The following is a 144,179-nucleotide window of genomic DNA, read 5'->3' on the forward strand; positions in this document are numbered from 1 at the left end:
GTTCCTTCCTCTTCCTTCCTTCCTTCCTTCTCCTTCATAATCTTCCAATCCACCGAGTCAACGTTCATTTCTGCTTGAATTCACTCCCTCATCATTCTTCTCCCCTTGTTCTTCCTCCTCCTAATCCCTAATCCTTCTCTTTAATCTTTCCTCCAATCCCTAATCTTACCCTCCATTTCCTAGTCATTCCCTCCTTCCCACCTAACCTTTGCACTTCTTTCCTCGAACTTTAAGCCTCCCTCCACGACCTTACCTCCTCCCCTCCCGACCCACGTCCTCCCTCCACGACCATCCCTCCCTCCCACGACACGTCCTCCCTCCACGACCCCATCTCTCCTCCACGACCCATCCCTCCTCCCACGACCACATCCCTCCCTCCCGACCCATCCCTCCCTCACGACCCTCTCTCCCTCCACGACCATCCCTCCCCTCCCGACCACATCTCTCCCTCCGACCCCATCTCTCTCCCTCCACATTGCCCTCCTCCTCCGACCCCATCTCTCCTCCGACCCCATCTCTCCCTCCACGACCCACGTCCCTCCCCTCCCACGACCCACGTCCCTCCTTCCTCCAGCCCCCTCCCCCTCCCTCCAGCCCCATCTCTCCCTCCCCGACCCATCCCTCCTCCCGACCCATCCCTCCTCCGACCTCCCTCCCTCCGACTTACATCTCTCCCTCCACGACCACATCCTCCCTCCCACGACTCCCCATCCCTCCCTCCCGACCACATCCCTCCCTCCCGACCCCATCCCTCCCTCCACGACCCCACGTCTCTCCCTCCCGACCACATCCCTCCCTCCGACCCCACGTCCCTCCTTCCCACGACCACATCCCCTCCCTCCCACGAACACGTCCTCCCTCCCACGACCCCATCCCCTCCCTCCCACATCCTCCTCCCTCCCTCCAGCTTTCACGTACAACTTTTTTTCTCCTCCCTCCCCTCCATTCCCCCCCTCCTCCCCCTCCCTCCTTTTACGAACCAACTCTAAACTAATCTCACTCATTTTCTCCTCTGCCTCTCACGATTCGTAACACTAATCTTTCTCATACGATAAATTCCCATCCTTTACTTTCTCTCTCTCTCTCTCTCTTTCGTCTATTCTCCACAAGGTTCATTTTTATTTCAATTCTCAATTTTATTCAACTTTCCTTAATTATTCATTTGGTTATTTTACTAATTTGTTTATCCATAATTTTTTATTATACAATGTTAGTAAATAGTAAATGATATGAAGAATAAAATATATAATTATACAACAAAATACACACTTAAAATCGTTTAGTTATGCAAGTAAACTCTTCCAATATATACATTGTAACAAATACAAGAGTTAAATTATATTAGAGTCTTCAAATTAACTCCAGGTGTAAAATATAACTCCAGGTGTATAATATAACTCTAGGTATATAATATAACTCAAGGTATATAACTCCAGGTGTATAACTCCAGGTGTATAATATAACTCCGGGTATAAAATATAACTCCAGGTATATAATATAACTCAGGTGTATAACTCCAGGTATATAACATAACTCAGGTATATAATATAATAAGTTAGTGTGCCGGCTACGCCCTGGTTGGTGAAGCTTAATGATGGGATTATTAAAGCTCTCGACACTTGGTGAGGTGAAGTCGTCCACACTCATTGTCTCCTGTGACGGGCTGTGATGGGGTGGAGAGGAGGGTGATGGGTGATGGGAAAGAGTGATGGGATGGGATGGGATGATGGGGAGGAAGGAGGAATGGTAGGATAGGCAGGGGATGATGGAGTAGAGAATGGGAAGGGGGATAGTAGGATGGGAAGGGGTGGAGATGGGTTGATGGGATGGAATGATGGGGAGGAATTGGAAGGATTGTAAGGGGGAGGAGGAGATGAGGGCATGGAGAACTGGAGAATGATGGGACGCTGAAGGGTAGAGTCGGTATGGAAGGAGGAGGAGGAAGAGGGCGGCAGGTAGAGGAGTTGGCGGCGGCGTGGTGAGTGTAGTTGCAGACAATATCCTGTAACTACCGCTAAACCACACACACACACACACACACACCGCCATCCCATTGACACCCCCTCCCCCTCCCTAACCCCACCTCACTTCCACCTCTTGCCCTCGGTCGCCTGAACTTCCTCACCCACACCTGAGTCACATCCGTATCAGGTAGACAGACAGACCGACACACACACCTGCGGCACCTGTATTAAACACCTGGATCATACTGAAGAACATGCTAGTCGAACATAGTGTGAGAGAACTGTTATAGGAACACGTGGAGATTAGACACGCTATTTCACGTGATAATTAAACACTCTCACGCTAACCTCACCTAGTCTACCTGTATAACCTAACCTAACTAACTTAACCTAACCTTACAAACTAATTTATTCACGTGACCCACTAACTAAAACAGAAACAATAGGAACAGCATAAAGCCTACAAAAGCCTTCCGTCACTTACAGCATAACAGCATACTCTACTAACAGCATCAATAGCAACAGCACCCCCACTCATCCTCCGGCCAATTACAATGCATTGGACCGTGGTGCCAACCAATCACGTCCAGTCATAGATGAGTGACCTTGTGACCTTGACATATTGACCTCCGGCTCCATAGCATTTCATATTATTGAGAGTATAAACTAACGCAAACAATAATGAAATAAACAGTAGAAACACAGACATGAACTCAAAACGTCAACATCAAAAATCCAGTTTTTACAAGTCCAATCAAATGATAGCTATAAAATATCCTTCAGTTTTGATTGGCCCATGGCTGTCATACCTTGTTTATAAACCGATATTCCTAAACAAATCTTTTGAATTTCTCCTCTACACACACATATATAGTTTGGTAAATAAAATAAATATTACTTTTCACCTGGTTGCCATAGTGCTGTGATAATTAATCTGACTATCTAATGGACGAGTTTCAGGTAGGTTGTTATTGTTTGACTATCTTATATAAAGAACTGGTAACCCCATCTCACTATCCCAACCCCTTACCCTCCACCAGCCCACCCTACCAAGCATCTCACCACCTACACCCGTCTCACAAAACCCACCCACAAACTCACTCTACCTCCACACCTACCAACCACCCAAACCCACCTCTAACCCCACCCACCCTCCACACCGCACCCATAAGATTCTCTCCTCCTCCCGTTAATTAGACACGAGATATTGCAAAAGGTAGTCCCTGTCCTCCCTTCCTCCCCTCATCCCTCCCCACTCTACCCCCCCTCTTACAACCCTCGACCACATCAAAGTAATAATTACAGGTGAGGGGCGACCAGGTAAAGGTAACTGGCTGGAAAATCTTTCTCGTGGTGAATCTTGATCTTACGTTAATGTAATGTAAATATTATATCTTTTCTCTTTTACATAACTGAGTCAGTGGATCTGGTTGGGTGGAATGGAGGAAGAAAGAGGAAGAAGAGGAGGAAGAAAGGAGAAAGGAGGAAAGGAGGAAAGGAGGAAGAAAGGAGAAAGAAAGGCAGGAAAGAAGGGAGGAAAGCAGGAAAAGGAAGAAGGAAGAAAGAAAGAAAGAAAAGAAAAGAAAGAAAGAAGAAAGAAAGAAGAAAGAAAAGTTAATAAGGAATAAAAGATGATTAATGGAAAGACGAGAAGATCAGGAGAATAAGGAGGGATAATGAACAGATAAAAATAAGGAATAAGATAGAGATAACAGAGAGATAATGAAGATACAAAAACACAAGAGGAGAAGAAGGTATTAAAGGGAGTCGAGCGTGGACAGGTGAGAAGCCTACCTAATACCTACACACAGGTAATAACGTATCTTTCTCTCTATCTATCTAAATTTCTTTCTTTTTTCTTTCTTTCTTTCTCTATCTATCTCCTTTCTATATCTTTATTTGCTTCTTTCTCTATCTTAATCACCCTCTCTCTCTCTCTCTAAGAATATATTGTTGATATTATTTTCCATTTCATATATTCATTTAATCACCACACCTGGACGCCAACCACTCACTAAAACACCTGAAATTAATTAACTATCTCACCTTGCTTTCTTACCTTTAAAAATACAACAAAAGAATTTCACTCTTGTCTTTAATATTTTGTTATGTTATAATAGATGACCTGAAGATTAGACACCCTAACTCACAGCTTATATTACGACACATATATAAGATTCATCAGTGTAAAATTCATTATCGTGGTTCATCGTTTTCCTCAGTTGCCTTTTTAACTCAGGGCATTTTAATTCCTTTTCGGAACATTGCTGTATTTGTCTTCTCCGCGTATTCTATAATCGGGCCATTTAAAAATTCCTTCTTGTGAGTATTTTCCCTAGGGTATTTAATTTCCTCTGTGGAGAATTTCACCTACAGGTATTTATTTCCTTCTTATGAGCATTAATTTCCCTCCCATGAGATTCACATTATAAAATTCCTCCCAGGAGTATTTCATCTCGGGCATTAATTAGTAGTTGCTAGACGGGGAGGACTCAACCCCTCCTCCCCCCCAACCCTCCCCTCCCACACTAACCCCCCCTCCTCCTTCCATTCTCCCTTTTCTCCCCACCCCTCCTCCCCCCCAGCAACCCCTCCTCCCCCACCAACTCCCTCCTCCCCCATCAACCCCCTTCACCCCCAACCAACTCCCCTCCTCCCCACCAACCCCTCCTCCCCACCAACTCCTCCTCCCCCCATCCCCCTTCTACCTCCCAACCAAACCCCCTCTCCCCCCACCAACCCCCCCTCCTCCCCACACATTCATTTAGCCTTAATGAAACACTCTTATGCATGGAAAGTTACATTCTCGGTAATTGAGAAAATAAGCAGCCAAGAAAAGAACCTCCCTTCTTTTCTCTCCAACAGTCTATATGAATCATCTTGGGGAGAATTACCGCCTGAAGACTAAGACCAGGAAGACTTTAAGACTCTCAGTGGCTGGTGTCAGGAAGTCTTTGTGTCTGGTGAGGTTTCCGGGTTCACAAAGATTCGTTCGTTTTTTCCTGCGTAAATTTTGGAAGAACGAATCAAGTAATTAATTTCAAATAGTACATAGAGTTGGGGTCGGTATTCTCTCTCTCTCTCTCTCTCTCTCTCTCTCTCTCTCTCTCTAGCAACGAGTAAAAATTAACCTAAAAATTGTCTGTGAATTTGGACGACGATTTATTATTATTATTATTATTATTATTATTTTTATTATTATATTATTATTATTATTTTTTTTTTTTTTTTGGGGGGGTTTTAAGGCAATTCTTTATTACTTTATTTGGTTGATTTCTCAGGTGTGCTGTCCTGTCTCTCTGTCTGTCTCTGTCAAATTTTCTCTTGTGTTTGTGGATTATCTTGGTCAAATCTTACAAGACACACTCACTTACAAGACACACTCAGTTACAAGACACACTCAGCTACAAAACACTCAGCTACAAAACACACCCAGGAACCTATCTTGAAGCACCCTCAAAGCCGCCGCCACCACCACCACCACACGTCGTCACAATAGAGTGGACACACGTGAACGCCAATTGAGTTGACTCCCAATATCGTGTTCCAGTTACTGACCCCACAGCCTTTACGACTACACATATTGACGCTCAGTAAACACGACCAACCAACACTCAGACGTGCATGAGGTGGTGTAATAAAAAAATGGTGATAATAAATAATAATACTGTTGGTGAAAATAAATTACTGCATCATTTATTTTAATTTTTGAACTTTGTTGATATTGATTTTAAACGGCTCAAAAGTCATAACTGAGACAAATATGTACTCAAGGATGACATTATATAGGAGATATAGAGTCCAGGTACTATTATGTACTCTAAAGCTACTTGAGTATTAATATAGAGTCGGTTTGGCCTTTAAGAGATCCGATCAACACACGAGAGGATATTCAGCACACAACACATCCACTCAGCTGACTCATTACACAAGACTAAATGAATGTAATTTCCCTTCCTTCCTTCCTTCCTACGGAAATTCATAATCTCCAGCTGCTTAATTAATCAGTTGTTTCATTAGGTAATATAACTCCAACAAACACTAATTACCTACAGTGCTCAACTAACTGGATGCATTAATAACATAATTTACTTCAACTGAGAAATTATACAAAATAAGTAATTAAGTCTTTTAAGTCTTTGTCCAAACACGGTTTCACCAGGACGAGGTTCATGAACTAAGGGAGGCAACAGGGAGCATACCAAGCAAGTCCAGCTGAAGGAAGGAAGGAAGGAAGGAAGGAAGGAAGGAAGGCTAAATAAGAAAGAAGAAACGAAAACAGAGAAAGAAAGAAAGAAAGAAAGAAAGAGGAATAAGAAGTCATGACCACATCTCTCGACATGAGGAGGACTCCCATATATTACCTAGGATAAGAGTAGAAGGACCCCCACGTACCACAAGGGCAAGAGGACTACATATATCTATACAAGTAACAGAAGGCAACCAATATATACGAGAGTATTATCAAGTAACAACAAAACGTATTAACATGGACACAGTAACAAGGCCAAAATAACAAGGCCACACTAACTAGGCCACATCTAACTGGGCACTAAGGGTACCGAGCCACCAACACCCCAGTGGTCTCTCATAACTCACAAACTCTGACCCATAAGTGCTGGGCCTGAGAGCTACTGTGTTACTTAAACCGGGAAGATTAGGAGGAGGAGGAGAGGAGATTGAGGAGGAGGAGAAACGGAATAGAAGGCGGGAGAATATAGGAAGAAAGAAGAGATGGGAGTTTGATGAGTGGAAGGTAGGAGGAGGAGGAGGGCAGTGAGAAGGAGGAGATGGGAAGGAGATATGCAGTTCTGGCACATATCTCAGCTTAAGAGGGAGGAGGCAAAAGGGGTAGGGATAGGGGTAGAGGAAGGGGTGGGAAATACAAGAAAGGGAAAGGGTAGGGAAAGAGATGATGAAGGGAAGGGGTAGACCGGGAAAGAAGGTGAAAAGATCTCGCCAAATATCTCAGCTTCAGATACACAAAAAAAACTAATCATCTAATTTATAAGTGGGGAAAAATTTTCGTTGTTTTCCTTTCCTTTTGTCTCGTATCTCGTAATTGTGTCCTCGCCTGGTCTCGTGAGGCGCCGAGACTCTTATCACGCCTAGTTATGGTGTGTATGGTGGTATATGGTGATAGTTATGGGGGTGGTGGATAATGTTAATGGTGAGTGTTGTGGTGTATGGTCATGGTACAGTATATATGCTGGGTATGGTGATGTTGTGATGGTGAATGGTGAGTGTGGTGATGTATGGTGATGAGTGTGGTAATGTATGATAATAAATGTGTTAATATATAAATAAATGCCACCCATTTTTAAGCGCCGTACGGAATTTTTTTTAGCAACAACTGTACATTATTATTTACAGTACTGTACACTTGTGTGAGTCAAGAGTGTGTGAGTCAAGGTGTGTGAGTCAAGTGTGTGTGAGTCAAGTGTGTGTGAGTCAAGTGTGTGAGTCAAGGTGTGTGAGTCAAGTGTGTAGTCAAGTGTGTGTGTGAGTCAAGTGTGTGTGAGTCAAGAGTGTGAGTAGGTGTGTTAGTCAAGTGTGTAGTCAAGGTGTGAGTCATGATTGTGTGAGTCAAGGTGTGTGAGTCAAGTGTGTGTGAGTCAAGTGTGTGTTAGTCAAGTGTGTTAGTCAAGTGTGAGTCATGATTGTGTGAGTCAAAGTGTGTGAGTCAAGAGTGTGAGAGTCAAGAGTGTGAGAGTCAAGGTGTGAGTCAGTGTGTGTGAGTCAAGAGTGTAGTCATGATTGTGTGAGTCAAGAGGTGTGGTCAAGTGTGTGCGTCAAGGTGTGTGAGTCAAGAGTGTGAGTCATGATTGTGTGAGTCAAGGTGTGTGAGTCAAGGTGTGAGTCAAGAGTGTGAGTCATGATTGTGTGAGTCAAGGTGTGTGAGAGTCAGGTGTGTGAGTCAAGGTGTGTGAGTCAAGTGTGAGTCATGATTGTGTGAGTCAAGAGTGTGTGTGAGTCAAGAGTGTGTGAGTCAAGTGTGAGTCATGAGGGTGTGTGCTTCACCATTAAGATGCAGACGACCTTCACCACGTTACAACGCCCTCCACCACTCCCTTGTTTTGATAGCCAGACCAGCCTCACTATACCCACTACTCCTCACTACTACCCGCACTGTTCATCACTTTCCAACACAGGAAAATGCAACACAACACAACACCATCAAGCACAACACCAACACCAACAAAGCACAACTTTAACACACCATCAAGCACAACACAACACCATCAAGCACAACACAACACACCAATCACAACACAACACAACCAAGCACAACACAACACCATCAAGCACAACACAACACCATCAAGCACAACAAACACAACCAAGCACAACACAACACCTCAAGCACAACACAACACAACCAAGCACAACACAACACCATCAAGCACAACACAACCACCAAGCACAACACAACACCATCATGCTCCCAGTTCTGGTGCATTGTAAATTCTAACTTTTACTATGGTCACTTTGCGTCGATTATCACTGTGAATAAATTGCAATTTTTTTACAAGGATAGAAGAAGCAGCAGAACCCGGATGAAAGTGATACAGTCAACAGTTAAAATGAATGAACACTGGACAGAGTAATGAATACACTGTCCCTCTACATCCCCGACGAGTCAACTGTATAATGAATGATGAAGATAGTGAAGATACGTAAATATTTAAGCCACCGGAACTACACTGACTTGTACCAACACCTTACGGGAATACGACTCTATTAATCATCAGTAAAACAATTAAAGATAAACAATAACAAAATGGTAACAACATTTCACAATATCACAGCAAACTTAACGGTTATTAAGTTATTCAATTACAGTGTGACTTCAATTCCAGGATTCCAGTTCAACCCTAAGCAAGGTACCCATGGAAACCTGAGACACTGCTGACGATCTTCCAGTATCTACGCCCCCCCTCGGCACCTCCAGCGTTCATCACACGCCCACATCACCTCGTCCAAGCCTCAGTAAAACCCTTACTAGTGACACTTGTTAACTTCCCCAGTGTCCAGTAAAGCCTCCAGAACAAACACGCCGCTCCTACACGCTCAGGTTACAGAGATTTCCTGGAGCTGCGGCGGTGTTCCTGTAGGTGAGGTCTTCGTACGGATATGGATCAAGGTCTCATCTTAACATGTTCGACGTGGTGTCTGTTGAGCTAGAAGAATTTAATTTAGTTTATACAGGTTCCAGGAAGGTTCTATGTGAGTACTACTTTGTTAGGTCGTCATCGTCCTCTATGGCTCACGAGATTGTCAATACTTCCTCACGTTAAGTTTATAATAAGATTGTAAGGAAAAGGTTGTGTTTTCCTGGTCGTACAAGTTCATGTACGGCTGTCTGTTAACCTTCTCCCAACATCTGGACGGGTCTTTAGTCCATCATGTTTACGTCCACAGTAAGACTCTGGAAAGGTCTTTACCCCATCATGTTTACGTCCACAGTAAGACTCTGGAAAGGTCTTTACCCCATCATGTTTACGTCCACAGTAAGACTCTGGACGGGTCTTTACCCATCATGCCCAGGCCCACAGTAAGACTCTGGACGGGTCTTTTTACATCATGCCCAGGTCCACAGTAAGACTCTGGAAGGTCTTTACCCCATCATGCCCAGGTCACAGTAAGACTCTGGACGGGTCTTTACCCCATCATGCCCAGGTCCACAGTAAGACTCTGGAAAGGTCTTCCCATCATGCCCAGGTCACAGTAAGATTCTGGACGGGTCTTTACTCCATCATGCCCAGGTTCAGTAGACAGGTAAGGCTCTAGACGGGTGCCGTTATGACCATGGAGTCCAGAGGTGCAATGAAGGAGCCTGTTCTGCCACCGCCCACCACCTCCAGGCCTGCCGTCTAACCATCAATATGGCTCGGGGATTTCCTACACGTAACTGCCAACCTGATGCTAACGATACCTACATCTTAAAAGAAAAAAATTATCGGCACCATTTATTGCACTGGTCACTTGTTTATTTTGTAAACATAAAAAACATTGATAAAAAACATGGGCGTGCTCGTCCCTGTGCTAGCAGGTTCCTTATATGTGTGGGCTGCTTCTTGATGGCCCACCATACCATCAACCTTGGTGGACGACTAGTGACTGCTGCCATAAAGGTTCACCCAGCGGTAACTTATGTGAGGTCGTCAACATTTCCTCCACACTCACCATAAACATTCTATTGAGTTTTACATGTCTTGTTTTTTTCTCTCACAGCTTCGATTTGTTAACGATATTATCATCATGTTAGATCGTTCAACATTGGTTTTGACTACAGATCTACTTAATTTTCATTGACTAGAGTAATTTATAATTCTCTCTGCATGAGAATATTGCTTACGTATGAATCTATGTTTAAAACAATTACATTAACCCTTTTCTTTATTATAATGCTCTCATAAAATCTGCCTTCGAATTTATTGTATATTTCCCCACATATAAACAACACATACGCTACTTGTATGTGTGCTTTGTAACAAAAACTAAACCTATAGACCCGGTAATAATAATAATAATAATATATAGAAGGTAATCAATAGCAGTTTTAAAATAGTTGATGACCCTTACCCGACACACCTGAGGCTGGTTGGGCAGGTAAACACGGCTCCTTCACACTGACCAACTAATTTTAAGGTTGAGTATTTATTGTATGACCTTCTCCCCCCACCTGTATCACCTCTATTACTACCACAACTACCACCATCTTCCCACCTTACACCACACCATCCCATTACCACCAACACAACCACTATCATCACCAGTCACTAACCTGCACCAGCTACCACCTCTCGATCATCACTACCACCACCAACACCTCTCTACACCCTCACCTGTCTCCATGGTCCCCGCCCTCTCATTATCTCACAGCCGAAAATGGAAGCTTTGGGCCGTTGTCTTCAGTGTGTAATATACATGTAGCTTGAAGTATGAGTCCTGCAGAGATGTATTATATATGATGATGATGAAAGGTCGAGAGGGTGAGTCGCTAAGGTGCTCTTTGGGTCAACAGTTGTCCCTCTGACCTCCTCAAAAACAAACACTTCTCTGGATCTAATTAAGTGCCCATTATGATGTCTAATTTCTATCATACACTTCACAAACAATGATATGTATAATGATGATGATGATGATTATGATGATGATGATGATGATGATGACAAGATGATGATGATGATGATGATGATGACAACGATGATGATGATGATGGCGATGATGATGGCGATGATGATGGCGATGATGATGATGATGACGATAATGATGATGATGACGATGGTGATAATACACTCATTTTCTATCACATTCACCGTTAAAACTTAAACTATGTGACCCTTTTGTTTTAATCATTTTACTGTAAAATATAAATAGAAATGATTACATTGCGACGGCTTAATTTTTAGCAAGTAATGGTAGGTAAGTGCAAGGGCCCTGGAATGACAGCTAGTTTACTAATACACGCACTAAACACTATCATTAGGAATATCTAAAGTGTTTTAATAGGATACAATGAGGTAGTTTAATGAGATCATCTAAAGGACTAAATATACACACAAGTGAGAATATAAAGACTATACAAACTATTTTATACGATATTATAACCACTTTCTTATATAAATCAAACGTTTGTAATATATATATTTTCATGTTATTTTATACACACACACACACAAACTACACCCCAACCACACACCCCAAACACACTACACCCCAAACACACACCCCAAACACACACACTACACCCCAAACACACACACTACCCCAAACACACACCCCACTACACCCCACACTACACACACTACACCCCACTACACCCCACACTACACACCCCACACACTACACCCACACTACACCCCTACACCCCACACACACACACCCCACACTACACACCCACACACACCCCCACTACACACACACGTCACTGAAACAATCCCTGTGTTGTCCTATTAAGCAGAACAATACCTGCACCCCCGTCTCACACAAAAGGTAAGCGAAAGTTCAAACGCTAAACTATTTATCCAACACAGTCGATCCTTCGCCCCTGACACACGGCGCTCGACTAATGATACGTGTTTGCCTCTGTTCCTATCATAAGGATCGCATCGCCTATTTTGTTTTCCCAGTAACACCTTCATTCCTCTTTAGTTTCAAGATAATTAATGGCTTTCAAAGATGTGTGTGTGTGTGTGTGTGTGTGTGTGTGTGTGTAAATCCTCTCTCCTGTATGTTGACCTAAATGTTCCTTCCTTTTCTAAGTGTTTCTTCACCTTGTTGAAACACATACAATAGGTGGATCCTCTAAAGATGGGGGGCAGGGTGATCATACATACATACATACATACATACATACATACATACATACATACATACATACATACATACATACACATTCACCAGTTAAAATGACTTAGTGACCGACCAACCACATAAAAGAAGTCGGAGGCAGAGGTCGGGCGAGGTCGATCTGTACTAACAAGAGTCTAGTGAAAATTATTAAAGGTTCACTCTGGGTACAAGACTGGGATCACCTGAAGATTAGACATCCCAACTCATTTCACTATTGATTAACCACCGTAATCCTACCTGGGGGGTGAGGGGTTAGGTTAGGGGTGGCTAGACTTTCGTGTGAATGGATCTACTTTTTCCATGGTTATCCAAACGTGATCTGCTAGAGAGAGAGAGACTGCTTTGGCATATAATTAAGTCGAGATGATAACACAAATACCAAGTGCTGGTCAACCTCCGGGGTCTAGCTAACACTCGGTCCTCAAAATCAAGTTCAAAATCAATTTATATCAGGGACACATTATCAAATTCAAAATACTAATAATACTACTGAAGAATACAATAAACAAATGTAATTATTTCAACTAGAATTCAAATATTTCTTCATCTACAAGTAAAAGAATTTCCAAGCAAAAAAGTTAATAAATAAATAAAATAAATAAATAAATCTTCCTCTGTCGATATTCATTCCTATTCAGATTTACTTCCAATTTATTCGTCACAAATATTGCGATTTATTCAGCCATGACATCAGGCGCATAAGCCCTATGGTCACCTTTCTGGAATATTCATGGTGATATAAAACAGGTAATAATTATTCTTTTATTTTGCAATACCTGTATATGTCACCTGGGTGCGTCATAATCCTAACTGTTCAGGGTGTGGTGGTGGTGGTGTGGTTTAGGGTGAGGGGTGGTGTGTGGTTTAGGGTGAGGGGTGGTGTGGTTTAGGGTGAGGGGGGTGGTGTGGTTTAGGGTGAGGTGGTGTGTTTTAGGGTGAGGGTGGGTGTGGTTTAGGGTGAGGGGTGGTGGTGTGGTTTAGGGTGGGGGGGTGGTGTGGTTTAGGTTGAGGGGTGAGGGTGATGGTGTGGTTTAGAGGTAAATTACTGTTGGTTTATGTAGGTGTGATTTGTGATTGATGGTGTTAAATGGTAATACTTGTAGTGGTGAAACTATCTGTGTGAGGAGGTGAGAGAGACGGAAGGACAGGCACAGACAGAATGACAAACGGGAAATAAAGAGAAACGATAAAAAGAATAGGAATAGAAAAACAGAGAAAAATAAAATAAAATAAAACAGAAAGAAAAGAAAGGAGAAAAAGAATGAAAATTATAAACAGAAGAGAGAGAGAGAGAGAGAGAGAGAGAGAGAGAATAGGCGTGAGCTAGGTAGGTTGTTAGGTACAGTACACCAGAGATCGACCACACTAATGTAACAATTATACCCCTTAATCCACTCTTCCTGCTCTGCCCCTCACGCCACACAGGGCCACACTACCTTCTGCTGCCCCTCACGCCACACAGGGCCACACTACCTTCTGCTGCCCCTCACGCCACACAGGGCCACACTACCTTCTGCTGCCCCTCGCCACACAGGGCCACACTACCTTCTGCTGCCCCTCACACACAGGGCCACACTACCTTCTGCTGCCCCTCACGCCACACAGGGCCACACTACCTTCTGCTGCCCCTCACACTACACAGGGCCACACCTTCTGCTGCCCCTCACGCCACACAGGGCCACACTACCTTCTGCTGCCCCTCACGCCACACAGGGCCACACTACCTTCTGCTGCCCCTCACGCCACACAGGGCCACACTCTCTGCCCCTCACCACACAGGGCCACACCCTTCTGCTGCCCCTCACACCACACAGGGCCACACACCTTCTGCTGCCCCTCACGCCACACAGGGCCACACTACCTTCTGCTGCCCCTCACGCCACACAGGGCCCTCACACCACACAGGCCACATACCTTCTGCTGCCCCTCACACCACACAGGGCCACACTACCTTCTGCTGCCCCTCACGCCACACAGGGCCCCTCACACCACACAGGGCCACACTACCTTCTGCTGCCCCTCACGCCACACAGGGCCACACTACCTTCTGCTGCCCCTCACGCACACAGGGCCACACTACCTTCTGCTGCCTCACGCCACACAGGGCCACACTACCTTCTGCTGCCTCACACTACACAGGGCCACACTACCTTCTGCCCCTCACGCCACACAGGGCCCCTCACCACACAGGCCACACCACCTCTGCTGCCTCACACACAGGGCCACACTACCTTCTGCTGCCCCTCACACTACACAGGGCCACACTACCTTCTGCTGCCCCTCACACCACACAGGGCCACACTACCTTCTGCTGCCCCTCACACTACACAGGGCCACACTACCTTCTGCTGCCCCTCACACTACACAAGGGCCACTATACCTTCTGTCTCAACACAGTGCCAGTGCCAATTATTTTAAGCTCTGGCAACGATTATTTCAACTGTTATTTTTGATGGTATTGTTAATTTTGTTATTATTCATAGTGTTGTTAATTTTGTTATTATTCATAGTGTTGTTATGGTTGTTATTGTTGGTGTTATTGCTGCTACTGTTGTTGTTGTTGATGGTAGTTATTTTCAATTTATTTTTTTTATTACTAAATGTTATTGTTGTTGTTATTAGTGTTGTTGCTGATGCTGTTTTTGTTCTTCAATCTAATAATGTTTTTTCGTTATTACCGTTAATGTTTTGTTTTTTATTCACACACTATTCCATACAATAATGGATATATATATAATAATTAAATAAACAGACTTCAGAGACGACCGAACGAGTATTGGGCAGATCAAGATGTCACTTCCTCCCAAGACACAATTATTAGTTCACAATACATATATACTCCCTCCCTCCTTCCCCCCGTGGCTGCCATACAGTTAGAAGATTTAACAAGATACGCAGAGGTCTAGAAACTCCTTCAAAATTACAGTGAACATAAGTAATAAACGATAATAATAAGATAAAAAAAATATACAATTGCGATAATCAACTTAGTGTTTTATTGAGAGAGTAACAGTGGCAGCAGGGGGAGGCTGAGGTAACCATTACTACTATTATGTAATTACTGAGAGCTGTTAGTGGTCATTGGTCAGGGCTCTTAATCACAAGTTGAATCTAAAGTCCCCCAAAGAAGGCAAGGCAGCCCGATTAGACAGTTGTGCCGCCTGGCTAATCCCTGTGATTGAACGACTAATCCTACCGTCTGGCATGTCATAATTGACAACCACGGAGCCAACCAGCCATCTAGGTCGTTTGGCACAGGTATTTATTATACCCGGGTGATCACCTGAAGACTAGTTCCACAGGATATTTTACCTGAAGATTAACCACCCTAATGATAAGCTAACCTAACCAAGCCTAATCCTTAATCTTAATAATCTAACCAAGCCTAACCCTAATAACCTAACCTAACTTTAATCTAACCTAACCTAATGCTAACCTCCCCTAACCAAACCTAACCCCCACGGTAGTATTACGGCGTTTAACCATCACAGGAGATAAGCTGAAGGGGTGAGAGGGTGGAGGGGTGATAGGGTGGAGGGGTGATAGGGTGGAGGGGTGAGAGGGGAGAGTGGGTGAGAGGGGGGACAGACTACCCAGGGTGATCAGTCTCCACTAATCACCAGTATAAGCTCTCGGCCGCCTCAAGTGACAGTATCTGATTGTTCTAGTCATCCCTTTTACGGCTCCTTCAATAAGAAAATAATACTAGAGAGAGAGAGAGAGAGAGAGAGAGAGAGACACCTTGGGGCGGGGGCGACGTTCGTGTTTAAAACCCAACATGATTTACGGTTAAGTCCCTCACCGCACCTTCCTTGACCACACACCCAGGTACAGTGGAACCAAAATGTCCTGGAGACAGACAGGAGCAAACACCCACGTAGACTAACTGGCCAACAGACCAAGTATACGAGTGATATAAACTGAGAAAAACATTAATCTCTCACTTGTGCTGTCAGCCAATAAACTGTTTTTTGTCAGCCATGAACCGGTACTGTCAGCCCAACCATGAAGTCGTGCTGTCAGTCCAGCCATGAACTCGCTTATTATACATTTACAAATAAGAGCCATTGAAAAATATCTATATATACAGTATCTCTCTCTCTCTCTCTCTCTCTCTCTCTCTCTCTCTCTCTCTCTCCCCGGCAGCTGATCCACCAAGACAGCATCGTGTGAGTACCAAGATATCAACACAGATTAAAACCATGATATCAAGACGTATTCCGGCTCCCGTGTTCACCGCCCTCCCTGACCACCTGCATCGTCTCTCGTGCCCTAACAGGTGAGTTATCGGTGCCCTTTAATACCTGTCCGCCTTGATGCAGGTGCAGGAGCTGACCTTACGCCTACGCCCACAGGTAGATACCCACCCAAGTCGTTTTGTTGACTCTAAGAAATATGAGGGATTTTTTTATCTTATTTATTTGTAAGTGTGTGTGAGTGAATAATAATAATAATAATAATAATAATAATAATAATAATAATAATAATAATAATAAATTACCTCCAAATTCGACTTTTATATCATTTCATTACAAATTAAAAACAATAACAATAATTACCTCCAAAAACTATAACACACGATCAATATATTACATTCACTAACTCAAATCAGAGACACCATTCAATACCTCCTACAACACTGAACAAAGAGCAACTACAACATACAACAGGTAGGAAGTTACATCTACATAACGACCTCACAACACATTAGCATACATGGTAAGTCTCCTCATAATCACAGAAAAAAAAAAAAAAAAAAACATTTGAGTCTGTGTTTTGTTTATGTCTCAATGTTAAATAGACTCCTGAAGATGTTTGGGAAAAATAGGAGGAAGAATCGATGTTTACGTTTGTTTTATTGATGTTGTTTTTTGCGATTATTTTCCCGAGTCAATCTACATTATTTTATCGATCATACAGTGTGATAATATGTTTGATATATATCATGCTTAAACTAACTAAACTTAACCTAACCTTAACCTAACCTAACCTTGGTGTATGGGAATCACGTTGGAGAGTGATTTACTTCAAGGAACTCTGGGAGGAGGATATACTGATGGTCTTCTAATAGTGTTGGGGAGGTGTTGGGGTAGGTGTTGGGGAGGTGTTGGGGAGGTGTTGGGGAGGTGTTGAGATAGGTGTTGGGGAGGTGTTGGGGTAGGTGTTGGTCAGGTGTTGGGGAGGTGTTGGGGTAGGTGTTGGGGCAGGTGTTGGTCAGAGTGTTGGGGTAGTTGTTGGGGAGGTGTTGGGAGATAGGTGTTGGGGTAGAGGGAGGTGTTGGGGTAGGTGTTGGGGTAGGTGTTGGAGGTGTTGGGGTAGGTGTTGGGGGAGGTGTTGGGGAGGTGTTGGGATAGGTGTTGGGAGGTAGGTGTTGGGGAGGTGTTGGGGTAGGTGTTGGTCAGGTGTAGGGGAGGTGTTGGGGTAGGTGTTGGTCAGGTGTTAGGGTGTTGGGGTAGGTGTTGGTCAGGTGTTGGGGAGGTGTTGGGGTGTGTAGGTGTTAGTCAGGTGTTGGGGTAGGTGTTGGTCAGGTGTTGGGGAGGTGTTGGGGGAGGTGTTGGTCAGGTGTTGGGGAGGTGTTGGGGAGGTGTTGGGGGTAGGTGTTGGTGAGGCGTTGGGCAAGAGGGCAAAAATATCACTGGTTCAGCCACAGTTTTTGCCACACGCTGCCATGACTCACCTGTTGTAATACTACACCTAGAATCCTGAATCATTTCCTGGTATGCTTATATTATTATACCTGTATATACTGAAGAGAGAGAGAGAGAGACCAGTACCCCAAGAGCAGCAACACAAGAGTAACAACACCAGAAGCTGAAGGTGTGGCAGCAGGAGTAGCAGTAGTGTCAGGACCCACACGGATGGCCGGGCAGGTAGGCTCAAACAAGAAAGGCAAACACGAGTGACAGAGAAATAGAGGGATGGGGGAAGGGTAGGAGGGGAGAGGGAGGGGGCGAATTACGGTAGGACGGCTCTGTCAACCCTGTCAGCTCCTGGGCCGTGTGAGAGGAGAGGGAGGAGGTGGTTGGGGGGATTTCTCAGAATTAGGAGGAGGAGGAGGAGGAGGGCGAAAAGACAGACGGCTGGAAAGTGGACGAGAAGATTTGAACTGTATCTGGAGTTACGTGTGGTGGCGCGCGGGGGACTTAGAACTGTGTAAGAGGAATGCAAAAGAAGTCTTAGGCGTGTACGGGAAAACAAAAGAAAAAGAAGGTACACGACTCGGGATTAGACAAGAGCTACGACTACTGTGAGGAGAGAGAAGATGAGAGAACAAAGAGACCCAGCAGGAGGAGGGAGAAAGATAATATTCCAACACACAACAAAGGCTAAAACAGTATCAATAAATAAACAAAGAAACGCCGATAAATATGGGAAGAGAGAACAAAGGATAATTAACAACACGCCTTGAATGATGAGTTAACAAGGCACCGCCAACATGTTTCCTCAGGGTGTTAAGATGGTGTGGGGCCTTGGCTGTAACTATCCATCAGTGACTGGCCACCGCGGCGCCCCTCACACCTGGAGCCGCGGAAATGCACCCACGGGATAAAACACGGGCCATTTAGGGAGCGCCCCACGGGATTTGCAATCTTGACGTGCCGACTAAATTAATTTGCATACCGTCTTCCATAATTGGATAGGGTGGTCGTGGCGGCGTCTGGCTGGACCTTCTGCTGCAGCCTCCACAATTACCTCAAGGTCACTGCAGGTCTACCTCAAGGATGGGTGACCTAGCCCCTTCGTTACGGCCTCTATCCCTGTTTCCAGATCAAATAAAATCGATGACAGACGAACAAACACAACCCCCTCCCCCCAAAAAAAATAAAATAAAGGATAATCAGATATCCTTTCAAAACACTTCGGGTGAGAGGGTGGAGGGGTGATAGGGTGGAGGGGTGATAGGGTGGAGGGGTGAGAGGGGAGAGTGGGTGAGAGGGGGGACAGACTACCCAGGGTGATCAGTCTCCACTAATCACCAGTATAAGCTCTCGGCCGCCTCAAGTGACAGTATCTGATTGTTCTAGTCATCCCTTTTACGGCTCCTTCAATAAGAAAATAATACTAGAGAGAGAGAGAGAGAGAGAGAGAGAGAGACACCTTGGGGCGGGGGCGACGTTCGTGTTTAAAACCCAACATGATTTACGGTTAAGTCCCTCACCGCACCTTCCTTGACCACACACCCAGGTACAGTGGAACCAAAATGTCCTGGAGACAGACAGGAGCAAACACCCACGTAGACTAACTGGCCAACAGACCAAGTATACGAGTGATATAAACTGAGAAAAACATTAATCTCTCACTTGTGCTGTCAGCCAATAAACTGTTTTTTGTCAGCCATGAACCGGTACTGTCAGCCCAACCATGAAGTCGTGCTGTCAGTCCAGCCATGAACTCGCTTATTATACATTTACAAATAAGAGCCATTGAAAAATATCTATATATACAGTATCTCTCTCTCTCTCTCTCTCTCTCTCTCTCTCTCTCTCTCTCTCTCCCCGGCAGCTGATCCACCAAGACAGCATCGTGTGAGTACCAAGATATCAACACAGATTAAAACCATGATATCAAGACGTATTCCGGCTCCCGTGTTCACCGCCCTCCCTGACCACCTGCATCGTCTCTCGTGCCCTAACAGGTGAGTTATCGGTGCCCTTTAATACCTGTCCGCCTTGATGCAGGTGCAGGAGCTGACCTTACGCCTACGCCCACAGGTAGATACCCACCCAAGTCGTTTTGTTGACTCTAAGAAATATGAGGGATTTTTTTATCTTATTTATTTGTAAGTGTGTGTGAGTGAATAATAATAATAATAATAATAATAATAATAATAATAATAATAATAATAATAATAAATTACCTCCAAATTCGACTTTTATATCATTTCATTACAAATTAAAAACAATAACAATAATTACCTCCAAAAACTATAACACACGATCAATATATTACATTCACTAACTCAAATCAGAGACACCATTCAATACCTCCTACAACACTGAACAAAGAGCAACTACAACATACAACAGGTAGGAAGTTACATCTACATAACGACCTCACAACACATTAGCATACATGGTAAGTCTCCTCATAATCACAGAAAAAAAAAAAAAAAAAAACATTTGAGTCTGTGTTTTGTTTATGTCTCAATGTTAAATAGACTCCTGAAGATGTTTGGGAAAAATAGGAGGAAGAATCGATGTTTACGTTTGTTTTATTGATGTTGTTTTTTGCGATTATTTTCCCGAGTCAATCTACATTATTTTATCGATCATACAGTGTGATAATATGTTTGATATATATCATGCTTAAACTAACTAAACTTAACCTAACCTTAACCTAACCTAACCTTGGTGTATGGGAATCACGTTGGAGAGTGATTTACTTCAAGGAACTCTGGGAGGAGGATATACTGATGGTCTTCTAATAGTGTTGGGGAGGTGTTGGGGTAGGTGTTGGGGAGGTGTTGGGGAGGTGTTGGGGAGGTGTTGAGATAGGTGTTGGGGAGGTGTTGGGGTAGGTGTTGGTCAGGTGTTGGGGAGGTGTTGGGGTAGGTGTTGGGGCAGGTGTTGGTCAGAGTGTTGGGGTAGTTGTTGGGGAGGTGTTGGGAGATAGGTGTTGGGGTAGAGGGAGGTGTTGGGGTAGGTGTTGGGGTAGGTGTTGGAGGTGTTGGGGTAGGTGTTGGGGGAGGTGTTGGGGAGGTGTTGGGATAGGTGTTGGGAGGTAGGTGTTGGGGAGGTGTTGGGGTAGGTGTTGGTCAGGTGTAGGGGAGGTGTTGGGGTAGGTGTTGGTCAGGTGTTAGGGTGTTGGGGTAGGTGTTGGTCAGGTGTTGGGGAGGTGTTGGGGTGTGTAGGTGTTAGTCAGGTGTTGGGGTAGGTGTTGGTCAGGTGTTGGGGAGGTGTTGGGGGAGGTGTTGGTCAGGTGTTGGGGAGGTGTTGGGGAGGTGTTGGGGGTAGGTGTTGGTGAGGCGTTGGGCAAGAGGGCAAAAATATCACTGGTTCAGCCACAGTTTTTGCCACACGCTGCCATGACTCACCTGTTGTAATACTACACCTAGAATCCTGAATCATTTCCTGGTATGCTTATATTATTATACCTGTATATACTGAAGAGAGAGAGAGAGAGACCAGTACCCCAAGAGCAGCAACACAAGAGTAACAACACCAGAAGCTGAAGGTGTGGCAGCAGGAGTAGCAGTAGTGTCAGGACCCACACGGATGGCCGGGCAGGTAGGCTCAAACAAGAAAGGCAAACACGAGTGACAGAGAAATAGAGGGATGGGGGAAGGGTAGGAGGGGAGAGGGAGGGGGCGAATTACGGTAGGACGGCTCTGTCAACCCTGTCAGCTCCTGGGCCGTGTGAGAGGAGAGGGAGGAGGTGGTTGGGGGGATTTCTCAGAATTAGGAGGAGGAGGAGGAGGAGGGCGAAAAGACAGACGGCTGGAAAGTGGACGAGAAGATTTGAACTGTATCTGGAGTTACGTGTGGTGGCGCGCGGGGGACTTAGAACTGTGTAAGAGGAATGCAAAAGAAGTCTTAGGCGTGTACGGGAAAACAAAAGAAAAAGAAGGTACACGACTCGGGATTAGACAAGAGCTACGACTACTGTGAGGAGAGAGAAGATGAGAGAACAAAGAGACCCAGCAGGAGGAGGGAGAAAGATAATATTCCAACACACAACAAAGGCTAAAACAGTATCAATAAATAAACAAAGAAACGCCGATAAATATGGGAAGAGAGAACAAAGGATAATTAACAACACGCCTTGAATGATGAGTTAACAAGGCACCGCCAACATGTTTCCTCAGGGTGTTAAGATGGTGTGGGGCCTTGGCTGTAACTATCCATCAGTGACTGGCCACCGCGGCGCCCCTCACACCTGGAGCCGCGGAAATGCACCCACGGGATAAAACACGGGCCATTTAGGGAGCGCCCCACGGGATTTGCAATCTTGACGTGCCGACTAAATTAATTTGCATACCGTCTTCCATAATTGGATAGGGTGGTCGTGGCGGCGTCTGGCTGGACCTTCTGCTGCAGCCTCCACAATTACCTCAAGGTCACTGCAGGTCTACCTCAAGGATGGGTGACCTAGCCCCTTCGTTACGGCCTCTATCCCTGTTTCCAGATCAAATAAAATCGATGACAGACGAACAAACACAACCCCCTCCCCCCAAAAAAAATAAAATAAAGGATAATCAGATATCCTTTCAAAACACTTCAGATTATCTCTGGAATAACAATAGCATCATCTTGGCCTTACTGTACAAAATTCAAAACCTTTTCAATAATATACAAACATTCAGTGCGTCAGCAAAAGCTCCTTATCATTAAAGCTTCATCTTAGGAGCTGTTACACACACACACACACACACCACACACACATACACACACATATACACACACACACACACACACACGCACAAAAGCTCAGTGAACGCTCCTAAATTTCACCAGAAGATTATCCTCCACGGGTGCTGGAAGTTGAGAGGCGACCATCAAAACTTTGGTCCTCCCTGAAGGTCCCTGGAGCGGCCCTGAGCCAGTGTCAGTCTCAGGGCGACCAGGACGGACCCTGACCTGTAACTGTACTCACCTGTAACTTTACTCATCTGTAACTGCATCTATACTTGTAACCACCTATAAGTGAATCTACCTGTGACCACCCGCAGCTGTCTCTCTTTTACCTGTAATTACCTGTACCCTCACGTAACTGTAACTGTCTGTACCTGTACCCAACTGTACCTACTGTGTACTGATATACACCTGTAGACCAACACCTGTAAGAACTCACAGATGTGCCGACCAACACTTAGTCCCTCCTACACCTGCACCCACCTACACCATCCACCCACCAACATCTACACCCACCATCACCCTCCACCCACCTACACCTCCATTGACCAACACCATCCACCAACGTCATCCACCAGCACCTCCACCCACTAACACCTACACGCCTCCACTCACCAACACAATCCACCAATACCTCCACCTCCACCCACCAACACCATCCACCCACCAACATCTACACCCACCAGCACCTCCACCCACTAACACCTACACGCCTCCACTCACCAACACAATCCACCAATACCTCCACTTCCACCCACCAACACCTCCACCCACCCATTCCATGGATATCCATGTCCTCTTCTGATTAACTACCTGTTGGACTGTCTGACGTTTGATTGGCTCCTGAACGACTGATCACTGGCAGGTTGAGTTCTGATTGGTTAACTGTTGACACGAACTGAATTTCTACTGGCTGACTTATATAAATTGACTACTGAATTAACAAGTTCATGATATAATTCCAAATAAGTGAAGTTCTAATTGGCTGACTAACAATTGTCTGTCAACAAGTTGATTTCTGACTGGCTAACGACCCGAAATAACATCTATGACGACCAATAACAAATAACTTTATACCAACTTCTTCTTCTTTCTTCTACTTTATCTTCTTATCTCATTATTTTTCTTCTATTCTCTATTATCTTCGCATTTTTCTTCAGTCGTAGTCGAAAAAAAAATGAAACTTGCTCATTAAAAATACCTCTACCCCCACCCCACCCCACCCCACCCCACCCCACCCCACCCCCCAAAAAAATCTTACGTAGAAACTGTCAAGGAATGAGAAAAAAAAGATGAAAAATGAAAGAAAAATTAATGAGGGATGAAAAAAATAAATAAAAACAGGAGAGACAGCTGACAAGTCTAGCAGGATTTTCATTAGTGTGCAAGTTTATAGTGTTAAAAAATGAGGAAAGGGTAAAGGGGGTAGGGGGAAAGGGATAGGGAGTGAAAGGGGGGCGGCGGGGAGGAAATGGGATTGACAAGGGTAGGGGAGGAAAGGGATAAGGGGGGCTGGGGATGGGTAGGAGGTGGTGGAAAAGTGTGAGGAGCGGGTGCAAAAGGGTGAGGGGGTGGAAAGGGGTGAGGGGGAGATGGAGAAGAAGAGGTGGAGGTGGAAAAGGGTGAGAGGGAAGTGGAGTAGGGAAAGGGGGGTGGGAGAAGGGGGTAAGAAGTGTGTCTATTTTTCATTTTTAATTATTTATGGTCGCGTTCCAGACAGACAAGAACACACACACACACACACACACACACATACACACACACACACACACACACACACACACACAGGCAAGTCAATAAGATCTCCATAATTCATCTTGAAACGAGGGATGATATGCAAATTTAATTCGATTTCGTGTCGACTCGGACAAGACAAAAATACCACCTGAGGGCGGCGGCGGCGGCGGCGGCGGCGGCCCCTCCCAGGAGCCTACGCAAGACTCAGTAACTGCCTCTTAGCCTCAGAGATTCGTGGAAATTAAATTTATCTCTTAAGAACTTGAGAGAAGAGAGAACGTATAAGTAGATCCGTATCGTAATTGTCTCCAAATAACTCGATATTACAATTAGTCTCAGTGTAAAATTGACGCCATTTTAGTTACATGCACTCTCATGTCTAACAACGGGGCACCATAAAAGAAAACGTAACTACTAACGGTATAGTCTCAGTACAACTTCGAGGACATACTGTAGCTTAAAACGAGACAGTTAAACAAGGTCTTACACACAAACACACCTTGAAGAATAAGAGACCTGCATAAGACACTTTGCATACTCCGGCCTTGATGCACCCAGCACACATTATGGTAATGGCGTGAATAATGTGGTCCAGCACCTTACTGAGAAGCTGTGTTGGTCCACGTCAATATTGGGGGTCCATCAACATTCTCCGGTAGGTGAAGAGTGTGTGTGTGTGTGTGTGAGTAGGTACAGCAAGTGATTGGGTAAAGTGAACCTTTATCCACATCGAAAACAATGTACCAATTCTCTCACAATATACCATCACAACTGGATCTAACCAATACAAATAATGAAATAATAAAACAATAAAAAATATGTAAACAAAACTCCAGAAATCTGTTTATTGAAAAAGATTAAAACAAAATATCGAAAAGAACCATTCTAATATCGCTTTAGTTAGTCCCATCATAAGTATTACTAGTTACCCCAAAAATCTCAAATAGTGGTAAAAGAAAACGGATCCGATAGTCGGCCATAGAGAACGGACAAAATTAAGGATATACTCTTCCTTTTTAGACTTGACCCAAGGCGCCATTATCTACCGTGTAAACCCTACCACTAACAGAACCACCTACCAAGACTCGATTGATGCAAATAGGCATACGTGATAGAGAGATAAATAAGAGTAATTTAACATACGACAATCACCATTATTTTCTTCTCGATGTTGTAAAGGAAGACAAAACAAACATCACAGGGGTACTTACTTTGACGCAGCAGTCGTCACCATCTCGCTCTCTTGTTTCTTCTCTCTTAATTTCTCAAGTTCTTTCCTCTCTTGCTGTGCTTGCTTCTGCTGTTGTTTATATCTGCAAAACATGTACAGCTAAAATCTTTCTCACCCAAATTCTTACTGTATCATAGAAAAAATATAGACAAATTATTATTTATCAATACGAAGTCAGTGATATGGTGAAGATTAACCACCTTGTGCTACCTGAAGGAGGTTTGAGTTGAGTTAGGTTAGGTTAGCCTACGTTAGGTCAGAACAAGTCAGGTTAGGTTAGGTTTGATTAAGTTAGGTTTGGTTTGATGAAGTTAGGGTAGCTAACCTTCAGGTGAAATAAACTGAAATATCTAATCCACATATAATAACTCCCTGCAAAGTGACACCATAACAAACCGAGAAAACTATCACATGACCTAAAAACTGTACAGTAAGGTATCACTAAACTTCGCTGTAAGAATACGGAGAGAAGAGAGCATTAGCTCTGAGGGTGCAAGAAGGGTACAGTACAAGGTAAAGTTTGACAACACAACATACATACTGTAATATCGTTTCTCAGTTTTGATCTTTTCTTAATTTTTGTATTTCTTTATGGTCCTTTATTATTATTATTTATTAATTCGTGTTATTATTATTATCATTATTTTAATATTATATTTTTAATTTTGTATTTTTATTATAAATTTATTTATATTTTATTTTTATTTTTTATTATAAATTTATTTACTATGTATTATTATGATCATCATCATCATCATTATTATTATTATTATTATTATTATTATTATTATTATTATTATTATTATTATTATTATTATTACTACATTTTCGCCTCCCAGACCCCGATGTGGGTCAGTGACCTGTGCCCGGGTGGGATAATCCCAGTAAAAATAAAACAAATTCTAAACCTTCACTCATCATAAAGTGACGAGAGGAAGAGGAAGCATCAGTGAACAAAATATATTATCAATGACGTAATAAAATATATGGATCACCTTAACGCTCTCTGTGGTTAGGTTAAGTTAAGTTGGTTTGGTTTGGTTTGGGTTAGGGTTTCGTACTCTTCTCTCCTTCAAATTTCCTAAATAATGTAATGAGTTACGACTTACCTGGAGAGAGCAAAGAAGAGGGAGAGGATGGCCTTGAGGTTACCGTCTTTAATGTCCTTGGCCGTGAGACCGTCCAGGGCCACCCCGACGCCCGACAAGTAGGCCAGGGACGACCCGATGTTCTCCAACTGTAACAGAAAATGGATATGTCAGTTTTTAGGTGTCGGGGGTAACTGCATCAAAATGGACACACATACCCACCCAAAGTTTCTATCAGGGAGGAAATTATATTTTTTTTTTTTACCTGTTTAAAATGATCGACAAAAATCAGAACTTGCGGGTTGTTTAGGTACCAGATGTAGCGCCATGGTGTGTGTGTGTGTATAGTGTGCAGTGCAAAGTTGGCTCCCGTACGTCTGGGGAGTCGTAATACAGGAGGAACAGGTTGTGTTCTTTTGTGACGACTCCCCAGACGTGATGTGACGTGAGGAGACGAAGGGAAGGGGAGGTCTCTACAAGAGCTGGACACAGGGCAGGGGACAGTTGCACCAACATAAAGTTGTGTGAAATTAGAAATATTAATCTCTGAATTCTGTTACTTTGCATTTCTTTACATTAAGTTGACATGTCATTGAGATAAACAAATAAAACATTATTACATCCTGTCTACTATAGTGTGTAGACATAAGTCATGTTCATCATGTCAACTTTGGGCCAAACCTGGACCATGACGAAATATGCCTTTGCATGAGGGTAAATGGTATTTATATGCGGTTTTTATATGCTACTACAATATACTACTGCATACTATATTATGGTGTAAGTATGTGTGTAATGATCAGGGTACTAAACTCGGTGACTGGACAGATATGTGGCTGGTCAAACTTGTCTTAGAATCCGAGGCACCACGCCAACACCATAGCAGCACACTCCATAAAGCTTAACACTATACTGACGTCTCTTACACTTTGCTTGACGATGACTAAAGTGTTAAGAGTTATGCTGTGTAACCTTCCAAGGTACAGTAGCGTTTCAGCCTTACATTGTACACTGCAAGACGATAAATGACTGAAAAGCGTCCATACTACATCAATTAATCTATATACAGTAAACGAAAAGAATGGATTCACAACGCTGAGTGTACCAGTCGGAAATGTCCCCAACTGTACCTTAGTAAGACTATACCAACACAACTGCTCATTACCGGGCGAGATAACTATCCCAACCGGACCACCTGAGGTTAGACACCCCCAGCTTATTTAACATAAAGATTAACCACCCTAATGATAACGTAATATAATATATTCTAAGCTAACCCAACTCCCCCAAGCAGCGTGAGGATAGTTAATCTTCAAGTGAAATATGTTAGGTGTCTAATATTAAGGTGATTACCCCCCCTCCCCCACCCCACCCAAAAAAAAGATTGGGGATGCAGTAAAAATGGAAAGAACTCCTTTTTACCGAAGATGAACCACATTAGCACAGTCATCCATCATCACTACAGACGTGGCTACCGTCAACATGTTCACCACCTCCGTTATTAGTCTACAAAATCCACTACAGGACGTTCATGTATTAGCTAATAACGCCATAAAGATTCAACCACGGATGCCTCGCCTAAAAAAAAAAAGCCTCTCGCAGCCATAAAATTAATTGGAACTCTGCCGAAGAATATTAATGAACAGGGAGGGAGCCGCCGTCATTGTGCCTCCTTACGGAACAACACCAGAGTCAAGTTTTGCTTACGAGGGGACTATTATGTAAGAGGGGGGGGGGGTGTAGGGTCGTGTGGCCATTTCCTATACTTATAGCTGACCTAGATGGAGCCTACGAGTATAAAGGTCGACATATAAGAGAATAAGATACACTATATAACCTGGGATATATCTTTTTTTATCCCTGTTTCTTGGCCACAACCTTAAGGAGTCACTGTTGGTGGTGTCGACACTAGGGAGCCGTCCGCTATGAGTCACTGCTGTTGTTTTTGTGCTTGTAGTCTGTCTGTCTGTCTGTCTGTCTATCTGTTTATCTAGTTTCAGGTTGGGTTTCAGGCTTGATTTAACAAGTATAAATAACATTATATCAACACTTGTTTTGTATCTCTGAGACTTTAAAACTGTCTCAGAGTGTTTCAGTGCTAGAGGCGCCCGCCATCTATCCCTGTCGCTATTATCATGTTACCAGGTCAAAGTTTCCCACTCATCATGTTGATGTAAAACTTCCAAGATCACTTAAGATGACTCTCTCTCTCTCTCTCTCTCTCTCTCTCTCTGTCTCTCTCTCTCTCTCTCTCTCTCTGTGTGTCAACGTAGCAAAGATGACTATCATCCGTCTCCTTGACTGCCTCCTGTTTACCAAAATAAACAAACAAACAAACAAACAGGGCGCGAGTGACTGCCGGGAGATGATGCCGTGGAGAACATAATTATGTTAATTGATCATCTGGCGTGTAAACTACCCCAGAATATATTAATAATAATGTCTACGGAGGGTAATGTATACTATAGCAAACATACACTCCGGGAAATTCACAAAATATTAATTAAAAATACAAGTTTCAGAGAGGGAAGCTTTTAACTGGCAGTGAACAGTATAAGTGGCTGTACCCGCGTGTGGGAGAGGTCTTGGCCGAGGCGAGAGGGAGGGGGGAGAGGGGTGAAGGTCGTATGCTAATTTCATATTCAGCACGATAAAACTTTCTCTACGACTCCTCAGGGGTTAGCTGATACTCTACCAGGCACTCTTACGTTTATCTCTCCCTCGACTCTTCATTAACGACAGAAGCCCGTGATAAGATGGCGTATTTATACTAGAGGGGTCATCAACTCGTGCCAGTGTCGGTCTGTTTCACTGAACCTTTGTTGAGGCGAGATGAGGCCACCAAACACTTAAAGACATCTAAAGTAAATGTTGTGAGGGAAGGGAAAAATATCACCACCTGGGCACCTGCTGTAAGAGGGTTCAACTGTTCACCTGGCAGAGTCATAACCTGTGCTACTGGGAGACTGGGACCTCTAGTGCTTGATGGGTCTTTAATAAGGAACTAAACTAACTCAAAGTATACATGAAAGAACTCCTTCAGATACATTTTGTTCTTCATTCTCAAACTAAAAAAAATGATCTGATTCCTGGCTTGAAAGTTACACCTTAGATCATCACACACAACCAACTCTTGTAGAACGACACCCTCCAACAGCAGGGAATTAGTCCATTGTTATTTACTCACTCTCTCGACGACCACAATTTCACCTCCTGAAAAAATAAATACTAACACGAGAATCACAGTGTAAATGTATACTGAGTCTTATTACTGTTTGCAAGGCGACTCATCATCCTTGTTAATAAAAGAGACGATCATTTAACTCAATACTGGGGAGGAGGGTTGGGGAAGAGTGTTGGGGAGGAATGTTGGGGAGGAGTCTTGGGGAGGAGTCTTGGGGAGAGGTCTTGGGGAGGGGTCTTGGAGAGGAGTCTTGGGGAAGAGTCTTGGGGAGGGGTCTTGGGGAGGGGTCTTGGGGAGGTGGCTTATTAAGGCTAACCAATGGGCAGCATCTTGTTGTGAGTGACAAAAATGTACCTAGCTATACTTTTAAATTGGGATTATGTAAAGATTAGTGACCTCCAGGTTAGGTTAAGCTAGGTTAGGTTAAATTAGATTAGGTTAGGTTAGATTAAGTTAGGTTGGGTTAGGTTAGGTTAGGTTAGGTTAAATTAGATTAGGTTAGGTTAGATTAGGTTAGGTTAAAGTAGGTAAGGATCGGGTGAAATAAGCTGGGAGTACTAATCTTCAAATGATTTTTTACTCGACAAAAATGTTTCGGTAATAAGAAGTAATCAACTATATGAATCAGTGAACCAAATGAATCAGTAAACCATATGAGTTAGTGAATCAGATGAATGAAACAGCATCTGGTAGTAGTGCGCTGGAAGTGACTGGACCACCCGAGTGAGCCAACCCACTATACATATGACTACAAATCCGACTTTAATAGCTCACCCACAGTGCGATTAAGACTTGGGACGGTGACCAGGCCAGCTAAATCCTCTCTCATATCAAAGCCCCGAGACCCGTCAACATAACCCGGGCCAGGACCAGATGTTTAATTACAGGTGAGTTATAGGGGTTGAAAGTCCTCACGCAGATGTTCCGAAGCACCTCTCAGTGTCCCTACATTACCCATACATACATACAGTACACCTTCATGAGGCAGCTTGGCTATTTCCACATAGGGGTGACTATCTACTCCACATACAGTAGACTGGGTATTCCACATACAGCAAACTGACCTCTCCACATACAACAAACTGACCACTCCACATACAGCAAACTGACCACTCCACATACAGCAAACTGACCACTCCACATACAGCAAACTGACCACTCCACATACAAGACTGACCACTCTCCACATACAGCAAACTGACCACTCCACATACAGCAAACTGACCACTCCACATACGGCTGACTGCCACCTCACATTCACCCACCCTTCCCCCCAGTAGACTAATAGTGTCATTAAGAAGTGAGCAACAAGTGAGGCAAGAGTGTGTTGTGATGGACCTAACTAACCGATGGTTCTTAAGCTGGTCGTTAAGTGATCGTTAAAGTGGTAGTTATGACGAGGTGATGGAGTGATTTGAATACACAAAACACCGACCGGCTGATGTTCTTTTGTGTGTGTGTGTGTGTGTGTGTGTGTGTGTTCGTTCAGGTGTGGATGTGTGTATAGACAGAGGCGCATTAGGTTAGATACAGTTATAAGACACCACCTTGTGTATGTATGATATTCTAATGTAAGATTGACCAACTGACTAACTAGCTGTAAGAGAGAGAGAGAGAGAGAGAGAGAGAGAGAGAGAGAGAGAGAGAGAGAGAGAGAGAGATTCAGTAAGTGAGTGACTCTATTATGTGCGTAGTGTGTGCATCGAGTATAATACACTTATACATGTACATTATGTACTGTAGGTGTATAACTTGAGTTCTATGGCAGAGTGCGAGAAAGCTGGCCAGTGCGACAGTAAACGAGGAGGGACTCAGTGTAAAGTGCGACAGTAGGCGACAAGTGTAAGGTGTATCTGTTGTTAATATGAGGGACCGGAAGGAGACAGTATCCGGTATATAAGACGGGAAGGAGGAGAGAGGGGGGGGGTCACTATACGGTAGCCAGCTCGAGGTAACTAGTGTGAAGAGAGGCAGTACCAATACCCAATTCAAGAGGGTCAATTTGAATACCCAATTTGAGAGCTCCAATACCAATGCCCAATTCACGAGGGTCCAGTATGAAAGAGTGGCCACGATCAACGTCAAACTTAAGAGCCTGACAATAGCAAATGGACCCCAGTTAGTTGACACCTGTGGACATCATCACTCATTTATAGTGACACCTGTTATTGTGTCGTGAGTGAGGGACCCCACAAGGCACTACCAGCATCACCACTACCACTAGCACCACTACCACCAGCATTATACCAGCACCACTATACCAGCACCACCACTACCATCAACATCATCCTTTCTACACCACCACCACTATCATTCTCTTCAATTACCACCACCAACAACTATTCAGCACTAACAACATCACCACCACCAAGACCATCAGCACCAACATCCTCCTCACCACCACCATCAGCACTCGTTCAGCACCACTAGCACCATCATAGTCTCCCTGTTAGTGGGACAATGTAGCGTCAATCTCCGCTGTTTGGTGCCACAAGTCCCTCTCAGAGCGACAGTGTGACAGGTGCATTGTGTGTCTCAAGGTACAGCCGTGTCAATGTTATCCTCTTGTTGTGGCGATGATGACGTGCGACTGATATCCTGTTTGTTGATTCAGGTTCCGTCGGTTACTTTAGGGTCCGTATGTAACTTCAGGGTCCGTTGTCTGTTGATTCAGGGTCCGTTTGTCTGTTATTTCATGGTCCGTTCGTCTGTTACTTCAGGGTCCGTTCGTCTGTTACTTCAGGGTCCGTTTGTCTGTTATTTCACGGTCCGTTCGTCTGTTACTTCAGGGTCTGTCCGTCTGTTACTTCAGTCAGCAAGCCAACCAGCCATTCACCCAGCCAGCGAATCAGCCAATTAACCAACTAGCCAATCAGCCAGCCAGTCAACCAGTCAAGTACAGAGCAATTTATAATACGTTGTGGTGATAAATGGCTCGCTGTATGTCACCGGGTTCAAGATTCTTAAATGAACTGACTTTTACTTTTTAGGCGATGGTGGTGGCAGTTGTAGCAGCTGTAGTAGTAGTAATGATTTTTGGAGTAGTAGTAGTGATAGGAGTAATGTTAGTAGTGATAGTAGTAGTGGTAGCAGTTATAGTAGTAGTAGTAGTAGTGATAATAGTAATGGTAGTCGTGATAGTAGTAGTGGTAGTAGTGATAATAGTAATGGTAGTCGTGATAGTAGTAGTGGTGGTGTTGATAGCAGCGGTAGTAGTAATAGTAGTAGTGGTAGTAGTGATAGTAGTTATAGTAGTCGTGGTAGCAGTGATAGTAATAGCAATGGTATTGGCACTACTATCGTTATCACCATTCTCATTATCAACCTACCATAATTATCCAACCAGGAGCAAACTCGGAGCAACTGTTTTAAATTAGACAAATTTAGATTTAAGCGGCGCGAGATAGGTAAACAATGGTTCGGAAAGAGAGCAGTGGATGAGTGGAACAAGTTACCAAACATCATCATTAACTTGGACACGCTTGATAGCTTCATATATAGATTGGATGGATATATGAGAGATAGGAGTTGGGTGTAAACGGGACTGCCCTGCATGGGCCAATGGGCCCGCTGCAGTTTCCTCCATTCTTATGTTCTTATCCCCAAGTTCATTATCATCAGTATAAATCATATTAATCATCATCATCATCAATATTTAACTTTCATATTTTGATTCCCACGATAAGAGTGACATGACAGTAATAACATGACTCGTCTCTGGCGGAAGTGATGTGACCTTTGTAACAGTAAGACCTGAACGAGTTTGTGAGAGTCGATACAGACACAACTGGGGGACTTGTACTCATGTTACAAACTTGTATGTCTGTTTATACCTTCTCCCACTACACACAAGAATGACAACTGGTTGGGTCATTGTCAGGGCATGTCTACCATTAAACAGTTCCCTCAATAACCTCCATCGCCCCTCACTCCCTCCTTTCCCTCTCCTCACTTCTCTCACTAGACTAAACACACCTCAGTACCCTCCTACCTTCCAACCCACACACTCCTTCAGTATAACCTTTAATCTTTTTCTCCTCCTTCTCATGCACAATCCCTCCTCCCTCTCACACCACTCATGTACAATCCCCCTTCCCTCTCACTCCATTCTCTCCCCCCCCCCTCACCCTTACTTACATCAAAATAAGTTAAAATAAATACCAAAATACGTCAAAGCTCTCAGGTGTCAGGGAGGCGTGGCCACATCCCTGTGTTCTCTTGTACACAATTATTACTTCAAAGTGTTTACGTCGCCTCTCAACCGTGGTGGAAAAAATGACTACAACAGGGAATATTACGCGAACTCCCCCTCTACCTTTCTCTACTCCTCTCCCCCTTCACCTCCCACCTTTCCCATCCTTTACCTCCCCCTCCCTGCACCCCCCACCCTCCCGTAATAAGACACGCCAACACTCTTGATAAGTGAACAATAAACAAAACACATCAAGGTCTCTGAACACCAACAAACACCTTCACTTAATTCTCCCTAAAAATATAAAACATTTCCATCTAAAACCCAAAAATGTATCAGAGTAAAAAAAAAAAATGTGTATGCCAAGGAAAATAAATACGAAGGTCAATTATCATCCACTTTCTAAACACTTTGCAGCCGTTTTCCTAGTCGTTCGGCAGTTAGCGCCCCATACATGAATGGGTTTCTTAAACGCCTTTCTGAGGACTCTTACACACCAGTCGTACGCATCATTGATCCGTACGACTGGTGTGAGAGGCCTCAGAAGACACCTCTCAAAAACAAGCACCTCTAAATAAACTACTAAAAAACCTCCAACAGATCTCAAATCTATCTTAACATGGGACCTCCTTGGAGACCTCCCAGGACATCTCCCAGCAGACCTCCTAGCAAATCTCCCAGCAGACCTCACAGCAGACCCCCAAGAGTAAATAATCTCCCAGCAGACCTCCCGCCATACCCCAAGACATCTCCCAGCAATACACAGGAAGCAGACTGTCAGAGAGCACCAACGAGGATCGCTAATTGCCCGCCCGCCCAAAGGCTCCGCTGCGACACAGGAAATTAGGATATAATTAATGAAGTTTGTGCCTGTAGGAGTGAGTCACGGGACCTGGGGGTAACTTGCTCCCTCCCTCCCTCCCTTCCCTCCTTACCTCGTTCCCTGTCTCCTTCCCTTCTTCCCTCCCTTCCTCCGGCACTTCCCTCCTTACCTCGTTCTCTGTCTCCTTCCCTTCCTCCCTCCCTCACTCCCTTCCTCTGTGTGGTGTTAGTGGTGGGTGGTGGAGATACAAGGTTGTGGGAGAGCTGGGGTGATGGGAAGGATGGGGTGGTAAGGGTATGAGTGGGGATGGGGGGTGATGGGAGACTACGAGTTAGAGGGGGGGAGCAATTAGGACATAAAATTAGAGGAATGGGGGAAAATGATGATGAATGAATGGGGATACGTGAAGGGCTAGCTGGGTGAGTGATAGTCGTGGTTATGAGAGAGGGGGGATGTAATGGGTGATAATGGGTGATGGTGGAGAGAGCACGGGGATAGTGGCAAGGTAATAGGGTGGTGGAACTAAGTGGTGGAGAGGGGATAGTGGACGTATAGAGGAGGAGAGCAAAGGAGTCAATGTTTGGTGGAATAAGAACAAGTAATAGACACAAGAAAGAAAGAAAGAGAAAGGTGTAAGAAAGAAGAGGGGAAGGATGAGGAAGGCGAGAAAAAACGAAGATAAATAAAAAAAAGAAATGTGTAAGAGAGAGAGAGAGAGAGAGAGAGAGAGAGAGAGAGAGAGAATGGGCTCAATGGTCTGTGCAGTTAACAGGATAGACAAGATCTCAGTGCCACACCCATCATGCCAGCGGTCAATGTGTCACTCACACGACAGTAACAGTGCCATCTTCCCACGCTTCCTTCCCCTAATGACTTTATTGTTGTTTTTTTTTAGAAACCAACAATCTCAACCAATTTACACCTTTAAAAACTATGATAATTTCAACAACTTTACTTTATTCGACACAAAAAACAATTTCCTCTGATTTACTCTTTTATAAACCAACATTCTACACAAGTTTGCTTTAAGAGAGGAAGACAGAGGGACACACACACACACACACACACACACACACACACACACACACACACACACACACACACACACACACACACACACACACACACACACACACACACACACACACACACACACACACACACTACCCTAAGACCCTCGTAAATAACAACCTTGATCACAGTTACTCGCCAAGATGAAACACAAGGAGACGGGTCAGACATGAGGGGAAATAAGAACTGCACTACTACATGCTGATGAACTGATAAGGAGATAACAATGTAGAGTTAATGAGATAAGGACAGGGGTGATAAGACCAGGAAAGACGAGAGATAGAGAGAGATAAACAAGGAAATGTCACACAGATGGTTGGAGATAATTACAAGGCCAGGAGATAATTCCCTCAGGGTATAATCTCCCTCACCCTGCCTGTCACTCTCTCAATTAGTCCCATAAACTGTGGAACAAAAGAACAGCTGCCAATGGTAAGTATATGTTATCATGAACACGGGGAAAAAATTACTTAGAGAGAGAGAGAGAGAGAGAGAGAGAGAGAGAGAGAGAGAGAGAGATGAGAGAGATGAGAGAGAATGTAGATAAAAAAGCTAAAATGATACTTTCTTTCTTTTTTGCTTTAATTACCCGTATTATTAAGAACCGTTTAGTATATATTAACGTCTATGAGAGAGAGAGAGAGAGAGAGAGAGAGAGAGAGAGATCTTTAATAATCACTGATATATTAATGTTCACAAAAAGTAATACCCTAAAATACATCAATAAACCAGAAATATAGTCACCAACTCTCCCCTCCTCTCACTAATACAGCCATGACCACCACTCCAACCCTTCACATAATCTTACAATAGGCGCATCATATGTCTCCCCCCCAACACGTGAAGACATTTAGACATTCTTATACCATCAGTGAGGAGACGAGACACACACACTTCAAGACATGACCCCTCCAAAAAGTTTCTCTCACATGACAAAAAAATAAAGAGGAGGGGGAAGGATAAGAAAAGAAGAATCACAAATTACAAGGGACGGCACAGCAACTTCTGTCACCACCATGGTCGGTCAAGAGTCTGGGCTATATATTGTGTGTGTGGATGTTGACACCGCTGGGAGGGATAGGTTACGACCCCACCATCTATCTATCTATCTATCCATTTATCTATCTATCTCACCACCACCACGACAACCACCCATACTACCCGTGCGCCGACACAAACCACACACAAGTTAGCCATCATTACCCACCACTCAACTCCTGGACTATCATGACTACTACCACCACAACAACACGAACGGTAACGACGTCTCAACAACCACAACAACCACACGAACGGTAACGACGTCTCAACAACCACAACAACCACAAAAACCACACGAACGGTAACGACGTCTCAACAACCACAAACAAACTACTATTTCGCCACATGACCGGTAACGACGTTCCACCACAACAACGACGACGATTACGAGGCTTAACAACTACAGAGGCCGTCATGCTAAGTTTCCCTTGAGGAAAAACACACATGTCATCAACACACAACGACGCTCATTAAGGCGGGAAATGGTGAGAAAATACGAAATGCAAGAAGACGGGAAGTTGGTCATGAGGAATGTAATGAGACGTAGTTGGTCATGAGGAATGTAATGAGACGTAGTTGGTCATGAGGAATGTAATGAGGCGTAGTTGGTCATGAGGAATGTAATAAGACGTAGTTGGTCATGAGGAATGTAATAAGACGTAGTTAGTCACGATAGAAAGGATTATCTGGTTATATGAATAATATATAGTGCTGGTGGCGACCTGTTAAGAGGATGCAACGATGAATGACGACAAACAATTTAAGTGGACACTCACACGTACACCCACATACACACCCACCCACATACACACCCACCCACATACACACCCACCCACATACACACCCACCCACATACACACCCACCCACATACACCCACCCACCAATGTCCCACACCCACACAAAAGGTTCCGCCTTGTGCATATATTAATTACTTTCAATAAATTCTTACACGTGACCTCGCAGTTAGTGGAGGGTCGGGTAACAGACTGGGGGGGGGTGAGGGGGGTGGAGAGGGGGCTGAGTACCACAGTGACCTAATGAGTGTGTAAAGGATAAGAGAGAAAGAGGAGGAGGGTATAGAAAGGAGAGGAGGGACGGATAGACGAAGAGTGGGAAGATAGAAGGGTTGATAAAGTGTGGAAAGAGAGGGATGGAGGAAGAGTGGGGATAATGAAAACGGATAGGGAGACGTGAGAAAAACAAGCGCTTGAGAGAGAGAGAGAGAGAGAGAGAGAGAGAGAGAGAGAGAGAGAGAGAGAGAGAGAGAGAGAGAGAGGCAAACCCACCCTAACCATCAATCTTTCTCACCAAGTCACTTCATTCTACACCAGGACGCCTCACCAACTTGGGGGTCATCATCATCATCATCATCATCATCATCATCATCATCATCATCATCATCCAGGACAAAAACAAATCAACATAACCCACCACGCTTGTTGAACTTTCCACCATTACTGAGCCACTTACAAGCAAAAACATTATATTTATCTTTATCTCTCTATTTAAATAATTGTCAGTCATAAGAAGGTAATGGTAGTGATTATTATTATTGTTATTATTTGGTGCTCAAGTTTGGCCTAGTTCTTCAAAGTAATGGACAGACATAAAATAATCCCGATGTAATAATAATAATAATAATTTCAAGAATGTAAAATAAAAATAGTAATAATAACAATAATAACGATAATAATAACTAAACAAAAACATTACCGCCAGAAAGCTAAAAGCAAATACAAAAGCTAAAATACCTAACATATACGTCACCAGCACACCAGCACCTCAACACACACACACAGGTAAACAAGACTCCCTCCAGGTGTGGCATTAAGATAAACACTCAGGTGTGACATACCCACACAGGGGCAGACGGTAAAGGTGGACAAGTGCCCGCCGCCCTCCTCCGCCGCCGTGCCACACTGAAGGCCGAAGAACCGTAATGAGAGAAAGTGGATGGTTATTGAACTCAAGTCAGGTGTATGATACCTGGATAATATGTGTCGGAAGGGTGGATGGACAGAGGGGGGAGTGGGGTGGGGGAGGGGTGGAGGAAGAAGGAAGGGAAGGGGAAGGAAAGAAGGAACGAGGAGGGAGTGAGGAAGGGAAGAGACAAGAGGAGGAGGGGGGAGGGGGGTACAATTAATCAACGTTCTACACAGGTCATCTAAAAATTCGCATCAGGTAATGTTTACGTGGCCTTGACAACATGTGAAAGCGTCGTATTGATGAAGCCTTACGGGGCTGTCGATACACCACGCGCCAAAGTCTTATAACCTCTTTACTACTCTCAACAAACTGTTCAAGAGAAGTATTAGTAGTTAAAACACCACAAGAGCGATCGTTCCTCACACTCAAGAGGCTCCTTCGTGTCTCTTATACCCAAGACGGATCTCACCTGAAGAAGACCTCCCAGTTTATTTCACCTGATTATTAAACACCCTAACGCTACCTTGGAGGGGGGTTAGAGTTAGCGATACGGTTTTAATTATCAGGTGAAATAAACTAGGTATCTAATGTTCAGGTGATCTCTAAGACTCAAAAAGAGATGGACACTCGTGTCACCTCACAGCTGCGAGTTAGATTCGAGTTAATTTTATTGACCTTGACGCATCAACACTTTATCGAGGGCGAGTCTCGTCAGCCACCAGTATAGCACCCTGGAGTACTGGGGTCGAGGGGCAGGGAGGGCTGGGCTGTGCTCACTCCACCATCTTGGATCAACTCGGTCGTGTTCACTCAAGCGACTCACTGGGTCATGGCCGGAGCAGAGAAAATGGGAAACAGGTACACTGAGAGGGGAGGGAGGAAGGGGGAGGAAGGGAGAAATGGAGAGGGGAGGGAAACGAAAGTCACCCGAGTTGCCTAATTCTAACTCTTAAAATATATATCCCAATAAAAACCTCTTCTTCCAAACACCTCAAACACGCGTCTCATCTCAGTAAACAAAACCACCAAACACAAAACCATCCTCAAATTACTGACAAAAGGCGCGTTAGAGGTGACCAGGTGTGTGTGTAGTGTAGTACGCAGGTGGCACGTGAGGCAAGAGGTAGCTGGGAGCGGACAGGAGAACCAAGTACTGCTAACTCCGCCGCGGTGGGACTGACCACCTCCTTTACCATGGGTCCAGATGAGGGGTGAGGGGGGGGGGAGGGATGAGGGGTGGGGGAGTAAGGATATATAATGCATGTATCGTGGTAGATCCCCCCCCCCATCAGTGGTAGACAGGACAAAGTGTGTGAGGCCAGGAGGAGGAGAGATGTGTTGGGTGCAGAGGACCGACACACACACACATCAGAGTGAGAAGAGGTGGAGAAGATAGAAAACAGAGAGAGAGAGAGAGAGAGAGAGAGAGAGAGAGAGAGAGAGAGAGAGACTACCAACAGAGATAAGACTCACACCAGTAGCCTCAAGAGCCTGTCATGTTGCAAAAAGCCACCCACCCCTTATCAACTTTCCCTTCCTTGCAAAATATAAAGGAAATACCTGAGTGGGACGCACCTACTGTACACACCTGTTGAAGAGAAGACCAACACACAGACCGAGAGACCAAACAAAGCTGATCAAGAGATATTAGAAAGTGGAGAATAATACAACATACTGTAGACTTAGAATCAAGATGGTGAGACGAATCAATTTCCACTCAGCGCAACTGAACATAATCGTAAATAGTGGTTCAGATGGTGTGGTACAGTGGTTCAGATGGTGTGGTACAGTGGTTCAGATGGTGTGGTACAGTGGTTCAGTTGGTGTGGTACAGAATAATTCAGATGGCCTAATAAACATACAACACACAAGGACTCACAGGTATATATACAGGTAAATTCCTTCTCAATCCCCACACACACACACTTTAAAAGGCATGAAGAAATAACTCACAAATCTACAGTATTCAGCATCTTGACCCCAACTGTCTGAGGAGGCGCGTTCAGAATGACACTTCCACATCAGTCATACCATCAAAGTTCTTCAAAAGGTTCAAACGGGTGCATCTATTTTTACAGTACAATCCTCTAAGAATCGATTTTATTTTAGCGTCAAATTTTTTCTGTTTTATGGGTCGGTTCAGGTTGGGTTGGGGTCGGGTTGGGTTAGGTCAGGTCAGGCAAGGTTAGGTTAGGTTGTTGGTAATCTGGTTAACATTTAAGACTCTCTCTAATTAATCCCTATTCAGCGAGCTGGAGCAGAACTAACGTAGGCTGACAAGGGGGTGAGGGACGTGGCTCTTTATATAAACTCACAGGCTGGAAATTTACACAACGTATTGTACATGGTGAATGGGTTACTTATACTAATTCCTTCACTACAGCCTGTAGCTTACAGTTTTATAATAATAATAATAATAATAATAATAATAATAATAATAATAATAATAATAATAGTCACAATCACAATAATAACATTAATAATTATAATAATAATAATAATAATAATAATAATAATAATAATAAAAATAATAACACTAATAATAATAATAACACTAATAATAATAATAACAATAATAATACTAATAATAATAATAACACTAATAATAAATGATAAATAATAATAATAACAGCAGCTCACAGAATCACCTCATACCACCCTCACCTCACTTTCACCAGGTAGAGTAATAGGGAGGCTGGGTGTCCTATGCCTGCCTGGCCTGGTGAAAGGGACAAGCGGCAGGAATGTGAGGGATTAATATGACGTACACACAATATCACAGGTTGAAGCTGAGTGATGGAAAGTGACAGTCTCATATAAGGTGGGGAGGGGAGAGGTGGTGGTGCAGGGAGTGTTGTTGGTGCATGACTCATACTGGTTAATGTATTTATAATAACAATAAAAACTAGCAAATGAAAACAACATTACTAATAATATGTGTAAGTTATTTGTTTTTATAACGAAAAAAATGATGCTACTACATAAAAAACTACTACTAATAATAATGATTATAATAAAAATAATAACAACAATAATAATAATAACAATATATAAATAATTCTCACCAAAATCCGCTGCGTTAATACCAACACAACCAACAGACGTCTGTCTTCTCATCCCATATGAGCTGTTTGTGGCCGAGTGGTGGGTGAGTGTTAAATGGACCTAATGTTATCATCCGAACTGACTGACTCACTAACTCACAGACCGAGTAACTCATTGACTGACCGACCGACCAACCTACTGACGGAGACCATTACACTAAAAATTAGCATCCAAAGTGTATTACAAAATATAGTTCAGATATACACGACACACCATAATATAACCTATCCTAACTGTCTCCTTTACACAAATTCACTAAACAATAAAACAAAACTAATTCATTAAAAACACCAAACACTTAGAAAAACAAAACACCAAACGAGAATACTACAGGAGGGGGATAGTGAAGGGGGTGACAGTGAGGGAGTGAGCAGTGTCCTGGGCTAGGGTCGTCATCATCGTCATTATCACCACCACTAACTCATTATCCCTGAACATGACACCTCTGCTTGGGTGGTAATGAGGTCCCTAAAGAGAGATTACTGACACAATTAATGAAGTGTGAAATACGGGTGTAGGTGAGGGAGGAGTGGTGGGGGGGTGGTGGAGAGAGAGGGAGGAGGGGTGGTGGAGAGAGAGGGAGGGTGGAATAGGGGAAGGTAAGAGGGGTTGAGATGGAGGAGGAGAGGGAGGTGTGGGGCTGGTGGAGAGGGAGAGAGGGAGTGGTGGAAAAAGGAGGGAGGGGGGGTGTGGGGGGTAGAAAAAGGGGGAGAAGGAGGAAGGGTATAATAAAAACCAAATAAAACCCACTGATAGTATAAACCACCAATGAATTAAAACCAGATCGAATACACCCCCTAACAGCTTAAAACATCGATTATATTAAACCCATTAAAACCCTAAACCACAACATCTCACTCAAGTTCATCATTTACCTTATAAACCGACTCATCAACACAGGTGACTCGGTGTCTCATTAAGTTAACATCCTACCTTTATGTTCAAGCAAGAATTTCAATTAAGACACACACCTGTGCTATTAACTCACCCAAAAAGATGAACAAAATAAAAAACTTGTACTCGTTGACCTGTGAAGCGTGTTGTTGTGAACCGGTTCCTTGGGAGGTTTGAATGTTAATCAGTCGGGGTTCGCTTCGTTTATGATGATGATTCGCCGGGGTTCGGTTCGTTTGAGATAATGATTCCTCGGGGTTCGGTTCGTTTGAGATGATGATGATTCGCCGGGGTTCGGTTCGTTTGAGATAATGATTCCTCGGGGTTCGGTTCGTTTGAGATGATGATGATTCGCCGGGGTTCGGTTCGTTTGAGATAATGATTCCTCGGGGTTCGGTTCGTTTGAGATGATGATGATTCGCCGGGGTTCGGTTCGTTTGAGATAATGATTCCTCGGGGTTCGGTTCGTTTGAGATGATGATGATTCGCCGGGGTTCGGTTTGCTTGAGATAATGATTCCTCGGGGTTCGGTTCGTTTGAGATGATGATGATTCGCCGGGGTTTGGTTTCGTTGAAAAAGCCGAGTCGAGTCGTTGAACACCGCTGAGTCAAGGCTGGGTTGCTCGGGCGTTGAACACTCACTGGGGAATGTTGCGTTTAACTACAGTAGGTGGGCAGAGAATTGGTGAATGGGTGGATCAAAGAGTGGGAGGTGGAATGGGTTATTGCGTGGGTGGATGGACAGAGTAAGTGGGCGGTTAAATGGGTGGCTGGGCGGTTAATTAAGTGGGTGGGCGGGCGGTCAAAACTAATCAAAATAAAAACATAGTCACAATATTCAATAAGAGTCAGAAAAAAAGACTTTAGAAAAAGACCACATACAAAGACTCTCAATTACCACTTCCTGAGAGAGAGAGAGAGAGAGAGAGAGAGAGAGAGAGAGAGCGGAAAACTGTCCCTAAACGAAGGCTCTTTATGATGCACCGCTTCTTCTTCCTCTTCATCTTCTTACTCTTCATATTCTTTATCTTCCTCTTTCACCTCTTCTTTCTATTTAATTTATTCTTAATACACCTTCATCTCCCCTAACCTTCCCTCACTACCCCAACATCCCTCTCACTTTATCCCTCATTCCCCCAACACATCCCTCATCCCCGCAACACATCCCTCACAACACAAAGTTTACACAAGAAGAAGGTTAAGTGGAGGACCTCGCCTGGTGGACGTAATAAGAGGAAATGACGCACTTCTGTCAGCTGCTGTATCACTTGGTAACACCCCCCCCCCCACCTCACACACACACACACACTTATTCTTAATATTTTCGAAAAGTAGAGTGAGGTACACATTCACAGCTGGGTGGACTGGGGGTGCTCCGAGCAAGAACAAGCCCTTGGAATTAGAAGCTTCGACTTCCTTATAATAATAATAAAATATAATAATAAAATAAAATAATAATAATAATAATAATAATAGTAATAATAATACCAATAAATAGTAATAATAATAATAATAATAATAATAATAATAATAATGATAATAATAATAATAATAATGATAATAATAATAATAATGATAATAATAATAATAATGATAATAATAATAATAATGATAATAATAATAATAATAATAATAATATATAATACTAATACTACAATTAATAATAATAAATACAATAATAATAATAATAATAATATATAATACTACTACCATTAATAAAATACAATAATTATAATAATATTAACAATAAAAATAATAATAATAAATAACGTCAGTGCTAATGACCTCGTTAACGATGTGACTAAACGCTGGTTGTTATCACTCCTGGCCGTGACGGACTCGGGTTGTCACAGTGCAAAAATTACCCTCGATCTACCCTTGTTAAGACCCTTATTTAGGGGCCTGGAAGACGCCCCATAATACCGCCCCGCTACATAACCTCCCCATTACCAGCTTCTCCCCTCTCCCCCTCCACACCAAGTCTCTCTTAATGGAGGTGAATTATATAACGAGAGTAAATTGGCACGACCCACGACGACGAGGATGATGATGCCGCTGGTTGAAGGGGGTGACTCCTCCATTTGTGTTTGCTGCGGCAAGCTGTCGGCTCCTCGATTATATTGACTCCCCCACACCACTTCAATCATTAGGAGCACCTCACGACCCGCCACTTGGGCCGTTAAATAAACCCCCTGAAGACGATGGCGAGATGATAAGTAAAGAAGGTAATGTATACACAGATGAGAGAAGAATAAATAGATTAAAAGAGTAGGGTGACAGCACGCGCGTGTGTGGTGAAGCAATCTGCGTGCAACAGGTCGCCAAGTGGAGGAGGCCGGGAAGTGGCTCGTGGTGCTGCTATGGCCTTGACAAGTATGTAGGGGAGACACAACACTCGGGGGTGGAAAACATGATGTGAGGAGCCCTTGTGATGGTGTGTGGCGGTGACGAGGTAATAAGCCAGGATTATAGTGGGTATCAAAGTGTGGAGACGGTTTACAGGAGAAGACAATCCGTGAGAGTTAGGGAAGGAGATAGTGAGAGATAGGGAAGGAGATGCATAATGAGAGATAGGGAGGGAGATGGAAAGTCAAGGATAGGGAGGGAGATGGAAAGTCAAGAATAGGGAGGGAGATGCATAGTGAGAGACCAAGAGGGAAATTAAAAGTGAGAGATAAGGAGAGGGATGCATAGAGAGAGAACAGGAGGGAGATGTACAGAGCAGGAGAAGTATGCTGCAATGTTTACCGAGGAAGCATCGTGTGGTTGAGATGGTTATCAGATGTTTAGCGAGAAAGACAATAGTGTGAGGGAGGTGTAATGTTCTATTAGCAAAGCAAATATATCTGAAAGCTGTGAGGTTCTTAGTGGACGAGTGAGTGTGTGTGTGGGGCTGATGAGGTGTAAACAGACTGGCTGTCATCGCTAGTTGATAAGGTTAAGAGGCCTCATGAACATCTCTCTAGTTAAAAAAAAAAAACGAACGTACGACGATGCAGCTGAACACAAACTAAGCGGCAATGAAGGCAGTGAAATATATCTAATAAGACAAAGGAGACGTCGGTTGGGACAATACGTAGAAGACTTATCTCCCAAACTACGGTCTCGCTGAAACACTACAAGAGCCGCGTGCCGCCCCATCCTTGTTCAACATGGCGGCAGTGACCCCTCTGTCCTGTACCAACGTTTTCATTCGGATTCTCGCCAGTGTAGTCGACAGAACAAACACAACCCTCTCCTCCTCCTCCTCCCCGCGGCTGTCGTGGTGAGGTGCGGTCGGCCACGGTATTATCACAGTAAAGGAAGTTAATAAACAAATCACGGGGCCTTCTCCACGTTGTTTGTCTGACTGATCCCCGCAGCTCGGCTTTTATGTGTCACGACCAGGTTATGGCTGAGCGGTGGGGTCGTCGACGGTGTTGGGGGAGGATGGAGGGTGCTAGACGGTGTTCGAGGAGAGATGGAGGGTGCTAGGCGGTGTTGGAGGAGAGTTGGAGGGTGCTAGACGGTGTTGGAGGAGAGTTGGAGGGTGCTAGGCGGTGTTGAAGGAGAGTTGGAGGGTGCTAGGCGGTGTGGTGTAAAGAAGTAGGTTGCCGACATGGTTCTGGAAGGTCAAGGAAGGGAGGGGAGGGGGGACTGGCAGGGGGCTTGACTTCAGTGGGTCAAGATGTGGGGTTGTCGACGTGTTTCTGAAGGGGTCGAGGAAGATGTTAAGGACGGGGCTGCAGGGAGGAGGTCTTCGCTAGTGTTGTGTTGACATGTGAGATTGTTGACGTGTTCTGGGAGGGCGCGGATGTTGTGTTGTGTAGAGACATGTGTGTGTGTGGGGGGGGGGGGATTGTCGGAACGTGTCTGGAGTCTAAAGGTGGTGGTGTTGATGACGGTATTGGTCGGTTGTTGAATATATTAATAGTCCTGTGTTGCAAGTTTTATTTTAGTCTAACCTTACAGTATTAATACTTTCATTGTTCATTAACAAAAATAATAAATTAATATCACATAAACTTCATATTCTCAATTACCAAAACTACAAAAAAATATATATAATTTCTCAAGATGTACACCCAAATTAACCCCAACATATAATAAAAAAAAATTGTAAATATATGAATATGAAAAGTTTAGAAAATATTTACACATGAAATGCATCAACAGTCGAATGGTTTTATATTATTTGTAAACATATGAGTGCCATCCTTGTCAGGCCCAGTGCCACCTTCTCCCGCCCACTAGTGCCATCTGTCATTTCCCCTACCACCTATCCTCCCCACAACCATCTGTCACTCCCCTGTAGCGCGTGTCATCCTCTGTGTTATGTGTCACGGGCGGCTCTGGTATCACTACACATTAAAATAAAGTAAACTACAAGAACACCTCAGTCACCCCTACCACTCACCCTACCTCCCTACCACTCACCCTACCTCCCTACCACTCACCCTACCTCCCTACCACTCACCCTATCTCTCTCCCTCCTCCTTTCCTGAGAGAGAGAGAGAGAGAGATTGTCAATAGTTATAAGTGTGTAAATATTCACCTGGATGACCTCGCGCTCCATTTTCACCTGTTACCTGTCGTGATGAGGGAGGGAGGAGAGAAAACGGAGGGAAGGAGGAAAGAGGGAAATAGAATAGAGAGAGAGAGAGAGGAGAGGGACAAGTAGAAATTGAAGAATGGAAAGAAATGATGAGAGAGTTGGAGGAAGAGAAGAGGTGGAGGAGGTGGAAAAGATGAGGAGAGGGAAACGAGAAGTTAAGGCAAGCGAAGGATAATGAAAAGGGAGGAAGAGGAGTATGAGGACGAAGAAGGGTGAGAAATTGGGGATAAAGAGAAGGGAGAAGGAGAAAGAGGGAAGGCGAAGGAAGAAGAGCACAAGAAAAGAGACACGAAAAGGAACCAGAAGACGGACGAGATAAAGAAAGAGAGAGAAGAAGAGATAAAAGAAGGAGAAACAGCAGCAGGAGACAAGAACATAAACACAGAACTAAACAAGGCTTCAGGTTTCTCATAAGACCCTGAACCTAACTGATGAACATACATACATACATACATACATACATACATACATACATACATACCAGTTCAACAGCCATACAACTCTAGTAATAACCAACTAGAAAGACCAAGAACTGGTTATATTTACGTTAACACTGGCCAGATGAAAGTTCTGTGAGTGAGTGAGTGAGCGAGCGAGTGAGTGAATGAGTGAGTAACTGAGAGAATGAGTGAGTAAATGAATGAGTAAGTACGTAAATAAGTGAGTAAATGAGTGAAAACTGACATTCACCAAGTTGCTAAAAAACACAATATTTTTCTCTTTAACCTCTGAGACACACGGGTAGGTGAGTGAGCGGGAGGCCCTGTAAATCACCTCAACTTTCTTACCTGGCAAACCAATTACGTCTAAACCTAATTACCTCAACTACTAATTACGGCAATTAACTTTTCTCACTGTCACCCCCCACACACACACACACACTTTTAAGTTCTCGTCTAGATTTTCTAATTCTATACCTGCATTAATTATTTAGTTACCTTAATAAATATAATAATCTCGTCCAGGTTGAGTTGATTTCATTATAATTCTGACACTTTAATGACTACCATAATTTCCAATTTAACTTGATGCATTATGACACTGCCCCAAATGACATGACACCTGACACGCACGTACACGACACAGCTCCAGAGTTCAATGTTAAGTAGGTGTCATACAGGCAATGTGGAAACGGTGCACTGAAAACTAAGCCTCGGGTACAAGAGGAGTCTGTGTGTGTGTGTGTGTGTGTGTAGAAGTGAACCAGTGAAGCCTTATGACAGGAGAGGAGCGTTGTATCCACTCGACCACAGCAATAAGCGACGTGTTAAGGTAGATTCTGGATAATGATGGCGGCAACAGGATTATATTTAAGATAAAATGTGAGGCACAGATTGCAGCTGGCTTATAAATTCAGGTTATTTGTCTATCTGTTTCTTTATCTGTGTGTGTCTGTGTTTGTATGTCTGTATCTGTCTTTTTCTGTATTTAAATTTCTGTCTGCCTGGCTGTCTGTTTGTTTGTCTGTCTATGCATGTTTGTGTCTGTATGTCTATGTGTCTATGTTATGCGTCTGTCTATCTACTTAGGTGTCTGTCTCTCTGTCTATCTGTCCGTCTGTCTCACTAATCTTTAAATAATCTCATGACCTAGCCCAGCTTTACAAGTGACCTTAATAAAGACAGCGGTGTTTAACAGCTTCATAACCACCCTCAACCAATAGTATAAACGACCCCATGACGACCCTACCACCTCCTGACCTTATTCCTCACGACCCCATGAATACTTCCTCCTGGCCTTGTAATCTACCCCATGACGACGCTGCTCCCCTGACCTTGTTCCCCACGACCCCATAACTACCCCCTCCTGACCTTATTCCCAACGACCCCACGACCCCATAACTACCCCCTCCTGACCTTATTCCCAACGACCCCACGACCCCATAACTACCCCCTCCTGACCTTCTAGCCTACGATCCCATGACAACGCTGGCCCCCTGACCTTGTTTCACACGACCTCGCCACACTGTATAAACAAGACATAGATGGGGCGGCCACTTGGTTCCCTGAGTGGACTGATTTAATTAACCGCACGAGTTTATAGTCTCTTATTAATCATTGTTGAGGAACGTTTAAGGCTACTTGTGGAACGTTTGAAGCTACTTGTGGAACGTTTTAATTGTTGTAGCTACTTGTGAAACGTTTTAAATGTTTGTTATTGTTGAGGAACGTTTAAGGCTACTTGTGGAACGTTTGAAGCTACTTGTGGAACGTTTTAATTGTTGTAGCTACTTGTGGAACGTTTTAATTGTCGTAGCTACTTGTGGAACGTTTTAAATGTTTGTTATTGTTGAGGAACGTTTAAGGCTACTTGTGGAACGTTTGAAGCTACTTGTGGAACGTTTTAATTGTTGTAGCTACTTGTGAAACGTTTTAATTGTTGTAGCTACTTGTGGAACGTTTTAAATGTTTGTTAGTGTTGAGGAACGTTTAAATATTTTGTAGTTATTAATGCGGAACGTTTAAATAAAACATAAGCACCAACAATACAACACCAACCTCATCAAAAACAACTCCAATAACAACAACAACAACAATACAATAACACCACCAACAACAACAACAATGCAACAGCAACAAGACGGCCGCCGGGGTGGTGACCTGACCAATGTCTCATCATCTCCCACACGGAGTCATTATATAGTGATAAGATCATTATTACTCACCATCAAGATCACTATCAACCACTATGACCATCACTCCCCCCCCCCTCTCTCTCTCTGTCTCTCTCTCTCTCGTTCACTATCATCCGTCACTACCAGCAAGGCCATCATCATCATCGTCGTCACCATTGCAAGTACTAACACCACCACCATCATCACCTGTCACCATCACAATCATCACTATCACCCCCATCACTATAACACTACACACTATCACCATCCACCATCACCGACCATCATTATCACCACAGCCACCATCCCCCATCACTATAACCCTTCACACTATCACCATCCACCATCACCAACCATCATTATCACCACAGCCACCATCCCCCATCACCATAACCCTTCACACTATCACCATAACCCTTCACACTATCACCATCCACCATCACCAACCATCATTATCACCACAGCCACCATCCCCCCATCACCATAACCCTTCACACTATCACCATCCACCATCACCAACCATCATTATCACCACAGCCACCATCCCCCCATCACCATAATCCCTCGACTAGAAAACCACTCACCCTACCTTTATTATCTCCCTCATCACATTAACACCTAGTCGTCTGTCTGTCTGTGTCTGTCTGTCTGTCTGTTGGTCAATGGTAGAGCTCTTTTACCCAGTTGCCAGTTAGAGTTTATGTCCTATTTAGTGAAGACATAAACATCTACAACACTAAAACATCGTGGTAGCTGTATAGTACGCGGGTCGACACTAAACATCGCCTTAATGACCACTAAACATCCCGATGATGACAGACAATAAGCTATAATAACCCATAAACATAGGTGATAATGACCCCTTAATCAGGTGTTAATGAACGTTCAACAGGTATCACGCACATGGCCATTAAACACAGCAGTAAAAAAATTATGGGTCTTTTAAAAACTTTATGTTGACTTATTGTTAACATCCAGGGATTAACTATAGAACATTGTGTCTTCATTGTATGGTTAGGTTAGGTTAGGTTAGGTAGGGGGTCTATTAGACCTAGGGCCTACTGAGACTGAGGCCTATTTAAACTGACATTAAAAAACCCAGGTGAACCCATTTTTACACCATAGTTATACCCTAAATACCTCGCGTTTTCTTTGACCTCCAGGTGGGTCAGATAATCAGGGGATCTCTGGCTGTGTTCTCATCAAAGGAACGATCAGGGCCTAGAACAGAGTTGGTGACTGGCAACTCTCTACCATGTGTGTGTGTGTGTGTGTGTGCTTTCTTCCTTATTATATGTACAATACAAATCACTGTTAACGAATAACCTAAAAAAATAACAATTATAAAAAAATAAAAACTTCCACTAAGACTCTACACCAACTTGCTGCCAACCAGTCAAAAATTTCACTAAACAAGGAATCAAGACGTTTATAGGAGACGTGTTTTTTCATTTGTTTTGCCTTTTTACCTGCGAGCTTAACTTGATTATTCTGTAGTCAGCCAAGACCCTGGGCCTACGTGCGTGCACTAAGACTCAGGACGCGAAGGGGTCCAGGCCCAGATGACCTCACGTCTTGAGGTCAAAGACTGCCTGTCATCTGAGATAAACATAATCTTGAGCGACCAGAGGGAAGGAGGGAGAAGGGCAGGAAGGGGGGACGAGCATAATAAGAGGGGGGAGTGAGGGAAGGGGATGTGGGAATCAGTGGTGAAGGGGAACGGGGGAGGGGGGTGATATTGCAGAGTAACGGCATGTGTAACGAAGGAATGGTGACCGAAGGAATGGTGACCGAAGGAATGGTGACCGAAGGGATGGTGACCAAAGGGATGGTTACCGAAGGAATGGTGACCGAAGGAATGGTGACCGAAGGAATGGTGACCGAAGGGATGGTGACCAAAGGGATGGTTACCGAAGGAATGGTGACCGAAGGAATGGTGACCGAAGGAATGGTTAACGAAGGGATGGTTAACACAAGTACAGACAATAAATGACAGGTGAAGGAGACCAGCAGAGAAAAGGTAAACATGAAAAAATGCGGCAAAAACGTAAGACGCCAAAAAATGAGGGAGAGAGAGAGAGAGAGAGAGAGAGAGAGAGAGAGAGAGAGAGAGAGAGAGAGAGAGAGAGAGAGAGAGAGAGGTATAAAAAGAAGAGAGGGAGAGAGAGAGTCAATGATCATCACGTGGGGTGGTAGTTGGGCAACACTTGTCTTGGTGGAGGAGGCGCTGTTGGAGGCCTCTCGGTAGACACCTGATGGATGGGGGGTGGGGGTGAGGAGGTAGGTGAAGGTGCTGGAGGTCCCTGGGTAGACACACCTGGTGAATGAAACAGGAGGAAGTGACGAGAAAAAAGAGAAGGAGGAGGAAGAGATGAAGAGGAATAAGATGTGATAAGGAGAAATAGGTTGAGATTGAGAAGGAGAAGAAAAAGGAGGAGGAGGAAGAGAAGGGAGGGAGGGGAGGGAGGTGAGGTGAGGTGGGGGGGCAGCCGTGTATGGGAGACGAGGCATAAGAAGTGAGGGACCAACGTAACCATCCACCACCATCACCACCACCAGGTCAGAGAGGACAAAACAAAACACTATCAGCATCCTCAAGTCGTCCCTGCTATTGAACGTCTGGATACCAGGTCCCGTTCACCGTTCGGATACTACTTCCCACTCGGATACCCACGCCCCCAATCCCGATCGGATACCATGCACCAACCCTCCCCTTCGGATACCACACCCAATTACCCCGTTCGCACCCCCCTCTCTTCGGATACACACCCCCCTCTCTTCGGATACCACACCCCTCTCCCGGATACCACGACGATCGCTATTGTGAGAACGAGAATCAATATGCAACATACACTTACCATTAACTCTCACTGTGTCTCTCAACTTGGACCATCGTCGTCCGTGCTGACATTCTTGCACGGCTCTGGGAATTACCCTCAAGAACTCGTTTCTGGAATTGCCACTCAACCTTTACATCCAATTCCAAACTTCTGGAATTACTTGGACGCAGATGTTAAGTGTTTCCAAGTTTACTTTTAACAGATAAAACAGAGAAAAATACTTCGAGGGCCCATAACGATAAACAACGATAACAATCAATATTCAACCCTATTAAAGTATAACATCCAGGTGGCCACAGTGGAGTATCTTCCAGGTGGCCACAGTGGAGTAACATCCAGGTGGCCACAGTAGAATAACTTCCAGGTGGCCACAGTGGAGTAACTTCCAGGTGGCCACACGAACAAAGCACGTACACCCTCCCTCACACAGGTGTCTGATAAAGAACGGTAAACCTGCCAGTCGAGGGTCACTGCTGGTCCTCTGGTCTACCTCTCCACACCACGATGATGGCACTCCCACGACCACCTCCACCACGACCACCTCCACCACCACCACTACTACTACCAGCAACCCCCCCTCCACCATCTCCACCACTACCACCAGCAACCCCTCCACCACCACCACTAGTACCAGCAACCCCCATCCACCACCACCACCCACTACCAGCAACTCCACCACCACTACTACTACTAATACCATCACTACCCCCCTTCCACCAACACCCCCACCACTCTCACCAACACACCCACCAGCATCACCATTACTCTCACCACCATCAACACCATCACACCCACCATCACCAAGGCCTCCTCTCTAGCCTAACTTTCCAGACGAGCTGGTTTATAGCATCTAGTGTCCCGCCTGGAATGTGGTGTACAGCGTAGCACTAACCTCCTGGAACGACACTCCCACACTACCTCCTGGAACGACACCCCACACTACCCCTGGAACGACACCCCCACACTACCCCCTGGAACGACATCCCCACACTACCCCCTGGAACGAGAAAACCCCCAGACTTCTTGTAGTTATGGGACAGTGACTTGAGTAAGGGACATCCACCAGATTCTCTTCTATAAAAAAGATGGTATTTGGGTAATAATGATCTGAGTGAGATTACCTGACGTTAATAGCATTGTTTTAACGAGTTTGGTGAGTGGTTTTGGGAAGCTACCTTACACCTGTATTTTTTTCTCAATTTAATCCATTGACATTTAAGACACTGTAATAAGTACATTTGCTGCATTAAGATTTACACATTAACGTATTCTATGGCAAGAGAGACTGGGTGATACGTAGCCTTATATCTGTAATGACTTCCACAACTTGACACCAAAATACCTGAAGCATCCAGCAGGTAAAAGACAGGTAAAACAACACACCTTAAGCCTCGAGAGATCTTTTGACATTTACGAATCATCAAAGTCAACATCTAAGATCCTAAGCATAAAATACCAACCATTGACTCTGTGCTTTAAACAATTACCTAAGTCAAGAGATGAGATATAAACGTAATTGGATCCTACTGCCTGGATATATAAGGACTTCAACCCTATGACTCGATCCTTTATCAAATAAGTAAAGACACTCAAGAAACAAGTGGCTGGAAGGTCTCTACAAGGTTCCTTCATCAAGAACCTCAACAAGTATTTTGATAAGTAAGATTACATGGAGCCTATGTAAGAGCCCTGGCATCATGGAGCCTATGTTGGAACCCTGGCATCATGGAGCCTATATTGGAACCCTGGCATCATGGAGCCTATATTGGAACCCTGGCATCATGGAGCCTATATTGGAACCCTGGCATCATGGAGCCTATGTTGGAACCCTGGCATCATGGAGTCTATGTTGCAACCCTGGCATCATGGAGCTTATGCTGAAATCCAATTACCATGAAGCCTCTGAGCCTGAAACCAAACCACCATGAAGCCTCTGTACCTGGAACCCAAACATTATGAAACCTCTCTGAAGCCTAAGAAGCCCAGGCAGTTCACACACAGCAGGTGACCTCAACTTATCCCTCTCATTGTTATGCGCGTCAGAGGCCCACCATGTCTCAAGGGGTGGTGGGTGGAGGGTGGGAGAGGGTGGGAAGGGGTGTGTAGGGGTGGAAGGGGGTAAGAAGGGGCTAGAAAAGGTAGGGTGAGGGGGTGTGAGGAGGTGATGGGGGGCGATATAACTCGTATATATACATGTGCCTCTGTGGTATGTTGGAGAGAGGAGGAGGAGGAAGAGAACGGGGTATGTGGTGGGGCAGATGAATGGAGGGGAGGGGTGGAAGAGGGGGAGGATGGGGAGGGTGAAGGGGATGAGGGGGAATGAATATGAGAGAGAGAGAGAGAGATTCAACTATGCACCACATGTCCACAGGTTTAACTCGACACAAGACATTAAATGAACAACCGTGTAACAACATGACCAGACACGGGAACACACCGAGGCAGGAGACCCCCATCTCTCCCTCCCTCACTCACTCAATCTCTCTCATTTACTCACCTTCCCTCCCTCGTCCTCCCTCACTCGCCCTCCTTCCCTCCCTCCCTCCCTCACTCGCCAGGGTTGTCTAATCAAGAGAAACAAGCAAGGGTGTCTAAGCGTCAGGTAACCCCATTCAATTTAATCTAAAGGGCAGCTGACTCTCTAATAAATATACCCAAAATAGAGCTCTGAATTTCTCATTACAATTTCAATGATATATTGTGACACAAGGACGTAAATATATAACCCATAAGCCTCCGACGACTACTATCACTACTACAACTATTACTACTACTACTACTATAATTATTACCACAACAAATACTATTACTACTGCAGCTATTTTTCTATAGCTCTACCACCAACCACAACACTCTTACTCTTTCTTCCTATTAGTGTCTCCTGCATCCCCTACCTCATCATCATCTTCCTCCTCGTCTTCCTCCTCCTTCTTTCACAACTCACGAAGGACCCAAGTTCCCAACGACCTCATTAGACCCATAACTGCACCTCCCAACTGCTGCCAAACTTAAGGCTCGAGGTCTTATTATGGTAAGTCTCTACCGTAAAGGAGATTATTGTCTTGGTCTTGCTCCTCCACCACGAGTCTGGGTGGAGGAGGGATGGGCTGACTGGAGGCTCACTTGACGAAATCTGACCAATGGAAACTATCTTGATTAATTCTAGCCAATGACTCTCTCTCTGGACAAAATGTGGCCCTAAAATAAGTTAGTCCCACACATAAAGCAATATATTAGTTTACATTGTAGTAATTCGCTGTAAAGAACCGATTCACATCTCATCGAGTTTACTGAACACTATGCGCTCTCTCTCTCCCACGAAAATTCTCACAGGAAGAGAGAAAAAAACACGGCAACAATGACTTAATATACGACAACACGCGAGGGTGAGTGAGGAAATTCCTAAGAGGTTAAGAGTCTGTGGAGAAAGGTGGAACACAGAGACTAGTGTAGATTCAGCACATAAGTTGTGACCCAAGATGAAAGTAAGGTCACTTTATACCCTGACCTGAAACTACCTCGTACTCGGAACTCGTGAGCAATACATAGAGTCAAGACATAAAGGTTCAAGAAACAAAAACACATCCAAACACTAGGGTGTATGGTGTCAGTTCTGTCAGAAGATTCAACTACTGCTTGTTTATGGGAGGGGGTTCACGCTCACACACGGAGACACAGACAGCCGTGTATAATGTTGTCAAGTATGGTGTAATATTTTCTTTTACGGTGTGAAGGGGTAACTTATATCTAACACAAATATACCCATTATCATCTGCTGTTGTTGTGTGTGTGGTGTAGTGATGGTGACTTTATTCCTTGGGAGATAAAGCTAGTCTCTCTCTCTCTCTCTCTCTCTCTCGAGTGACCGTCTGCTACCATTGTGTAGAGACGTGTGTCCTGGCTGTGTACTGCGCTCCCTGGGGGTCAACGTGTGGACCTCTTCCCACCTCCCTCCTTCCCCTCAATTCGCTACTGCTATGAAAGTGTCAATTTCAATTCGAAAAAAATGGAAAATACAGTATGAACAGTGTATACATCTGGCGAGTTAATGTTCAGTGGTGGTGGTGATTAGCACGTCACGCCTGTGGGGACCCCGCCACGGCCAACACACAGAAACTGTCCTGGGTCGCCTTCCTCCTACAGTGAGCTATACACCGTGACACGGGACCTCTGGCCGACAGTGCTACTACAAACCACCCACCTAGAGGCACTCACTACACTGGCCATCAGCTCCCTCTAATCTTCAACTGTTGTACCAGTTTGGGGACCGGTCGCCACATCATCTCAGAACGGATTCTGTCCACGTGCAGCTGTCCGACACCACAGCTGCATCAAGCGGCGTTCAAGACCACCCGCCCTGCTGTAGTGTCTGTAACTTGTATGTTCACTCTATGTTACCTCCTCTTGTTGTAATGAAAGCTAAATGACCCACCGCCAGTCACCATGTGTGATCTATAGTGTACGTCCACCCTTTGGCTGCTATTTTTTCCCAATAAACTATTAACTAATATTTATTATTATTATTATTATTATTATCACACACACACACACACACACACACACACACACACACACACACACACACACACACACACACACACACACACACACACACACACACACACACACACACACACACACACACACATACCAACCCCCTCCCCTGAACCCTCCTCCCCACCGGAATATCAACAAGTTCTCGCCAGAAGTTACAATTTCATTTTCGGAAAGGAATGGAACCAGTGTTAAACAGAGGTGAACAGTGGTGAACAGTGCTTAAGTCAGTGAGAACAACTCAACAGTAACAGTTGTACCCAAGTTAACCTTCACACAGTGAGGTCCCAGGTACCCAGTGATAACGGCCCATGATAACCAGCGATGTGTTAATCCGTCTACGATAGGAAGGCCTGGGACCAAACCTCACTCATATAACACCATCTGTGAGGGAATTACTACACCACATGTCCCTCATAACACCATATGTGAGGGAATTGCTACACCACGTCAAGTCCCTCATCACACCATCTGTGAGGGAATTACTACACCACGTGAGGACCCTCATAACACCATCTGTGAAGGAATTACTACACCACGTGAGACCCTCATAACACCATCTGTGAGGGAATTACTACACCACGTGAGGTCCCTCATAACACCATCTGTGAGGGAATTACCACACCACGTCAGGTCCCTAATAACACCATCTGTGAGGGAATTACTACACCACGTGAGGACCCTCATAACACCATCTGTGAGGTAATTACACCACGTGAGGTCCCCCATAACACCATCTGTGAGGGAATTACTACACCACGTGAGGTCCCTCCTAACACCATCTGGGAGGGAGTTACTACACTACGTATTTGCTGTTCAACAATCCTACATTAATCTGTATGTTCACTGTATGTTCCTTTACCTTTCTCTAATGAAGGCTTTTGTTAAACCACCAATGTATGTAATAAGTCATTTATGTCCAATGTATATTTTCAGCCTTCGGGCTGCAGAACTTTTTCAATAAACCGTTAATTATTATTATCACACACACACACACACACACACACACACACACACACACACACACACACACACACACACACACACACACACACACACACACACACACACACACACACACACACACACACACACACACACACACACACACACACACACACACACACACACACACACACACACACACACACACACACACTAAAACGACACTCCAGGCGCATGTTTTTAAAACACAGGCTAAAAAAACAACTACCTTATCTATCAAGAAGATCGTAAAACACACTCCTACATCAACCGCAGATCAAAACATACATCCCATTAAGATAGTTTAAGGCAAAGTATTATTGCTGTTAATGTACCCAAAGTATTATATTATTATGCTCGGGTATCTGCACCTGCGTCGGGTCATCAACATTCACTGAGGTGCTCATGACTGACAGTACAAAGACTCATGCCTGAGAGAGCACTACCAGACAGTGGCACTGGTCGGTGCATGTCGGTCAGCTGGCACCGGCCAAGCCCATGTTAACATTCTGGGCGTTGTTCCCACTAATGTCGCGACATGTGGAGAATTTACATGACCTTATGATGGTATTGTGCGCTGACGACACAAGGTTTCGCAATGCATTATACTGACGCTCCTCACTGAGTGCTGACATTATGAAATGTTTTTTACTAAGCATGAGGCTGGCACTGATGATGGTGTTGATAGTGTACGTCTCCGAGCAGTAACGTGCTGGCACTGTCAGGTCAAGAGTGATAGCATAAACTTTCACAATTCACTATGTTGGTAAGGCTGACTGACTAACTGCTAACAGTACAGTTTAATCCTGACTGCTGACACTATACACATCTACTAACCATAATGCTGACACTATTACCCCAATACCATGAATATAAACTTCATCAGAATATAACACTGACACTGCTGACAGTACACTCCAGCACCAAGAGTACAATACTGTCAGCGTAAAACCTTCACCAGCAGACACAACGCAGACGATGTTAACAGATTGTGACAGTAAGAGCCCGTCTCACTACATAAAGCCCCCCACCACCACCCTTAACTATTCATACCTGGGAGTCCTTTCACCACCTCTCCCCGCCCCGGCCCCGCCCCACCCCAACCCTACCCCCTCCGCCCCATCTCACCCCTCCTTTCTCCACCAGCTATCACCTCAGTAAATTCCTCCTGCATTCTCAACCCTGATTTTTTCCTCTTCAGCCTGTTAAGGAGCTGGACCTGACCCGCACCAAAACACTGCCTTATCGAGGGTGCCAAACTAGGGGAAGAACTTGACAGACTCGGGATACTTTGCATATCTCCGGGTTATATTTTGTGGTAGTGGAAGGTTTTTTTTTTTCCCCCAGTCAAACTTAAACTTTCATTAACATCATTTATCCGGGTTATATACTCTGGAAATGTAACTTTTCCCTCAATTTTTTATTTATTTATTACTTTTATTTTATGCTATGGTTGACTGCCTTCTAACTTTTGTCTATCCTCAACTATTGTTTTTCTAAATTAATGGATTGTTCTTTCAATTTCCCTTTCGAGCTTTCATTATAACTTTTCCTCAAGTTAACAGACAACAAACATTTCCATATCTTCAACTTTCTTATTTTAGTCTCTCTCTCTCTCTCTCTCTCTCTCTCTCTCTCTCTCTATGATCTATCCCCATCATATTTAACCTAACTCAATATTTGCAGATCACAAACATCTATTCTTCCAGTATTATAAACTTTCATCCTTCAATATCACACTATAAATGTTTTTTCTCTCTGCAATTTGATAAAAAAAAATCAGGTATATAATTTTGTGTCTAGTATCAAAGGTTCATTATCGCCTATTCACTCTTGTGTGTGTGTGTGTGTGTGTGTGTGTGTGTGTGTGTGTGTGTGTGTGTGTGTGCGTTCCTTCACCTTTACAGTATGCTAATGTCTTGTTTTATTGCAATTCTTGGCATTATTGTTTACTGTTTACAAGTCGGCTGGTGGGGGAGGTGATGGTCTCCCAGCTGACTTAACATGATGACTTAATTTACGTTCTTCCCTCAACTAGTCCTCCCGCTCGTCCTTCCGATACAAAGTCTTCACGCAGATAACAAACCTTCTTTACTCTCAACCATACACAGATGCTCCTTCCCCTTGACACTATTCTTAGGTGAGTTATCCTGTTTTCTCTCTCTTACCTTTTCTTGTTCTTGCGTTCTTCATTTCTTCCATTCTCTCTCTTTCACCATTCGCTATCTCTTTGATTTGTGTTCTCCCTTTATCTTCGTCTCTCTCTCTCTCTATAACTATCATCCTCTCTCTCTCTCTCTCTCTCTCTCTCTCTCTCTCTCTCCCTACCATATCTTCTCCCATCTCTTCCCATTTCCCACCTACTTGAAACTGAAATCGATACTGAAACAATATATTTAGCTAGGACATACACACGGACGGACACACACACACACACACACACACCACACACACACACACACACACACACAGAGCTGATGAATAGTGAACATTTATCTCAAGAAAATCACTGAAAACAAAAGAATATCATTTAGATTACAAAAACCAATCAAGGGTGAGAGTCTTGTAGTAACGGGGCCGCCAGACAGCTGAAAACGGTGTTACACTTCAACCAGCTAACACCCTCTTCTCCTTCTCGCCTTTCTTTCACATCTGGTTTCTCTGTCTCTCTCTCTCTCTATCTCTCTTTCTTTCTTTTTCTCAATCTTTCTTTTTTTTATTTTTCTTTCTCAATCTCTCTATCTCTTTCTCACTTTGTTTGTTTATTTCTCTCTCTCTCTCTCTTTTTCTCATTTTTTTTTCTTTCTCAATCTGTTTCTCTCTCTCTTTCTCTCTCTTCCACATTATTCTGGTACTCGTTGTTGATTTTTCCCTCTCCTATCAACTTTCCCATCCTGGTAGTCGCCTTTTCCTCTCTGTCATACCAGCTGGCGACAATCTCCCTCCCCATCTTTCCCATCGTAGACGTCACCTACATCGCTTCTTCCTGATGTCTCTACACACCAACCGTCTCCCATCCCACCTCTCCGACGGTTCTACACCCACTATCTCCCTTTTCCATCTTTCCCATCTACCTTTTCCATCGTGGTCGTCATCTAACCCCTTTCAGACGCCTGCTGACGTGTGGGTGGTTGGTGAAAAGGGAGGAGGAGGACGAAGGAAGGAGGAAGGAAGGAAGGAAGGAAGGAAGGAAGGAAGGAAGGAAGGAAGGAAGGAAGGAAGGAAGGAAGGAAGGAAGGAAGGGGTAAGGGGGAGGGAAGGGGGAGGAAGGGAGGGAGGAGGGAGGGAGGAGGGGGAGGGGGAGGGAGGAAGGTAGGGAGGGAAGGAAGGGAAAAGAGATAAGGGTGTCAAGACCATAAGTTAGGTCTCTCTCTCTCTCTCTCTCTCTCTCTCTCTCCCAGGTGAGCTCTTGCCCGGCCCCGCCTGAGAGATATATGCTTAGAAATGACACCATGAATACACAAAACCCGCCGGCCAGGTCTCTCTCACTAAATTAAGCGAGCTCTGTTTTTTCCTCCCTCCCTATTCTTCCTCCCTCCCTATTGCCCCTCCCTCCTCCCCTTCATTCTAACAGCAACCAGCCAGCCCGGGGATTATGGAAGAGAGAGAGAGAGAGAGAGAGAGAGAGAGAGAGAGAGAGAGAGAGAGAGAGAGAGATCAAAATGAAAGGGACAATAGAAGCTGGAGATAAAGGTAAAAGAGTAAATGGGAGAGGAAGAAGAGAGAGGGATAAACACAAACTGAATAACAGTGGAAAAAATAGAAGGTTATTATGGAAAAGAGAGGAAAGGGAGAGAAAGGGTTAAATTGAGAGAAGGGAGAGAAAGGGTTAAATTGAGAGAGGTGTGGAGGGAGGGAAGGAAGGGGATGGAGGGAGAGAAATCAGTATATTAAGGAAAGAGATGGGCTAAATTGAGGGGGGCAGGGAGAAGGAAGGGAAAGGGAGATATTGAACAAAGGGAGAAGAGAAAGGAAGAATAAAACTGGGGAGGTTGGGGAGAAAGGGAAAGAGAGAGAGATGGATCAGTTTCCTCCTCCCCTCTCCCCAGCTGTTATAACTGCCCCCTCTTTCCACCCCTCTTCCTCCTCACTCTCCTCCCCCCTCTTCCTCCTCTCTTCTCCCCTCTCCCCAGCTGTTATAACTGCCCCCTCTTTCCACCCCTCTTCCTCCTCACTCTCCTCCCCCCTCTTCCTCCTCTCTTCTCCCCTCTCCCCAGCTGTTATAACTGCCTCTCCCTCCTCCCTCCCCACACTCCTCCCCTCACCCCAGCTTTTATAACTGGCTGCTACACCGAAAATTTGTTCCAATAACATAACGTCTGACACAAAGCGCATCACCCATACTCTCTCTCTCTCTCTCTCTCTCTCTCTCTCTCATACACTCTCATAAATTGGTCTGTCTTAACTTACATGTATGATTATATGTTTGTATATATTGTAGTTTATTTATTAAGATTCTTCTTCTATGCATAAAGAGGAAGGGTGACTTGGGAAGTGTTTATAAGTGACTACAACAGAAGCTTCCAGACGACAGAGGGAGAGTGTAAAGGTGTTGACATTACCTCAGGGGCCGAGAACCGTGACTAAACTACCAACTAAGTTCTTGTTTATATATCTCATATTTTGTACAATATTCTTACCTGTGTCATGTCCAATGGTAATTAATTCAGGTAATTAAGTTTATTCGTGTTACCTTTTTCTCCTGGTCATTTGGGGGCGCAGAAAGTGTTGTAGGGCTAAAAACGAGGTAAACAGAACAGTTCGGAAGAGTCTACCATAGTGAAAGGCTGAATCATGTCATTATTACTATTGCCATCATCATTATGTAATATTCTAGTAAAATAAATTATTTCTATCTAGAGAGAAACTAAGACCATTAACATTATTGTACACCAGACATCATTCTTACCTACAGTTGCTGGCGGTTATAACCATTAAAACAAGATAAAATTTACCCTTCCCGACAAAAGCTGCTTAACACCATAAACCATTTCCCAGTACTTCTCTCTGACCAGCGCAAAGGAACCGGACGTCACAAATCATGTGGAGGCGTCACTACAAACTGTTTATACCTGTAGGTCTGCCTCCTCTCGCCCCTCCATAAAACTTATTCTGATGTAAATGACACACACACACACACACACACACACACACACACACACACACACACACACACACACACACACACTCACTTAACAGTTCTCGTCTACATACCGTAAATTCCTCGCATCAATGAAGGTGTCATAAATAATTAACAGGTGGAGGTAAATCTTTAAGGTAGTTCCTCAGGGTCCAAATTCTTTATATATAATTGTGAACGTCAAGTTTTCCTCGTAACTGGTGATGTGAAGAGGCATATAACTGGTCCGCTTAAACCAATGACACAAAGATCGTGGTCAGAAATATTGTGTTGGCATTGCACTTGAGATGTTATCGTTTACTGTGACTGGATTACTGTTCACGTCTCCAGATACAGGATATGTTTTATAGATGAACCTTTTCAAAGTCTGGGAGCTGGGAGTTCACCTGTACCTGTCCACTCGCTAGGATTCACGTGACTGAGATACGAATATCCATCTGTACGGTATGTTACGACTGTATGGGTAAATCAGAATAAAACCAACAATGTGTACCGTACATATGAAGGCTCAAGGTGATGGAGGTCAGGTACATAAGTGAAGGTACGGTACACTCTACACCAAGCGGTACCATAGTCACTGGTCTGCCATACTGACGTACCCACCCAGTACCTGTTACAATCAGCCTTTTTATCAGCATTTCTAATTAATTTGACATAAACGACAATAAATCAGAGATGCCCGAGAAAGTTATCAGGATGCAGAGGCACGATGCTCTTCTGGGTATAGTTCTTGAAGACTGGATTCACTAGACGGATTTTCGTGGATTCTGGAGCCTCTACACGAACGGGTAATAAACAATACATTAATGTCATGATCTTACACTATTTTAGCATTATTTCCTGTTTTTGTTATCGCTGTTTGACCGAGCTATCACCTATTAATATCCAGATAATTACCTGTTTACCGGCTTCTAATGAGATCCTTACTTCAGGTACAGCTTCAGGAGTACCCAAGAGCAGGGTACACCAACTGGAGGAGAGGTCTGTACCCATAGTTTAACCAGGTTGAGTCATACAGGGTTCGATTAGGTAAGGGTTAGATACAGGTTACTGCAGGTATCGTGTGAACCATAATTACCCACACTGTATCGCAGGTTACAGGGTACAAAGAGCTGACTGTATGAGATGGGACCCTCAGACACACGGCTCTGTACTTAAAGGATGCTTAACGAATGAACCATCTGTAGGACTGGCTCTCAGGGTACACACTTAATTAGTAGTAAGAGACATATTGCCTTGTAAAACGGTCCATCAGGAATCATCTGGGTTATGAAATATTATTATTGTTTTGGTTGTAACATATCGCTGACTTTTGGACGTACAACTGTGAGTGGTTGAGGTTGTGGATCATTTGGACGGGGTTGTGAAATATTATTGGCTGAAGTTGTTGAATATCACTGGTTGTGGTTGCGTAAATACTCAGTCTACACGCGCACATGAACGCACACGCACGCACACGCACACGCACACACACACTAGTGATGAAAGACACACGAGATCACGATAAAACGTGCATGGTCGTAAAATCCATTGCAAAACTAACAATATTAAGTCTCGCGAGTCCCAGGTGGCACCCACTCTACCTGTACTGCCTTCGTGTGTGTGTGTGTGTGTGTGTGTGTGTGTGTGTGTGTGTGTGTGTGTGTGTGTGTGTGTGCTTTTCACCTCCATTGCGTAACACAGCCAAGGTGTTTTATTGGTGTGTTGATGATCCGTTTAATGTATTTGGAAACATTTCAAAAGGTATATTGCTCAGGTAGATAATGAGTCTTTTCAGGCTATATCTTATTATCGCTATTGTTGTTACTCTTATTATTATAAACCATATTAATAATAATACAATAACCAATATGACACGTAATTACCAGGTTGAGTTGCCAGACGCAGGGAGAAAGTGAAACACGCCCCTACACAGAAATCTTGGACACCTGGGAGAAGTCTCCTTCATACACCCCTCAGTAGCCGTGCTAGGTGTAGCAGCTGGGCAGGTAGGGGGGTACACACAGTCCTGGTGGTAGTGTACCGTGTGCTACTTTCACCAGTCACGGTGCATCAGGCCAGCTGGGCCGTGTACCTTGTTTACCACACACACACACACACACACACACACACACACACACACACACACACACACACACACACACACCACCCCACCACCTTCCCTCCACCACGGGATAGACTCGTCCACATACATATTAATATCACTCAGCGGGCGAGGCGAGATACACCGAGTCATGTTCCACTATATATGTTTTGCCACGGACGGTGTGTTGATGAGGTTGGTAATATTTAAGGAGAAAATCATAGAGCGTTTATGATAGATTTTAGCAGGGAACAATATATTAATTATGCCATAAAACGATATATTTCACGAGTACTCTGAAGATATATTTCGGAATAATTTAGTGTCCATTAAATCAAGACTTTTTTCGTGAAGACTACGGGATTATTTGGCCTCAATATATTACCCATAAAATTAGATAAAGTTTGTGTTACAGTAAAGTATTTCAGGTATATTTAAGTATTTTGTAGAACTAGAAGAAACTAATATAAATACTTTGGGGAGTGTTTTATCAATTTTTAAACCATTTAGTGAATTTTTTGGTTTGTTTTAAATATCTGGGTAAAGCCACATTCTAATCTACAAGAATATATAATCAGTAATTAAGACTCAGGTGTGATGCAGTACTGTACATTACAGACACAGGTGTGAGGTACTCCTGGCCGGCCCTGTGGTGGGGGTTGCTGGTACTAACCTGTGAAGAGAGAGAAACACAGACGTTAATGCAATGTAGAAGTTACTTAACAATATATATATATACAGTACTTATTTTCTTACGACACACACACACACCTCTGGTTTACCGATAGCTTGCCCCCCCCCCCCCTCTACCTCCTCCACTCCCACCCCACCCTCCTCCTCTCCCATCCCACCCTCCTCCTCTTCCACCCTCCTCCTCTCCCACCTCCTAGACTCGTTAAACCCTCCACTCACGGTGTCTATAAAATGCTCTGTTCCAATCAGGTTCAATTGGCCGAGGGAAGGATTAACGCTCGCCTGGTGCCAATTTCCTCGCTCCAACTCCCATGATCCGCCAAAGTCTCTCCCACACTGCAGCTGGATTATGTACTGAACAGAGCGGGTCTAAACGGGTCTAAACGGGGACTCTTTTAAACGGCACTGAGATTATTTTTGTGTCGAATGAGTATAAAATCCGTATATTGGGCAGAGAGAGAGAGAGAGAGAGAGAAATTTGTAAACACTCGAGGAAAAAATTCTGATTTAGATGATGTCTTTTAAACAGCGGGTAACAATAATTCAGTTTAAATAACCTTAATTTTAAGAGGCACGAATTAGAGAGGAGTCAGTTCACACTAATTTTAGTTAAAGAGACCGAGTAATTTTATCGAGACTAGAGAATAAGATAAAGGGGTAAGGATGGTATTGCAATTGTTTGTACTCGTGTGTATTTCTGTTCTCTAATAACTACAGAGTCCTTCAGCACGTACTCAAGATACGTTCATACACTAGACAACTGTTGAAGAAAGTATTGAGTTAGTTACATGATGCGATGAGATGGCTGAAGCCTTTCTTGGAGTTGCCTCAATACAACACCAACCAGTTATGGGGATTGGTATGCATGCAAGCTGTCACCTGGGCACGTGATGGTTAACTGGGCAGGTGAGGGTCAGTTGGGCACGTGTGGGATAGCTGGGCACGTGTGGGATAGCTGGGTACGCGAGGGTTAGCTGGGCACGTGGGTCAGCTGGTCACGTGAGGGTTAGCTGGGCACGTAAACGTTAAGAACATGAGAGTGAAGGAAACTGCAGCGGGCCTATTGGCCCATACTGGGCAGTCCCGTTTACTGAACACGTGAGGGCCAGTTGGGTACATAGGGGTCAGTTGGGCACGTGAGGGTCAGCTAGGCACGTGAGGGTCAGTTGGGCACACGTTTTTTCCCACGGGTCATGTGTTCATTAAAACTTGGAAAGGTATTCAAAAACTTCAAGACCCTGTAAATGGTGTAAATTGTTTTGATAAGTGTGTAAATGAACTTGTAAACAGGTACACAGGAGAGACTTGAAAAACTACTGTGGCAGAAAATAGATCAGACGATACTGTTGAGTGCTGGGACGAAGCTGTGAAGAGGAAGCTGGATACTGAGATGAAGCTAAAAACTGAGACGATAGCTTTAGGCTGTGAGAGATTAAGCTGGGTACTGAGACGACTGAGTGGAAACTTAAATGCCGAGACGAAAAAGAGTAAAGCTAAATTAAGTCCCCGCTGTCTCATCCAGGTCCGACATACAGGTCCGGGCGTGTCTCAGGTCTGGGCGTGTCTCAGGTCCGGGCGGGTCTCAGGTCTGGGCGGGTCTCACCGGGCGGGTCTCAGGTCCGGGCGGGTCTCAGGTCCGGGCGGGTCTCAGGTCCGGGCGGTAGAGGTGAATAATCATTAGCGCGATGTACCTGGACGTCTTTTAGCGGTCAGTGTAGTATTGACACCAACACGCCGACGTACATCAGCCCACGCCGACGTACATCAGCCCACGCCGACGTACATCAGCCCACGCCGACGTTGACAATAGCAGTGTTGAATTATATATGGCGTTCCTTTGTCTTCCTCCTCCTCCTCTTCTTCTGCTTCTCTTGTTTTCTTATTTGTCTTCCTCTTCGTTATATTCTTCTTTCAGTGTTGTTTATTCCTCCCTGTCTTGTAATTTCTTGGTTATTTTTTATTCTCCTTTTCGCTAATTTTTAACCGTTTCCCTAATTATCTTTCTTCGTAAACACACACACACACACACACACACACACACACACACACACACACACACACACACACACACACGAGCTATAATTATTACAATCATCATTATTATGCCGTTCATCATCGTCATTGCAGGTCATATTATAATAATTGTCATTCTCACCATTACTTCACCATCATGATCGCACACCACCATCACACACCCCATCACCACCACCACCACACATCATATCATCATCACACAAGGCATCACCACCACGGCCAACAACGGTACTGCCCTCATCACCATTCGGGCAACACCCCGCGGACCACCAGCTGAAGGTCGAAGCTCCTCTCTCTCTCAACACGACACAAGAATGCAAAATGAAAGTTGTCCTGCTCACAACACCGACCAGTCCACCCCTTCCTTCCTTCCTTCCTTCCTTCCTTCCTTCCTTCCTTCCTTCCTTCCGCCCCTATAACATTATACCACCATCTCCTATACCACCATTACAGACGGCACGGAAATAATGAACACCACTGCAACTACCACGATCTGTCAACTACCAACATTAAAACAATAACAACCATAATGAAAACTACCACCACCACAACCATCACCATCTCCTCCACTAACACCATCACCACTATAATCTCCTCCACTATCACCATCACCACAAATCAAATCCACCATCACCACCACCTTCTCCAAATCCCCCCCCCATCACCTCCTCCACCATCACCTCCTCCACCATCACCACCACCTTCTCCAAATCCCCCCCCATCACCTCCTCCACCATCACCACCATCTTCTCCAACACGGCATTAATTACAAAGAGTCTTAGTCTCCAACACAATGGCAGTTCTGACACTTATCACGTCCAGCCCAGACGATGAGACGCCAGGCGAACAGTGATCGTCAAGCATAACAAACAAGCACGGTCAAGCACTACCTCCAACAGTGATCCTCAAGCATAAATAAACAAGCACACTCAAGCACATTAAACCATTATAAAAACAGTGATACAAATATTACAAAAAATCTTCACCAAAATAACAAAAAACACAACAAATACTATTACAAAAACACCAAACACAACAACTACAAAAACAAACACCACCAACACAACTACAAAAACTACAGGAACTAACCCCACGTAACTCTAACTGAACGAAACTTTGTGGAAAATTACGGCTAAACGGAAGAACAATTTAAAACAACAAAAACATTAACGAAATTTCACGATACTGCGGACAAAGCGGCCTCTTGAAGCTGCTGTGGGCGTCTTACATCTACCCGCGCCCACCCGCGCCCACCCACGCCCACCCACGCCCACCCTCACTCCCTTACTTATAATACGCATGCAGATATACATTATATATTCATGCCACTTAAGATGTATAGAAATGTATTAATAATCGTCTTTTAATGTGTGTGTGTGTGTGTGTGTGTGCGTGTGTGTGCGTGTGTGTGCGTGTGTGTGAGTGTGTGTGTTTAAGTTCCGTTTAGTAATGGGTTAATAGTTGGGGTGACTCTCTCTCTCTCTCTCTCTCACTAACCAATCGTCACCGACCACGTCAACACACTACAGCTGGTCAGGAGATCTCATGGTGTTATGTAAGAGAGTGTGATGACCTTTTTTCCCCCTTATATGCTCTTGGGTACATAATTTACCACCACTACCACCATCACTGTAACCTATCACCATCACCACCATCATTGTCACCACCACAACCACCATCATTACCACCACAACTACTACTGCCACCATCGCCACCAACATTACCATCATCACCACTGTAACCACTACCACCACCACCACCATCACCACTACCATCTTATCATTACTTATTAGAAGAAAGTTTTATTGTATTTATTTGTATACACATTTATATAAACAAAATGGATTATTTAATGATTCTTGGTGAGTGAGTGAGTTAGTTAGTTGTTATCAATGCTACACATATTTATAATCCTTACCTAGAGCATTTAAGTGGTGTTTATGTGTAATTTTAATAGCTTTAAATAATACAAAATTTCCACAAACGTTTACCAGAGTATCAACAAAAAACGTTTCTCAGAATATCAACAAAAACGTTTAACATCTATTTAACAAAGTAAACATTGTATTATGTTTATAAAACTTAACTTATATAAAACAAAAAACCTAAGAAAAATGTTAGAAATGTACAAACTACAGAAACAATACCTCAGTTTATGTAGAAAAAGCTTAAACTAACAGACTCACACACGCACAGCAGAGGAAAATTAGTCTATCGTGCACAGAACAGTCTTGTCTCTCAGCTCCGAGCACAACATAACGCCACAGCCGGATAACGAGATATATAAACCAGTACTGTGTGTGTGGACGTGACCGAACCAAGCAACCCTGTGTACCATGACCCCAAGAAACAAGCCATATACCAAACAACTTACCACTGGGGAAACAACCCGTGGGAGTGAGGCGTGGGCGTGAGGTGTAGGCGTGGAGGTGAGGTGTGGGGGGTGAGGTGTGGGCGTTAGGGGTGAAGAGTGGGCGTGACGAGCTCCAACTACCACCAGTACAGTTATATGGACTCGGGGGTCAACTACGAGGCCCCATAAAACCTTCCTTTTACGATTACCTCAAACCGAGACATTGGTCATCCTCCCCCTCACGATAGGTACGCTGTATAGGGGACCGTAAAGCACTGTCTTGTTATTAGCGATTATGGCTCTTGGAATACCAGTGTCATAAGGCTTACATTCCTCTCCTGCAAAAGGGTATGATGGACCTTATTGGCTGGAATGGTTGAAGGTGGACATGGCGTATCTGAGGACCAACTAGAGACAGACAGACACCAATAACGTGTAGGAGTGTCGGGGTGAGGAGGATCTCGGTTATATGAAGCTATAAAGGCGACTTTAACGTTCCATTAACCATCATTAGCACCCGTCTATCACCAGGGTATTAGACCGTGACACAGGGTAATTGGCCAGTGTCGTGTGTGTGGGTAACAGCCCCGAGGAACATAACGACCATGATAACTAAACAAGTGTGGGTAGTTAGCGCTAATGACTTTGTGTACAGAACCCGTCATCAAAGTCTCTCTCTAGGTGTTATTCCATGATTCAAGTGTCCCAATGTTTATGAGAGAATGTCCTACTATTAGTTTACGAGCTGGTCATGTCCACAACCCATAATTTACTTCACTTGACAACATGTACTGTTCCTGACACTTTACTCTCTCAGGCTCCCAAGATTGTTTTGTTTTTTAATCACGTCTTATACCCAGGATCATAACTTGTCATTTAGAACGAGTATTATTTAATTAACTTCTTAACTCATCATGAAAAGCAATGAAATTGTAGCATTAAGAGATAAAAAAATAAATAAAACTAAGAAAAAAATCTGTTTATTCCACTAGCAAATATTCGCATCCCATAAGCATCAAAATCCAATGATAAGAACACGATCAGTATCTATGCATTAAACCGTATACAATCTACTTACAAAACACTTCCAATTCAACACTTATACTTATTTACTTAAAGCGTAAAACTCTAAAAACGCGCGCGCGCACAGACACACACACAGAGGAGGGAGGTGAGAGAGTCTCCCCGGCACCCAGGCACCTGCTGATGGATATTGATGACTCACCTGTAATCAATTAGCCCAGACAGGTAATAAACATGTCACCTGTCCACCACGCCACTGTCTGTTTATCGATCTGTTGTTACGTTTCTCTCTCATTCTCTTTATTTATCATATTTTCTCTCATTCTGTCTCACACTATTTCTCTCATTGCCCTGCTGCTAGTAACTTATCTCTCTCACCTGCTGCTAGTTGCCCCGCTGCTAGTGACTTATCTCTCTCACCTGCTGCTAGTTGCCCCGCTGCTAGTGACTTATCTCTCTCACCTGCTACTAGTTGCCCCGCTGCTAGTGACTTATCTCTCTCACCTGCTGCTAGTTGCCCCGCTGCTAGTGACTTATCTCTCTCACCTGCTGCTAGCGAATCTACCTCTTGTATTCTCCCCTCCCCTTCAGACACACACACAGACAAATTGATCTCTCGTACATTTGCAGTGCTAATGAAATAAGCCCCCCTCCCCTCTCCCCCACCCCCTCCCATCCTCTTCCCCCACCTCCCATCCTCTTCCCCCCCCCTCCATCCTCTTCCCCACCCCCCTCCCATCCTCTTCCCCCCCTCCCATCCTCTTCCCCACCCCTCCCATCCTCTCCCCCACCCCCTCCCATCCTCTTCCCCCCACCCCCTCCCATCCCTACCTCCCTCACCCCTACCATGCCCTCCCCTCCCCCTCACACACGCTGGTACTGCCTGGTTACCCCCGCCAATAAGGTGTCAGTTCCAATACAAATAATCACCTCTCAGCCACTCACAGGCCGCAGGGGTCGAGAGCCTCATTCAATGGATCACCACTCACTATTAATTTATGCTTCTGATTTAATTTACCTCCAGGATCGTAAATTATATAATAGTCACAGATCTACAACGACGCCATTACTAAACCCAATTGCAATTAATATTCCTCAATAGGCCAAAATCTATCGTTCTAGACTATTATCCCCAATACACATAAATCTATCGAATCTAGCGTTCTATTGTGGTCTTACGATAGTTGAAACTACACAAAATTTTACATATTTCTCATTACATATACACACAGTTGGAGAGTTTGAGGGTAACCAAGACATGAGGTGAGGTGAGGTGAGGGTTTGTAACTTTTTCCGACAATGTTTAGATACGACAAAATGGACAAAGGTGAGGAAAAATTACAATGATAAATAAAACTAATAAAATAACCAAAGACTGACTTACTGAATGATAAATAACTCTTCTTCAACATTCATACTTTCAACATTCCACATACATACATTCCTTTATTAACATCCCTCTATGATCCGCGTAGTTAATACTTATCAATGAGTCAAGCTTGAGCAGGATATAAGCCGAGTTAAGCCGGAACTAAAATTGACACTCGAGTCACACATATGGAGAATATTGATTACTTAAGCTTAGCCCTGAGTCACACTTGAAGAGGATAACAATTACTTAAGCTGAGTTAAGCCGGAACTACACCTACGCCTGAGCCACATTAAAGGAGAGCATCAATTACTTAAGCTTAGTAAGGAGGGCATCAATTACTTAAGCTTAGTTAGAAGGGCATCAATTACTTAAGCTTAGTTAGGAGGGCACGGCAGCTTCCTCTGAGAGCCTGGGTGACCCTGGAGGAGTGAAGAATAAGACAGAGCCTTAACGAGTCCTTTCTTCCTACGGCTCCTTCATCTTGGTTGTGGATGATGGCTGCTGGGTCATCCACTCTGAGTGTTAGGTCATGTGTACCCTTGTGTGTACCTCTGGCGTGTGTACCTCTGGCATGTGTACCTCTGATGTGTGTACCTCTGGCATGTGTACCTCTGATGTGTGTACCCTATTGTGCACCTCTGGCGTGTGTACTCGTGTATACCTCTGACATGTGTACCCTTGTGTGTACCTCTGGCGTGTGTACTCGTGTATACTTCTGGAGTGTGTACCCTTCAGTTATCTTAGTTTTATACATGGATATACATATACATTGAGGGCGTGGCGGTCAGTTGATTCTGGAGGAGAGAGGGAAGAAAGGGAGGGGAGAGGGGGGAGGAAAGCGAGGATAGGGAGGAGAAAAGTGGGGAGAGGGGGAGGGGGGGCGGGGAATATTACGATACAATACAACAATACAAGTTCAAGTTTATTTGGAGTTTGTTTACGATCCCCATCCCCCCCTCTCTTCCCCCCCCCCTCCCCCTCAGTACCTGGTAACATCACGTCGGCCTAATAACCTTCATCATTTATCAGATATCAACATAATCTACAAATATTCGCCGCCTCCAGCAAGACATCCAGCCAGCCACATGATAAGACCCCCACCCATACCATAAACCGTTATTCACAATCAGTCGTTGGATAATTTTCTTCATTTCTCCACAATCTATTACTCCCTCCCACGTGGTTCCTTAAGCTGACAGACAAACATGGAAGACAACATCAACCTAGAGAAGTCGACTTGTGAAAGAGACCTAGGGGTACTTATAAGCCCGGACCTATGACCTAGAAAACAGTGCGTTAATGTTCGAAATAAGGCAAACAGAGTATTGGGTTTTATATCTAGAAGTGTAAGTAACAAGAGTGCAGAGGTCTTATTGCAACTATATCTTGCGCTAGTCAGGCCGCACCTCGATTATGTGGTTCAGTTCTGGTGCCCTTATTATAGAATGGATATCAATTCACTAGAGTCGGTGCAGCGAAGAATAACGAAAATGATTCCGGGACTTAGAAACCTTCCATATCAGGATAGGTTAAAGAAACTAAACTTGCATTCCCTAGAAAGACGAAGAGTGCGGGGAGATATGATAGAAGTATTTAAGTGGGTGAAAGGAATCAATAAAGGTGATATAGATAAAGTTCTTATAATATCCGAGCAGGATAGGACTCGGAACAACGGATTCAAGTTGGATAAGTTTAGGTTTAGGAGGGAGATAGGAAGGAACTGGTTTACAAATAGGGTGGTGGACGAGTGGAACAAGCTTAGCAACCTTGTAGTAAGTGCTGGAACGCTGGAAAGTTTCAAAGGGAGGCTGGATAGATTCATGGATGATAGAAAGTGGTAGTAACTCTCGACAGGAGCTGCCATGCACAGGCCAACCGGCCTATTGCAGACTCCTTATTTTCTTATGTTCTTATGTACTGTAAGAATCTCCCGTAAGACTTTTTCCGAATTCTCTATTATGTGGAAAAAAAATACCGTAAGAATATTTGTGTATTAGGAATTTTACTGATTCTTAATTAAAGGTGTGATTATTATGGTTCCTTTAAGTAAATAGTAGAGAACATATCTAATTGGCCTACTTAAACTATTGACCCAAAATTAGATGCCACGATATCAAAGACGCCCTACAAATACTGTTATCAGATTAATTATTTATTACTCAATTAAGGTTAAAAAAATGTGAGATACTCTTGTTGGTATGAGAACCGTGACCTGCTTCCTCGGCCCCGTGTTATCTCCCTTATCTCCCTGTGTCTCTCCCGCCAGCCCTCCCTCACCCGGTACGTCGTCGCCACAACACACACACAGTATCTCTCCCTCAGGTAGTGGCGCCAGGCTTTATCTTATGTGTCATCTTCTCTTTTATCGTCGTGTGAATTCTGACGCCTCCCTCCCTCCAGCCTCCCCCCCCCCGCCAGAGATAAATGACCAAGTGTAGAGAGAAAGTTTTAGGAGGCTACCCAGGGTGTCAGCCACGTGGGTCTGGTGGTGGGAGGGCGTGGGAAAGTAACGTATACTCCGCCCGCCCGCCCACAGCATGCCCGCACACCAACAGCCCGCCCACACACCCACAGCTAGCCCACCCACCCGCCGAACTCCAAGAAATAACCCAAAAATTTTCTTACATAGTTCAGGAACAATGATTAATAAACAAAACAATATCCATCTACAGTCAATACTCCCCGATGTTTAAAACTCCGAGCCATTACAAACAAAATATACTTAAAAGCAAACAAAAATATCTACAGTAAACACATAACGTAAACGTACACACACACATAATGGTTGCTCCTCGTGTATGAGGATGGCCGGCCCAAGGGCCACCTAGGCGTGAATTTGTTAAAGGTGTAGAAGTTGTCGCCAACACAACAACCACACTCTGAGTTAATGAGCTGCATGACCCAGTGTCAAGGAATAGTACGAGAAGACCGGACAACTCGCCAACTGCACTGGCTAACCATTACCCCGGTCAGGAGCTGCCATGCACAGGCCAACCGGCCTATTGCAGACTCCTTATTTTCTTATGTAACACGATCAGCACAAATCGATTAACATCCAGGTTCCCAATTACTGCTGGGTAGACAGGCAAATGGCGTAGAGAAACTTCACCCTGCCCTGGAATCGAACCCAAGTCCGCTCGCTTGCGAGGCGAGCATGCTGACCATTACACACACACACTACTACCACTAATATTACACACACACACGCACGTCCCCACAACACACACGTCCCCTACTACAGACAGACACACACGTTGCTCACCCCTGTTACACTCCCTATTGATACAGACTACAGTAAATATTGAACCTCGGCCACACAGCCTCGGCTTTAACCAGATAAATCATCACCACAGCAGCCGGGGGGGTAACGCCGCGGTCAAGGTCACAACACAGGCAAGGGGAAGTAGTCGCCAGGGTAAGAATGCAAACACGCTCTCCTCTCTCCTTCCTTCTCTCTCTCCTCTCTCTTCGATCTTTCCTTCTTCCTCTGTTAAAGGTATACTGAAAAACCAGAGGTAACCAACACACACACACACACACACACACACACACACACACACACACACACACACACACACACACACACACACACACACACACACATAAAGCAACGCAAACACGAATTACCTAAGGATCAAGCAATGGAGGACACGAGGTAGGTACACAGGTAACACGCAAGCACACCTGTAATTGCTATCATTGAGAGAGCCTGAGGTGGGATTACGTGAATGAAGAGGCGAATCATGATAAGCAGCTGACACACACACACACACACACACAGATCACACCTAGACAACACCTGCTAGAGGGTTTACCTGTGGCCAGCACGCAAAGGGAAGGAGAGATATATACAATGGTTATGGATGAGGGAGGATGATTGTGTCTGATTACAGGTGTTCATGATTGGTTCAGGTTGTCTCAATACAGGTGTCTCAGATCACAGGTGTTGACTGGTTAAGGTTGCCTCAGATCACAAGCTACAGGCAACACTATATGGATCACCTGAAGATTGATCACCCAAACGCTACGATAGGTAGGGTAGGCTAGGCTAGGAGAGGCTAGGCTAGGGTAGTTTAGATTACATAGGAATGAAGGAACTGCAACGGGTCTATTGGTTCATACTAGGCAGCCCTGTTTACACCTAACCCGTATCACTCAAGCATCCCAGCAAGTTCGAGTTAATGATGGTGTTTGGTAATTCGATCTACCCATCCACAACTCTATCTTCACACCGATATTGACTTATTTCACGTCTAAATCAAGGTTAGGTTAGGAAGAGGTTGGATAAACGTTGGTTAGGCTAGTTTATGAGAGGTTAGGTTACGTTAGGAGAGGTTGGGTTACGTTAGGAGAGGTTGGGTTACGTTAGGAGAGGTTGGGTTACGTTGGGAGAGGTTGGGTTACGTTAGGTTAGGTTAGGTTAGGTTACGTTAGGAGAGGTTGGGTTACGTTAGGAGAGGTTGGGTTATGTTAGGAGAGGTTGGGTTAGTGTTAGGAGGTTGGGTTACGTTACGTTGGGAGAGGTTGGGTTATGTTAGGGAGTTGGGTTAGTGTTAGGGAGGTTGGGTTACGTTGGGAGAGGTTGGGTTACGTTAGGAGGGTTGGGTTATGTTAGGAGGTTGGGTTAGTGTTAGGAGAGGTTGGGTTAGTGTTAGGAGAGGGTTGGGTTACGTTAGGAGAGGTTGGGTTATGTTAGGAGAGGTTGGGTTATGTTAGGAGAGGTTGGGTTAGTGTTAGGAGAGGTTGGGTTATGTTAGGAGAAGTTGGGTTACGTTAGGAGAGGTTGGGTTAGTGTTAGGAGAGGTTAGGTTATATTAGGGTGCTTAATCTTCAGGTGATCCTATTATCCAGTCAAAATCTTGAACCTGAGACACAGACGAGTCTAGACACACGTCACCCTGGCGTCATATGTGATTGACAGACAGACAGATAGTGATAAATATACCTTCTCCTCTTTCGTCGGGGTATTAGTGAACAAGCTGGGTTAGGTTAGGTTGAACTGGGCTGGGTTAGGTTAAGTTAGGTTAGCTTTGGTTAAGTTAGAACAGGTTAGGTTAGGATCACTATATCCAAGGTTAAAATCACACTGAGCCACGACGGTGTTATCTCCTCGCGTCTCCGGGTAAATACGGGTTATCATATGGCACAACTTGTCTCTAGTGGTCGTATTTTCTAAGCACACAATGACCCGGCGAGGGTAATAACCAACTCCCTCCCCAGTGACGATAACAAGACTCGCATACAATTATTGTACCTGTCATTATCTAACTCGTCTTTTTTCGCTAATATTTTTTTTTCGTTTTTTAAATTCTAAAATAAAAAAAAAAATAAAAAAAAATACCCGGCGATATATCCCTCAGTTTATTTCACCTGGTGATTAATCGCCTTAGTTAACCTATCCAAAACTAACCTCACCTAACCTACCCAGACCTAGCATACCCTAACATACCCTCACCGACCCTGATCTCCCTACCTAACCTAACCAAACCTAACCTAACCTAACCTAACCAAACCCTAACCTTACCTCACCCCTAGGTATCATTAGTATCATTAATCATTTGGCGAAAAACTCGAAAATTAAAAAAATCCTGAAATCGAGACAACATCTACAGGTCGACAAGATTCATCACTGCCGATTTTAAGCCCGATTGAAGCACATTTAAAGGAAGGGTATAGCTAAGGATACAAACATTACCCCGGACAATTTAATACTAATCTCTTATACTTAAAGCTGGCCAGACACAAGCCTCCGTGGCGTGAATTTAATTAAGGTGTAGAAGCTGCCGCCAACACAACAACTACATCACCCGGAGTTAACGAGATATAAGACCCAGTAAAAAAAAAAAAATTTGGTTGACCGGACACACTCTAACTGCACTGGCTAATCATTACACCCCCCTCCCCCTTTTGGAATACGATACTCCAATCGATTAACGTCCACGTACCCAATTACTGCTAGGTAGACAAACAAGAAGTTGTGGGCATCAAGAAATATGCTCTTACTGTGCTTTTACGCTGTCCTGGGGGAGGATCGAACCTGGGAACTATTAGGTTGTGGTATGAGTGTACTGACCACTATACCACATAAATACAAAACTCAGCCAATTCTTTCGTCGATTTTATTATGATGAATAAAATCAATATAAAAAATAAATACAAATAATATTACCCAAAATAAGAATAAATTACGATGAAAAAATAAAATAAAATCCCCCCAAAAGTCAATAAAGATCACAAAAAAATTAATTAAAACTCAAAATAAAATACACATCGACAAAGTGATTTATAATGAACAAAAAGGGGAGAGATCAGACCCCCCTAGAGAAAATAAACACTGAATTAGCGACCCCACACTATAAAAAAAGGGAAGGTTTAATCTGTGGAGTCAATAGTGAATTAGAGAATATAAAGGAGTATGTTTGGTCAAGATAACAGCCAGGGAGCGTATGTATGATGCCTGTGTTTACGTCCAGATAGTGGTGCACCCCCCCCCCGTGGTAATTATCTCTCTCTCTCTCTCTCTCTCTCTCTCTCTCTCTCTCTCTCTCTCTCTCTCTCTCTCTCTCTCTCTCTCTAATCTTCAGGTGGTTAGGTTAGACGATTCAACACAGAGTCCAGATTTAAGTGGTTAAATCGATATAACTCCTAATACAGTTTCTTCAAGACCTGGTAACTATGAGTGAGATATATATATATATATACTTGATTAAAATAAAGGGTATTTAGTATTAACATAAGTTCCCCAAATCAGGTTAATATTGCCTCAAACAACAGGGCGAACAAGAGGCCACAGTGTAGGAGTTGATGTGCTTATCCCCACGGGTCTGTTGCACTGGGTGTAGGAGGAAGAGGAGGAAGATGATGAAGAGGAGATGGAGGAGGAGGAAGAAAAGGAAGAGAAGGGGAGGAAAAAAGAGAATGAGGAGAAGGAGGAGGAAGTGAAAGAAGAAAAGGAGGAGTGGGAGGAAGAAAAGGAGGAGAAAGAGGAGGGAGAAAAGTAGGAGGAGGAAAATAACAAGAACAAAAAGAACAACAACAACAATTAGAACAAGAACAAAAAACAAAACAAGAAAATTATCTAAACAGGAGGGAGAAACAAGTGTGATTACCTGTGCTAAGGAAACGTAATCACATACCGGTACAAGCAGGTGAGTAGTTAGTATAGAGTCCACGCACACACACACCCACACACATTCAATTATATATAACAAGTAAAAAATTCGACCAGAGTCAATTACATGTAAACGTTCAAGAATCTGACCTGACTTGAACTAACTTAACATGACCTAACCTAACCTAACCTAACCTAACCTGACCTAAATTAACCAAGCCTAAAGGAAGATATAGACGATATGAGAGAGAGAGAGAGAGAGAGAGAGAGAGAGAGAGAGAGAGAGAACACACAAGATCCATAAGACAAACAAAAATAATGAAGCGACAATAAACAGAGTCAAGGCAAATAAACTGAAGCAGGCGAGACACACAGATGAATGAGGTTAATACTGTTGTCTTTAGCAGGGAGGCCTTGAGGAGCACAGAGATGTTTTAGTAACGTGAGGGAGAGAGGGGAGGGGGTGGGGGAGAGGGGTGGGAGGTGGGAGGGAGAGGGGGAGGGGAGGAGAGGGGTGAGGCAGAGGGTGAGGGAGAGGGGGGAGGAGGGGAGAGGGGTGAGGGGGAGAGGGGTGGGGGGGGGAGAGGGGTGAGGGGAGGGAGAGGGGTGAGGGAGGGGAGAGGGGAGAGGGTGAGGGAGGGAGAGGGGGAGGGGAGGGAGAGGGGTGAGGGAGGGAGAGGGGTGAGTGGGAGGAGAGGGGGAGTGGGGGAGAGGGGGTGAGTGGGGTGAGAGAGGGTGAGTGGGGGGGAGAGGGGTGAGGGGAGGAGAGGGGAGGGAGGAGAGGGGGAGGGGAGGGAGAGGAGAGGGGTGAGGGAGGGGAGTGGGAGGGATGGAGGGAGAGAGGCTGGATGAAGGGACGAGAAGGAGGAGGGAGAGAAGAAGGGGGAAGAAGGGAAAACGGAAAGGGAGGGAGGAAGGGAAGGGAAAACGAAGATGGAGGGAAAGGAGAGGAAAGGAATGGAGGGAGGGACAGGGGTCACTAGCTACACCCTTACCTAATATATTGAAGAGGAAGAGGAAGCAAGAGAAGAAGATGAAAGAGAAGAGGCAACATGAAGAGGACGAAGAGAAGAGGTAGCAGAAGAAGTAGACGAAGGAGGAAAGAAAGGGGATAACAAAAGCTGGACACAAGGCACCAAAAGAAGCAGGAGGAGGAGGAGGGGGAAGAGGAAAAGACGGAAGAGGAGGAAGAGAAAGACAAGACGGAGAATTTTAAGAGCAAACAACAATAAAAACAAAACAAACTAAAAAAAAAACTCCATAAAAATAAAAACGATAAAACAAAACAGCAAGATTTTAATAATAGCATAACAAAAACACCACCACACATATTAAACGTAAACTAAAAAAAAAAACACATGAAAAATACTGACAAAATTACTAAACAACCTAACAATTGAAAATAAACAAAATAAATAAAGGGAATATTTAAGGAAGATGGAGTGATTAAGGTCAAGAGAGAGAGAGAGAGAGAGAGAGAGAGAATAACCTCAACTACTAGGGTGTTAACTCTTGTACCCAAACAACTCGGCTAACCTCTCCCTCTCTTCTTCCCTTCCTCCTTTCCTACACTCACTCTTCCTTCTATTACTCTTCTTATTTTCTCTTCTCCACTTTTCTCTTCCTACCCCGCCTTCTCCCCTCTTTTTCTTCCTTTTCCATTTCCCCCCCTCCTCCTCCTCCTCCTCCTCCGTCACTTCTTCCTCCTTTCCCTATCTCTTCCTTCTTCCCTCCTCATCATCTTCCTATTTATTGGCCTCCCTGAACACACACACACACACACACACACACACACACACACACACACACACACACACACACACACACACACAACACCACAGGATCACTAGAATTATCCCTCAAGTATGACCTCTCGATTACCTCTAGTCTATATATCGTGGGGGTGCTGGAGGGACTGACAGCTCCTCTAATAAGACACGAGAGAACAAGAGACCTCGGGAGACCACGAGAGAACAAGAGACCTCGGGGAGACCACGAGAGAACAAGAGACCTCGGGGAGACCTTCCAAAGTGTTGAACAGGACGGAGAAAATATATTACACATTACATCCAAATTGTTGCTTCATCAGGATCCCCCAGCCCCCCCCCGCCAAGACATGACCAACACAGACGGTGGTAAGTTCTCAAGATGACCACCTGAAGAATGGCCCCTCACCTAATCTAACCTAATTAATCTATAACTTATCCTAACCTACCCTAACTTGACTTAAAATTTAACCTAAGCTAATTTTATTTAATTTAATTTCTAAAGTAACTTACCCTTACCTAATTTAACCTTATCTAACTTTAACTAACGTAACCTGACCTAATTTAACCCATCTTAAACTAAAATAACATAACTTAACCTAACCTAACCAAATAGTGTTAGGGTGGTTAGTCTTCAGGTGAAATAAGCTGGTGGAGGCGACTCTTCATCTAATCCATTCATGCTGACTAAGTTGTCCTGCAGAACAGATCCATATAAGGAAGTACCTAAACACGGTGAAAGTTGGTAGACCTCCCCTCCTCCTCTTCTTCCTACCCATCTTCCTACCCTTCCACGTCTTCCCACTTTTCCCTCTTCCTACCCTTCCACTTCTTCCCACTTTCCCCTCTTCACATCCTTCCTCCTCTTCCCACTTTCCCCTCTTCTTACCCTTCCTCTTTCCACTTTCCCCTCCTCCCCTTCCTCTTCTTCCCACTTTCCCCTCTTCCTACCCTTCGTCCTCTTCCCACTTTCCCCTCTTCCTACCCTTCCTCTTTCCACTTTCCCTCCTCCCCTTCCTCCTCTTCCCTCTTCCTACCCTCCTCTTCCCCTTTCCCTTCTTCCTACCTTCCTCTTTCCACTTTCCCTCCTCTTCTTCCCACTTTCCCCTCTCCCTACCCTTCCTCCTCTTCCCTTTCCCCTCTTCCTACCCTTCCTCTTTCCACTTTCCCCTCCTCCTTCCTCTTCTTCCCTTTCTCCTCTTCCTACCCTTCCTCCCCTTTCCCCTCTTCCTACCCTTCCTCTTCTCCCACTTTCCCCTCTTCCCTGCCCTTCCTCTTCTTCCCACTTTTCCCTCTTCCTACCCTTCCTCCTCTTCCCACTTTCCCCTCCTCCCCTTCCTCTTCTTCCCACTTTCCCCTCTTCCTACCCTTCCTCCTCATTACCCTTCCTTCGTCTTTTTCCCCCTCCTCCCCTTTCGCCATCAAGACTGTGGAGGCAAGAACAATGCTGAACTTTACTATAACTGAACAAAATCAACAAGAACAATGACGGGAAGGTGACGAAACGAGGGCACAAAGTTTCCTAGACCCTAAACCGAGATTCAGGAGATAAACAAACTACAGAGTGTCCATAAATGATAAACCATAAAAAAACCAGTATGCTCTCATGTTTTAAATCAGGGTAATCATTTATGGACACCCTGTATAACATTGGTGGACTCTTCTGCAACAACGTCTTCTGGCCACGACACCGGACATGGTCACCACAACACGTCATCACCACACACCTCCCCTCTCATTAACATCTGTGAGCTATTTTACTGCGGGTCACTATGGTTATAAGTAGGAGACGACACTGGCCTCTCTCTCTCTCTCTCTCACACAAACACCATCATCCATCCACAATTACCAACAACTAATTTAACCTACACCAAGCCTATCCAATTACAATCATAAATCATCCGTCACAATCACTCTACAATCATAAACATCACCCACTGCAATTACTATCATCCGTGACAATCACCATCACCACCGCCGTGCCACAATCACTCCCATCTGTCATAATCTCTGGCCATAATCACCATCACCCTTCACCACCAGTCGCCACAATTGCCATCATCCGTCACCATGAGGCTGCAGTCAGTACACAGCTCCTGCAGGATGGTAGGATGTCGTGCCAGAGTCCTGTAATACCCGGGTTAATGTTTCCCTTTTTTAGTGGGTCGCCATAAAGTTATTTGCGTTTCAGTAATGGCCGCCCTCACTATTACATAATATCTTACTTCTGAAAACATTAAATTGTCTCATCTTCTGGCCTGTTATGTGGCGCAGTGAGTTGACCTTATTTATGGCTGATGATGATGATGATGATGATGATGAGGATAATGATGATGATAAGAAAAAAACAATAATAATAATAACAATAATAATAATAATAATAATAATAATATTAATAATAATAAATAAAAATAATAAATTAAAGACAACATAACTATGGTTCTTTACTGATGAATAATTATTTGTGCTTGAAATGGATCACACGCACGCACGCACGCACGCACGCACGCACGCACACACACACACACACACACAAATAACAGTGATGTACGACACTCGCTATCAGCTGCTATGTTTACAGGCAGCAACACACATGATGTAAACACCGCCAACAACCTTGCCTGACGTATGAAGTTTCACAGTTCTCATGTTTACGGCGGCAGAAGTAGAGCGGCTACCGTCACCCTGGCTGATTAACAACACCTAAACATAACGAATGACGTCACGCACTACAGACACCCACTGACACGTTAATTAACTTTGGACACTAAACTAGGAAGCTTCCTCTCTCCTCTGCTACAATCATTAACATTGAAATTTATTTTCAAACTAATTTTTTAACATTTGTAACTTGAGATTTTAACAACATAATTACAGCCATTTGTGTAGGAATGGTATTGAACTCTTGTAACTAAAAACAATACAGAATTATACAAGTTTATACAGAAGATTGCTGTATTTTCCTCCTGTATAGATCCTCAGACACAAGACTTAGGTATTAGTTAATATAAAATACAGCCATGAATTAATATCCTCGATGGAAAATACACTAAAAATTAACCTAACTTCAGTAATTTCACTTATGATTAAATGCTCATATAAAATGCTCCAAAAAGTCTCACACGCACACGCACGCACACACGCACACACACACACACACACACACACACACACACTGAGGCTTTTCATCTCAGTAGGTAATTTTCACTGTAATTAATCTTCATATTACTTAATGTGGTGGCTTACTCCTGTCTTCCTCCCTCGTACTCTCCCTGACCTCCCTCCCTCCCTTCCTGTTTTGTTTCTCTCTTTCTCCCCCTCCCCTCCCTTAATCCAACCCTCTTCATCCATATGCTCCCTGCCTCCTACTCTCTTTCTCTCTTCCTTCTTCTCTCCTTTTCTTCCTACTCCCCTTGCCTTCTCTTCTCTCCCTCCCTCCCTCTTACCCTTTCTGCTTGTCTGTTTTCCTTCCTCCCCCCCTCTCCCTACCTCCCCCCTCTCTGTTTTTCCTCAATCCCTCTCATATTCTCTCGTTATTAATCTATTCTATACATCCTTTTTATTATTATCTACCTTTACCCCCATTCTTAACCCTCTCTCTCTCTCTCTTACACACTCTCTCACACAGATAAAGAGAGAAAGAGAGAGAGAGAGAGAGAGAGAGAGAGAGAGAGAGGACACCACCCACACAGAGGCGTCTTGTTCCCTAAGCAGTGTCCGAGATAAACTATTAAAAGTCGATGTTTGTCGGACGAGAGGGAGGAGGAAGAAAGAAGAGGAAGAAGGAGAAAGAAGAAGAAGAAAGAAGAGGAAGAAGAAAGAAGAGGAAGAAGAAAGAAGAGGAAGAAGAGGAAGAAGAAAGAAGAAGAAGAAAGAAGAGGAAGAAGAAAGAAGAGGAAGAAGAAAGAAGAGGAAGAAGAAAGAAGAAGAAGAAGAAGAAAGAAGAGGAAGAAGAAGAAAGAAGAGGAAGAAGAAGAAAGAAGAAGAAACAAGAGGACGAAGAAACAAGAAACAAGAGAAAGAAAAGAAAGCAAAATAAGAAGACAAACAAACAAGGAAGAAATAAGTCAAAGAGGCAAAAATATTGACAAAATAATAAGTCAATGATGATGAAGGTTGTGTCATCATCATCTACAACCGCTGGGGGATATATTAATTGCTTTGTTTCATGCTGCGATTATCCTTTCCTTATTTTCCTTCCCTTCCTTCCACTCCCCTCTCTCCCTACACACTTTCCATTCCTTCTAATCCAATCATTTCCCTAGTGAGAACCTAAGCAACCCTAACCAAATCTAACCTAACCTAACCATAACCTAATATACGCAACCCTAACCAAATCTAACCTAACCTAACCATAACCTAATATACGATAACTTAACCTAACCTAAACCTAACCTAACCTAACCTAACCTAACCCACCACTGCACCTCGTTATCTCTCAACAACACTCACAACAACACCAAGGTTATCGATGGCTGGCTTATCACAGAGGGGAACCATTTACATACTAATTAAGGTGCGTGGGAAACATGACAGGTGGAGGTGTGGGTGGTGAGGGTGTGGGTGGTGAGGGTGTGGGTGGTGGAGGGGGTGGGAAGGTGTGGGTGGGGAGGGGTGTGGGTAGGAGGGTGTGGGTAGGGGTGTGGGTGGTGGGAGGTGTGGGTGGAGGTGGGTGGTGGAGGTGTGGGGTGGAGTGAAGGTGTGTGGTGGAGGGTGGTGAAGGTGTGTGGTGGTGGAGGTGGGGTGGTGGAGGGTGGAGGTGTGGGTAGGAGGTGTGGGGTGGTGAAGGTGTGGGGTGGGGAGGTGTGGGTGGTGGGAGGGTGGAGGTGTGGGGTGGGGAGGTGGTGGTGGGAGGTGTGGGTGGTGAAGGTGTGGGTGGGGAGGGGTGTGGGTGTAGAGGGTGGGGTAGGAGGGGTGTGGGTGGTGAGGGTGTGGGGTAGGAGGTGTGGTGGTGGGAGGTGTGGGTGGTGGGTGTGGTAGTGAAGGTGTGGGTGGTGGGGGGTGGTGTGGTGGTGGGAGGTGTGGGTAGAGGGGTGGGTGGAGGCGGTGGTGGAGGGTGATAGTGAGTGTTTGGTTCAGTGGGTCGTGTCAGGGGAGATGATGTAGCAGGACATGGGTGACGAGAACTGTGGTGTGGTGGTGGGTGGAGGAGGGTGTGGTAATTGTGTAGTGTTGGAGAGTGAGAAGGTGGTGCTGAGGAAGACGCATAAACGAGAGAGAGAGAGAGAGAGAGAGAGAGAGAGACCAGGTAGTGGGGATGGGACGAGAGCTAATGACACACACACACACACACACACACACACACATACACCGCACAGACAAACAAACAAACACACGACCCGCATGACCACGGATCACCCGCTGTACACCTTCAATGCGGAGCTTAATAAAAGGAAATGAGGTGAACTAAGAGGATGGGAGACACACACGACCCAAAGAAAGAGGAGGAGAAGTACCATAAGGAGAAGAGAGTACACGAGAGGAGGAGAAGAAGAGGAGAAGAGGAGGAGGAAAGGAAGAAGAGGGTAGGAGGAGGAAGGGAGAAGAGGGTAGGAGATAAAGATAGGAGGCGAGGAATGTGGAAGAGGAAGAAAGGAGGAACACGAGACGAGAAGAGAGTAAGTGGAGGAATGTGGAAGAGGAAGAGGAAGAGGAGGAGGAGAGAGGAATGTAGAAGAGGAGGAAGAGGAAAGAGGAATGTAGATGAGGAGGAGGAGGAGGAGGAATCTATTTTGAGACATGCAGGTCTTGACAAGATAACAATGATCATCACAACAGCTAACACGACAAAAGTCTAACGACCCTGTCACCACCACCGCCACCTCCTCCTTCCTCTCATGCCTCCTCCTCTTCTCCACCGTTTCCTCTCCACGTTCTCTTCCTCCTCCTCCTCCTCGTCCATTACTTACATCACGAAGAGGGAATTATATGATAAGAACAATGTAACAAAATATACACTGTATATATATAATGACTTAAATACCGGACACCCGCCCCTCCACTCCCGTCAGTAACCTAAGACTGGCCTCCAGGTTTAAGGAGACTATAGTGTCTCCTCTACAGACTAAAGATACAACCATATGATACTTTATGTCATTGGTTCACCTGTTAATTAACCTAACTTTAACCACCATAATGTTAACTCTAATGGTTGCCCCTGGTGATCCCGGATGGCCGACCCTACGACCACCTAGGCGTGTATTTGTTTTTAAGGTGTAGAAGCTGTCGCCAACACAACAACCACACCCTGAGTTAACGAGCTGTGTGACCCAGTGTCAAGCATTAATCCAAGACCGAACAACTCACCAATTGCACTGGCTAACCATTAACTCAGAACACGATCCTTAAATCGATTAACATCCAGGTTCCCAATTACTGCTGGGTAGACAGAGGTCCACTCGCTTGAGAGGCGAGCATGTTAACCAATACACAACAGGTCGCCACAACCTTAAAATCAGCCCCCCATAACGCTAACCTTACCCCCCCCCACCCCAGGTAGCTTCACGGTGGTTAATGGTAAGTTGAAATAATCCGGGGTGTCCAATCTTCAAGTGAACAATGTTTAATGAAACTATTCTAATATAAATGTTTAGTATTTATCAAACACCTTCAAGAAAGCTGCAGCACCCAAGAGACTCGGCCATGTCAATATTTTTTCTAGTTGTTCGCTTTGTGTCCATAATGTTCTGCCTAAATAAACATTCTATTTCAACTCTTGGGTGTACTATCTCCTTGACATGTAAGGTTAAAGGGAGGGAGGGATGGATGGAGGGAGGGATGGGGTGAGAGAGGAGGGAGAGTGATGTACAGGGAGATAGACAAATATAGTAGAGATGATGAGAGTGAAGAAGAAAAAAGGAAAATCTTGTTATTTTCGGGTTTTATCTGATTTCTTGAGCGTTTTGTTTATTTGTTGGTTTGCCTATAATGCTGCTCTCTCTCTCTCTCTCTCTCTCTCTCTCACACCAACTTAACGAGAGAAGGGGAAAAAATTAAGTTACACATCACAGTAAATATGGCGGATCAAGGGGGGGGGGGGGTTCTACAAATATGCAAAACACCTCATCAACACGTACATAAAATTACCATATATTGCTCTCTGATAACCATCCCAAGGCCTCATTCGTCCTCTCCTGCCCTGTGAGTGTTCAGTACACCCTCTTACACCCAGAATGACTTGTATACTACACCTCTTACGGTTTACACCCACTGTCTAGTACATTATATCAGAAATATTGGACAGTACAACCTTTACACCCAGACTATCTTGTGCAGTACACCCTCTACACTAAGGCATTACACTACACCCTCTACACCCACAGTCCCATAGGGAGTCAGTGAGTACTAAGGTACACAGGAGCTAATTAGTGGAGGTGTCAGAGACGTGGTCCCAGGTGGGCTATATGTCTTAACCCACCCTCACCCATCTACCTCCTCCCCTACACCCACCCCCACCCATCTTCCTCCCCTACACCCACCCATATCCACTTCCCCTACACCTACACCCACCCACACATACTCTCCCTCATCCATCCACTCTAAACCACCTTCCCACATTAACATACACCCACGTCTGAACACACCCACTTCCGTACAACAACAACACACACGCACAGGCCCAACACTCCCTAACACACACACACCCAACACACCCTAATGCACACCCTCCACCCCTACACACGCATCCAACCGTATACCCAACACTTCCCAACCCAACCCCACACACGCACACTTAACCGATTACAATACCCTCACCCCCCACGAGCATCATAACACACCCACAAGACCAGCCGTAAATCGCGCCCACACGCCCCCCCCCCTCCCTACCATTACTCTCTGGGTCGTTGACAACCAGGCACAACCAACCATGATGAACAACTGCCTTATTCCACCCCCTAATTGTTAACACAGTCGTTTTGTTTACCAACCACCATCACTCGGTATAACACAGCTCCTGGTGATCCAACTGAGTGTACAGTAGTTGGTTAAGGGAGAAGGAAGAAGATAAGCAAGGAAATGTAAATGAAGAGAGGGACAAAATTAAGTATAAAAGTAATAAAGTAAAAAAAGGAATAAAAGTACAAAAAATTTAAAAAGTAATTAAGTATAAAAGTTTAAAAAATATAAAATTATTAAAGTATAAAAAACTATAAAAGTACACCAATAAAAAAACGATGACAAAAGTATGTATGAAAATTTGTAAACTAAAATACATAGGATAATTTAAATGAGAACACTATTATTTAACCCTGAATAAGTTAAGAGAGTGATGGCACCAGACGATTATATCCAGCTTAGGAAATAGATGGACGAAAAATGTTAATGAAAAGGTAAGTAAATAAAAATGTAAAAAAAGTGAAATTGAGAAAAAACAAACAAACAGAAAATGCCAAGACAAAAATATACATATGAAAGAACAAAGACAAGAACTAAACGAACAACAATAACAAGAACAAAAACAACTACAAGAACAACAAAGAGAAGAACAAGAACAAAAATTAACCACAATAACAAGAAAAATAACAACAATAAGAAAGACAAACACAAGAACAACAAAAACAACAATAACCAGAATATTAACAAGAACATCAACAAATACACCACTACCACCAAGACAAAAACCCATTAACGGGATTCGAACGCAGTAACTGGAAACCCGCTACACTACTGACTGTCTCCGTCATGCACATCCTCTCACCCAACCATTAACACATGCAGACACCTCCTGACTGTGCTGTGTTCCCACCATCCTCCTCCTACCTCCTCCTACTTCTTCCTTCCTCGTCCACCTCTTCCTCCCCCTCCTCCTCTTGCTGTATCCATTCTCTCTTCCTACTGCTCCTCTTATTCCTCCTCCTACTTTATCTTACTCCTACCTCCTCTTCCTTCTCCTCCTCCCAACCTCTCCCTCCTACCCTTTCTCTTCCTCCTCCTCACACCATATTTATCCAATTTGTTGCCATTTATTCTTCGTCGTATCTCCTCGTATACAAAAAAGGAATGGGACCACGTGAAGATTAGACACCCTAGTTTAGTTCATCTGACGAGTTAACACACTATCGCTAACTTAACTCACGCTAAACTAACTTGATTTAATCTAACATATCTAATCTCATCTAACCTAACCTACCAAAATAAATTTTATCTAACCCTAACCTAACCTAATCTACCACTAATCTAACCTAACACAACCAAACCAAATCTAACATAATAATCTATTTTAAGGTCAACCTAACATAACCGAACAGCCTAAACTAACCAAACCAAACTTACATTAGCCTAACGTTAAGCTAAATATCTAATTTAACATAACCAAACCTAGTTTAAAGTTAACCTAACACAAACTAACCTAACTTAACCTCAGGTATAGCATTAGGACTTTGTAATCAAGTTAAATAACCTGTGTGTCTAATCTTCACGTGATCTGAAAATATAAATAACAAAATATCACCAAAAATGTCAACTTCATCTATTATAAATATTAACTTGGTTTTGTGTGAGTCGCGTTCATGACCCAGAAATAAGGCACTGTCTTTTGCTAGTGCCATTATGAGTCGAAATGCAGTGTCATGGGTCAAGTGCCAAGTGTCACGGTATCAATAAACTGAATTATAAGAGACTGTGAGAAGTGTGTCATTGTGTGTGTGTGTGTGTGTAGGAGCATCGAGGCTACCATTATACATGAACAACTACGCTGGACTGGCCATGTTACCCGCATGGACGACAGTAGACTGCCAAAGCAGCTACTTTACAGTCACCTAACGAATAGTAAACGTAACGCTGGCGGGCAACTGAAAAGGTATAAGGATAGTCTTAAGACAAACCTGAAAAAGTGCCAAATTGACCCTGGGAGACGATTACCCCACACCGTAACGCTTGGAGGATCACCACACGAGATGTCAATACTTTCGAGTTAGCCCGACTGCATAACGAGGCAGACAAGCGCCAACGCCGGAAAGACACCGCCGCCACCCCTCCCGCACTAGATGTAGCCCTTCACACGTGCAACATCTATGGACGACCCTGCCGGTTCCATCTCGGCCTCTTAATTTAGCCACCTCAGAGTTCACCATCGAAGGTGACATCCCTAATAACTCATATCATTGTATCATAGCTGGATGATCGTCATACCCGATTCCGAGTGACAGCAAAGTAGTAGTAGTAATAATCACCGTTATTGTCCTTTACTTAGAACAATAAATACAAAAAATTACTCAGACTTGGAAGATACAGAAGCAGTCTCTTTAATTCTTACTGGTGGAGGGAGAGATGGATGAACGGATGGATGGATGGATGGATAGATAGATGGATAGATGGATGGACGGATGGATGGATGGATGGATGGATGGATGGACAAACAGATAGATGGATAGATGGATGGATGTGGTGGATGAACGGATGGATGGATGGATGGATAGATAGATGGATAGATGGATGGACGGATGGATGGATGGATGGATGGATGGATGGACGGACGGATGGATGGACAAACAGAGATCAACTGGTATTTCACATTTCACAAACCTTAACTCCCCCCAAAAAAACTAAAAATCAATACAGATTGGGAAGAAAACAACACGACGATCAACAAGCACCACCTAAACAGTAATGACCTCTATCAAACACTAATTACAAAACAAATTATACCTAATTAACGATACGCAGTAAAAAAAATCTAGTATCATTTGCCTTTAAGAGAAGACCGACTAAAAATGAATATGCAAATTATGAGAAAAGGCTGACGTAATCCCCTTCCTTCTCTCTCCCTCTCCTCTCTCCTCCCCACTCTCCTCTCTCCTCCCCCTTCTCCCCACTCTCTCCTCTCCTCCCTCTCTCCTCCTCCTCCATCAGAAGTGCATCACCATAAAGATAAAAGGCGGAAGACTGTTTGAAGGTGGCGGTAGTGAGGGTGGAGGGTGGCGGTGAGTGACTGGGTGGATAGTGGAGGGGAGGGGGGTAGATGGTGGGACAGTAGGGGGTGAAGCAGGGGAGGAGTGGATGGTTGGACAGTGGACAGGCAGGGGTGTGGGGGAGGGATAGTGGACAGAGCAGGGGGTGGTGGGGGAGGGATGAGTGGACAGGCAGGGGTGGTGAGGGACAGTGGACAGGCAGGGGTGGTGGGGAGGGACAGTGGACAGGCAGGGGTGATGGGGGAGGGATAGTGGACAGGCAGGGGGTGGTGGGGGAGGGGACAGTGGACAGGCAGGGGTGGTGGGGAGGGGACAGTGGACAGGCAGGGGTGGTGGGGAGGGGACAGTGGACAGGCAGGGGTGGTGGGGAGGGGACAGATGCGACAGGGTGTGGTGGGTCAGGTACTATCGCTATCATAATAAACTGTACACGACCATCACATGGGCTACTCCCTCACCCCATTAACCTACTCCCTCACCCCATTAACCTACTCCCTCACCCCATTAACCTACTCCCTCACCCCATTAACCCTCCCTCACCCCATTAACCTACTCCCCTCACCCCCATTAACCTACTCCCTCACCCCATTAACCTACTCCCTCACCCCATTAACCTACTCCCTCACCCCATTAACCTACTCCCTCACCCCATTAACCTACTCCCTCACCCCATTAACCTACTCCCTCACCCCATTAACCTACTCCCTCACCCAGAGATTACTACAGCACCTGAAGCTTGTTATCTCAACTGGTACTGTGTCGAGGTGCTTCTTAACTACTGGTACCTTGTCGGGTATTAGTCATTCTTGTGTGGTGTGGCTGCTGTTGGTTATGTTGTTAGGTTAGGTTAGGTTGGTTAGGTTAGGTTAGGTTAGGTTAGGTTATGTTAGGTTAGGTTATTTGAGTTAAGTTAAATTAAGTATAGATGAGGTTAAGTGGAGGTAGGTTAGGTTAGGTTGATTACATGGTAACCTGTAATGAATAAATATGGGACCACTGTATGTACTAATTAGTCTTAGTGGCGCTTACAGTGTACATGAACCTTTGATCCAGATATTGTAATAGGAAACACACACACACACACACACACACACACACACACACACACACACACACACACACACAGAGGGGGGAAGGGGGGGGGGAGAAGTAGGGAGAGGGTGGGATAGGTGAAGGGGGGAGGGGTGGAGGAGGGAAGGGAGGGTAGGGAGGGGGGAGAGGGGCAGAAGGGAGGGGGGAGGGGGTGCAGGGGAAAGGGAGGGTAGGGAGGGGAGGGAGGGGGTAGGGAGGGGAGGGGAGGGAGGGGAAGGGAGGGTGGGGAGGGAGAGGGGTGGGGAAAGAGGGAGAGAGGGGAGGGGTAGGGTGAGGGAGGAGAGAGGGTAGGCCAGCATACCCTCATCACCAACAAGTAACGTTCACCAGTTAGTTAAGCATTTATTACCAAACCAGTATGTGTGTGTGTGTGTGTGTGTGTGTGTGTGCATTGTGTGTAAGGGGGGGGGTGGGAGGTCATAACACGAGATAGTTTTTTAGCTGTGGTGGTAGAACATACCAATGTGGAGCTGAACCACACACATAGACAAGGATTCGCTGTGGTGAGTGGTTGTGTGGTCCTGTGTAAGTGTGGTTGTATAGGTGACAGTTTTAAATATGGTGGAATAAAGAGAGGTAGGGGGCAGGCGTGGTGGTGGTGAGTTAGTGTGGTGTGGTGTGGTGGTGATGGGAAAGTTTGTGGTGGTGTGGTGTGGTGTGGTGATGGGAGAGGTGAGTTGTGAGTTGTGGTGTGGTGTGGTGGTGATGGGAAAGTGGTGGTGGTGAGTTTGTGGTGTGGTGGTGGTGGCGGCGGCAGTAAGTTAGTGACGGTGGTGTTGTGGTGTAGTGGAGATGGGTAGGTGGTAAGGGTCATGAGGTGACGGCGGTGGTGTTGGTAGAAGCGTCCGGGAGGAGCAGGGGGGCGGGACAGAAGGCGTGGCGCCCGTCTGGCAATACTGCAGGCGGATCTTTATGTCTTTTTTTGACTGGCGTTGGGATGGCATTATGGCGCGGGTGTGTTTTGGGGGTGCAGCAGCGAGGAGGAGGTAGTGTAAGTGTGTGTGTGTGTAGTTGCTGATGGGGCGTGTACCACTAGGGGAAGGGGGGGGGAGGGAGGGGGTAGGTCTGGGCTACTGGTACAACAACAACAACAACACTACAACCACAACTTCACCACCATCACCACTACTCACTCCACCTAAACCAACAGCACCATCGTCACAGCATCCTCCTCCTCCTCCTCCCCTTGCTCTCTGACACCACCGCCACGCCCACACTACACAACCCATTTGACACTACCACCACTGTCAAGACCACACCACGACACCCACCACCACCACACGACCTTCACCACCACCACCACCACCACATAACCCCCACCATCATCCCACAGTGTAGATAGATAGAGACAGAATCTCTCTCTCTCTCTCTCTCTCTCTCTCTCTCTCTCTCTCTCTGATTCAATACTCCTCTTACATTTCTTATCAGAGGATAAATACTTAATTGCTACAAGTTATCTTAAACACGTTCACTAGATTATACTATTTAACAATATTTTTTCTTTATGTTCAATGTTAAATATGACTTATCAAATGTATTTAATTTTAGTGTATTTTTGGTGAATATTCTACGTCTTGCTTCTGATGTTTCTTTGAATTGTCTAAAAAAAAAATCATTCTGGTTTAGACCAAAGTTGACCGGATTACTTGGGGTCAAAATCGGCCGTTGGTCAAAATTGGCAGTGGGTCAAAATCGACAATGAACCAAAATCGGTAATAAGCCATAATCGACAATGAACCAAAATCAACAATGAACCATAATCGACATTAGCCAAAATCGACGCCGAGCCAAAATCGACAATGGACCACAATCGACCACCGCACGTTTCGTAATTTCACGTAGACAGGAAGACCAGACGACACCTCAGCTTCAGGTAAGACCACACGACCTCCTGACGTTGGTAATCTATTCGTGATAATTCGGCAGGAACCAACACGCTCCTTTCTTCCTCCCTCCGACGGCGCAACAAGTGGGTGGTGGGTGGCCGAGATGGATGTGGGTGGGTGTGTTGGGTAGTGGCGGGTGTGTTGGGTGGTGGTGGTGGTGGGTGTGTTAAAGGTGGTGGTGGCGGTGATGGGTGTGTGTGGGTGGGGTGGGTAATGGGTGGGGTGGGTGTGGGTAGTGGTAATTCAGGACAAAATAAAAATATTCACAGGAGGACAAGAGTAAATACAGTGAAATAGTCTAATAAGGCTGTAAAATGAATGAGTCTCTCTCTCTCTCTCTCTCTCTCTCTCTCTCTCTCTCTCTCTCTAACCCACATCATCTACCAAACCAGTTCCCTTACTTCCTGCCCATTGTGTGATCATGACAGACCAACTATCACGCTGTCCGATCATGTTACACGTCAGCCAGGATTCTTTCATGGCGGGGAGGAGGGGATGGAGGAGGAAATGGATGATGATGAGGAGGAGGTGCTGGTGATGGAGATGGAGGAGGATGAGGATGAGGGAGGAGGCGAATAAACCAAAAACTCAAGAAATAAAGAAACAATGGAGACTGAAGGTTGTTTTTGTGTGTGTCAGCGTGACCGTGACTTCCTTCTGCTTTTGTGGCCTTACCCAGATAAAGGTCAGGTAAGATCAGTGACCTCTCGGATCCTGTTCACTACATGCTCTCACAATATTAATTAATGGTCCCAAGAGAGAGAGAGAGAGAGAGAGAGAGTAGCCCCCACACCACTCGGCCCATCACAACACTTTACTACCTCGCCTCTTGTATACTAATTCACTTCACTAACCCTCAACACCCCCCCCCCCCCCTATCACTCACATCTCCCTTATCATCTACTGTACTATTTCAAATACATTAATAAACACCAAGAAACCCCTCTGAGATATATCCCCCTTTCTACCCCTCCCCTCCTCATCTCCCCCTACCCCGCACCCCCTGGCCTGCTTTCATCACACGCTCCTTCCTGCACCCCCTACTTCAGCGTGTGTTGCTAGGTACTCGTGACCAACACAGCTTCAAGGTATTCATCACATTACTGGTATTCACAGGCAGTAAATAACAAATGAGTGGTAAGGTTTGAGTGTGTGGCCAGCCTTAAGTTACAAGTAATTTATTGAGTTACGAAGATTTATGTGAGGAGAGAGAGAGAGAGTTTTTTATTACCATCATAAGTAAAAAAAAAAATATACAGAACGAAATCAACTGGAAATAAACACTCGATTTTAACATGACATAAAAACAAACAAATAAACAGTCAGGAAAATGTATGTATAAATAAATATGTAAATAACTGCAATACACACACACACACACACACACACACACAGTAATGGAAGACACCTCGCAACATCTTCAGGATAAATCTAAGTGGTCGTCAAACACACTTCCCAGAACGACCTTCAACCAAACATTCTTGTCCCGGGCGTCACCAAGAGCCCCGGAAACCAAGCCTGACGGGGACAACACACACACACACACACACACACACACACACACGAGGTACTAACACATACGCACACTGAGGCGGATTCACTTAGCTGATGGCGCAAGATGGGACATGACTCCTCAGTAAGGGGAAGAGAGAAAGAGGGGGGGAGGGGGAGACAGAGAGAGGGGGAAGAGAGTGAGTGAGGGGGGGAATAGAGAGGGGGGGAGATAGAGAGGGGGGAAGACAGAGGGGAAAAGAAAGATTGAAACAATTACCACAGTTCACTTCACCTGAGACACAAATATGCAACTTCATCCTGGACAGAAGTAAACAATAACAACAACAATAGCAACAATAATAATAACAACAACAACAAAATTAACAAGAACAATAATAACAACAACAATAATACCAATAACAACAACAACAACCCCAAACTAAAACAACATCAACAACGAAACTACAAAAACATAAAATGCCCTAAAACAAAAAAAACAGCAACAACAAAACAAGTGAAATAAAACGGGATGAGAAGAACTTAAGACACACAGAAAAGAAGAAGGACAAACAGGAATTAAAACACAAGACTATTTAGAGACATGACATGTAACGAGGAAAATAAAGAATGGGACAAGAAACAAATACAATGAAACGCAAGTAACAAGGACAATGAGACAACAAGCAACAAATAACAAAGAAAATCAGACAAAAATAATTAAGGAAAACCAGACAGTAAAACAACAAACACAAAAACAAGGACAAACAGACAGAGAACAAACACAATACAACACAAGAGGTCAGTGGGCCAGGTAAGGTGATACAACAGAGGTAACCTGACTCTCCTCTTAACTAGGTTTATTAACTAGCAGTATTTCCTAGTACGTTCAATGTTTATGAACTAGCAACGATTCCTAGCATGTTTAGTAACTAGCAACATTTCCTAGTAGATGTGTATGGACTAGGGAAGTTTCCTAGTTTACGTTTATGAGCTAGCAACGTGTCCTAGTGTGTTTAGTAACATCTCCTAGTATGTTGAATGTTTATGAGATAGCAACAGTTCCTAGTAAATATTTATTAACTAGCAACACTTCCTAGTAAATGTTTAATACAACTTAAAAGTGTTTTATGAGAACTAATTAACATTGGATATATATTATTAGTCATATCTAGCTGGTGTATATTGGCAATAGTTGGTGTTGCTAGTTACAGGTAACAGTACAGGTGTATATAATTAATAAGTAGACGCTATGACACCATGGTTACTTTACAATCGTATATATATTAACGTTTGGGTTCGTAATTAATGCCTTGAGAGACCATGAGACACACTAGAGAGACCCTGAGACACATTTGAGAGACCCTGAGACACATTTGAGAGACATTGAGACATACTTTAGACCCTGAAAGGCACTTGTCACAGATACTGAGAGACACTTGAGGCAGAGATCATGAGACGTATTTGAGACACACACACACACACACCACTAATAAGACCGTATCGATGAAAGAGAAATTAACATTAGATAAACGAGCGCCTGAAGAATACCTCCCGCTGACAGCCCCGGGGAAGGTGAAGGGTCGAGTCTAAAGAGGGCGGTGTGTGTGTGTTGGGGAGGAGGGGGAGAGGGATGGGGAGAAAGAGGAAGGAGGATGGGGAGGAAGGGGTAAGGGGAGACAGAAAGGGAGGAGAATGGGGAGGAAGGAGAGAAAGGAAAAGGGAGAGGGGTAGGAGGGGGAGAAGAGGGGAGTGAGGGGTAGGAGGGGAGAAACAGGGGTGGAGGGAAAGAAAGAGGAGAAAAGGGTGGGTGGAGTGGAAAGGGTGGAGGTGAGGGAAAAAGTGGGTAGGAGGTAGGAGACGGAGGAGAGGGAAGGGGTACGAGGGATGGGATGTGCCCGGCCAGTGCAAAGCTTGACCTCTGACACAAGCCAGGATCACAGGGTCAGCTGGTGTAGCTATCGCCTTGGTGATTGAATACCCTTGTAACTGTTAATGTATTTCCGAGGTTGTCCCTGGAGGGGGAGGAGGAGGGAGAGGTGAGGGGGAGGGTGAGGGGGAGAGGTGAGGGGCGAGGGGTGAGGGGGAGGTGGGGAGGGTGAAGGAGGGAGGTGAGGGCGAGAGATGGAGGTGAGGGCGAGGGAGGTGAGGGAGAGAGGGAGGTGAGGGAGAGAGAGGGGTAAGGGAGAGAGGGAGGGGAGGTGAGGGAAGGAGGAAACACATGGCTCACGAAACTGTGTCGTAACTGCGTTTTGGTAGCGGCGTATAGATGCGTATGAGGACTTGGTCTACCTGTTCTCTATTTCAGGGTTGACTTATGTATTATGTGTTGTCTTAGAAGTTTGTTCCTATTTTCCTTGTATTCTGTAATTTTCTGGTGTACATGTAGATGAGAGAGAGAGAGAGAGAGAGAGAGAGAGAGAGCACAACAAACATCACCCGGGTACTTGTCTCAACTCCTCTTTACACACAAGTTTACCTGTATGTGACAGACGTGTTCTGAGGAGAGGAGAGGTTTTCAGATGTTGTGTAAAGGTAAGAAATAATGTTTACAGATGCTTATAGAAAGATGATTATATGTTTAGCTATCTTACGAAACGAACAGTCTCTCTCTCTCTCTCTCTCTCTCTCTCTCTCTCTCTCTCTCTCTCGTTTTTTCTCTTCTTTACTTAATTAATTACTCCTTCTCACGCCTTTCTCTTTCATCCCTTTGGTTATCTGTCTCTTCTCTTTCCCCTTTTTCTCGCCTCTCTTCCCTATCTCTCTCCCCCTCCTCCTCCTCTCTCCCCTCACCCCCCCAGAGCGTCGTCAACAAGGCCGTGAGTGAGAGAGAGGGAGGGGGGGGGTCACTACCACACAATGTATCACTCAGACCCATATTGTGTGTGGTGCTGTGAGAGGGGAGAGGGATGGGAGAGGGAAGGGGTAGAGGGGTGGGAGAGGGAAGGGGAGAGGGGTGGGAGGGGGAGGCAGCAAAGATCACACCAAGACTTAACTGTACACACACACAAGAGCAACCATAAAACCCCAGCATCTAGCGCAGCGGGTTCCTGAGGGAGGGAGTCGGGCAGTAAACCTCTCTCTCTCTCTCTCTCTCTCTCTCTCTCTCTCTCTCTCTCTCTCTCTCTCTCTCTCTCTCTCTCACACACACACACACACGGAGAAAGTCTAATATCTAGTGGCCTCCTCTTCTCTTCACGCCCGTAAAAGATAGAGACATGATGTGTCGATATGCACAAACACAAGAGAGAGAGAGAGAGAGAAAGAAAGAAAACATTTAACAGGAGAGTATCAAAATTAGAATTCGCTGGAAAGCAAATAAGATTAGTGTGTGTGTGTGTGTGTGTGTGTGTGTGTGTGTGTGTGTGTGTGTGTGTGTGTGTGTGTGTGTGTGTGTGTTTATTCACGCCCACGTGCCACACTGCTTGCTTGCTTGGTGCAGATGGCAGGCAGCGTGTGCTCGCGTCAGAACACCACAACCCCTGAAGTGTCCCTCCGTTTGTGCTTGTGCCTGCATGCATCTGCTTAAGTCTGCTTGAGTGCACTACCCCCAGCGAGTGTCTGGTCTGCTGGCATTTCTTTTATCAATCATTTAATACGTCCCCCGTGTCTGCTTGGTGTGTGTGTGTGTGTGTGTGTGTCAACGAGCTAGCGGCCACGTGAGCTTGTTTACATACGCTCAGGTTCAGACATATCTCCATATGATTGTAAGATCTTTTTTAGATAAGATGTCAGACCCTTGTGTCTTGTCTTTTGACTGTCTGTCTGTCTATCTGTCTACCTGTGTGTGAGAGAGAGTGAGAGATTGCTGTACCACTCAAAACATGTGTCTAATACACCCATGCCCTCGTTCCACTTTCCCCCTCCCCACCCTGCCCCCTCCCCCCCATCCAAGACACCCCCTACCCTGCCTCTACTACCCTACCCCCCCAGTGCAATGATCTGGAACCCTCAGCAAGCAGGACTCTATCTGCTGATCTTCCCCCCACCCACCCCCCACCTCTTAGACGCCTGCTTACGTGTGCACGGGCGTCTGTTAGCGGCAGGCACCGTCTGTTTTACTTATCGTCTTGCCCTGGATGACGGAGGCACGGGGCAGGGCAGGGCAGGGCAGGGCAGGGCAAGACCTTGAAAATAAATTAGCTTTGCAGGACGTCACTACACTGCCAACAACATAACGATAACAGTTTCTTGGTGTGTGTGTGTGTGTAATAATAATAATAATAATTAACGGTTTATTGAAAAAGTTCTGCAGCCCGAAGGCTGAAAATATACATTGGGCATAAATGACTTATTACATACATTGGTGGTTTAACAAAAGCCTTCATTAGAGAAAGGTAAAGGAACATACAGTGAACATACAGATTAATGTAGGTGTTGAACAGCAAAAACGTAGTGTAGTAACTCCCTCCCAGATGGTGTTAGGAGGGACCTCACGTGGTGTAGTAGTTCCCTCACAGATGGTGTTATGAGGGGCCTCACGTGGTGTAGTAATTCCCTCACAGATGGTGTTATGAGGGGCCTCACGTGGTGTAGTAATTCCCTCACAGATGGTGTTAGGGGCCTCACGTGGTGTAGTAATTCCTCACAGATGGTTATGAGGGGCCTCACGTGGTGTAGTAATTCCCTCACAGATGGTGTTATGAGGGGCCTCACGTGGTGTAGTAATTCCCTCACAGATGGTGTTATGAGGGGCCTCACGTGGTGTAGTAATTCCCTCACAGATGGTGTTATGAGGGGCCTCACGTGGTGTAGTAATTCCCTCACAGATGGTGTTATGAGGGGCCTCACGTGGTGTAGTAACTCCTTCACATATGGTGTTATGAGGGGCCTCACGTGGTGTAGTAATTCCCTCACAGATGGTGTTATATGAGTGAGGTGTGGTTCCAGGCCTTCCTATCGTAGACGGATTAACACATCGCTGGTAGTTGGGTCTCACGGGCCGTTATCACTGGGTACCTGGGACCTCACTGTGTGAAAGGTCAACTTGGGTACCACTGTTACTGTTGAGTTGTTCTCACTGACTTAAGCACTGTTCACCACTGTTCACCTCTGTTTAACACTGGTTCCATTTCTTTCCTAAATGAAATAGTAACTTCTGGCGTGAACTTGTTGATATTACGGTGGGGAGGAGGGTTCAGGGGAGGGAGTTGGTATGGGCCAACATAGCAGTTGACCTGGCTGCTCCGAGAGGAGCGCCAGGTACGTCTTGACCCTTCGGTGGTCAAGGATGTGTGTGTGTGTGTGTGTGTGGTGATATTGTTAGTGGTGTTTCTTTGTTTATTTGTATGAGGTGCTGTTTGCCTGTTTGTTTGTTTGTTTGTATGTTTGAAGGTATCGTATTGGCAGTGGTGATGTTTGGTTGTGACGTTGCTGTTCCTTGTTTGTTTGTTTGTTTGTTGTAGTGTTACTGGAAGTGTTGGTGTTTTTTATTTGTTTGTATATGTTTGTTTGTTTGTTTGTTTGTTTGTTTTTGTTGCGAGTGTAGAGTCCAACGACCTACACGATAACAATCACTAACACAAAAATTTCCTTGCAAGTTTTTTGTCTGGTTTGAACATTTTCATTCACCAAATAAGTGGATAGAGTGGATAGGAGTGGGCAGAGTGGATAGAGGAGTGGGCAGAGTGGATAGAGGAGTGGGCAGAGTGGATAGGAGTGGGCAGAGTGGATAAAATGGATAGTGGGTAGAGGAGAGGACAGATTAGATAAAGTGGGCAGAGTGGATAGATGAGTGGACAGAGTGGATAAAGAGTGGTGGATAGAAGTGGATAGGAGTGGAAGTGAATAGAAGAGTGAATAGTGCAGAGGAGTGGATAGTAGTGGATAATGGGGCGGACAAGAATGAATAGAGTGGATGGAATGGATAGGGATAGATAGGATGGATAGAAGAGATGAGTAGATAGAATGGATAAAGTGGGTGGAGAGGAAATGATAGAGAAAATAGAAAGGGATATACATATAGGTAGCGATTAAAGACACGAGAGATTTAAAAGGAAATAACTCGAGTAGTGAAAATAATACCAGGTGATGGCGGGGTGGGGGAAGAGGTGTGGGGGAGGTGTAGAAAGGGGGTGTGTGGGGGGGGGTGAAGGAGGGTGTGGGGTCTGCGAGAGGAGGGGTTGTGAGGGGTAGCGAGCGATCCTGGTGACCACACAACATCCAAACCTCCCACTCTCTCATTGCCAACCATCCACACACTCCCTCACTCCCTCCACCAATCACCACACTTCAAAACACGGACCAAATAACAGCGAGATGTAACCAATGACTCGGCATCATCGTTCCTCTCGTATCGAACATCAAAATAAATGGAGTTCTGTCTTCATCATCTTCACAAACAAGAGACAATGGAAACCTATTCGTGTTACTGAAGAAAGAAAGAAAGAAAGAAAGAAAGAAAGAAAGAAAGACAAAAGAAATGTTAAGTCATGAAGAATTAACTAATGAAGGAAAAACAAACGCCATTATATTTAAAGGTCATGACATCACACAAGACTTAATTTTCTATACAACTTTCTCGTGTCATCTCCAGCGGTTTTGAAATTGAAATAAGTTTAGATATTGACAAATTATTTAGAATTTGAAGGGAAAATAAAGTTACTCAGATTAATACGGATGCAAAGTGATCAACAACAACAGAGTATTGGCATGGAAGAGTCGTTCAAGTGCTGGAAGTCTGTAGTTTGTGTATGTTAACAAGTTCACAACACACAGACTTACTCAGCGTCGGTGGTGTTATCTGGGGCCTGTGTTCTGTTTTGTCTGTATAAACAACAAATAAACAAACCTCCCCTCGTAAAGATAAAAACAAAAAAACAAATGTAAATCAAAGACAAAAAATAATATCTTGTAAAAAAAAATTGTAAAATAATATTGTAAAAAAAAATATTGTAAAAAATATCCTCCAAAAAATAATATCTTGAATAAGGAACATGTTTCTTAAGTAACACTCTCTTAAAAAACAAAAACAATAATGTATAACCCAACGTAAAGTAACATATAATAAACTGTGTTAAGACAACCTTCATAGTATTCAAATAACCATAAGGACATTGGTTGTGTTGGTTTAGTTACGTCGTTGGTGTGTGTGTGTGTGCGTGTGCGTGTGTGTGTGTGTGTGTGTGTGTGTGTGTTCTTACAACTGTTTATGCAAATTAGATATAAATATGCAAATGTTCTCTATTCGTAACAAAACATGAGGGCACCCAGAAACACACCCCAGGGGACACCATGTATGAACCCGGGTATGGTCGAATGTACCCGGGGTAAACCATGCACGAACCCGGGTATGGTGGAGTGAATTTCTTATACCCGGCTCTCACACTAAGCCTACAGTAGACGGCTCAAGACGCCAGGAAGTTTGTTGTCCGGAGACTGAATTCAATCTCTCCACACCCAGCTTACACCCACGCCTTCACGACACCCATCACCCATACACCCAGTTTACATCCACACCTTAGCGACACTCCTTGACCCACACCTTGCAACACCTTCAACCACTTCTCATCTATCGACAGCTACAATCTGCTACGCCCACAACGTTCTCGTACGCCCATATCCTGCAACGCTCATACCCACGCCCACATCCTACAACACCCACATCCTACAGCTCCCACATCAGGCAACACTAACACCCACATCCTGTAACGCTCATATCCACGCCCGCAAGTTGCAAAACACACACACACACACACACACACACACACACACACACGGTAATACACCAATCTTTTATGTTTAAGACATCCTGGCCCCGCAGTGGTTCAGGTTCACAATAATATTCAATATAGTAACTTTGCTTAGGCCGCACTAACGCTTTTATCACTAGCAGCACCGTCCACCATAACCGGTTGGTGTTAGTGTTGTGTTAAGTGGGTGTTGAAGTGTAATCAGTCACCTGGAGCGAGACTCACCTGGAGCGAGAGTCACCTGGGAGCAAGAGTCACCTGGGAGCAAGAGTCACCTGGAAGCAAGAGTCACCTGGAAGTTAGAGTCACCTGGAAGCAAGAGTCACCTGGAAGCAAGAGTCACCTGGAAGCAAGAGTCACTTGGAAGCAAGAGTCACCTGGAAGCAAGAGTCACCTGGAAGCAAGAGACACATGGAAGCAAGAGTCACCTGGAAGCAAGAGTTACCTGGAAGCAAGAGTTACCTGGAAGCAAGAGTCATCTGGAACAAATTACCTGGAAGCAAGAGTCATCTGGAAGCAAGAAACACCTGGAGCAAGTTATTTCCTAAGTCCTGAACAACACGTCTCCACATCCTTCATCTGGACAGCCGTAGGACAGCAAGAGTTATGCAGATTTGTCCCGCCCACGCCCGCCCAAGCCCACGAAGGGAGGCACCCAAAACTAAGCCCCCCTCCGCCCACGCCCACGACAACCAAGTCACTCCTCCCATCCGGCAGCACCAATCCAACGTGACGCCCCTGCCAGGTATGTACACCCTGGCCAGCCGATACTATACAACGACACATTATACCACGTACGTCGACGACCTGTGTGTGTGTGTGTGTGTGTGTGTGTGTGTGTGTGTACTGTGCAAGGTTCTCATATTGATATACATAAAAATTTCCTGACTTTTTCCAGACCAACTTCTCATTTTGTTGACTTCAAAACATGACATATACTTGATTTATACGACCTCTACCATCCCTTTTTAACCCTCAGCTCCTCCCCTAACCTTAACCTAACCTTACCCTAACCACCAAACAACAACGTACCACCACCTGAAAGCATATTTGAATTCATAAGTCAATAAGAGTCAATTTAGCAGAGTGAGTAAGGGAGACAGGTATCATCCAGGGACACACAGGATCAAGGTGAAGATATTAACCTGCAAGAAATACATTCAGTCAAACATTTACTAAATTTCGTATTATTTTATGGCAATGGTTTATGGATACATTTCCTGAGAGGTTGTTGATATTCTGGACAAACAAATGTCCTGACCATCACAAATACACACGTTTATATATAGTGAAATGCTGTACTTGTTGACATAAGTAACTCACGGTTCTAGATACCCCGAGTGTGATACCTTAAGTCAGTGAAAGAGCTATAGAGGTAAGAGATGCCACCACCTGCCAATATGACAGCTCTTCAGTAATAGAGACAGGTTTTTATGATAAATGTACAGTGTATGATAAAAAAAAGTGGTAAAGACCAAATGCAAAATTTCAAGACTTTTTCATGACCCTGTGTGTGTGTGTGTATGTGTGTGTATGTGTGTGTGTGTGTGTGTGTGTGTGTGTGGTCCCTCCAGCAGCTGATGAACTACGCTTGGCAAGATACATACGACAGATCGCATCAGTGACCCACCTCATAAATTCAAATCTTCTTTATCATTATCTCAAATTTCTTATTACGAGAGAGAGAGAGAGAGAGAGTACAGGTTACGATATCTTGAATAGGCGGATAGATCAAGGCAACGATTCTCAAAGGTTCTATGATTATATATACGTACAGGGCGAATACCTTAAGAACATGAGGTATACTATTGCACTCACTAAGGGAGACTTGAGTTATATAATACATTGTGTTTATATTTTATATAATATATAAAACCACATACAATAGTGCACATTTACCACCACACAATTGTCTGACGGGTTAATCTGGCCCTGACACCTTGAAGCTTCACCCCTCCAGCCGAGCGACCTAACCTTGTTTATATACCAATTGTCTCATCTCTACCTACACCACCATCATCACACTTACGACGTGTACGTGAGCCCTATTACCTGTAGAGCTTCGGTATACAAGGCGGTGGTTTGGAATGCACTGAACTCTACACCCTTCACTTCCCCAACTGTATAATACGGCACTCTTACACAACTGGGTCGAGAATAGGTGCCCGGGATATTCATAGCCACAAGACATACGCTCATACGCTGGTAAGGGGGTTGACTCGTGATGAGAAAGTGACACAATGAGACGCTGAAGGGAAGGAAAGGGTAATGTGTAATGAAAAGATGGGAGAAGAGAAATTATCGTTAAGTCAAATCTACCAAAAAATTTACCACACGAGATAAACTTTACACCTCACACAAGGATACACTGAGCAGGTCCTGGGGTCCACTGGATAACATAAGCCACCACAGGGGTTTCACTACCTCACGTTATATATGTATAGATCCTGGCCACACACTGCATGCTAGCTTAAGAACAGTACGCCTTGTATATCACTGGTTGGTCCACGGTGCTCCTGTGTGTGTGTGTGTGTGTGTGTGTGTGTGAGGGGTGTTCCTATCTGGTGTTCATGAAAGATGCTCCTATATCTCGTTCATGAAGAGTGAGGCTCCTCAAAACTCCATGTGAGGAACTATGCGAGGGACCATCGTGCGTGCCCCGCTGTGCCTCCAAGACCTTGACACCTTGAGCTAAATAAGGCAGGTCGGGCGGTTTCCCCTGGGTGGGCATACCTGTGTATAATTTGTGATGTTCCAACAAAAACAACAACAACCAGGTACAACTCTTAACAATTACCTAACCTGAACCTAAAGAGTACTACAGAATAAACCATTTTCCGACACCCAATAGTTACGATGCATTCCGGAAACGTGCAATGAGAGTTGAAAAAAAATAACCTGTAGTCGGTACGGTAATATATGCAATAATTATGCAGTGTTATCATAGGCCAGTGGCGGTTCATGATACGTCCTCATGACTCAACCTGCCTTATATGGAGAGTCAAATAGTCTAAGGGCTCGTGTGTGTAAATAAACGAACGAGTGGAGATGATTTTTTTTTCTGAAACCTGTTACTAATGTATTGTGGTCAAGACATCCACGTGAGGGAATACAAAACTACGTGATTCACCTGTAACCCTTGTATATTCCTGTACCTGTCCACCTACTACTGTATTAACTATCACGGTAACACTGATGAGAACGGATCACCTGAAGATTAAGCCCTCCAAGCTTATTTCACCTGAAGCTTAACCACCCTGACTCTAACTTAATCCTTCTTTAGACAACGTTAGGGTTTCTAATCATCAGGTGAAATAAGCTGGGGGGCAAATCTTCAAATGATCCATAAATAATCATACATATTAACTAAAGAAGTGTATGAAATGTATTAAGAAAGACAGTAATAACACGAATAAAACCTGATAAAAACTCGTGTGTGTGTGTGTGTGTGTGTGTGTGTGTGTGTGTGTGTGTGTGTGTGTGTGTGTGTTAAGGTGTATAAAATATATTAATTATAATTTAAACCAATACTGAGATAATCAAATGTGTAGTCGAGTATGAGCCGAGACGTTTGGCTACAGTGGCGGTGTTACAAGACACTGTAAAGGCTACACCAGCTCCTCCTCTTGTCTCAGTGATGTTTTATGAGTAACCTGGCGATGTTGTGTTCCTTTTGGTTTACCTCTCTCTCTCTCTCTCTCTCTCTCTCTCTCTCTCTCTCTCTCTCTCTCTCTCACCTCGTCATCTATTTAAAGTCTATTCAATCTACCAATCTATTTTTTTTGTATCTGTCTACTTGTCTATATTATCTTTGTGTATTGGGAAGAAGAAGAAGAAAGAAGAAGAAGAAGAAATAAGAAAGAAGAAGATTATTAGAGGAGGAGGAGTTAGGCAGTCCAACCGTCACAACGTTCAAGCATGCTCTTCCCCCCACACACAAACACCCCCACAAACACCCCCACAAACATACCCCACCACCCCTCCCCCCCCACACTACCTCACTATTTATAGACCAATCAAAAGCAGAGAGTGAAGGACGTGGCGCTCTATTGGTCCTAACTTACGACTCTAGTCTCTCATTGAGTCTTGGCAGCCATAAATTACACCTAAATTCCATCAACGATACGAGTAATGGGGAGGTATTTATTGATGTAATGGGGAGGTATTTATTGAGGTAATGGGGAGGTATTTATTGATGTAATGGGGAGGTATTTATTGATGTAATGGGGAGGTATTTATTCATGTAATGGAGAGGTATTTATTCATGTAATGGAGAGGTATTTATTGGTGTAATGGGGAGGTATTTATTGGTGTAATGGGGAGGTATTTATTGATGTAATGGGGAGGTATTTATTGGTGTAATGGGGAGGTATTTATTGATGTAATGGGGAGGTATTTATTGATGTAATGGGGAGGTATTTATTGATGTAATGGGGAGGTATTTATTGGTGTAATGGGGAGGTATTTATTGGTGTAATGGGGAGGTATTTATTGGTGTAATGGGGAGGTATTTATTGGTGTAATGGGGAGGTATTTATTGGTGTAATGGGGAGGTATTTATTGGTGTAATGGGGAGGTATTTATTGGTGTAATGGGGAGGTATTTATTGGTGTAATGGGGAGGTATTTATTGGTGTAATGGGGCGATATGTATATGTTTAGGTAATGGGGATATACATACCTTTATATGTATACAGTAAGTATACTTGAATACAGTGAGCCACATAACATGAAGAAATAAACCGAATTATGTACTCCACACACACACACACACACACACACACACACACACAACGCTCTCTCCACCCTGGAAATGCCATCCCTCAGTGACCTCCACCACCAAGCACTGGAAAGATTTGGCCGTGGACTACTGCACCACCCTCGTCATCGCCACCTCCTGCAGCCCCCCACCCAACTCGCGCAGTCCGCCACTACAACAAAATTCAGCCCATAAGAGCCCGCACCGATAGATATAAGAACAGCACCATCCCATCTATTGTTAAAATAATAAACAACTCCTGATTTATGTACTGTACAGCCCTGTAAATGTATTCAATGCATATTATATCATTATGTCTAAATCAAATGTAAGTCTGCATATTTTCAGCCACCGGCTGCAACTCTATTAATAAACCGTTTATTATTATTATTATTATTATTATCATACACACACACACACACACACACCCAAGACACATACACTCTCACCCCTCCACACACACGCAAACTCACCCACAACACACACACAAACTCACCCACACACACACACACTCACCCGCAACACACACATTCTCCCGTCATTTGCTTGTCATTCATCCATTCTGACAGCAACAATCTGTCAACAAGGACACCGTGGCTTACAGCTCCGTTTATCTTACTTCATGTGTCCTAAAAACAACAGCAGAATAACTAGATCCTTGTCCACCCTTTACCTACAACTTGCCAACACGATTCAACAACACCCACAACTTAGCAATACTCACAACCAAAAGCCTTGATGCCTACAAACTGAACCTAACACCTTAATACCTACAACCTGAACTTAACAACAACCACAACCATAACTTAACACCTACAACCATAAATTAACCCTATAACCAGAAAATAACACCTACAACCAGCTTAACAACAACTACAACCACAACTTAACAACAACAACCACAACTTAACAACACCTACAACCTGGTCGGGAGAAGAGACAGGAACATCGCTCCACCAGCTGTCGTGTCTTAGATCAACAAACACCTTATGAAAGTTGGTAAACACAGGAATCAAAAACTCGTTACTGAACACACAAGGAAGGAATGACCGAACCCAGTGTTGTTGTTTGACTCTATTTGCTTAAACAACACGATAATCAATAAGTAACGTCACCCATCAATAAGTAACGCCATCCATCAGTAAGTAATGTCATTCATCAATAAGTAACGTCACCCAGCAAGGTCTTTATACAGAGGAAATTTATTTATTTATTTATTTATTTACATATTTATTCATTTATTTACTTATTTATATATTTATTTAATTTCCTTGTTTACTTTTACCATATTTTTTTTCCTTTGGCATTATTTTATATATATATATATTTTTTCGTGGTAAATACATTCTTTATCGTGTTGAATATCTTATTTTTTATGGGAGGGGGAGGGGGGGTAATTTTTTTCCGCCAGAGGTAAATATTTCCGGTTTTTAGTGATAAATATTTTGCCAAGATGATTTTTTTTCTTATTTCCGCGGTGGACATTTTCTAATTTATGTTTAATTTATTTATTTATGATTATTACTTCTATTATATCTATGTACATTATTTCTTATCAGTGTCGGCTACTTTTTTCCGCTTGTCTGTGGTGAGTGGTGGTGGTGAGTGGCGGTGGTGAGTTGTGGAAGTGGTGTTGGTGGTGGTGACGAGTTGTTGTAGTGGTGGTGTTGTTGTAGTGGTGTTGGTGGTGGTGAGTGGTGGTGGGTTGTAGTAGTGGGTTGTTGTGGTAATGGGTTGTTGTGGTAATGGGTTGTAGTGGTTAGGTTGTGGTGGTACATTGTGGTGGAGGAGAAGGTCTTGTTACCTCTCTCGTCGCGTTTGTTATTTTCTAATTTGGTGGAGAGACCTCGAGCACCCCCCCCCCTTCCCCATCCCATCACCCCACTACCATAACGTACCCCTCACCTCCCCTTCCTCCCCATCACTACTACATCCTTCCCTCCTTCACTCACTCCTTCCCTCTCCAGATTTTAGGCTATTTCACTCATTTTTTCCTTCTTATATTCTCTTTCTTTCTTTCTTTCCTTCCTCCATCTGTTTATTCCTCCTCCTTTTTTCTTTCCTTGTTGATAATTTCCTTCTTCTCCTTCTACTTATTCTGTTTCTTTTTATCACGACTTTTATTAATTTTCCTTCTCCTGACATCATCTATTTCCACCTCCTCTTCTACTGCTGCTACCAACACACACACACACACACACACACACACACACAGAGCTTTATAAGGCCTTGGCTATTCTCGGAACTTGTATCGTAATTGCTAATGGCCGCTCCTTCCCGTATCTGTGGCTGTCGATACCACCACCACTTCCACCACCACTACCACCACCACTATCACCACTACCACCACTTCCACTACCACCACTATCTCCAACAGTTCCACCACCACTATCACCATCACCACCTCCTCTCCAACGACACTCCATCCGGCACCTAATTTTCCTTCCTCCTTTCTTCTCCGTTTACTCCATTCCCTTCTATTCCCCTTTAGGCTGTCCTTCTCCTCTCTCTTCTATCTATCCATCCGTCCTTCTCCCCCTCCCTTCCATCTCCCCCTCTATCTACCCCTTCCCCTTTACTTATCTCTATTTTCTTTCTTCCTTTCCGTTCTTTCTGTCTACCCTTCTCTTTTCCCCTCCATCAACCTCTCCTCCATTTACCCCTCTTCCTCTTTCCTCCATCTAAATCCTATTCCTCCTCTTCCTTCCTTCTATCTCCCTCCAACTCACCTCTATTCTTCTTCTCTCCATATACCTCCTCCTCTCTTTCTCTTTCTCCAACCTCGCCCTCCAGTCGGCTCCTCCTCCACCTAGTGACTGCCCAAAATCGTCATAGCGAAGGACTCAACAAGGACAGGTGTTATGATGAGAGGTTCTGCCAAGCCTTACCTGAACAACAGACAATACCTGTGTTTTTTTTTAAATATTTTTCTAGGGATAAATGTTTAGTATTTTATTATTGAGACGAACAAAGTTATTTATTCTTAAGATAAATATATAATATTTATCAGGTGTCAACAAGAGAGCTGTCAGCACTTTAAAAGACTCATCAACGTATCTGTATTATTTCAACGACCTGTACACGACCTGCATACGACTCATGACCCACGACCTGTAAACGAACCACGACCCCGGATTTAAAGTCGTGCGTTAATTTTTTTTTTACCCTCGAGAATCTTGGCTCTTACAACACGCATATAATTGGCTGACTTGGCAAAAGAAAATCAGATATTATATTATCGTAATTATTGGTGATTATTTTGGCCTATTGATTATTATTACTGAATTAAAATAGGTATTATAATTACTGGTTTTATTATTCTTAGTCTTCTTATTATCATTACTAATATTATCATTGTTATTATTATTATATTTCTGGTACGTATTCGTTAACTTATTATCATCATCATTATTACTATAATTAATATCTGTCATGACATTCAGTTTGGTGATACTATAATTACTCTCTCTCTCTCTCTCTCTCTCTCTCTCTCTCTCTCTCTCTCTCTCTAGACAAGTCTTATTAACACACCAAAACTCCTACAGTAATCAACCACTTGCCTTCCCCTTCACTCTACTCCTTCCCATCCTTCTTCCTCCAACTCCCCATCTTTCCCCCTCCCCATTCTTCCCTCTTCCCCGACCTTCCCCTCTCCTTTCCCAACATTCCCTCTCCCCCTTTACAACCCTCCTTGCCCTTCCTTCCACCTCCCCTTCCCCCCTCCTCCCCCTTCCTTCCACCTCCCCTTCCCCCCTCCTCCCCCTTCCCTGCCATTTGCTACAATCTGACTGTATTTATTAATCGTAATTGTGAAGAAAGAAATATATAAACTGCTAAACTCTCCGAAGGTGTGAGTTTTGGTGAGGTGTTTCGCCGTGTAATTAGCGTGGTTTAAATCAGCAGTGGGGCGTGAGAGATCCGCGTGGTTAAGGAAGAGGACTGATGATTTACCTGGTAGACTGGACCGTAGTTTGCTTATGTGTTGTGAGCGTGGTTAGGTTAGGTTAAGTTAGGTTCAGTTGCGTTAGCATAACTTTTTGACAATTAGGCTTTCAACTGAACTTTAGGCATCCCATCCACTCTGTATCTGCATTTTTCTGGCTAAATAAACTGTTACAATTCAAAATTCAATTCAATTCATGGGATCGACTAAGGTTTCAGCACTCCGGGAGGATTAACTATCCCAACCTAACCTAACCCTACCCCTATCCAACCTAACTTAACTCTATCCAACTTAACCTAAGTTTATCCAATCTAACTTAATCTGACATCAAAGCCTAAAATGTTGTACCTACGTGTGTTAGTAATGTAACAAAATGTGATTAAACGCTGGAGTGGGCGGACAAACGCTGGAGTGGGCGGACAAACGCTGGAGTGGGCGGACAAACGCTGGAGTGGGCGGACAAACGCTGGAGTGGGCGGACAAACGCTGGAGTGGGCGGACAAACACTGGAGTGGGCGGACAAACGCTGGAGTGGGCAGACAAACACTGGAGTGGGCGCTGCTCCCTCACCCTCCTCAAAATACGAAAAAAAACTGCCCCTTTAAAAAAACATTATCAACATCAGCGTCCCTCCCACCTCCTCTCTCCCACCCCGCCTCCTCTTCCTTTTCAATACGACGTCTCCTCCGCCACTCTGTCCTCTCCTCTTCCGTTATCTGTCCTATCAGCCCATTTGTCACCTTCCTTCCCTCCCCATTACTTTCCCTTCCATCACTGTTTTTTTTATCATGTCATCTACTCTTCCCCTCCCTTCCCTCTCATCACCTTTACCCCGCTCCCTTCCCTCTCATCACCTTTACCCCCCTCCCTTCCCCTTACCTTATCACTGTCACCACCCTATCACCTCTTCCGGCCATTTCTACCCTTTCATCTCCTCCTCCTTTACTCCCGTCATCCGATCCTATCCTCCTCTCTTTCATCACCTCCCCCAATTCCTTACTAGGCCTCACACTCACCATGACTCAAGACACTGGTCACCACACACGGACAGACACTTCCTAGAACGTCACTATACTCACCGCCCAGAGGATGGTATTGCATGGTGCTCGAGGGTGTGTGAGTGGATGGGCGGCCGGGCGGGCGGGCGGGAGGGAGGGAGGGAGAGAGGCTGGCACTCCTTCCTCCCTCAACCCCCGGAAATACCACGCCGTAGCGGACAGTGCCAGCCCTTGAGCACCTCTCCCTTGGGTCTAGCAGTGCCATAAAACTTGCTTCCACGTGTGTGTGTTGTGGGGGGGAGGATAGCCTGGTTGATCATAACAATACTTCCTTTAACGAAAATTAAGCCTCGTATGGCCGCGGCCTGTCACGTATATTGTAAACTAATACAGCAACTGAATCTCTCCTGTACTAACCTGACCTAGTTTATTGTACCGGTACTAGAACTGTACACCTGACCTAACCTACTGTACCGGTACTAGCCCTGTACACCTGACGTAGCTTTAGTAGTGACCCAGTACACCTGACTTACTTTTTGCACCAGTAACAAACCTGACCTAACATATCATATTAAGCAGTACTACCCTCACCTTATCCTACGCCATATTACTATCAAATCAACCTGACCTTTCTATCTTTATACAGGTGAAAAAATAAATTACCTGAACATCGAAAGTAAAAATAAAAATCACTTTGAAACGAGAAAAAAAAAACATTAAAAATCATAAGAATATCCGTCAGTGGTAATGGTCGTTTTCTTCGTCATATAACGGGGTAAAAAAAAAAACTCACCGCATTTGGTTATGTTAATTCCGATACACTAATTTAGGTGAGCGGATAATTTATTAAGCGAGAGGCGGAGGGTACACAGAGCCAACCTGTTGCAGAGAGAGAGAGAGAGAGCTGCAACATTCACTACGCCTCATTAATACACCTCTCTCTCTCTCTCTCTCTCTCTCTCTCTCTCTCTCTCGGGCGTGGTCCACAGGTACCTGCCCATTACACCTTAGCCAAGAGGGCCCACATTTCCTTCCCTAATATGGACCAATCGCTTGACTGGTGGTGTAATGGTCAGTGCATTCGGCTCGTAACCTTGAGGGCCTTGGTTCGCATCACCTGGGGGTAGAAGAGCCTCTAATCCTCACTACCTGCCGCCTAGCCCTTTATATGTCCGTCAGTCAGTCAGTAACCGAGGCATGTATAGAGCTGCTGACGCCTAAATATAACCTGTAAATAATAAAAAAAAAATCGGGTAGTATATACAGAGAAGCCTCCACATAACGAACTATAAGGGAATGGTAGTCCGTTAGATATGAAACCTGCATCTAACGGACTAACTATATCCGTTAGATGGAAGCTTCACCACCTCTAAAAAGCTTATCAATTCAAGTCACAGCTTACAATCGGAGAACATGTGACCCTCTAAAAGCTTAGTGGCCCAGAGGTGACCAATTACTCGTTATAAGCTTTGGATAACAAGTTTTTTTTTAAATATGAACACGTTATGGTACAGTTAGGTTAGAGTTAAGTTAAATCGTGTTCGTTTAGGGGTAAGTTAGGGTTAAGTTACATTATAAACTGTACCTAATCAAGAGCGGGATAGACATTGGTTAGGTGAGGCGACACAATTATTTAGTAAAGGCCTTAAAGGAGCCACCACCCCCGCTCTATCCCCAATACCAAGGAGCAGGAATATGTTAAAGGTAGTTACGACAGTCCAAAGTGCCACTGGTTATATGAGTGCCAGGTGAGAATAGCAATAGGTTGGTGGATCATGTGGCAGTTAACTTATCACCTCCCGACGCTAGCCTGGTGTTAGAGAGAGAGAGAGAGAGAGAGAGAGAGAGAGAGAGAGAGAGAGAGAGAGAGAGAGAGAGAGAGAGTCTCACAGGTGACTCACAATAAGCCTTGTCCCAGAAACCACACCACCACCTGTCACACACACACACACACACACACACACACACACACACACACACACAAAATGAAACCTACAATAACGAAAATAATCATTAAATAACTCCTTAACACGCAACCAAGTTACTGATATCAAACCTGAATTTCCACCCGAGCCAATTACAGACACTTTAACAAGTATTAATTAATAAAGACAAAAAGCTCGACACAACGTCCACATTACACACCAACACCCGCTATTTACACCATGGCCGTCTTGTAAACTCAACAGGTGATGATAAAAACACCTATCAGCTGTAAGGTAAAGTGGCGGGGCAGCAGGTGTCCAAAACAAGAGGCAAAGTGGCGCTGTTACCTGTATTCTGAGGGAGGAGTCAGGTACCTGTTATGATGAAAGGTGAGCTTCTGGTAATTAATTTTGGAATTACCTGAAACTCGTTGTAATGGGTAGGAGTAGAAAGTGAGTGTCTGTGTGACTCGGCTGATCAAGAAGCATGTGTAGCAAATTTAAAGTAAAGTCAGTCCTCCTTAAAGTAATCCATATAGTTAGAGTAAGTACAGTACAGTACTCTCACACATCCTCCCAGAGTAAGCCGCCGCCCCCCCCCCCACCACCACCTCCTCCTCCTCAGGGCTTAGGCAATATATGTACCCCATCCACCGCCGTCCTCCCCCAGGAATCTAGTTTGTTGACATTCACATTTTCTATGGAGGAATAATCTCAAGGGGGTACACGTTCATTTCCCAGTGGCGGGATATTTCGTTTATTAATTTTAGATATATCTCTTAATGTTATAGTGGTAAATAAAACTCCAACAGAGGGAAGGTAATTTAGAGTAAAAGATGAAGTTCCAAGTAGTAAAAATAATTTCTAAGTTACTAAATTTCCTCAAAAAGGGAAATTTGGACTAAAAACAAAATCTGGAAACGCTAATATGAATAAAAGTGTCTCAATAACCGATGTCACTCTACGACTATACTATAAATCCTGGCTTAATGGAGCGATTTTGTGAGCGTTCAGAGGTTTGGTTTTACGGTTTGACGAATGAGAGAGAGAGAGAGAGAGAGAGAGAGAGAGAGGTCGGGGACTACTCGGTAAAGAACCCACACAAAAGACTCTCACTGATCTCAACTAAACTTTTAATCCTCAAAAGATAAGAAACCAAAATATAGTAAAGTCTCAATACAATACCGACGCCATGTTTACCTGTCTTCTCCTCACCGCACCTGAACTTAATCCACCTCATTTGACACCTTCCCACCTGCCCAATTAAACACACCCACGCACCCACACCCAGGCGGACTCAGCATTAACCTGTTCGTCATCACAGCTTAACAAGTGGATACAGATGATGGTGTTGGTCAATAGATTATCATAAATTACTTATCCGGATGACAAGTTTATGATGCGGGTGAGTGATGGATGAGAGACTTGTTCTAGGTGTTGTGGGTAGAGACCGGCTGACCTGTTCATATGTGGGTCTCAGGCCTAATACGGCTTAATCTATTCCTAGCCTAGCCTAACCCAACCTAGCCTAACCATATCTAACCGAACCTAACTGAACCCAACCTAGCCTAAACCAACCTAGCCTAAACCAACTTAACTAAACTTAATTGAACCTAACTCAAACCCAGACTAGCCTAACTGTATGTGGTGGGCGTGAATGCAGTAAGCGGAATGGGCGTGAATGTAGTGGAGAGGACGGACGTTAATGCAGTGACTGGGGGTGGGCGTGAGTGCAGTGGCTGGGCGTGAATGTAGTGGGTGTGGTGGAATGGGCGTGATGTGAAAGGCCACATGATAGCGTGGCCAGGCAGTCACTTGAACTGCTGGGTGCACACAAACTCACACACACGCACACAGCAACATACACTAACACAAAACACACACACACGCACACAGTAACATACACATACAGTAACACAAAACACACACACGCACACAGTAACATACAGTAACACAAAACACACACACGCACACAGTAACATACACATACAGTAACACAAAACACACACACGCACACAGTAACATACACATACAGGAACACAAAACACACACACGCACACAGTAACATACACATACAGGAACACACACACACACTAGACTGTCCTCAAGTAAGCCAACGTAACCTCCTAACATTCCCCCGTCGACACATGAAGCAAAAACTAATTACACTGGAGATCAAGACTCTGCCTAGACGTTTAGAGACTCGGGCCACACAACACTAAACAAAAACAGGTCCATTCATAGTGACTTCACTCTCACCCGTCCCAATAAACATGAGGGTGAACGGGTCTGTGTGTTTATACCACCGATGTTTATTTCGACGCGTGCAGCTGTGTATGCATGACCCCACCCACTGCATGACGGCGGCCACACAGCTTCCCTGATTCCCTCCCTCCCTCCACCTGTGCCAGCGCCAGCTTGTATGCTTCCCTAAAGGAGATCGCCTCTGCCACACTCGCCCAGGTCGCCCTCCCTTATTCCCTCCCCTTCAACAAACAAGGCCCCTTACCTTACCGTACCCACCAGCAGTAAAACGCCATTAAACACTATTCAAGATCCTGCGTTCATAACACACACTCCAACACTCACCCGGTACTCTCGTCCACTGTAAGTCTTGAAGAGTTCACAGCGACACCTCACCCGGGCCAGGGAATAGATTTTTCGTCTACCTAAAGCAGCCCAGCCAGTCCCCATGCCTCGCCTTCATTAAGTTCATGGAGGGGTTGCCATGTACGGGAGGCTGTGTCACTAACAACACTTTCTTAAGAAGTAGCATCGTTAACTTCACTCGCTGTATGTAGTCGATTAAATTAAATAAATATATAAACAAACGTTGGCCCACGGGGTAGGATCGTTCCCAGGGTCAACTCTGTTATCGCGGCGGATCTAACCTCACCAAAAGGCGAGTTTCACTACGACGCGCCGGGTTTAAGCTCACCAAGACAGCTTACGGTGGGTTTAAGCTCACCAAGACAGCTTACGGTGGGTTTAAGCTCACCTAGACAGTTTAGGACGGGTTTAAGCTCACCAATCATTACCTACATTTGACGTTAGTTATATATATCAATCCAATATTACCCTCACCAAACCTGGCCTACCTTAAGCTACACTGGGATTAACCTAACCATACATGTTCCAAGATTGGCTATGCATTAGTCCTAATCACAACCCGATTAGCCTACTTACGATATAGTCACTACTAATCTGACGCTTGCCGGCGTTTGTTGATATTGGATCTAGCCAGATAAAGACCCCAGTAAATATGTCTATAGAATTAGGCCTGGGTCGGTCGGTCGGTAGTTCAAGAATACTTCACTCTTCCCACCCCCTAAACAAGGTCACCAAGTCACGTCACGGTACTTACCTGAGGCAGCGCAGTGACAGAGCCGTCATAACGTGTCACGACTCTCTTGCCAGGACACGGGGAGACGGCTGGTGCCTAACTTGACCCGTGACCTCCACTCAGTGCCGTGGTGACCGCTCCTGCCGCCTCACTTGGCAATGACACTGATTCTATATGGCACGGCTTGAGCCACACACACACACCGACTGTATTATTACTGTTTGTTTACTAATTAACTGCAGTTATAATACACACACCTGTTAACACATTTTAACATTCTTTTCAATCACTCTCAGTATAAGAAACTGTATTTTATCACTTAATATTTTTCCATTATTATTAACACACGTTATAAGACATACAGTAGTACTTAAGTTACACTGGCAGCGTAATACAGTGTACTGATACACTTCCGGTGGTCAGTATTTAACACAGTTCCATCACTCACACTGCGGGAGATATCAACACGGGGTTTGTGATCAAGTTTATGAACGTCCAGTCATGGTTGGGAGGGGAGACGAGGTGCCCAACACACCCAACCTCTGAGCCTGCCACTGACACACTGGGCATCTAACCCACACTATCAGCTGGGCGCCGAGAGAGCCACCCACCCACCCAACAGTCGCCAGTTACTCATTAATCTATCATATTTCCCACAATTACTATAAACGACTGATGGCTCTTACCTCCACCTGACAACTTCTACAGGTAAATACAAGACACAGGTACAGAAGATACTGCTCTACATAAAGTAATCTTCGGGAAAACAGGAGGAAAAAATAGTGAAATGAGTCACCGGCCAGCATACTCCATGATGTAATGGAAGACACACGCGGTCAGTTTCTGATTTCAAATGTCAAACGATGGTGAAGACCCTCCGAACGATCGTTTCGCGTGCCGATAACGACCACACGCTAATTACTCAGAGGCAACTAAACAACGGGGGCGTAATTTATTGTATGTAAGAACTGAAAATGATCATGTTAAAAATACAATAATAATAATAATAAAAATAATAATAATAAACAATAATAATAATAGAATCTACGGTGGACTAAACTTACACCTGGGGTAAAAGCGAGGACTGGAAGCGGCGTACCCTAGCTAAATAATAAACGTTGACCCAGATAATCCTCTCTACCACCTGCCGATCACCATCCCACCCCACCTCACCCCGCCCCGCCCCACCCCGTGTTGCCTTACCTCAATTACCCCATCCCCTACTCTTTCCTACCCCCTTTCAACCCCTACTCACTTCTACCCACCTCCCCCCTTGCACCACCCACCATACCTTACCTCCACCTAACCCCCTTTCACCACCCCCTCCCCGCCCCTGGACACTTACTCACTCGATCGTCTTCATATCGCATAGTATTACTCCTCCCACCTGCAACCTCCCTGTCAGCAATGCACCTTTACCATATACTGAGCCCCTTCTACACCTCCCTCCCCCTCTCTTCATCACACCTCCTTCCCCCCCTCCACCTCTCTTCCTTCTCTCCAATACAGCAAGCCACCACCCCCTCTCCCCCCATCGTCAAACACCTCCCTCCCTCCTCCTTCCTTCCTTCCCTTACACCTGTCATCCACGTTCCTCTCTCCACCACAATCACCCACCTCACCTCCCTCCCCACCACAATAAACCATTCCTCTCCTCTCTACAATCACCTCACCTCCCCTCTCCCCACCACAATAAACCATTCCCTCTCCTCTCTACAGTCAACCACTATACCACCTTAAACAACTCATTCACCACCACCTCTAGTTTACCCCTCCCTCTCCCCCTCCTCCAGCCCATAACTTTCAAGTAGCCCTAAATCCCTTCCTCTTCCCCTTTCCACCTCTTCATATCCTTTACTAAGCCACTAACACCCTTTAACCTCCACAGAGCCACTAACCTCCCTTAATTAACTCTTATTGAGCCACTAACATCCCTTTAGCAACCCCTTAATGAGGATTAACCCCATATTGAGACACTAACACCCTTAACCCCTTACATACAAACACCCCTTTAAATAGACAACACCCCTTAAGAACCACGAACACCTTCCCCTTAACCCCATACCCCCTTACAAAGCAATAACATCCCTTATCCCTACTACCCACAATCACCAACCAGCATGGGTAGAGAGAGGGGGGGGGATAAAGCCTTGATAACAATAGGTCTTTGTAGGCGAAGAAAGCTAATTCCTCCTAACCTTTTTTTTACCATTTTATCCAATTTTTTCTGTCTCCAACCTTTTTCTCTTCACTTTTTGCCTGTCTATTTCCACATTATTTCTGTCTACTAGTTTCTACATTATTACCTGTTTTATTAATGTCTTACCTGTCCCTATTTTATTATTTTTATTTTATTTTCACTTTATTTCATTCCATATTTATTTTTTTCTGTCTCCTTTGTTCACTCTTATCTGTTAATTCTCTTTTTATTATTTTCAATCTGTCTCTACGTTATTCTGTTTTCTTTAGCTAGACCTTTACCTGTTTTTACATTATTTAATTTCATTTATTTTTTTACCTGTTAATTACCTTAATCAATATTTTACCTGTACATTATCATGTCTCTATTAGTTATTCCTACCTTTATCGATTTATCTAAACCCTTCATTCCTTCAGTTAACTTCCACCTCCGCCTCACTTCCCTCCTTCTCTCCTTCATCCACCTTCCTCCTTCTCCTTCATCACACCTTCCTCCTTCTCTCCTTCACCACACCTTCCTCCTTCTCTCCCTTCATCACACCTTCCTCCTTCTCTCCCTTCATCACACCTTCCTCCTTCTCTCCCTTCATCACCTTCCTCCTTCCTTCCTTCACCACACCTTCCTCCTTCTCTCCTCCACCTCACTTCTTTTCTCCATTATAGTAAAGCGCAACTTTCCTTCACCAGTCAACCACTTTAATCCCTCCACCAGTCAACCACACCCTCCTACCCTCCACCAAAGTCAACCCCCTTCCATCCACCATAGCCAACCACCTCCTCCCTCCACCATAATCAACCACCTCCTCCCTCCACCATAATCAACCACCTCCTCCCTCCACCATAATCAACCACGTCATTATCGAACTTTCTAAAATTATTATCCAACCTTTATCAATTATCTCTAAACCTTCTTTTCTCTTGTTATTTCTCAAAGATGTTATAGAAGAGAGAGTTAACCAACACCTGCCTCACCTCATGACCCGGGACAGACAGGTACAGTACAGGTAAGATTCACGTGGTCAAGCTCCTACCTGACTTCCAGGTTAATTGGCTTGTTCACAGTTATTAGCTGTAGGTAAAATGGGGCTCATATTATTTATAGGTCCCCTAATAGTCCTTCTCTTAATAGGGCACAGTCCAATTGGTCCCAGTCTATTAAATCTCAGTTCCAATGGTCCCAATCCTACTATCCCATTCCTACTAGTACTCATTCCTATTAGACCCCAGTCCCAAGACCCCAGTGCTATTAGACCCCCCACTAAAGACCAGGAACCCCCTTACGACTGAATCTCATTAGCATCGAAGCCTCTATATATATCTCGTCACCTACAATTACCTTCACCCACCGACATACAATTACTTACACGCGATTACACTAAGCTTGTATAATTATTTACTCGCGTATTATAACCCCCATCCGTATAATTACCTACAACACGCCCTATAATCACCTCCACGAGATCTGCTTCCTGTCTGGCTCCTGTTACCTGTGTTACGGATTGATCTGGGCTGTGTAAATAATGGTGGTGTGTTTGTTAGTGAGTCAACAACAACATCAACAATAATAGGGTTGAAAAATAATCAATAAAATCTAAGAAGGAATAAACAGAAATGAAGAAAAATTATCATAAAATATACAGATTTCTATATACAATTTAGAATACAAATTTATGGGGTAAATATAAAAATAAATAAAACTCAAGTAACACTGAATAAATTGAAATAAATAGATAAAATAGGTAGTTAGAAATATTATGGATAAAGAGGAGAAGATAACGAAAACGATAACAGGAACAGTGCAGAAGATTGTGGGATTATTCACCACTACTATCACCATAACCACCACAACCATCAATAACAATACCACTACCAGCATCACCAGTACCTCATTGCATTATAACTACCACCTTTATACCATCCACCAACACCATCAATATTACCAACACCATTACTAACACCCATCACCCCTACCACTACCAAGTTCCACCACAGTCAATATCATCCAGCCATCACTTCCACTACTACAATCTCACCACACCACACCACACCATGCACTACACCACACTATACGTTACCACACTCACCACACACCACACACTACCACAGTTCAATAAGCACACCACAATACACCAACACTGGGGTGACAAAAGGGTGATATCACTACTAGTCACTGGTCGTCCGTCGCTGTTTACTCAACCCACCCCGGGGAGCCGCGCGACACACACCTCTCAAACCTGTCGTGTCGTGTCGTGTCGGATCATATTCTTTATGCCTGTGGATAAACTTACCCCAGCCTTTTCGAGAATATTAACTGTGTTTTACATCTATACATCGTGGAGTTTCGTCGTTATACATCGCGTTGTGTTGTGTCGCAAGTTTTCATGTTCGTGCCATAAATCAGTGGCAGTACTGAGGAAAGCGGGCGAACGTTGGTCTGGCGTATCTTCGGTAAGCCTGTCACTGAGAGGGAAGGGGTAGGAGGGAGGAGGAAGGAAGAAGAGCCCCAGGAGGTAATGACACACTGTGCTAAGGTTGGTTGTTTTAAGGTAGATCGGTGTGTAAACCTCCGCCTGGCCACCATCATCTCGCCACCATCACCATCGGCACCATCCTCCTCCTTATCATTCATCATCATCATCATCATCATCATCATCATCATCATTTATCATCACCACCACGATCATCTTCCTCTAATCATCACTAGCACCATCATCCTCATCATCCACCACTACCATCGTCATTAGCACCATCCTCCTCCTCCTCACCATCATCATCATCATCTGGATGCACTATCTCGTGACGTCAATGACCGTTCTGGGAATCAGCGCGTCATCTAGATGTGGCCAGACCTTCCCCATTTAACTCAGGCGTCACTCAAGGGCCAGACAGGTCCCTGCGAGGCCGCGTCACTCAGGCCAAACTGGTCCACTGTGAGGGCCCAGCGTCCTCAGGAACCAAACGGATCCACTGAAGACCTGGCGTCCTCTAGGTTAAACTAAAACGTCCATTTTCATCCAGCCATCCAATTAAACCTCCCACACGTCACTCAGCACCCAGGAAGAGTGTCAACGTTCAGCTGCAGTGAACATGGCATGTCAATTCCTTACTTTACAACCGACATACTTTTTGTCATGGTGTCACTTTGCAATTCAAGATGATCGTCCATTCGTCACTTTGCAACACACATATATTTGTTCATGCACTGCATAATACCCAGGTGTGTCAATGCATCATGTTGCAATTCAAGATGATCATCCATTCGTCATGCAACACACATATTTGTTCATGCGCTATAATACCCAGAGTGTGTCAATGCATCATGTTGCAATTCAAGATGATCATCCATTCTCACTTTGCTTACACATATTTGTTCATGCGCTATAATACCCAGGGTGTGTCAATGCATCATGTTGCAATTCAAGATGATCATCCATTCGTCACTTGCAACACACATATTTGTTCATGCACGCTATAATACCCAGAGTGTGTCAATGCATCATGTTGCAATTCAAGATGATGGTCCATTCGTCACTATGCAACGCAGAGGTCGTGTATTCTTCATGACTCCGCCACCTACTCCACCTCTCCCTTGAGTCGATCGCTACTCACTCCTGGACTCCGGCCACGAAACCAAAACAGTCAACATTTTCTTCACTCCCTTTACAGCATCTCGTTTTTCTTCCTCCATAACGAAAGTACGTCTCATGTGTACTCTCTGCCCCCCCCCCCCCCTGTACTACCCATGTATTCCCCAAGGACAGTGAGGAGGCGACAAGTGGTTTATGGTGTGGGTGTGAACTGATGGATGGTGTATTGGTGAGTCAGAATATTGTCCCTCCATCAACCCGACCCAGTACGTGTTGAGAGAGAGAGAGAGAGAGAGGGGGGGGGGGGGAGAGAGAGAGAGAGAGAGAGAGAGAGAGAGAGAGAGAGCTACTTCACCAGTTCCTGTACAAGACTCAGATTCTATAGGAACTCTTAAGTAAATTATTTCCTCGTAACAAGTGACGTGTGAACACCTCTTAAGTGAACTCCTTCCACAGCCATGAATGTTGTTGTGTAAGTGGCGTCCAAAATACACTCACCCATTTGTTTTGTCTTTGGTTAGTATAAAAATATACATTAAAAATTTGGAGTTTAAATTTGAATATTAAAGATAATTTAATTTTCTTTAATTTTATAATGTTAATATTTGTTTCTGATTTGAATACTTAATATTTTAAAATAATTAAATATTAATAATGTATATGTTTCCATTTTAGGATTTCTTTAAGTTTGATGGAAGTTATGACGAGACACTAAATTTTTTAACAGCAGACAGACAGACAGACAGACAGGGGCAGACAGACAGACAGGGGCAGACAGACAGACCGGGCAGACAGACAGACAGGGGCAGACAGATAGAAACCAATAACGCTCTACAAAAATAGGACTATAAAACAATAATAAAAACCAGTAGAATATTATAAATGCCATTAACATCTTTGGAAGGAGAAGAACTTGACTGAAGGCCGTGAGGTGTTGTCGGCGGCGAGGGTGTTGTCAGAGGTGAGTAAGCAGTAGAGGCCAACACTGTGTTTATTGACATTATCTAGACATTCTTTATACTAATGCAGGGATATAAATAGACACCAGGAGAACGACCCCTCAGTGCTGGTACACGTCAGGGGTGGTTCACATGATGCTTACACGTTAAGAGGTTAGGTTGGGTTAGGTTTGGTTAGGTTAGGTTGGTTAGGTTTGATTTGGTTTGGTTAGGTTATATGTAAGGATAATAAATACTGTGTGGCTTCATTCTTAATGTGTACAGGATGATGGTGGGTGTGTGTTGTGTGTGTGTGTGTGTGTGTGTGTGTGTGTGTGTGTGTGTGTGTGTGTGTGTGTACCTGTCTGTGCGTATGCATAGCTATTCAGTATCAGTGAAATTAAAAACATCAAAGCAAAACGAAACATTGACTGTTAAGAGAAAGAACACCCTAAAAAAAGGGTCCTTCACTCTTGGTATAACAGCCGGACGCGCGCTAGTGTACCTGTAAGGCTCGACATAATTAGGTTGTTTACCTGTATGAAACCTAAGACTTTTTTCTGGTGGCCGCGGGTCTGCACTAGTGTCTCTTCCCATCAACTCCCAAGTTTCTTCAAGTTTTCAGCAAAGGAGAGGGAGAGGGAGGGGGTGAGGGGAAGGGTGAGGGAGGGAGGGAAGGGATGAGGGAGAGGGTAGGGAGGAGGGTAATAATAGAGGAACAACGAGGAAGGAGGTGGATACGAGCGAAGTAAGAAGCGGAAGAACAGAGAATTATGGAGAGATTGATAAAAACACACACACGCAAAAACAAGAACAGGTGTAGAGAGTCATGAAACAGGTGTATAGGAGACACCTCGAGAAGACACAGGAGATAAAAGATAAGTGACAAAAGACGGATGTTGATGACTAAAAGTACATACACAAAAAAGGGGAGGGTGGAAGGGAAACAACGACTGTGGAAAAAGGGAGGAGAGGAGAAAAAAGGGAGAAGAGAGAGAGAGGAAGGGGGCGGAGGGGGTGGATGCAGCTGTCTCTATTCCTCAAACTGGCTGGACCTTGACACCTCATTCTCCCCCCTTCCTCCCTCCTCCTCTCTTCCTTCCCCACCCCCTTTTTCTCCATCTCTCCTTTGTCGACTAATGCTTTCATTTGACCCGCTTTCCTCTTTACCAGCCTCCTCTTGCGCCTTTAGCAACCTCCTCCTATTTCTTTACCCAGCCTCCTACTCTTACCCAGCCTCCTGCCCCTCTCCTTACTCAGCCCCTCCTCTTCCTCTCTTTACAGCCTCCTCCTCCTCCCCTCTTTTCCCGTTACTTCTTTTAATTCCCATCCTTTTTTACTTCCCAGCTTATTTCAGATTTCCCCATTTTCTTTCATATTTTCTCAATTTCCTTTATTAACCAGTGCCTCTCCCCTTTTCCTCCATTTCTCTCATCCTCTACACTATATCTCCTCCTCCTCCTCCACATTATCTCTCCTCCTCCACTATATCTCCTCACATCAAAGGAACCCCTGAGCTAAATTCCCTGAAATTCTTGCCTGTTTCTTCCAGATGCATGATTCTCTCCTGTGTAATTGAGGATAGTTCGTCTCCCGCCACCAGAGGGAGACACTCGTGCTACTGCTGCTGTTGTTGTTGTTGATGGTGTTTCACTGTCTGGTTCACTACATTACGATAGACTACGTGTGTTATGGTTTAGTTTCTGATTCTAGAGTTGGGTTAGGTTAGATTAGGTTGAGTTAGGTCAGGTTGAATTGAGTTAAGTTAGCTTGGATTAGGTTAGGCTGAGTTTCGATGAAGTCAAATTTTAGTACACATTTGTCATCAATTACGTCAGAGTTAATACCTATTACATTTAAGGGTAGAACAAGTGTCAATCACCACAAACACCCTACCCTCTCCTACGGTCAACTAAACAAATAGTCTATTAGGCCAGGCAGGAGACACGGGTACCTAACACAAGACTCCCTACACAGCCAACACGAATTTACCTAACACAAGACTCCTACACAGCCAACACGGGTACCTAACAAAGACTCCCCTACACAGCCAACACGGGGTACCTAACACAAGACTCCCTACACAGCCAACACGGAGTACCTAACACAAGACTCCTACACAGCCAACACGGAGTACCTAACACAAGACTCCTACACAGCCAACACGGTGTACCTAACACAAGACTCCCTACACAGCCAACACGGTACCTAACACAAGACTCCTACACAGCCAACACGGGTACCTAACACAAGACTCCTACACAGCCAACACGGGTACCTAACACAAGACCTACACAGCCAACACGGGTACCTAACACAAGACTCCCTACACAGCCAACACGGAGTACCTAACACAAGACTCCCTACAGCCAACACGGGTACCTAACACAGATTGGGCGGACTTCCCTACACAGCCAACGGGTACCTAACACAAGACTCCCTACACAGCCAACACGGAGTACCTAACACAAGACTCCTACACAGCCAACACGGAGTACCTAACACAAGACTCCCTACAGCCAACACAGGTACCTAACACAAGACTCCCTACACAGCCAACACGGAGTACTGAACAAGACTCCCTACACAGCCAACACGAATTACCTAACACAAGACTCCTACACAGCCAACACGGTACCTAACACAAGACTCCTACAGCCAACACGGGTACTAACACAAGACTCCCTACACAGCCAACAGGAGGTACCTAACACAAGACTCCCTACATACAGGTACCTAACACAAGACTCCCTACACAGCCAACACAGTGCCTAACACAAGACTCCTACACAGCCAACACGGAGTACCTAACACAAGACTCCCTACACAGCCAACACAGATTACCTAACACAAGACTCCTCACAGCCAACACGGAGTACCTGCTAACACAGGACTCCCTACACAGCCAACACGGAGTACCTAACACAAGACTCCCTACGCCAACACAGTACCTAACACAAGACTCCCTACACAGCAGCCAACACGGAGTACTACCAAGCTCCCCTACACAGCCAACACGGAGTACCTGACACAAGACTCCTACACAGCGCAACACAGTACCTAACACAAGACTCCTACACAGCCAACGGGTACCTAACACAAGACTCCTACACAGCCAACACAGGTACCTAACACAAGACTCCTACACAGCCAACCCACAGGAGTACCTAACACAAGACTCCCTACACAGCCAACACGGGTACTAACACAAGACTCCCTACATTAGCACGGGTACCTAACACAAGACTCCTACACAGCCAACCTGGGTACCTAACACAAGACTCCCTACACAGCCAACACGGAGTACCTAACACAAGACTCCTACACAGCCAAACGAGATTGCATAACACAAGACTCCTCTGCAACACAGGTACCTAACACAAGACTCCTACACAGCCAACACAGAAGTACCTAACACAAGACTCCTACACAGCCAACACGGAGTACCTAACACAAGACTCCCTACACAGCCAACACGGAGTACCTAACACAAGACTCCTACACAGCCAACACGGAGTACCTAACACAAGACTCTCCTACACAGCCAACACAAGTACCTAACAAGACTCCTACACAGCACGGAGTACCTAACAGACTCCTCAGCACTACTACAAGACTCCCTACACACACAAGCCGAGTACCTACAAGACTCCTACAGCCAACACGGAGTACCTAACACAAGACTCCCTACACAGCCAACACGGAGTACCTAACACAAGACTCCTACACAGCCAACACGGAGTACCTAACACAAGACTCCCTACAACCAACACATAACACTCAATCAGAAGGTCTCAATCAACAGGAAACACGGATATACAAACCAGACAGAGAAACTTACACAAAGATCTATCACGAGTCCTCAGGCCAACAGGATACTCGGGAAGACAAGGAGTCGTTAATCCATACGTCCGACAATTACGCGCTGCTCCTACAAGGCGTTAATAGAGTCCTGGGTGTTTGTGATTACAGAGTCCTTGGTGGGAGATATACACGGGGAATGTCGGTGTGTATTTCATTATTATCTATGTATTATTGTATTTTTACGGTAATTTTCATACACGTGTAGGTGGAAGCGTAAACAATGCCTTACTGTTGTCTTGGTGTGTGTGTGTGTGTGTGTGTGTGTGTGATTTTACTATTAAGTCTAAGTCACATTACGGAACACAACTCCTGAGCTATTATTAAGGTCAAAAGGTCAAGGATTTACAAATGGAATCAGTATCAGGTGTGGGTTGGCGTCTTCCTCAAGTGCAGTTTGATTTAAGTTGGCTGTAGGGTGGCACTGAAATCTAGCCCATACTATGCCTCAACCTAACCTAACCACGATGACTGGGACACAGGATACTTTAAGAACTCAAGTCCCGGTCGTAATGGTTGGGTTAAAATAGATTACGGTTAAGATTTAGAGTACGGTTATGTTGTTAGGTTAGACTAGGGTTGGGTTATGTTATGTTAGGTTAGGTTGTATAGAATTAGGTTTTATTAGCTTAGGGTAGGTTAGGTAGGGTAAGGTTAGGTTAGGTTAGGTTAGGTTAGGTTAGGTTAGGTTAAGGTTAGGTTAGGGTTAAGTCCCATGTAACCAGTCACTGTTATATATGTGGCTCTTTATACCCATCAGCGCAGTAAACTCTCACTAAACCAAGACTCACACGTCCCATCTCAGCTTATAAAGGAAGCCAGAATTTTTCGTCGATGGGGGATACTTCTTAGGCCTAACGTCACAGTCCTCACCAGCTGGGTACTAATGTAACAAACCGACCCTCCCCCTATCAACCCCTCCTTCCCGACCCCACCCGTCCCACCCTACCCGCCTATCCCCACATCTCCAGCCAGAAAACTCCTTCATAAACCCTCAAGGAAAACCTGCCATTTGTTTCAGCCACGGAAGACAAATTAAGCATTGTGGAATATTTCATCCCGGGGAAGAATGATGGCCGCGTGTATGCTAATGATCCAATTATGGTGAAGAGGAAAATATCACTTTGTTCATTGTTTTTTGTTGTTTCTGTCTCTCAGAAGTAGAACGAGACCAACATAATGATGCTCAGTGAGAGATGGTGTGCTGAGCCGTAGGGAAAGGGGGTGGGGGGTGGTGAGAGAGGAGGAGGGTGTGGTCAGACGTTAGGCCGCCAGGAAAAAACGTTTCGGCGGTGAACGTTTAGACTTGAAACGTTTGTAAAGGAACCAAAGACGTTGTTTCGACTTTGGAGAAAAGGTTGTACTGTAAATACATAAGGAAGAGTTTAGTGATGACAGACGTTATAGGGCGTGGAAGAAGCTCGGAGGTGCTGAACAAAATATAATAAATTAAAAATTCTCCACAGTATAACAAACCTCTGCACAATAACCACATCTTAAACCTTCACAACAAATAAAGAGACGGAACTACAATAAGTGCAACAAAACAAAACAAAAGATGTAATGAACCTAACCTAACCTAACCACAACTCGCTGCCTCTAAGTTCTAAAAGAAGTGATAATAACTCTTAAGATATGTGTTATACGGCACAAACAACCGTTCAAACGCTATTCTAATGTATTTGTATATAAATGCAAAATTATTATCTACTCTGCATTTGTATGTCCACTTGCATTATATTATACAATATTTACATTTGATTTCAAACAGCTTCTACTATTAACACCAGTAACACCGGACAGCTGACCTTGACCTGGGTCACCTCACCCAGAGGAAGGAACACTTGGCTGTATTTGGTGGCATTTGAAGTGCATCCAATAAATTAAAATATTTGCGTTTGTATTTAAATGCACAAGCTGGTGTAAGCCTCCCCAATTACACCTATCCATCTATCCCTCTACCAAATCAACTGGTTACGTTCCCCACCCGTCTATCCTCTATCCTCACCCCAAATTCATAACTACGCTGGTCCTCCACTGACCATCCTCATCCCTCCCCTCTCCCTGGATTAAGCAGGAAAAATCCTCACCCAGACATTCCCACTATCCCTACCCTCCTGTGGGTCAGCTGGCCTGGATCCTAACCAACACTCTCCCTCCTATCTAACCCACACACACTCATACACCCCCATTCTCTTCTATTCGGCCCATACTCTCCATCCATCCCTCCTATCCGACCCTATCTGCACCTCCCCTCTATCCCCTCCTAACCTCCACTACCCACCCAGGGCACAGATAAGACCTCCCTGGCAGGCAGTCGTGTAGCCAGCCAGACTTGGCCTCACTCGAGACCATAAAGTCACCGAACTCTTGGACTTTATCTCGTCTCTGGTCTCTTCATTCCAAGATTCCAACATTCCGCGATTCCCAGATTCCAAGATTTCAGAAGCCCAAGATTCCAATATTTTTGTTAAGATACCATGAATCTAACGTACCAGGATTCCAACTTTTCAATATTCCTGAATTCCAGAACAACAACATTCCTGGATTCTAAAATTTCAGGTTCCAGCTATCAATTCCTTGTTGCACTGGACAAGATAGACTTTCCGCTGGCGTAAGGCTGGAATGGGAATAGATGGGACAGGAATAGGGGTGAGAGGGAGGTCAATGGGACAGTAACAAGATGAAAGGAGAGTCAAAGAAAATAAAGAAAAGGTAAACAGTAGAGGAGGAATGGAAAAAAGGCAATAAGGAGCAGATTTAATTCAGTCAGTCAATCAATAGTGACGACTGGTTGGATATCAGTCAGGTGAGGCTGGTTGGTCAGTCAGTCAGTGGTGAGGGCTGGTTGGGTGCAGTCAGTCAGTCAGTGGTGAGGGCTGGTTGGTACAGTCAGTCAGTCAGTGGTGAGGGCTGGTTGGGTACAGTCAGTCAGTCAGTGGTGAGGGCTGGTTGGGTACAGTCAGTCAGTCAGTGGTGAGGGCTGGTTGGGTACAGTCAGTCAGTCAGTGGTGAGGGCTGGTTGGGTGCAGTCAGTCAGTCAGTTAGTGGGGTCGCCAGTAGATGGCATCACAGGATCCACATTTGGGACACTCCAGTCTTAAAGGAGGTCGAGCCACCTCTAACAACTTGGAATCATTATCAACTCTTCCACCCAAACAGAGACGGTACTCTCTCTCTCTCTCTCTCTCTCTCTCTCTTCTCTTCTTTCTCTCTTCTCTCTCTCTCAAGGAATAGTATTTGATGTGATATATTTTTTTTAGATTATGATCACCTGAAGATAATCTGCTTATTTCACGAGGATTAAACATCGTAAAGCTACCTGGGGTTAGGTTAGGTGGTTAATCCTCTCAGCTGAACTAAGCTGGGGTCTAATCTTTCAGGGATTGTAAATAAATGAAAAAATACACAAAAGAAATGAACAATATTATTTTTTTATGGGAAGAAAGGAAGGAATGAGAGAGAGAGAGAGAGAGAGAGAGAGAGAAGAGAGAGCGGACGGTGGTGTTACGAGTTCATTATGGTCGGACAGACAGACAGACACACAGACACACACACACGTACACAGCCGCGGACGGACACTAACACAGACAGATAGCTGTGTAAAGCATCACTTGCCCGGCTATTTATGGTAGTGACCCATCATCTGCCCACCTCACCTTCCTCTTACTGTGTCCGGCAATATATCACGTCTTGTAAATATGTTCACACACACACACACACACACACCAGGGCTGTGGAGGTGGAGTCAGGTAGGTCGGAGTCGAGGAGTCGGAGGAAATCCTACACCACACTAGGTCCTTTCCTCACTCCTATTCACTGCAAGTCCTTCCCTCACTCCTACACAATACTAGAAGTCCTTCCCTCACTCTACACCACGCATGTCCTTCCCTCACTCCACACAACATACCAAGTTCCTTCCCTCACTCCTACATCTACAAGCCCTTTCCCAACTCCTACACAATACTCCAGTCCTTCCTTCACTCCTACAATACCAGAAGTCCTTCCTCATTTCTACACACAACTGCTAGTCCTTCCCTCATTTCACACAACACTGCTAGTCCTTCCTTCCTCCTACACAATACTACAAGTCCTTCCTTCACTCCTACACAATACTAGAAGTCCTTCCTTCCTCCCTACACAATACTAGAAGTCCTTCCCTCACTCCTACACACAGTCCTTGTTTTGTGTTTCATTACAAGTCCTTCCTTCCTCTACTAAGTCTTCTTTTACTTCTTACATACAGAAGTCCTTCCTTCACTCCTACACAACACCGCATGTCCTTCCCTCACTCCCACACAACATACCAAGTTCCTTCCCCTCCCTCCACACAATACTACAATCCTTCCTCCTACAATACTAAAGTCCTTCCTCACTCCACAATACTACAAGCCTTTCCCACTCCTACACAATATAAAGTCCTTCCTCACTCATACACAATACTAGAATCCTTCCTTCACTCTACACAATACTAAAGTCCTTCCTTCCTCCTACAAAGTTCTTTAACAATACTGCAAGTCTTTCCCTACTCCTACACAATACTGCAATTCCTTCCCTCACTCCCACACAACATACCAAGTTCCTTCCCTCACTCCTACACAATACTGCAAGTCCTTCCCTCATTTATAAACAACATACCAAGTCCTTCCCTCACTCCTACACAATACTGCAAGTCCTTCCCTCACTCCCACACAACATACCAAGTCCATCTCTCACTGCTACACAACATCCCAAGTCCTCCCTCGTCTACACAACCCTGCACGTCCTTCCCTCACTCCTACACAACCCTGCACGTCCTTCCCTCACTCCTACACAACACTTCATGTCCTTCCCTCACTCCTACACAACACTTCATAACCAGGGCTGTGGAGTCGGAGTCGGAGTCGAGGAGTCGGAGGAAATTTCGGCTTGTGGAGTCGGAGTCGGAGTCTGTAAAATTGTCCAGACTCCGACTCCGACTCAAGCTATTCTGTTCCTAAGAACAAATATATGAACTCAGACATATTCATTGCAGTGATTCCACTGATCCCACTAATTTTCTTAAATTATTAAAAGAATTTATTTCCATTTTATAAGCATTATTATGAATTTATTGTAACAGGCACAGTATAGCACTATAATTTTGGACGATAGTCTTTTCTTTACCATTTGAAATTTTGAATTATATCAAATTTTGTTTCGTTGAAAACTGCACAGAGGCTCTCAGCTACACAACAATTAGCTACAACCTGTTTTTGGTGAGATTAAGGCAAATTTAATTTAATAACTTAATCATGTAAGGTTTATCCATTTTCCTTAATAAGGTATTCATTTCTTTAATGTACATAAATATATAACTTTACTTTAAAAGGAATTGTAGGATCATCATTTAGATCCACATCAGATTATGAGCTTAAACAAAATTCATATGCTGAGATCGAACTTTTAGATATACATGTAAATGGTGTTTTCTAGTTAATATCTTGAATTCTTAATAAATTTATTTTTCTTTTGATTGAAACTTTGAAAGTCAAGCCTATCATCTTTTTGTAGTTCTTAAATATCGTCCAGATCATTAATAAAGCTGTAGCAGTATAGCCACGGTGTTTTACTTTTTACCTATGCAGGTTACAACATACAAATTACAATTAGGATGGTAGAAATAGTTGTTACAAATAGGCCAAGGAGTCGGAGTCGGAAGCATAAAAATTTAAGGAGTCGGAGTCGAAGGTTTTGTCTTCGACTCCACAGCCCTGTTCATAACCTTTCCTCACTCCTCCACATCACCGCATGTCCTTCCCTCACTCTTACATAATATTGCTTGTTCTTTCCTCACTCCTACAGTGCTATAGTATCTCTACAGTAGTCAGTAGATAAGATTTCAACACACTGTTATAATCTGTTTTAGTATTTATGTGGACGTATTTAACCAACACTTACATATATACAATACAACTTTCTGTCATGTTTGGTATACTGAGTTGTTTTGAGAATGTTCATCCTTTACTGTACTCTTGATCGTTTCTCTTGTCCATCTTGATGTTGCCTCGTCATCTGTGCACCAAGTTATGGTCCTCATCCTCCCTGCAGTAGTATTTTCTGTCAATACCTGTGAAATTAAAATTTTATTAAACAAAAATAGTTTTTTTTTGTATATAGTGCAGGGCGACAAGAGTTAAAATCACTCTTTCTTCATACTGTTATGCCAGCACTCCTCTTTATCAAGAATTTACCACTAGTCAAGTCACAAGTCACAAGAGTGGTCACAACAACAAGCAGGGTAAACACTATAATGACTCTTATATTATCTCCACCAGGTTCTCAATAATAACCCTCAGATTAACTCAAAATATAGGTATCATGTTGAAGATGAATCATGAAATGCATAACTTAGCATTATAAAGTTAAGAGACCACAAACAAAGGTCAAGTAAAGGAACAATTTAAGTACAGTACAGATGACCACAGCCTAAATTAACCCAAACCCGAACTAAAAAAGTACAAAAGTATACACCACTTATCTCCCTATAAATATATCCTGAGTCCAGACCAATTGTACCACACTTGCACCACACACTATCACCAGCCAGGCTCGTCTACCTCCCTGCACTTGCCGTGACCCACACAATGTGGATACCATGCCGCCAATTACCATACTATTTTACCTAACAAATGCACAACGTTAAGCTGATTTACTTATTACATACTATATATATATATATATATATATATATATATATATATATATATATATATAACATATTAGACAATGTTTACATACAGGAACATATATAAAATATAGTCCTACCTACTGAAGAAGCAGTGTAATTACCTCTCAATCAAATACATTCAGTGCCTTATAAAACTCCCTCCCCAAAGATAAAACACTTGTGTTTTATTTTCAGTTTGGTGAATGAGATAGAGCATTTGCTACGAAATTCTCTCATTCCCACACAACATACCAAGTCCTTCTCTCATTCCTACACAACATATCAAGTTCATCCCTCATTCCTACACAACATATCAAGTTCATCCCTCATTCCTACACAACATACCAAGTCCATAACTCACTCCTACACAATACTACAAGTCCTTCCCTCACTCCTACACAATACTACAAGTCCTTTCCTCACTCCTCCACAAAACTACAAGTTCTTCCCTCACTCCTACACAAAACTACAAGTTCTTCCCTCACTCCTACACAATACTACAAGTCCATCCCTCACTCCTACACAATACTACAAGTCCTTCACTTCTACACAACATACCAAGTCCATCTCTCACTCCTACACAATACTACAAGTCCATCCCTCACTCCTGCACAACATACCAAGTCCTTCCCTCACTCCTACACAACATACCAAGTCCTTCCCTCACTCCTACACAACATACCAAGTCCATCCCTCACTCCTACACAACATACCAAGTCCTTCCCTGCAGAGTTAATCACCATCTATTAAGTCTCTGATTCTTGTTTTTCATTCGACTTCTGAACTGTAATAAATTATGGTCACTGTAAACTAATATTCTCTGGTAGGTATTGCCAAGATATATGTTAAACTTTTCCAGTGCCATAAGCAGAGCCACAGCTTCTTTCTCTATTGTAGAGTAATTCCATTGCTCCAGCCCCAACATCACTGGTAAAATATAAATTTTACTTACGACCCATTCAAAATCCTGTCTCTGCCTCGTCCAGTTCAACACGACTTCAGTCCATCTGGCAGTCGAACCCGAGGCCTCCATCATCCACAACAGGTACCTTGCCAGTGAGCCACCATACTGTGTTGAATAGTATATACACCAGTGTCAACATTAGGTCGGGTCTAAAAGGGCATACATATTTTAAATTGCAATTTAGAATTTGTAACAGTCTAGAAAAGTTGCTCCTATATAAAGTTTATCAAACTCCAACATTTGGTATTAGTCTTGTATTATTACAGTAAAAGATGGCACCAATTTGCGGCCCTTAACTAATACTACGTAGATCTATCCACACTATTAATACTGAAATGTGCTCCTTAATTTGGGTTACTTGATCAACAAACACCTTTCCCTCAATACCTATATTTTGTTCTTTTTCCATCAGTATATAATATAGTTATCTCTTATTTTTCCTCTTCAGTGTACAACAGTTTACATTACCCATCATCATCTCTGACGTTTGCCTCCAGCTGCTGGAGACTGCCCACCATCCGTGCCTCCACACTCGCCTATTTTATTTTTCTAAGTCGCGCATTTTCACCTATATGAAGGCGCCAATTCATGATATAAGTGTTAACAAATTATGTTTGATTAATATTGTTCACTTCTTTGATAACTGCCCTGTTCACACGGCACGAGAGATGAAGCGCTGGTCAGAGGAAAGGTCGAATGAAATTGACCTATTGGACTGGCCATCTAAATCTCCTGGTCCATATTCAATAAGTTTCTTTCAGTTAAACAATACAACTTTTCCTTTACCCAATAGAATAATAATGTTGTATTTTTATTGAAACATTTAACATCACAAATATAATATTGTATAAGGCCATTGCTTGTGTTAAGAGATTACTATGACTGTTTGTGAGTGCTACCCAGACCTCAACCCTATAGAGACCATTTGGACCCAGATAGTGAACGCGTGGGAACCTGAAGACAAGCTAAACACTGGTCCCGACTCCTCCTACACACCCAGGACGAGTGTGAGCAGCTTGTGAGGAACCAACCACCTATATAACCTTGTGTCTCAGTCCCAAGAAGGGTCCAGGGGGCTATATAAAAGGGAGACCATTGGACAGGCTATTGATATTCTGTATGACCTGTGTTGGTAAATATTAAAAGCAAATGTGATTTCCACCCTCGTATTTTTCAATATTTATCCTCATATCTACGTCATTATAAATATCTAATTACTGGTGATTAAAACCTGAACAACAACTTAAAAAAATGATAAATATAGAAATGGATGGTACATTATAATAATGTATTAGCCCGTCAGACAGACCGTAATACTAATATTAATGTGGGCTACAAACATTATGTTTACATAATTACATCACCCACAGTAACTAGCCTGGGGAACCCCACTGGTTACACAGCCCCACTAAGATTTAACACCATCTACGCTGACCCTCTGCGTTCTATCGGTGAGCCATGATTATATCCAATTTAAAACTTCCCCTCGATACCATGAGCCTTAACTTTTCTCAGAAGCCTCTGATGCGGTACTCTGTCAAACGCTTTGCTAAAGTCTAAGTAAATAACATCGTAATTTTCGTCATTATCTACTACCTCGAAGACTTTCCTGAAAAAAAACGTCAGCTGATTTTTAGACAAGATTTCCCCTTTGTAAACCCTTGTTGAGAATCGTAGATTAATTTGTTTTTCTTTAAATGCGATCGGATGTTATTTGTTATAATTGATTCAAGAAATTTCCCCACTACTGACGTTAAACAATTCACGCTTAGATTTCTCCTGCACGACACCCGTCTACAGTGACCGTGATCGACACGAGACTAAGTGTGCTAACCTAGGTTTGTTATCCCCATGGAAATATCACATGTGGAAGCCTGGTTGCAACAAAAGCAATCCAGGCTGGTCTATTGCACCTAAATGGTTAATTCAAGTCACGCTTACCAGTTTTCCTTGCCGCGACAACCGTCTACAGTGACTGTCAGTGACGCGAGACTGTGTGTGGTAACCCAAGAGTACTGTTTGTTGTTATGGCCGTGGAAAGAAGTTCTTGTGCGGAAGCCTGGTTGCAACGAAGGCAATCCAGGCTGACAGTAAATGTATCACTTGAAGAATTAAGGCTCTGTTAAGTCATACCCATAGTTGAGTATTCACATGTGTTCTCAAGCTGAAAATTCTCTTTTAGAAGATTAATTTTATTACAGCGTGAACGTGAGTGATTCATATATCCATGCAAATTGTAAATCATTGTATGGAAGCTTGACAAATGTAAGTGCAATTATCTGCCCGTATCTGTGATCCTATCTTATTATTACTAAAGGTAATGACTGATTGGTTATGACAAAGTATAACCAATAACTTAGATGGATGTTGGAAATTAATGGAATTCATTAAATCATCATTTATCAAGTATAAATCATGGAATGTCGAGTGGTGGAGTGAACTTCTACGTAGATACGCCATAATCTCCTGTAAGTAACCAGTGTGAAGGTATCGAACTCTACGGTAAGAAATAAGAAATACGACATATTATTATCTTTATATAATATAATCCACTCATGTACCACTCAGCCACCCAAAACCATGACAACCAATGAAGACTGAAGGCATAATGTACACAGTTGAGACATCTCTATTACGCCGACTGGGAACAACCTCTTATAAGGTTTGATCATGGACACGATTAGGTGTTAATCTAATGTTCATAATCCTCTAAAGCCGTGTTAATGGACTCCGTATAAATGCTAAACCGGATAATGGTCTAGGAGAGAAGGTCGGGTTAATCAGCGTGGGTGGTCGCCTTGTTCTGGTACCTAACCTTAAACTCCTACAACCAAATCACGTTGAAATGGATTTCTACCCCAGTGAAGCTGTCAAGATCATTCAGTATAATTAAGTCCCAGTCATCAACATTTCTATACAATTAATGGACTATCGAATTGACGTAGATTGGGGAGAGAAATAAGTTGTAAGGGAAATATACACAGCGACATACCTTATATTTTTCAACACCAACACACACATGATGGCGTCTGTATTTTATAATCCTTGACAACTGGATGTATTAATTTAGGAGCATTTTGTAAACGTTAACTTCCGTCACACATCCACTAATCGCCTCGACCGTCTCACTACTGGCCGGCTCCCTCCCTCCACGTCTGGCTGTCCCTGGTCTAAAGTTCGTCCACATCTCCACCACACACTGAACCATCTCCAGTACGAACATACGCTCTTGTGGTGTTGAAGCACATGATATAAAGTGTCACTTGCGAACCATAGTAATAACACTTAATCGGATGGCTGGCGTGGCCATATTTGTTTTGCTTAATTTGACACCATAAGAAAGTACTGATACCTTCCAAAGTGACAACTGAGAGCTCGACTCCCAGACACTGAACCACCCGATCGAAACTTCTATCTAACCGACGCTCTTGTAATGATAAGGACCGGATATTACATGTAAATGCTCACTAACAGAAAAACTGAGTTGCTTCTGCAGGAAATAATGGGAGACGTTTTTTAATCAGCAGACCAACAAAAATCACAGATGGTTCAGAGAAATGTGGCTCCAAGCTCGACTCCTGATTCAGCGCTTCGTTTGTGGTACCCAGCCACTCAGAACTCTCGATACAGATTCAGCGCTTCCTTTGTGGTGACCAGCCACTCAGAACTCATGATACAAACGACAGGTTGACATATTCCCATAGGTAGAGGTTCGGCATGATGAATACATTCTGAATAAATTACACGTAATGTCATGAAGATAATCAGAATTTATTGCATATGCCAAACAAAGATTTTTATTTGGTATATTACGATATATTTATTTTTATGAGAAAATCTACAAAATGGCGTAAACGAACCGAAATAACAACTAATTTGTACCAACTGACACTGCTGGCAGTGAAGGCGGGCGGGGGAGAGGGCCCAGGGGTGGTAATGTGTGGTGTGTGTGTGATGATGAAATGAGGATGATGACGATAATGATGGCGTATATGTGATGACGATAATGATGGCGTATATGTGATGACGATGAAGATGAATGATGATAAATAATGAATGATAATGATGGTGATGATGAATAATAATGATGATTGATGCTGCTGAATGATCCCCAGTTATTATAATACAATTCATCATCACTACACACACTTGGTTTGATTTACAGGGGTGAGGTTAGGTTAGGTTTCATTTCACCCCACATTATGGCTTCGTCCCCGTGCAATAATAACCTACCTCAGAGTTCCCCATTTACTATTTATCAATGTTCAGTCATACTAATTCCCTCAGTGGCAAACCTGTGGATGAAAGGCTAAATATAAAATGATAATACACGCGTAGTTGCTAGTGGCGTGGTTGCTAGTGGCGTGGTTGCTAGTGGCGTAGTTACTAGGGGCGTATCCAAAGGCTGAGTATTTTTTGTTTACCATATATAAGAACACCTGCTATCTTTGGTTAATAGCCATCTTAATAGCAGTATTAACTGTCTATACCACATGCTAACTTTGGTTAATAGCCATCTTAATAGCAGTATTTTCTGTCCGAGCCACGGCATCCACAACTCCTGTACACACTGCGGAGGGCTACACTACCGCCTCCTCCTCCCTGGACCCCACAGTACACAACTTATCACATTACCTTCACTCAACAGCTAATAACCACAACGTAGAGTCCTGGAAGTCCTCACGACGCCACAAACACGAGGTAATCCACAAACAGCAAACGTAAAACATGGAAATAGCGATCAAATACTGTATGACCACACACACACATGTTGCCGCCACCACTGCCGTACTTCTAATGATCACTGGCAGGTGGCGAACCCGAGGTGCTTCGATTCCTTAATTCATTGGTTCGCTTTACTGATTCATATGAAAATAATCGACTGGACGGCGGAGAGAACGCCTTACACGATTGGTCCGTCATCTATAATCTCATTAATTTTCTTAAATCACTTCTATCCACCATTAGCTAAAATAAAACTGATAATTATTAACGAAAGACAGTCATGAGTTTCGAAGCTTCGTCAACGATCCGCTCTTACGTCACTAAACTAGTCCATAACCAAACAAACAGTTGGCTTCCTCGGTTAGCATAAGAGTAATACTTCCATAACAATTTTTATTATTATTATAAATATTATTATTATTATTATTATTATTATTATTATTATTATTATTATTATTATTATTATTATTATTATTATTACTTGAGGTCTTAGGCCGTGAGACGTGAGTTAATGTTCGACTGATGACTCGCTCTTTGCTCATGAAAAATATCAAAATCATCAAATATTAATATATTTTTCTTTCTAGGATGTGTAGATGGGAGGAAGGGTGGGTGGATGGGAGGGAGAGTGTGTGGATAGGGGAAGGTGTGTGGTTGGAGGTAGGGTGTGTGGATGGGAGGAGGGGGTGGGTGGGAGGAAGGGTGGGTGGATGGGAGGGAGAGTGTGTGGATACTGGAAAGGGTTTGTTATTTATTTTAGATTGTTTGGCTCTCTGAGGCTGGCTTGAGGTTTACGGCTGACTAGCTGAAGTGAACGGCTGGCTGGCTTAAGTGAATGGCTAGCTGGCTGAGGTGAATGGCTGGATGGGCTGAGGCAAATATCTGGCTGGCCAAGAACCCCACCAAACAGATCCTCAATGCCAGAAAGGCTGCATGTCGTCATTGGCAAGTACTGGGCAAGAACTGGCTCCAGAATGTATCTGCACCTGCGCCAGTGTTGGTCAAGTCTGGTCTTGAAGGAGCTCACTCTCGGTGCTGTCACACTCTCTGG

At 44.1% G+C, this 144,179-nt stretch overlaps 1 long non-coding RNA gene across 1 annotated transcript; it reads right to left on the reverse strand.

Annotated features, from left to right (window-relative positions):
• Positions 1–25,580: 25,580 nt before the first annotated feature.
• LOC121859836 lies at positions 25,581–120,729 on the reverse strand. Its single transcript, XR_006087738.1, has 3 exons — positions 120,188–120,729; positions 26,753–26,880; positions 25,581–25,725 (listed from the first exon to the last, which is right to left on the reverse strand). It is a non-coding gene; the product is annotated as an uncharacterized LOC121859836 (long non-coding RNA).
• Positions 120,730–144,179: the final 23,450 nt, after the last annotated feature.

This window comes from Homarus americanus, unplaced genomic scaffold (assembly GCF_018991925.1).
Source record: "Homarus americanus isolate GMGI-L3 unplaced genomic scaffold, GMGI_Hamer_2.0 scaffold29703, whole genome shotgun sequence".
Classification (NCBI taxonomy): Eukaryota; Metazoa; Arthropoda; class Malacostraca; order Decapoda; family Nephropidae; genus Homarus; species Homarus americanus.